The sequence below is a fragment of the Actinia tenebrosa genome, unplaced genomic scaffold (assembly GCF_029948245.1).
Source record: "Actinia tenebrosa isolate PJP-AT-01 unplaced genomic scaffold, QUT_ActTen_1.0 PGA_scaffold7__59_contigs__length_16204524, whole genome shotgun sequence".
NCBI classification, from domain to species: domain Eukaryota; kingdom Metazoa; phylum Cnidaria; class Anthozoa; order Actiniaria; family Actiniidae; genus Actinia; species Actinia tenebrosa.
In genome coordinates, this window is record NW_028292584.1 from 7,006,911 (window position 1) to 7,151,089 (window position 144,179).

Genomic DNA, 144,179 nt, shown 5'->3' on the forward strand with positions numbered 1-144,179 from the left:
ATCTAATTTACAATGGCGTATTTCAGTTTAGTTTTATCAAATGCATCCCACATGGAAAGGAGTGAGTATGCTTTCAAAGCCATCAGGTTCGCATTCAGAATTTTGAGTTTACTGGTCATAAGAGGGGGCAAGTGCAGACAAAGAAGCGTAGCAAAGTTCAGTCATGTGGGAGGGGTACATGCTGTTAGGTATATTGACAGGTCGTGTCACGACTGTCGCACCTTTAATACGAGACGTGTTGAGCAATAAAAAGAATTGTTTAGCAGTTCACTCAAGTTGTTGTTGTTTTACCTGTTTCAGATAACCTTTATTATTGTCTTCAATACACAACACATGCATCTTTTTCTATTCAAAAATGCATTATATAATAATTAATACAGTCAAACCAGCTCAAGCCTGAACACGTAGAGATCACTAATGACTTTATTTTTGGATTCTTGATTTCATTATTCGATTCGAACATTCATTAATAAAAACGAATCTTCAAAGCCTGGCATATACAAAATCCACGCAAATATGCAACCGAAATGCAAAAACAACTTTTTATGCAAGGAATATGTAATATTAATGACTTACCTTCTGTTTTCGCTATAAACAAGAGCCTACAAGCCAAGTTAATCGAATTTTCAAATTATTTTATTTTTTTTGAATATTGAATATTCGTTTTCAAAAATGAATCTTTGAATCGAATAATGAAATCAAGAATCCAATAACGAAGTCATTAATGAGCTCTGTGTGTTCACGCTTCAGGTAGTTTGACTGTAAGGCTTTGATCGGGTTAGAGAGACCATACAGGCCACGCATAACCTTTATGCTTCTTCATTAAACAGTACCTAAACTAAGTTTTTACGGCATATATTTTCCATTTTAGACAATGTAACTCTCGTTAATATCATATCTTTATATTTAATTAGCTCTTAGATATTGTAGATATATTATTAGATTGATTAAATAATATCTTTAATTATTCAAAAATAATCTTAAGATAATGCAATTTAGTTTAACATAGGACAATAGTTATCCAAGCTTCATAAACATTAAATTTCAATTATTTAGTGCTCATACTTAATCTGTAAAACAGTACTAATTTTTATGTAATATATACAGTATGAGTGGCTGTGTTGTATCAGATATACAACCACGAGGCGTAGCCGAGTGATTGTATATCTGATATAACACGGACATGAATATATTACTTATCAAACGTCTAGGTTAGTTCCTTTGCGTTTCACTAAAATTTTCAAAATTAAAGTGAATTTGGCCAAGAAAATCCAACTTAAAGTTTATGCAAATGAACAGTTTTGTATCAGATTTACAACACTCTTCACGGTCGTGATTTCTGTTGTGTTTTCCTCATTAATTATTCATGAGTTTTATAAGTACTGTTTAATATACAGCAGTATTTCTTTCATCGATGCTATTTAGTACAAATTAGCTCTAATATATCTCTTTTGGGCATAACATTTCACCATTTCAGACCACATGCTTTTCTCTTGAGATTTAAGCGTATACACTTATTTCAATAAAGTTAGTCACCTGAAAAGCTATAAAGCTGAGGCCGACAAGGATTATGGGTAGATTCATTTTACACGTTCGACCGCTTGATAACTGTTCATGGATTTGCGAATCTTTTAACGGTTACAGTCTCACCTCTTCTGACCATCATCGAGCTGAAGTTTGTATTAAAAAAGCTTTGTATATATATATATATGCTTTTTTGATATGAAAAGTTTCCCATGATGCTTAGTGATCTCAGCTTTCTAGGTTTTTGGTGACTAACTTTATTGAAATAAGTGTATCAAGGAAAAAAATTATTCTTAAAATCACTTCTATGTAAACAGTGTAGTAGTATGGTCGCAGTATTGTTGTATGTTGAATTTTCTTTTTGGAGTTTGAGTTGAATTCATATGTGTTTTCAAAGCAAAGAATCTTATTTTCAAGAGAATGACACTTGGTCTGAAATGGGCAAAAAAAGTATGCCCAAGCTACCAAACTTAAGTGTTTTATTATATAGGACTGTTTCACAGATATAGTGTTTGCACTCTGAGTTCCAACAGCAACAATAAATTTTATAATCCAAAAAACCACATACAGTGTGATTCGAAAAACCGTGGGCATCTAGATATATTTCAAGAATGTTTTATCAGCCAATCAAAAGCATTATCATTATCTTTCCATTATCTTGTGGTTAGGAAGTCAATTCTGATTGGCCAAAATAGAATAGAACATTCCTACAATATTTCTAGGTGACCACAGTTTTTCGAATCCCACTATTTTATTCATTTATCAACAATATTTATATAAGGGTGGCCAAGTTCAGCAAAGCTGGTTTGAATGGGGCTCTGAATCCCATGATAAAAATAAAAACTTATTATTTCAAAATATATACAAAAAAATTAAGACAAAAAATATTTTGCATATAAATACGAAAAATATAATTTAATTTTAATTTAACTGATGCCATTTGGCTGGAAAACAAAATACTATAAAGAAAAAGAAATAATATATTCCCTATAGGTCTTAATTGATTTTACTTGACTCTTGAAAAACAAAATTTAGCATAATACGAAGTAGTCATTAATTTTTTTTCTTTCTTGTTAGTCTACGATTATACATCTTTGTTTTACAGGCCAAGTAAAATCACTCGAACTATTTCACATGTTAAGTAAAACCATTCTGCTAATGTCTATATCCATCATTAGCTTGTATTACATTATTCCAAAGGTCTCCAAAACTCACAGGAGGAAAGAATAATAAGCATAGCTGGAAAGAGCAGATTGAAATCAGTAAAACTACTAAGGATCTCACTGAACTGTGGCGACATGTCAAAAAATTTTCTCGCTACCACACCCTAATTCGTTTACTGTCACCCCTACTTTTGTTACATGTATTACAATTAATACCTTACTGGTAATGTGCTAGATCCGAGACAGTGACAAAAGTAGGCGTGACAGTAGATGAATTAGGGTGCGGTAGCAAGACAAATTTTTGACATGTCCCCACAGTTCGGTGAGATCCGTAGTATGAAGCTTGAAAGAAGTAAGTTCAAAGCTTGCAAATATATGAATTTTGTCACAAAAATTATATCTTTGCAAGTTTTAAGTTTATTTGCTTCAAACTTCACCAGACTGTTCTGACACATTTTTACCTATTAAGGACACTGACTTGTTAAACGTTCAAGTTGTGTTTCAGATAATCATACCAATTGCCCTATTTCACTATGACGTCACTGCTTGTTTATGTGGGGGATAGAATCACCAAATCCAATAGAAAATTCAACAAAATTTGCTCCTAGCGAAACAGTTTAATCTAAAATGGCCTGGTTTTCAGATACAATGTGTTAATATGTGCTAAAAAATATTCTGAGCGTTTGCTGGCTATCCTACTTCTCTTTGTGGATACAGTTTTTAGAACAATTTTTGGTGAATTCGTGTTGATTTAACCCCCTCCGATGACCATGATCCTCTGCCTTTAAACAATAGAATGTTTTGATGTGACGTCATAGTGAAATAGGGCAACTGGCTCAAGATTACTTTGTTTTCATTCTACATTGTGATTGGCTAGCTCTGTACATGTTATCCAGCTGATGGCATCAAACTATAAGTCTCTTTAACTTAGGCATAATATTTCCCAATTTCATACCACATTTCATCATTCTCTTGAGAATAAGATTCTTTGTCTTTCGATTAGTTGTATCCATATTCATGGCTTTTTATGCAAAACTGTTAAACAAAGAAATGATACTCTAGGGAATGAAACAGTTGTAAATTGAAAACATTATATGCCTAAGGTTAAGCGTTCTATAGTATCTAATTTTTCAATGCTCTCGTCAGAGGTAGTTGCTTGAGCTTCATATTCCCAAGTCGGAAAGGAACGTATATATATATATGTATATACATATAATTAATTATAGATTAGTTGAACCATGCAATCATCCCAAAATATCTTAAAATTAAATCAATATATAATCTTCTTTAAGTTTCATGGGGTAAAGTTTGAAAACATTTATACAGATAGATATCTTTTTGATACCTTAATTGTCACAGGAATGAATCGAACTAGAGCTGACATTTCACTGGAGAACCATCAGACTGCTTTCCTTGTTTTTGTGGAGGACAAGGCTCAACATCTCCATCATCGTCTCTTTTTCTTTTCGTTGCTCCTACTGATTCTTGAGAAGTATTGTCACAAGATGGGGTTACATCTGCGCAAATAATGGCTTTCTCTGGTTTTGCATCCTGGTTGTTCAACACATCAATATTTTCTAAGTTATCTTCATTTCCCTCAGAAATAGAATCTACGTCTCCTATATTAGAAGTTGAACTACTAGGGGTCGCATTTTTGGGCATATTTTCTGAATTTTTTACAGCGTTTTCACTCGTTATTGTACTAGTGCTAGTGCTTAAAGGGGTGCCTGTTGCATTAGATTGAGCGTGATTATTACTAGGGTTAATTTGCTTGATTTTTTCAAACCTTTTCTTATAGTGATTAGGCATGGGTGGCTTTCGCTTCTTTAGGAGTGGCTCTGAGAAATATCTATGATATTCGACATTAGGAATGTTGTCACCGATCCTATAACAAGGAGGCGTTAAATCTAGTGACCATTGGTCAGTGTATCTTGCAATAGGTGCAGGTGGCGTGTAGAAAGGAAAAGAGTTAAAAGGTGTAATATTATGCTGAAGGGTTAGTCCTAAGAGAGGTTTTGCCACTGGGAAGTTCAAATATCTATCATGCCTTAGATTCCAATTTCCTTCTAGTTGATCAAAGTAATCAAATGCATGGAATTCGTATTGTGAATCACTGAATCTCTCGGGGAATGTGAGATTACGAGCTGGACGTATTTCTCTCGCAACAGGCAAGCTTATCGACAATCTACGACAAATGGCCGTCATAATAGAATTGGTGATTTTCCTATGTGCTCTTTTACCCCAGTGAATCCCGTCTTCAGCCTGGGTGAAAAACTGGTTCCCATCTAAAGTAAAGAATAGGTCTATGTAAAGGAAACCATAAACTCTTATGAGATCTCGAGCAATATCATTCGCAGAGACAACATGACATCTTGGCAAAGTCTTGAAACCTTGTCTGAGAAAGCCACCTTTGCATTGCTCGGCCAGAGGTAATGCGGAATTCCACAGAAGTAAAGGATGCGAAGGAAGACTACAGACAGATGAAAACAGTTTCTCCAAATTTCCACCGTACTTCGCCATACCTTCCTCATAATGATGGACATCCCAATAACAAGAATTCATTATAATGATATCAGGATTCAGAGTCTTGAACTCATTCAGCACAGATTCAACGTAGTCATTAAAACAGCGCGTTATGAAATAAAAGCGAAAAACAGTATTCTGGTCACGAAACTCGCGGACTTCCTTGTAATTTACCCCGTTAACTCTTTCCCCAAGCTGTCCGCCTAACATAAGCTTGTCACCGAGGAAAGATAACTCGCCTTTTGCTCGGAGTTCACTCTCATTCAAATAGCGACTGCTCGAGTCATACCACAAACAAACCAAATCTTTGTAGACGGATCTCTGAATAGAATCTCCTAAAACGACGACTGTCTTGCCCGTGAAGATATTCCTAGCATCTTTGTGTAAAAATATAGAATCTTCCTCAACCATCTTTAACACTGCGTAGGTTATAATCTTGCCCCAGACAAACAAATATCAGACAAGAAATGAACACATCACCCGCCTGATCGGAAGGCGATCGAGTTGTCCTTTCAAGGTTGGCGTTCCTGATTGGACAATCGGTTAATATTTGACATGCATACTCACGCAAAAACGCGCGAAATTTTCACGTGAAAATCGTGGAATGCAATAAGGAAAATAAATGATCTTAAATTATGTTTATGAGGCATTATAATACTTTTTATCTAATGATGTTTTATTATCGATTTCATATTTTTATTCGACTTTCACACTTTTTTTCACCTTCACCTATTATGTAAATTCTTCTGTTGTTGTTTTTTCCGTTTAGAGCAATTCGAGCATAAAATTTAATATTTTGTAAGAGGCAAAAATAGAACACTTTTACGTAAACGTTTCGAAATGTTACGAGCCGGTATTGATCTAGCCTCCTCTGCAGACACAAATAACGTCTGCAAAGGAGGCTAGTATTGATCGCCTGTTTCCAGATGTTTGAGGATGAGAAGAGTGGGAAGGGGGAAGGGAAGGGAATGGAAGGGAAGGGAAGGGAAGGGAAGGAAAGGGAAGGGAACACTACACCTTTTGCTGTTCATTAACCGCAAAGGAATATTCATTGAAGCGAAGAAGCATTGTCATTAGAGCGAACAGGCATACAATAAGGCGAACGGAGTCTCAATAGTGCGATGGAACGTTCATTAAGAAATTTAGCATTGAATTTGACAATCGTGAATATGTTTGCGTAAGTTCATTAACGTTTTCAAACTTTCATTAGCGTTTTGGTGTAGACAATAAACCACAACACACATTCAATACAGCGTTTTGGACATTTATTCACGCAATACAATATAACTATATTTTCCACTAGGAATTTTAGGATTTTAACTGTCTTTTCATTTTTTTTACAAGCCCGCGTGAATATGATTTCATACAAACAAAGCGCCGTTAGGTATAAATATCAGTCAGTTCTGAGTTTTTTAATCCCTCTTTTGGATATTGCTATTGGTTCAACAATTAAACCAACTTCCAAATGAGTCAGACTAGCGTCTTTTGAGGGCCTATGAAGATCCACAGAAATGCATAAAATGGTACAACCACATGTAAACATATCGTCCAAGATGTTTAAATAGAGAACACATTCAAGGATAAATTCACTTTTTTGTTTTTGAAAATCTACAATCGTAAAAGCACAATATACTTATATTGTATTGCGTAAATAAATGTCCAAAACGTTGTATTGAAAGTGTGTTGTATTTTATTGTCTGCACCAAAACGCTAATGAAAGTCTGAAAACGCTAATGAACCCACGCAAACATATTCATGATTGTCAAATTCAATGCTAAATTTCTTAATGGACGTTCCATCGCACTATTGAGACTCCGTTCGCCTTATTGTATGCCTGTTCGCTCTAATGACAATGCTTCTTCGCTTTAATGAATATTCCTTTGCGGTTAATGAACAGCAAAAGGTGTACTAGCTTTTTTTTGTCTCTGTACGGGATTTGGAGCCAATCTGACGAGTTTTTAGTCCTTTTATATGGGCCGCCGCTTCGCGTTACTAATCCCGGCTTGCGTTGCGTTACTACTAGTATCCTGTCTTTGTCCTTCCGGCATCACATGACTTACACGAGCTACTGCACAAAGCGAGACAGTTTGATTTGTCAAACATGGCTGAACTTTTCAATACTTTGTTGGTCATTTTTGGCCTTTTTTGCCTTGCTTTACCATCAAATTCAACCAAACCTTCACTCTCAGACCCGTTGGACTTACAAAGATTCGGCGGAAAGCAGCAAATTCTTGCAGATGACTACGTTAAAGGCTCAATTTGGCCGAAACCACAAGGACAGACCCAAACTGGAGTGAAATTCTCTCTTCTACCTAACTCTTTTAGTTTTTCTATCAAGGGCAAGACCAGTGATGTTTTGACTGCAGCGGTCAAGAGGTACATGAATCTGACATTCCCGGACTTTGGAGTTACTAAAAAAGATGACAAGCTCGCGCAAATAACTGGTTTGGAGATAAATGTTGTGGACGACTATAAACCTATGAGTCTGGAGTCAGATGAATCTTGTAAGTGTTGTAAAACTTTTATATTTCTTTGTACTTGATGGGGTTCTTTCTACTCCAATTATATTCTATCTTGTTGATTGACTTTAAATACTACACTATTAAGTTAAATGAGTAGTTGCTTAGGGATGATGAGTAGTTTGAATCAATGCTCTTAAAATTTGTTTTTGCTGTATTTATTAGTGGGAGGGGGAGTCTTTGGTGGGTTTGCAATTTGCACGATTAAACTGGAAAAAATAAGAAACTCATTTATAGATAGGATTACTAAATGTTTAAGAGAAAACATTTGAGATTTGGTACAATTTTGTGTCTTTTTTGGACAAGTTATTATTTTTCAAGAACTCGTATGGAGGTTTTGCAGTAGTGTTAATCCGGTTACCTCACCTTCGATCCCTAGCCTCTTCACTGTAACCATACCTTATTATATGTAACTGTTCCTCAAACTTATTAGATAAAGGTCAAAAGCAATGGGAAGCCATTTCAGTGTTCCGATATAGCACCCACTCACGCGATCATACGTCTGTCCCCTTCTCCTTTTTCACCCCCCCCCCCCCCCCCATGCATACACGCACACTATTATCATGACCATTTTGTACTAAGTTTTACTTAGTCTCCTATGCAGCTGCTATTAGTGTTGCACTGCTCACTCTAAGTAGCTCAAACCTCTGTACCTCAGCTTAAGTTACTTAGGGGATCAGAGTAAGCAGTCCGTGACGACATTATTAGCAGCTGTATAAAAGACTAGGTTGTATTTGGACTTGTATTTAGTTGAATATCTCAGCTTTCCATAGGATCAAATATCGAATATTTTAGTAAAAATTCCTTGTAGTCTATATTACTTTAATATATTCCTTGCAAGTGCAGTATTTAACAATCATTAGCTCAGGCTCAGTGATAACAGTGAATATTTACTGAGGCGTGAGTCTTTGAGTACTTAGGCAAATATTTGCCAATAATCACAGAGCCTGAGGTGAATAATTGTTTGTTATCATTACATCTAATTATTTGAAAGAAAATATAGGCAACACTGGTTTATTTCTTAAGGAAATATTTATTTTGTATTTTGAAAGCAGCATGCATCAATGAACAGTGTGTGCACAATTCTATATTTACCTGGGCCCAGTTGTACTAAGGGTGGGTAGTGTTATCTGACAGATAAAATCTTAACCAGTGGACAAATTTATTGGGTAACAGCATCAACTTATCCACGGGATAAGGATTTATGCATAAGATAAAGCTATCCACCCTTCATAAGGCCTGGCCCTGTAATTAATTATTCAGAAATAGTCTAAAGTTCTCAACCAATCAGTGTGCAGGATTTTCTATAATCATATACATGTATATATATTTATTTATATACGATCACCTGTATAATCACCCATAATCACCATCTTTTACTCTTAATTAATTAATTTATAAGTTAGAAGTAGGAAAACTATGCTTTTGTGTTATTTCCATCAGATAATATTTTTCATTTAGAATGCTTATACGGTAAAGAATAACTTGAGAATTTCAATGAAAGCTGTGGCGGATTTAGGGGGGGTTCATTGGGTGCAAATGAACCCCCCCACTGGCTAAAACCTTGGATTTTTTATATATTTTTTAAATAAATAAATAAAGGTATGGTACTAACTCATGAAATTTAATATGAAATGGGACTGGTATAGATAGATTATCCTTATCAGGAGTGCCCCTAGGCCAGTGATGTGCCTCATGGGAAAAATGATGATGCAAGAGAACGTTATTGTTGTGCCGAGATTTGCAAAAATGAACCCCCCCAGTTAAAGTCCTGGATCCGCCACTGGAAAGATTAATAATATCAGAATAATCTGGGAAAGTTTCTGTAGTCGTATTTTTGGAAAATGCATGTAAACATGTTACAATTACTGGATCAAGAGTTTCTATATTTATAGGAATTTCTATTATGAAATGAATAAATAAAAATAGAAACTTCTATGAAAATAAGTTACCTGTTGAATATTTATATATATAGAAGAAAAGGTTTATAGGTATGACAAGTAATGTTTTTTAAACAATTATAGCTGGTGTTAACACAGATCAACAGGTCAAATTGTAAACATTTAATGATCTTAAAATTTTTGGAATGGAATTTGCAAGACCTTCTTCTAAACAAGGTCCCAATGGAAATTTCTTATAGATCATTTTTATTGACTTTCTAAATTCATGTGATCAAATCTGACACTATAGATGAACAACAGATAACACAAGTCAATCCAAGCCTTAAAATCATAAGTAGCTTTGACAAATAATTTTTAACTGTTTCTGACATTAATTTTTGACAAAATCATTATTGTGCATATAAATAGTAATTTTACATCTCAGTGGTTCAAATTGTTTAACAAAATTTTCTTTTTTCCTTGATAATTATTATTCTTAATTTTGGTTACTTAATTTTGGTCATTTTTAAAAGTTTTTTTACTTTCACATTTCTGGTGCCATGTTAAAAGAAATGTTCATAAAAATGATAGTTTTGATTTTAGTTGCCATAGGTTTATCCAATTGCGATCCTCTTAATGGTTACGACAATGGATGGTTCCCAGAAGAGCTTAAAGTTACAAATTACGTTAAGGGTTCTGTTTTCCCTAAACCTCAGTATCAATCACCTAAAAAAGTCAAATTCTCATTAATTCCTGGTCAGTTTAAGTTTCGGATTACTGGAAAAGAATCAGATGTCTTAGAGAAAGCAGTAGATAGATACTTAAAGTTAACATTTCCTGATCACAAAGTTAAAAGAAGAGATAAAAGAAAACTGCAAATTACTAGCTTAAGAATTACTGCCATGAAGGATTATAAAGCACAGACGCTTCAGTCAGATGAGTCATGTAAGTTATTCTTATTAACGACTTAATAATAGTAATAATTTAAAGATTATTTGTTAAGCTAGAGACTAGGTATTTACCAAGCTAAATCTAATTTGGCCAGTCATGATGACCTGCGACTTACTGACCGTTACCACCTCCAATTTGATCTTGTAGCGCAGTTGCGCGCTAGAGCATCGAGATTACTATTCCTAGAGTCATGGGCTCAAGGTGATTTTCTCACAGATAATTATTCTATGGGCAATGCTCTGATATTTGTCAATAAAAGCACTTGGGAGATTGCAATCACTTTTTAAACCTGCATCATCTGTTAAGAGTAAAGTATGTTTTCCTTTTATTTTGTATTGTGTTTTTCTGAATAACTCATTGGTTTATCATTTTCAGATACCTTGACAATAAGCGCACCTCAATCAACACTTTATGCATACGAAGTATGGGGAGCGCTCAGAGGTGAGTTGAAATAGAGCTTTATTAAGTGTTTCCTTAAAGCAGGGAATAGACCCGTTTCGAATTCCAAATTACCGCTGTGTTTCTTGATTACAAACTCATTTGCATAGGGTTAGCCACGAGTTTGTGCAGAATATTCACGTGTTCCAATCAAGGTCCATCGAGTTTCAAAGTGTTTGTATTGTTGAAGTTGTGCATTCTTTACTTTACTGTTGGTATTTGTGAATATTTAAACACTGATACGAGGCTAACCCTGTGCAAATGAGTCTGTAATCAAGGAACACAGCGGTAATTTGGAATTAGAAACTGGTCTATCCAGGGTTGCATATATGATAGTACACTCATTGAGGTTGAGTGAGACCTAAGTGCAAAAAAGGCAGCATGCTCCGATGCCGTATCTTTTAGGGTTCCAGATCTGTGAACCTTGGCAATGACCACCCTCAGTGTTGGGCCTTTACTAATAATTTCTTATAATGGGTTGATTGTGGGATTGGTATGGGCCTTGAATTTTAAGGGGTAGAAAATTAGTGCAATGCACCTATCTAGAAGGGGACCCTATGTGCTATTGTGCCACACCAGCCTATAGAAAAATCTCAAATAAAAAAAAGGTACTTGAGATTAGATAATGACAGCTTGAATGACAGTTGTAGTTTGGGATGTTACCAATTTTCCTTTGTTTGTCTGAGATCTGTTTTTTCTATTTCATTTCATTTTATTTTGTTTTCCAGGTCTAGAGACATTTAGTCAGGTTGTTTATCAAGACGAAAATGATCTGGTAAATATGTAGCAAAGATGAGAATATGTGGAACGCGTAGCACTTATGAAATACATGAAGATATAGAAATATAGATAAGTTATAGTGCTTGGGAACGAGGTTATTCCGGGCAAAATTAAATTCGGAAAAATTAATTTCCGACCTCGCTGGGAAATATGTACATAAATTTCTGTATTTTTCCAGTCCAGTGTCCTAAAAAATCGTGCATTCTGATTGGCTGTTTGAGCGGGCGGTATTTTGTCAGTACGTATCTGCCCACGCTCGCAGTCCGGTATCCTTTGCCGCTAAACAACACTAAACAAAACGATTACTAAAACAAGTAAAAAAAAATATGGGAAAAAAAATAATAAGTTATTTACCGTCCTATAGTTGGTCCAGTTAGGGAAAAACTGTGCCCTCGGTTTTGAAAACGGACCTCAGCTTAACACCCTTGGTCTGTTTATTCAAGACCTTGGGCACAGTTTTTCCCTATCCGGACCTCCTGGCTGGTAAATAACATATATGTATTTGCTTGTTTAGCCACCACCCAAATTAAATGCCGCCCTCAAATAAGCACCACACTTGAGACCACACTATTACTAATAAGCACCGCCCTCAAATAAATGCTACCCCAGAATGAATGCCGCAGATGAAACCCTCAAAATGTTAAAGCTTTGAAACCAGTATAGCATTTACAGTAGTATTGGACTCTCAATAATAACACATTTATGTTGGTTTTTCAAAACAGTACTATGCTGAAGAAAATAAGATTGTCGACTATCCTCGCTTCCATCATCGTGGGTTTATGATTGACACTTCTCGGCATTATCTCAAACCGTCCATCATCCTAAAATTCCTGGTAAGGAGAATAAACCATATAAATAAATCAATGACTGTTTAATAAGAAGGAGGAAGAATCAATGTCCGATACTCACCCAATATTAAGTTACTGTAGGGCACAACCTTCAGGCCTCATTCCAACCCCCCCCCCCCCCCCCCCCCCACCCTACCCTCATCCCCCTACCCCCGCCTAGTGGTCAATGTTTGGTTTGAGCCTAAGGTTTCTTGTTTGATTGGATGATGAATTAAATCACAGGTGTGAATTGAGCATAATTAATTTGTCGTTCTCTCTCCCTAGCCATGAGGGTGGATTATTTATTCTTATTCCTGACACAGGAGAAAAAAAACGGATTCCCAACAAATTGGCAATTGTTGGGAATTTCCTTGAATTCCCAATTCGAACACCAACGTTGGGATTTATTGTTGGGAATTTCCTTCTAATACCCAATAGAAAAACAAAATTCCCAACAAACTAACATTGGGAATTGGTGCCATGTTCCCAATTTTGTTCTCTCTGGGAATTGGATGGGAATTCGTTGGGAATTCAAGGAAATTCCCAACAAATTCCCAATTTGGGAATCTATTTTTTTTCCTGTGATGAGGGTTATTTATTCTTATTCCTGAATAAAGATCTGCATGATATGTAGGTAGGGAGGTCCATTGTATACCCACTGTACATCTACTAACTTCATTCTCCTTTATCTCGTTGTAAACAGGATGCTATGTCATATGGCAAGTTTAATGTCTTTCACTGGCATGTCGTGGATGACCAATCCTTCCCTTTCGTCAGTAAAACTTTCCCTACACTAAGTGGACAGGTAAACAACTTTTCTCCCTGACTCCCTTCTTCACATATATTCCTGAAGGAAAGATGACTGAAATAAGGATATTGTTTCATGGATACACCTAATTGAAAAAACATAGTCAGGTTTGTGAAGGTCATATCATTGAAGCTAAGACCGAAAAGGATTTTGGGTACTCCAAAATGTGTATTATATTTGCAGTATAGACATGTAAAAATGCACAGTAGAGCAAAGTCGGTCAACCTAGATTAACAGCATGCCAAAGCCATGTTGCATAAAATGTGCACAGGAAGGGAAAACTGCAATACGCATGAAATTAGCATGATTACTTGTCTTCCCATGCTCCCCTTCGGTCTTAGCTTTGATGATATAACCTTTTTTTGAACCTGACAACGTTTTTTCAATTAGGTGTATATTAGAATTCAGAAATATTTCTTTTGGAAAAGCTTTAGTCTTGACATTACAAACCTGATAATAATATTAATCTAGAGAATGACACGTGGTCTAAAATTATAAAACATTGTGCATCCAATCTTAGAAAAGCTGTATTTTCGAAACCTTGATTTGATTTTAAGGTTTTTCTATTTCTGTTTACCAAACCATGGTTCTTTTACTATTTTTAGGGATCATACAACAACAAGACACATATCTACTCTGAGGATGTTGTTAAAAATGTGATAGAGTACGCCAGGCTGAGAGGAATTCGAGTCATCCCTGAATTCGATACACCGGTAAGGTACTAGGTTGTCTTGAATTTGTGTGAAAAAGTCATTTTTGTTTAATGAAACGTTTGGAAAAAAGGCAGTCGTACTTGTGAAACGATCAGTAACCCTTGAGTAAAACATTGTTATATCTTGAAATTGCTGCACAATAGCCAATCACTTTCAACTTCTCTCAAGAGAGTATCTGAATACTATTGGGTTACTATTGCCACTAAGATGCCTGTCACAGTACAGGGCCGTAACCAGGGGTCTTGCGGGGTGGGTGCACAGGAAATGGAAATAGAACAAACTATTAACAGTCATCTTGAGAAGAGGTATAACATTCCAAGCATTTGCATAACCAACAAAAAAGGGAGAGTCAGAACCAATTTGCAAAAGGCAAAAAAAAGAATGAGTCGGCGGACCTTTGACTTTTGTGGAGAGGTGCACGTGTGTGCACCCAATGCAATCCCTTGGTTACGCCCTGTAGTATTTAAGCACTAAGCATGACAAAAAAACTTTCGCCACTTTTGCCAGTTTAGTTAATTACTTTCATTGCCATTTTACTAGGGGCATACCTTTTCTTGGAGAAGCATTGAAAACCTGCTTACTAAATGCTGTGATAAGCAAGGAAAGCCTAATGGGTAAGAATATATCAACAGTGGGCCATTTGCATTGTTGCTCTGCATCAAGAAGAATAACCATCACATGGTTTCCCAGAGGACACAGACCTTATCGTTGTTCCTTGTGTCATGGTTACCATCACACGATGGATGCAAATCCTAGTCTATACTATCACTACAAGAAGCCCTTCACATACACTTTCTTTTGTTGGGTACCGCCTCTCCCCTCTTGGGTCTCAGTTTGTCATACCTGGACTTTCCATCCTTATTTTCCCCCTCAGTATTGATATTCATTTTTTTTCCATTTTAAAACAACAAAATTAAAAGGTTTGTATAGATTATAGTTTTCATTTCTCCATCCAGAGGTCTTGGTCCAATCGACCCTACCATCGACTCCAACTATGACTTCCTCAAGCAATTCTTTGGTGAGATAGCTGCACGTTACCCAGACACATACTTGCACCTTGGTGGCGATGAAGTATCCTTTGACTGCTGGAAGAGTAACCCCAATATAACTAAATGGATGCAGGCACACGGCATGGGATCAAACTACTCCCTTCTTGAACAGTACTATGAACAAAAGTAAGATTTACAGTTTCAAGAAAACATTTCTTCAGAGTCACAAAACTCCATTATTTTTGACAGATTTTCTCATTCCGCAAACCAATCTAACAAGCAATTGAAGAAATGAGAATGTCTGGGAAATCAGACATTATTCACCACTACCAGTCAGAATTGTAGGCAGCTGATTATTTTTGATTGTCTGCAGCTAAAAAACCATGTTCACAGCAAATGTCTGAGTTCTCATGATATTGAAAATCGCAATGATTCAACATTTGACTTTTACGTTTGAATCAAGGGACAAACCCAAACTTGATCTATTCACTTTGTGTGGTCCGAAAAAAATATTCTGCACCCCACCAATGAGGGAGGAAATTCTAAATTCGGGCCCCCTTGCATATAAACCTGGTAATTTCGTTTTTGCCTCTGGCTTCCCCCCCCCCCCCCCCCCCCTGGGAAGTCCCCATTACCTCCATGGTGGGGTATGGATATTTTCAGGAACCATCCATTGAGTGTCACCCTCGAACATCATAATAGCTAATAGCTAGCATACAGATATTTTTTTTCATTTTTCAGCGTGCATCTGTGTTTGCTTTGTAAGCTTCACTTAACTTTTTTTCTTTCTTCAAGGTTATTAAACATTATCGGAGGACTTAAGAAACAATATATCATCTGGCAAGAAGTGGTTGACAATAATGTCAAAGTACTGCCTGATACCGTCGTGAATGTCTGGAAGGGAGGCTGGCCGGACGAGCTGGCCAAGGTGACTGGACTTGGACTGAAGACGATCCTCTCATCTTGTTGGTACCTGAATTACATCAGCTACGGACTTGACTGGAACAAGGTAAATGCCTGAGTATCTGATTGCCACTGTTTTCATTGCTATGGAGGTTTTGAACCAACATGTAGCCACTGCTCATAATACAGTTTGGGCTACCTGTGGTTAGATGAAAACAATAAATTCCCTTTGCTTTTGGGAATAAGCCTGAAGCGAGATGACATTTTACCGCCGTCTCTAGACCATAATCCTTTTCACACTGCTTTTGTTCTTTAATTATGACTATTGTTCCTGTATTCTCTAAGGAATCAAAAATTTTAATATGAAAGAATTTTAAAAACTATTATGGTATAGAGACGGGGGTAAAACGTCATCTCGCTTCAGGCTTATTGAATTCTTTCTTATGTAAAATGATTGCATTGTTCCTGTCATCTAACATGGCTGCACTGTCACCTGGTGGTGCGAAACCTTAATTCCTGGATTCATTTTATATATTATGAGCGAGTTAAATTTGTTGTCAACTTTCTCAGGAGTCCTTGCTGCTAGGTTTTTTCTCTGGGTTTTCCTGTTTTCCCATATGTTAGCAATAATTGAAGGGATGAAAATGAAAATGGCCTAAGTGACTTTTTGGGATATTTTTTAAAAATAGCCTAAACCAAACAAAAATACCAGCAAACAGCCTCTTTTAGTTTAAATATGAATGTTTAGTATTTAATTTTCATGATTTTGATCGGAAAAGTAGAAAAACGCTCCTTAGTTACGCATTGGCTTTGCTTGACAACCGATCATCCGTCCGTGAACTAGTGTATATTTGCATATCACTTGATGCCTCAAGTGAATTGCATTAACAGTCTGCTGTGTGTTCAAGCAGGAACTTTAATTCGATTTTGTCACTGTAATAATTATTATTCAACGAAGGCGAAGTGAATATCGGGGAATATTTACCGAAATGCGAGTCTTCGAGCAAATAATTGTTTTAGCATATATCAACTTGTGTACAGAGTAACTTATTTTTATATACAATAATTCAATAAAAACAAACAAACAGAAACTTTTAGTTTGTGTGACAAATTCAAGCAAAACTTTTAGCAAACTATTTAGGCCATACTTCGTTGCCTTTTTAGTAAAATTGATAGGAATGGCATTTACTTTCATTTTTTCAATTTCCTCATTGGAAATTGTAGCAAAACGATTGCCGGCAGATGCCATTTTGTTGCCAACTCAATATTCCGAGATTCAGAGGTGAATATCGTACAACATTCATCTCCAATTAACCAATGAGCGCGCGCATTCTTAGGAAGTACACAAGTTGGTATATGCTAATAGGAGATAGATATATATATTCTCAATCGTGGTTAAAACCATTTTATTACCTACTGTGATGAAAATAAATTGGTTTTATTCTTTAATCCCTGATTTACGAGGAACATTGTGACTTTTAACAATAGTTTATATCATTAATTTACTAATAATATTACAAATAGTTGTCTTTTCCTCTATTTCAGTATTATCAATGTGAGCCAACTAATTTCTCAGGTACATATATATATTTTATCTTTCCCATGTCTTACACATCTCAAGCATTAAGGTCAGGTGGTTTAAAATAGCCTTGGGCTTCCTGTGGAAAGTTTCATCTTTGCAAGAAAAAAGTGCATTTAATGAGATATTTTCTTTTTCTATGGTAAACAGGAAGTGAAGCACAAAAGGAGCTCATTATGGGTGGCACTGGATGTATGTGGGGTGAATGGGTGGATGGTACCAACATACTGCCAAGAACATGGTGGGTATATGTGACTATAGTTGAATGGTACTAGATGTATGTGGGGTGAATGGGTGGATGGTACCAACATACTACCTAGAACATGGTAGGTATATATGACTATAGTTGAATGGTACTGGTTGTATGTGGGGTGAATGGGTGGATGGTACCAACATACTACCTAGAACATGGTAGGTATATATGACTATAGTTGAATGGTACTGGGTGTATGTGGGGTGAATGGGTAATTGATAACAACTACTGCCTAGAACATGGTAGGTATATGTGACTATAGTTGAATGGTACTGGGTGTATGTGGGGTGAATGGGTGGATGGTACCAACATACTGCCTAGGACATGGTAGGTATATATGACTATAGTTGAATGGTACTGGGTGTATGTGGGGTGAATGGGTGGATGGTACCTGCCAAGAACATGGTAGGTATACGTGACTATAGTTGAATGGTACTGGGTGTATGTGGGGTGAATGGTACCAACATACTGCCTAGAACATGGTGGGTATATGTGACTATAGTTGAATGGTACTGGATGTATGTGGGGTGAATGGGTGGATGGTACCAACATACTGCCTAGAACATGGTAGGTATATGTGACTATAGTTGAATGGTACTAGATGTATGTGGGGTGAATGGGTGGATGGTACCAACATACTGCCTAGAACGTGGTAAGTATATGTGACTAAACATATAAGTGCTATCCAGCAGTGGATCCAATATTTTTCCACAGAGGGTACACCACAACTCAACTCAATCTGAGTTGTATGTTTACCCCCTGCACCACTCCCCCAGGTCTGCCACTGGTATTCAACTTACATTGAGTACCATGCTATATTACTGAACGCTGCACCCTTGATATCCCATATTCCATTTCATATGTACAGTAATGTATGTAGATGGTAATATTTTATTTTTGTTATTAGGCCCCGTGCTCTTGCTGTTGCAGAACGGTTGTGGAGTAGCAAAACGACTACAGACTTGGCTGATGCAACTAACAGGATTTGGGAGCACCGATGCCGTTACCTGAGGTAACACCATTGATCTTACATGTAGACGATTGCAGGGCTCTAAGTAGCGGCCTGCCAATAGCCAAATAACAGGAAAATTTCAAGTTTGGCAGGCTGAAAATAAGGATGCACTGCTAATAATATAATGGCGTGCGAAATTCACTGGAATAACCCCCTTTACCATGCTCCTTTACCATGGCAGGCTAAAAAAGCTTTCTATTTCGAATTTCTGGATTGGTAGCTAAACAAATGAAAATCCAACCAAAGCTTTGATATAGTAGGTCAAGATGCAATACTTTTCACCACAATGATATATGTATATCATTTGTTGTTACAGGAGAGGGATACCAGCCGAAAATGCTGTCCAATCCAAATACTGCAGGCATGAGTGGCCAGTGGATGAAAAATAAATACGATACCATCGAAAAACCATCCTGAAGTATATTCAGTGTTGATCAACCAAAAGTCCAGTCTCTAGATAACAGGGTGTGATATTTTCCCATTTCAAACCATGTGTCATACCCTATAGCATCATTTCTTTGTTTAACAGTCACACATGTGAAGACGTGAATATGTGAATACAACTTAAACGAAGAGACTTATTTTAAAGGGAATGAGATTGTTCTGAAATGGAAGAAAAATCACAATCAAATTAATGTCAATTATTTTTCCTGCAAGTGCTGTTCATAAAATGGCTTCAAGTTAATACCACACTTGATGTTCTAACTCATAGGTGTATAATTATTGTATATCGAGTCCAACCTCAACTTGGTAAAAATGTTTTGTGATCTAATATCACGAAAAGATGGAAAGATGGATAATAACTATCAGTAACTAGTTGGGAGTGTGTGGATGTATTAAACACAACAGATGAATAAGAAAGAAAATCAAACAGTGTAAAAAGTATACAAACGTTTTAACTTGGTGTTTAAGTTTCTTTCTTATACCCTTGAAGACGGAAAGGATGATCTTGACTTGTAAAAGTTAAGATAATAAAATGCAAGCACTATTGTAGGGTAGAAAAAGTGATTTGCTTCCACACATTAACCTTTACTGTAAAGAGACACTCAAAGTGTTATCGAATGAATTAATCTTTCTCATTGAACTAAAATGAAAAGAAAAAATATAATGCCTTTAACTATATGTTGTATCATGTATGTATTTCTGTATCTTTGTAAAGTGTACTTGTACTTGTAAAGTTTAGAATAAAAAAATAAATCAATAAAAATCGAAGAGGTAAATCTTGAGCTTGAGTATGGGAGTTTGAAAAAAAATTTGCCCAACTAAAAAACAATTGTAAAATGGCAATATGAAAACGTGAAAATGAAGAGTCGTAGCCAGTATAAGATAAGAGCATTTTATTAGATTCTCATTTCATTTTTCTGTAACATTTTCCATCTCTTAACACAATTGAAAAGGACTTTTTCTCAAAGCTGCTCACCAAGGGAGATCTAGCATTTGTTTTCACAGGGTGCACACAGAGGTATTCTCTAATTTTTTGCAAGAATATTTCAAGGAGTTTTACAATGTTTTCCATAATAGCAAAAACTACTTTCATATCAGGAAATGGTCCATTGAGTAGAAATGCTCAGGAAAATGATAAAATATTGCATTCATGTCGCTTGAGCACATGTACTACGGATCTCACCGAACTGTGGCGACACGTCAAAAATTTGTCTCGCTACCACACCCTGTCTACTGTCACACCTACTTTTGTTACATGTATTACAGTGAATACCTTACTGGTAATGCGCTAGATCTGAGACAGTGACAAAAGTAGGCATGTCAGTGGACAAATTAGGGAGTGGTAGCGAGACAAATGTTTGACATGTTGCCACAGTTCCGTGAGATCTGTAGTATAGAGTCTGCATTACTCCTGGTCTGATCAATTAATGCAAATTCAAGGACATTTTGATAAGAATTCAAGGACTTTTCAAGGGCAATTAATTACCAAAAAAGTCAAATTCAAGTTAAATTCAAGAAAATGTCAATTCAAGGACCTATGTGCACCCAGCAAGAAATTTTTAACAAAAATTCAGAGTAAAAACTGAGGTTTTTATAGAAAAATCTCTCCAAGGTCATGCTTTCTCACACCCAATAGATTGAATACTCTGACATTTTGATCATTCATTTATTAGACTATTACTTCCATGGGTTGAATGGAATAAGTTGTATGTCTCAAGGCTAATGGCAGCCTGTTTGTAAATAATATGCTCACTATCTTTATTACTTATTTTGTTATTAGCAAAGGATGTCCACCTCAATTTCTTCTTCACATTCTGATAAAGATGGTTTTCTACTAACTGATAGCACCTGAGAAAATAAAGAGAGTACAATTTTAGTGTAGGATAATACCAGACAGCCTCGTAAAGGCTGGCCACAAAGTATTCAAGAGTGCAATACGCTCTCCTCCCACCACTGGGGTCTCAGGTTTGATTCCTGGACTCTGCGACAAGTGAGCAGAGTTTGGTTAGGTCTCTCCAAAGTTTTTCTCTTGGTTCTCTAGATTTGGTTTTGCTCTCTCTAGCAAAAACTAACATTCTAGATGTTAGGAAGACCTCACATCCGTCTACTCACATCTGAGAATCAAAACTGGGAATCTAACTCGGGTTCACAATGACTAGGGGAAAGCCATCTCATGGCTGTGCAGCATCCTTGTATATTATTAACTCACCTCTTCTCTATCAAACAGGCCACTTCTTTTCTCTTTTTCCATTTGCCGGTGGATTCTAGACAGCAGTCCTTTGCTCTTCCTGGACTTTTTAGACACTCGCTTTGTACTTAATGGTTTTTGTGTTTTTCTCTGAAATCAAAATATAAAAATTGTTAATACTAATTATCTGTTATTTTTACTTTCACTTAATTAGCAATTAACTCACCTTTGATGAAAATTTCTGTTGTGGAGATGAGGTTGTTTTGTATTGACATCTCTTTTTTCTTGATTCTACACAAAAACAACACAACACAAATGTTTATTCTTAAGTCACCTCCCTATGCATCATCATCATCCATCCCTGTCATCATCACCACCACCACTATCATCATCATCATCACCCATCATCATCACCATCGATCATCACCATCATCATTATCATCATGTATCATTATCATCATCATGTATCATCATCATCATCATCACCACCATCATCATTATCATCATCATCATTATCATCATCATCATGTATCATTATCATCATGTATCATCATCACCACCATCATCACCATCATCATTATCATCATCATCATGTATCATCGTTTCTTATCATCACGTATCATGATAATTAATCATTAATTAATCATTATAACCTACCTGAGCATTTCTTGCACTCGTCATCTAACAAATGTTCATTGATGTATTGTTTTAATCTTTGAAATTTGTCATCATTAAATGTTTCAAGATCTGAAACAAGAAGAACCCTTACATTATAATAATTATAGGTAATACAATAAGAGTTTTTTCTAGAACAAGATTAGCTTAAATGGACTAGATTAGGATGTAAAGAAACCCTGGCAGTGACCACCCTCAGTGCCTACACTTCATTGCATAAAAGCAATCTGTCATTCACAACTCCATGTAAAGCGCCTTTGATTATATTCACATAGAAAAGGCGCTATATAAATCATCATTAATTATCATTCACCCCAGCATGTCTGTTGTTCACATTCATAGTGACAATATTGCATTATTTTAATAGTAAAGTCTGCATTTTTGACATTGTTCTAAGAATGGATGGGAGAAAAAGCTACACAAAAATGCTTTTGATGCCTTTTTAGTAAGGCAAAAACAGAGTGTTTCCTAAACACAATGTGGACATGCCCTAAGAATGAGATGAGATGATATGGGTGGGGAAGAGCACTCTATTAGTGACACTGACAGACTGTCCTTGTTATTCTGCCTTAAAGAAATGATACTCTGATTGGTCCTAAAGGTCAGGGTATATGATATTCAACTACTTACCTATGAAGAATTCAGTATCTGTAGCTGATACAGTAGCCTCTGGGCTTATTATTCTAATAACATCTAGTTGCTCTCGTAAACCAAGCGTAGATGAAACAACTTTTGTGAGGTATTCTATTGATTCCATTTGATTACTTGATGACATTTTATTCCTACAGAAAAAAAGTTCAAAAAATGAAAAAACTGTTCAACAGTGGAATCTGTAGGGGATCAAGGGCAGTAGTGGACTCACCTCTCACCTCTGGGGTCTCAGGTTTGATTCCTGGACTCAACATCACACGCATTAGTGAACAAAGGTGGTGTAGTGGTAGTGCACTCACCTCTCACCTCTGGGGTCTCAGGTTTGATTCCTGGACTCAACATCACACACATTAGTGAACAAAGGTGGTGTAGTGGTAGTGCACTCACCTCTCACCTCTGGGGTCTCAGGTTTGATTCCTGGACTCAACATCACACACATTAGTGAACAAAGGTGGTGTAGTGGTAGTGCACTCACCTCTCCTCTGAGGTCTCAGGTTTGATTCCTGTACTCAACATCACATACATTAGTGAATCAAGGGTGGTGTAGTGGTAGTGCACTCACCTCACCTCTGTGGTCTCAGGCTTGATTCCTGGACTTGGCATCACATGTGAGTAAAGTTAATTGTTAGGCTGCTCCCTTGATTTGAGGGGTTTTCTCCAAGCTCTCTGGTTTCCCTCCCTTTGCAAAACCTAACGCACTAAATTCTAATTCCAGATCTGCGAGTTAGCCGTGCCCTAACTAAGATCTCATCCAACATGATCTTAGGGTATTGACAAAATATGTGTTTAAATAGTAACAGCCAATAGCTAACACATAAACAAGCGTAGATTTCAGGGCTTGAAAAATTTTTTTTTTAGGCTGCCATAGTAAAGGAGAATGGCAGGAGAATGGTAAAAGGAGGTTATTCCAGTAAAATTTGCATGCATTATTCATTTGTATCATTACTTTCACCTGCCAAACCTTAAATTTGGCCTGTCATTTGGCCATTGTCATGCCACTATTTCGAGCTCTGAATTTGATAAAAAGAGAGCATTCAACCTAGCTCACCATGACATTCATTTGGCCATTGTCATGCCACTATTTCGAGCTCTGAATTTGATAAAAAGAGAGCATTCAACCTAGCTCACCATGACAATCCAGCCATTCTTTTCCTTAATTCACAACAGCCACATTCTGATTTAATAGAACTCTTTCTTTTCTTGGAATCAAACTCTCCTTTGTTATTGAATGATAATACTTCTTCATCTTCGAGGTCAGAATTTCCTTGCATTACTATAATCAAACAACATTTGTTTAGACAAAGGTAACAGGTAGGTATATCTCTGCATATACTATGTCCATGCTGTCAATCCGTCAATGCGATTGGCTCAGTTGAGCATGGGAATGTTGTAGGGGAGGTTGCAGTTCAATCCCCAGCTGGAACAAAACTCAGGGGCATAAAATATTAAACTGAGGAGAAGGTGCTGCCTATTGCACATCTGGTACGGTTATCATACATCTATAAATGGTTAGACCTTATAGTGACTGGGATGACCACTTTAAATGCCGGTCCTATCTTGTCACACTTTGTCATTACTAACCAATATCAGAGGTAAGAAGAGATAACTAGCTAACAACTGGTGTGAGCTGCGTTGGTGTTTCTAATAATGAAACAGTAATGATAAAAGGGTAAATTTTACACTGTGAAAAGATGAAAAAACTCACTGACATTTCGGACGCTAGTTTTTTCATCTTTTCATGGTGTAAAATTGACCTTTTTATCATTACAATATCAGAGGTAAGTAAAAGAAACCCTGGCAGTAACCATCCTTAATGTCTACCCTCACGCTAACCATCTCTCACAGTCATAACCGCCTTTCAGTATAGAAAGGGTACTATATGCATAAATTATAGGATCTTAAGTTAATAGACCTTATTCGTGGTGTGACAATGTTTTCCCAATTCAGCGTGAAGAACCTCCAGGGGATTCCTTTTCCTTTGTTTTTACTCTTCGAAAAATTCATGAGTATCCCAAAGGATACGAAAGGAATAACGATGATATCCCGACGACTTTGAAAACAATAGCTCTTCATTCCCCCAGAGGTTTGTCACGCTGAATTGGGAAAACATTGTCACACCACGAATAAGATCTATTAAATTTAAAAACATTCTTATATTTATTGCCTTTTTGTTTAACTATAAATTTTCGCTCACTTACCATTTGAAAATTGTTCAAGAGGCTCAAAATTGAATGCTGCACACTAGAGTAAATCAAGAATACAAAACAAAACCATAAACATGAAAGTTAAAGTTTGTGTACGGTAAAAATAAATGAGAAGAGATAAAAACTAGTATGAGCTGCGTCAGTGTTTCTAATGAAACAGTAATGATAAAAAGGTAAATCATACACCGTTAAAAGATGAAAAAACTTACTGACATTTCTGACACTAGTCCTTTGTCTGAGGACTTCGTCTTTTCATGGTGTATAATTTACCTTTTTATCATTACGTAAAAATTATTGTGAGGATAGTATATGTAATGCAAATCTCAAGGAAGAGACTTTTTTTGGGAGTGATATGGATTACTTACCTCACTTTCACCCAGTGGTAAAAACTCTTCATCGTCATTATCAAAGAAACTGTCTTCAGAAAACTCAGAAGTGACAGACGTCCCACAGGAACTGTTTGCAGATATTGATTCACTGGTGAAAAATAACAAGAAAATGTTCAAATTTATGTTTGGTTTATATTGACTGATTGACTAAGAATGAATTGCTCTAAGCTTTAGGTCAAACGTCGAACTTCACATGAGCCAAACCTAATTGAAACAAATGGATAATAAGGTGGTCTTCTTTGATCGTTATTAAATTTGACTTAGGCCAAACAAAAAAATAAGTGTGTTTCCTGTTGCATGACCAACCCTAATTTTCTTGCAGATTTTTGGCGACCCTAATATTTTTTCATTCCCAAATGCACCAAAGGGTTCCCAGTAAGCTTATTTCCACTGTTGTATCAGTAAAAAAAAAATCTGACCTACAGACCCCCATTATTTTTCTCATGCAACAGGAAACACTCTTATTTTTTTGTTTGACCTTGTGTGAAATTCGACATTTGACCTTAGTCCAAGAAGTGCAAGGGCTAAAGCAAGTAAGGTTCAAGTAAGGACCCTGACAAATGGCCCAACATTTGACCCAACATTCAGCCAATATTCTTTGGATCAAATGTTGGGACCATTTGTCATAATCTACCAACAATCTTGGGATGTGATTTTTCATGTTGGATTAATGTTAGGCTCATTTGTCATGGTAGTTTTTCCTGATACAACAAAGTGCAGACATTCTGCCAAAAAAAATGTTGGGCCGTTTTTAAGGGCCTTAACTATCGCCATTCAAAATCCCCCAAGCATGCTCAATATTGAAACATTTGCATGTAAGACAAAAAATGCTATTTCTCACACTACTTCCTATCCCCACCCCACCCCCCCCCACAGCAGTTCAATCACTGAATTAATCCACCCTCCCCCCCCATTATCAAAATTCTCATGTGAATTCCCTCGTCAATGTTATTATTTCTCTTACCACTGCACATTTACTTCAGCAGCTATATCATCTTCAGAATAAAGAGGGCAGAAATCGGCAAACGAATTTACGAAATAATCCTTGCTGAAAATAGGCGAGGTGCCTAACATCCTGCAAGAAATTAAAGCAATTTTTCATTATTAGTAAATTAGGCGCAAATAATTCATTTGTCAATCAATAAAACAAGAAGTTGAGAAAAGATGAGAAGCACTTTACTACATTCCCTGCTTCTCCTAGCAGTTCTCTTGCATCCTTCCAATCCCTGCTTTATAACTGCACACAGCACACTATCTTTCTTTCTTCATTTCTACCCATAATATTACGAGGATATTAGCTATCTAGTTAACCAATGTTACGATATGATAACTTATCATTTCTAGCAATTTTCTCGATTTTCAATAACTTTTTTTTTAAATTGAGGTTTAATGTATAACTCACTATTCCAAATGTTTGAGTCAAGATATTTTTGGGAATCAAGATATTTCCACAAGAAAATAATATTTTGAACAATTATATTTTTAGCTTTAAAAATAAGGGTATAAAGTCAACAATGTTTGAACAAGAATCATTAAATATGGCAAAACAGAGTAACAATCTAAAACTAAGCCACTCTTTGGGTTCGTATGATTTGAAAAAAGAAATTATTAGTTCAGAGATTTAAAGGACAACTGACCCCAAAAATTGCCGTTTTTCATATAAAACTACAACGTACATAGATCACATAAATTCAACTTTGAACTCTGATACAGCTTCTATGTCGCCGAAAAGAAATAATCAATTCGCGAAAAATAGCAATAGAAGAGCGCCATATTTGAGCCCGCAATAAATTACCGCATTAATGCCGTGACGTCACAACGTGAAGCTTGCATTCCAAACTTGTTGAGTTTGTATATTTCGAGTGCTAGTCGATCTTTTAATAGTCTAAGTTAGAGTAAGTTTCTTAATCCAGATGGTCCATTGTTGTGTGCCAGAATGCACCAACCATTCTTCCAAAACTGAGTCTGTTAGCTACCACAAAATTCCTAACAAAATAGCTCTTCAGAAGGCATGGATAGCGCGGATAAAGAGAGAGAACCTGCCGCCTTTGAAGAACTGCTACGTTTGCAGCGATCACTTCGAGGATTCATGCTTTGAAGTGGATCTGATGGAGCAGTTAACCGGAGATTAAAGAGCGATGCTGTTCCGTCAGTATTCAATTTTTGCAAGCCAGCTAAAAGAAGAGCTACATCAGAGAACCGGCTCAAACGCAAACAAAACGAAGAGGTGAGATAACATGTCATTTATACATAACATAGTTTACATTGTTTTTCGAAATAATCACTCATGAAAAAGACTTATTAATGCATACCGAAGCGAGTCATCAATCATTAGCTATTTATGCTTTCATAGATGAAATGTTGCTTAAAATCATAAGTATAGCTAGTAATATTTGATCGATACTTGAAATTTTCAAAATGGTTATTTGCACGTGTTTAGTTTACATTTGATATTTATTCGTAAACCATAACAATGTTGCCGTAATATTCCAAATTTGCTTGGATAAATGACCACGGAAGAATAATTTATAGCATTGTTGGTTAATATGTTTATTTTGTATTATTTAAGGTAAAGTAGGCCTCGAAGAATGGTTTATAGTATTGTTGAAAACATTGTTTATTTTTGTATTTTCAAAGAATGTGGAGCAGCTATGTGCCACAATAAATCCCTCGTGTGAAGATCCACCAAGTATGGAAACACCAGAGTTCTCTCCTGAACCACTTTGTAAGGAGATTGGTGTTCAGTGTTGCCTTGGTTGTAGATATGTTGTAACATCCACTGCATCAACTCAGACAGAGCCTGGATACTATAAAGATGCCGACACAACAACAGTTTACAATCCCTCCCCTTCACCAAACATCAGTAGAGATGAAATACTCAGTGTGAGCTTCCACGACCACAGCTACAGTACTAGCTATCACCCCTCACCAGTAAAGTCAATGCCAACAGTGTCTCCACAAAAGTCAGAAAAGTCTTTGTTTTCAGAGGAAGAGGGACTCCCACTAAGTGACGATGATGATGGTTTCATTGTTTCATCGCAAGAGACAGTTTCAACAACGGACAGTGAATTAGAGCCAGAAAACAAAGACTGCAATAAAACTCTTGAAAACCATATCAAAGAACCTAAATATTTGGTATTTAACTCTTGTTTGCAGCAGTTATTCAAGTTTTGTAGAAGCTGTGGAGCACCTGTCGCTGATGTCAACTTTGTATGTCAAGGCAGCCTACTTATTGTGACAACTACATGTATGAAACATCATGCTTTGACATGGTACTCACAGCCAATGTTAAATCGCTTAGCTATTGGGAACTTGTTGATTTCCTCATCAATATTATTTACTGGTAATACTTTTACCAGACTTCAAAACTTTGCATCCTGTCTTGGCCTAAAATTTCTGAGTGAGAGGGTCTTTTACAGACATCAGGAACGTTACCTATTTCCTGTTGTTAATGATGCTTGGAAGAGAGAGGAGGCTGCTGTAATTGAAGAGCTGTCAAATAAGGACATAGTAAATCTCAATGGTGATGGCCGAAGTGACAGTCCTGGCCATAGTGCTAAATGTGGCACATATACTATGATGGAGACAAGCACAGGGAAAATTGCCACCTTCAGCATTGTTCAAGTCTCTGAAGTAACCAGCTCCAATGCTATGGAGAAAGAGGGGTTTCTAAGGTGTTTGAACACTTTAGAAGACACGGTCAGTATAAAATGTATCACAACTGACAGACACACATCCATCACCAGCACTATGGCAAAAGATTTTAGCCACATCAAACACCAGTATGATGTGTGGCATCTTTCCAAGTCAATTGTAAAATAGCTGAACAAGAAAGCAAAATTGAAGAAAAACCAAGAGCTGGCACCCTGGATACAATCCATTTCAAACCATCTTTGGTGGTGTGCTGCTACATGTAATGGGGATGTACAACTTTTGAGAGAGAAGTGGAAATCTGTTGCTCACCATTGCGTGAACAAGCATTCCTGGAAGGATGCAGAGGTATTCAAAAAGTGTGCCCATCCTCCCCTAACCTGCAGACAAGTGCGCACCACACACTGGATCAAGCCGGGGTCACCAGCTCATGTGGCCCTAGAAGAGGTTGTCCTTCAACCAAAGTTACTTAATGACTTGGCAAGATTGACCGACTTTTGTCACACAGGAGGGCTTGAAGTTTATCATTCGATGATGCTGAAGTATTGCTCAAAAAGAGAGCACTTCTCTTACAAGGGAATGGTTGCTCGTACTCAACTTGCTGCCATTGACAACAATTTCAATACAGCTAGAATTCAAGCAATTGTTCAAAAAGGCCCAAGGAGTGGAGAAGCTCGTTATCGCAAGTGCTTCCCTAAGATGCACAAGCGCTGGGTTGTTAAGCCAGTCTTACAAAGAAAAAGCTATGCTTTCCTCCCTGAGCTACAACTGAAAGTACTTGAAATTTGTGAGGGTGGCATGGAGGCTGCAGGGGTTGACCCAATTGAAGAGGTTGAATTACCAAGAAACATTGCTAGTGTTCCTGCCCCAGACAAACAGGAATTGATTGAACGACACCGGTCAAGATTTTCTAGGTAATTAATTTAAATGGAATGTAGTAGAGACTACAAACACTAAAATGTGTAGTGTTAAGTGATGCTAATTCTAACCATTTCCTATTTTTAATTAACACTATTTAGTAGAAAATAATGCAAAGCATCATTGGCACTCTTTTAGTGATTGTACTCTAGTGAATAGCTGTTTTGAAAGAACTGTCAAGTAAGCCTGTCGTCCCAATCCCCCTCATCTTTGAACAGTTGTGTTCATTACTGGTAATAATTACAATGCTTCTACAAATGGGAAGGTACATGACAGACCCAAGTAAAACTGCTATAAACAAAATATGTAATTAATGTGAAGGGGACCTGATTAAAGTGGTAGATAAGTTTGCAGTTTTTAGATGTTCAGATGAAAATTGTATTAAAATATCATTACCACTTAGGAAACGATTGACTTTTAAATGAAATCTTAAAAGAGGTCTTTTCTTTAACTATCTACGCTCCATTATATATGGGGTCTCTCCCAGTATGAATGAAGTATAGAAAAAATTCCAGCTGAATAGTGACTTTCGCTTTCACTCATGGGAATCAAGATGTTCATTCATTTGCTCTCAGTGAATTAATCAGCACATGATTACTGAGCTGCAAAGGGCCTATTTGCCTGGAAAAAAAATATATGAGCCATAAATGGCTGACAAGCCTGGATGCCAAGATTTCCTAGTGCCAATTTGTCTGACAATGAGACTAGTCAGTACCGAGATTCTAAGATGGGGTGGGATTCTATCACCAAGAGAATATTTTTTTCATTTAGAACAATTTTTGAATCCATTATAGCATGCTACTTCAAGGCAAATTCTTTATAAACAATACTGACTAGCCTTGTTTTCAGACAAATTGGTGCCCAGGAAATATTGGTTATCCATGTCTAGTATAACTGCAAAATTTGCTTGGTTAGCTCATGATTTTGTCCACTAGTGCTTTGTACACTAGGTTCTCTATTCAGCTGGATATTTTGTCTAGGTGTAGTTGTTTTTAAATAATAAAATATGCAAAACCTACAAAACATTTATATAAACAACTTTCTATATGTACTTCATCTAAGAATAAATTCATGACTACTCTTATACATTTTGGTCTCAGCCTTTCCATGTTTTCCTTTTCAATTTATCAATTCAGAAATCCTGATAGAAAAAAATCCACTCTGTGTATATGAAATGAAGTAAGGAATAAATAAAATGTATATAATAACTCCATGTAACTTTAGGCCAAGCTAATCATCTGCATAGTGAAAACCTTCAAATTCAAAGTCCTCCTCTAGTCCAGGGGGAGGGAAGTGTGCTCTGATGCACATGACAGCACAAGAGGGCAGAACAACCCGAACTTCCTTTCCAAGAACTCCCCAGCACCATCTTGCTAGTTGCCTATATGCAATGTGTCTGTACTGCTTGTGCTCTGGGCCTTCATACGCATTACTGTACTGCTGTTTGTACTGAGCCCATGCGGTTCGAAGAACATACTTATTGGCACAAACAGGTAAGAATCCAGGATGTTGAGTAATGCATGGTGGTGGTTCATCAGCATCTCCATCTTCAACAACAGACTGGCATGTTGCAACCACTTTTTCGATTTCTTGGCAACAAATGCATTCAGATATTGAATCCATAATTTGGCAGCTACCACAGGTACACCTATTTAACAGAAATAAAACAATTCTTAGTATCTTTGAACATTATCAACGATTGTCCCAAGTGAGAATATACATACACAACTTGTGACACAACTATATCCCTGTATCTATATCCTGCAGTATATAACTTATTGACTATCAAGCGATGTTTTTAAACATGTTTTTAATTAAAATTGTGAAAGTTGGTATTGCTTTTGGTCGCAAACTGGATTCATGCATACCAATATCTAAAGAACAGATTGCAAGAACACGAGTGGCAAGATACGATTTTATATAAAATGGATATGTAGTTCAGTTTTGTGATAAGACAGAAGTACGACTTACCAATCTGAATTTGTAAGTCGATTGTTCTCTTGTTCATCGTCTTCAATAATGTCACTGTCAGATCCTTCTCTGAACTCTTCATCTGAGGAGATTTCTATTTCTGGTTCAAACTGATATGGCCGTAAACCAAATTCGTCGTCCATTCCGAAAAATTCTTGAGCGAAATCGTCTCCCGAGCTGTCCGAGCCTTCGGAAGAAGAATTAAATTCTGACATGCCTTTAATTTGATGACCAAGTTGTATTTTTTCGCAAAATATTGAGTAAAACGTATAAGAAACTGAGGAAGAAGTCAGGCAAACAACTGGAAGCTTGAACTCTTGTGACGTTGTGACGTCATTACGCTATTTTTCTGAGCCCGCGATAAAAGCGCAAGATGGCGGCCACCAGAGCGATATATGCGATGTTTTCAAAAAAATTGTTTTAGAAAAATGGATGCTCTATCCCCTTTAAAAACTGGATTTTTGGACTTCTCAAATGATGTAGTTCCTCTTAAAAATGGGTCATTTTGGAGGGTCAGTTGTCCTTTAAAGAATTTTCACATCACAATTTGAGTAAAAATATAATTTACACTGGCTAAAAACGATTTTTATTGTTTGATCATAAAATACTATTTTTTTCCTAATGGTAGGAAGGTTTATTTTTGGCTGGGAATCACGAGAATAAGATGGAAAAAAAATCATTTAAACAAAAGATTAATGTTTAGGGATAAATTATTCAAGATTAAAGACAGCGTGACTGACTTCCACTCCTCTCGTCACACATACTAAAACCACTACTACATTCAATATTTCCCTCTTTTAAAAATACAAACCTCTCAAAGACTTCAAAATTCAAATAAATGGCCCTAAATTTTAAAAATTATTTTGTAAATGGGTTAAAAATCAAAAGAATAACACGAGAATTCACTATAAATTGGGTTTTAAATTCATTCTTCGTCCCGCTTTCAGAGTGAATTCTCAAAGCGAAAAATAAGTTTGGATAAAAAAATAGGCGGGTTAAGAAGTTAGGACTAGAGAAAGAATAGAGGATTTAGAATGTTCTTTAAATGTGAAGAAATGCAGAAGAAATAAGTTTTTATAAAGGTTTTAACGACGCCGAAGAAGAAGAAGGAAACTCCATTGACTTACCTCGTTTCACAAGGATCGTTCTCGAACGCTAGCATTACTTAAACGCAGCCATTCAACCCCAAACTTCCCAAGTAACTATTTGAATCCTTGCTCTTGGAGTTAGGACAAAAATTGGATTTTAAGAGGGTGGATTTATTGAATAGAAAGCGAAAAAAGAAGCCAAGATTTTCGAGTCTTTTGGCGAAAGTTCGGAGTGCTGACTACACACGTGGCGATAGCCAATCACCGCTGGCCTTACAAAGCACATGGCGCAATCCTTGGATGCTATATATGGTAAACTAAGGGGGGAGGGGAGAGAAAAGTATGAGAGGTGTATTTATTACTAAGGGTCGGGACAGTGGGTCAAGTGGAAAAAAATTCTTTCACTCAAGTAAATGCTTTCTGTCGGGGGACACCGTTTTTTACTTGAATGAATTTGCAACAGACAAAAAATATATTTAAAAATATTTAAAACATTTCAAAATTGCGCTTTATTTATTGTTCTTTTTATAGTTCTTATTGTTGTCCTTTTTATTGTCCTATTTTCAGCCTCGAAAATTCATTGTAATCCAAATAATAGACGAGATTTCACTGAATTATTTCAAGGTTTTTTTCTGTTTCTTTCCAGTTTTTGAGATCAAGGTTTTCATTTTTTTTTTTTTTTTTTTTTCTTTTTTTTTTTTTTTTTTTTTTTTTCATCTTTTTTTTTTTTTCTTCCAATTTTAGAGCTTGGCGGGCTACCTGTGTTGAAAAAATTCGAAAATTAGATGATGATGTCATAAACGCCGCTAACGTGACGGCGCGCGATAATTTCTTTCGATTTTCACTTCAAATCTTACCGGACAACAATCAAAACGAGATTAGAAAAGCAAAATGGGTTAACTTCAAGCTCTTGTGATGGATACTGCGGCTAAAATATACGAGGAGGGGGAAAAGGTGAACAAAGATGTGGTACAAGTTAATCCTGCTTGGGTTCTTGAGGAAAGTTTGAAAAGTTTGAGTTCTAAGTTTCCTATTCTTCCTCGTTCGCAAGGGTCGCTAACCTTCTGCACAACACCTTTGTCGAGCAAGGTAAGTAAAGATAAATACTTCAAATATGTGTACAAAGTTAAGGATCTATTTTGTCAAGCGAAAATTTAACTGAATAGATTTGCTGAGAATATATCCAAGTGTATGAAAATGATGTGGGCTGAAGTTTTTTCAAACTATACAAGAAATCGTACTGCGCTCTGCATAACATTCCCGTGTCTCTAAAATAATTTACAATAAAAAAGAGATCGATAGAAACGGTCACGACTGTTACAATGTTCTAGTGGAAAATGAGCGGGAAATTTAGAGCACTTATAAAGTATATTGGCAAATAAGCAGCTGAGCAGAAAATGTTTTGGTCGAGTGGTTTTCATAAACCCATGAAACGAAGTGTACTAATTCAGTGTAATTATAGTTGTAGATGATGGCTAGTAAATACTAGCGTGGACTGCGTCGGTGTTTCTAATAAAACAGTTATCGTAGAATGATAAGTTATACATCGTAGTGAAAATAGTAACTGACGTTTCGGACGTTAGTCCTTCGTCGGAGTCACTCAATTGACTGACTCCGACGAAGGACTAACGTCCGAAACGTCAGTTACTATTTTCACTACGGTGTATAACTTATCATTCTACGATAATTATAGTTGGATAAACACAATAGAAAACAAAAGAATTAGAGTGTAATAGTAGTAATAAGCTAAAGTGTATAAGTTTCACGGGTTTATGAAAAATGCGCAGTGTTTGTAGTTTAACTTAGCTTCGTTAGGCGTTTGAGATGCGCAAACGACAACCTTAATAAAAAAAGAAAATGACATTCCTCTTTTTTTTCTATTATTCTTTATGAAAAAAAATGATAATTTATTTTATAACTTTATTGTTTTAGTTGGAGTCCAAGCCCGAAGATGCTCTATTTGACTTGGCTGATACCAACGTGCTACGATACAATGTACTACACGACTCTCATCTCAAAGACTACTTCCAAAACCCAGAAACAAGACGAAGACTAGTTGAGCAGGGTTAGTGAAGTAAAATAGTCTTTTTAAAAATATAAATATGATATTTAGCTGGTGCATTTCTACTACACAGAGTTTATATTCGTCACCTGAAATTGTGAAGTCGAATTTAGAAGTTTATTTTTGCGGAGGGAGGAAAATTAGAGAGCCCGGAAAATCCTTGAAGCACAGGAGAGAACCAAAAAGCATGCAACTCTATTCACATACGACGTACATCGGACAGGGATGGGCGTATAGGAATAAGAATGCACCTGAATTATTATGGTTGGACGAACGTATAGATAAGAATTGAATATGCCTGAGGATTGGATGAACCAATAGGAATAAGAATGTACCTTAAATGGCTTAAATGGATAAACCAATAGAGGCTTTGCACCATCACGTGACGACAGCCATGACAGAAGGCAGGAACAATTGAATCTGGTCTAATTTGATTTAGTACATGAGAAAGGATTCGGTTTCCCAGTGGAGAACGACTCTATTGTTGTGCCTTCTGTCATGGCTGCCATCACGTGATTGTGCAAAGCCCCTATAGGAATAAAAATGTGCTTGAAATGGATTGGATGATCATACAGCAGGGGCAAATCTAGGATTTTTTGCTTCATAAAGCTGAAAAGAAACTTCAAAATAGGAAATAAATTCACAACTTCTCACTGTAGACCCTTATCCTTTTGCTTCTTATAAAAGCAACCTTTTCCATTTATATCTCAAAATAACTGCGTCTAAGCAATTCCTCAAGTCATGTTAGGCTTTTTACATTGATTTCAAATTGAAATACGAAAGGAAAAAAAATTTTCGATCCGACACTCCACCTAAAAAAAGTCCAGTCCAAGGAGTTAATCCAGATCTATATTTTCCACAATTTTGGATTTTAGCACTAAAACTACCAAATTCTAAAAGAGCAAGTGAAATAGGTATCGATGGTGTAGTTTTTCTCGTGTTTTGTCCAAAAAAGAAGCGGTTTTGCGAGCATCAAAAGTATCGATCCACAAGCCAATTCGCCATTACTCACTCTCCACCTCCCCTAAGGGATTCGTTACTACAATTTAACTTTTGGCGGCAAAGAGCAGGCGCTAACTATGCAAATTGACAGAACATATTAATAATGTATCTGAAATGGTGGGATAGATGTATAGGAATAAGAATGTTCCTGGTATGGATTGAACTAAGATCACATTAGCTGAAGGAAGTTCCGTGTTCACGGATCGAAAAGTCTGTAAAGGTTCAAAACAACTAAGTCAGCGACAAACATGAAAGTATTAATAGATGAACGTATAGGAATAAGAATGCGCCTTAAATGGATGGGATGAGATAAGAATGGTTATCATGTGAGTGGGAAACATACTGTATAAAATACGACGTGCTGTTATAACACTGAAATGGCTTCCCATAAGAATGGTTTATCGTATAAGTGAGCAACGACATGCCGTTACGCTGAAAGGGCTTCCCATTGTCTTGCCGTAAATAATCTAATTCACCATTTTCCATACAGGCGCCAAGGTACTTTCAAAGGATTATTCAAATTTGAACCTTACAACCTCGACTGAATGCTTTGTGTTTGACCAGTGAACCGATGTATAGATAATGGTGAATCACAAAGCGTAATTACGGCTATTGTAAGATACGGAATCTTTTCCCATTTATGCGAATGATTAAGGCCCCGTCCATACGTATCCGCAAATTTTTGTATCCGCAATTTGTTTTTAACGGATACGGGTTGCGTCCACACGTGTCCGGAAATTTTTGTGTCCGTATCCGCAAATTTTACGAAAACGAATACGTGTGGACGGTGAAAACGATTCGAATACGCTGCGTGTGGACGCAAACATTTTCGTATCCGCAAAAAATAATTTGCGGATACAAAAATTTCCGGATACGTGTGGACGGGGCCTAAACCGCCCTAAGTGTAATAGTAATATTTTATTATTCCCAGGAAGTCTTATGACTATTTAATGGGTGTTCAATGCTGTTATAAATTTTTAGGTTTCATCACAGAGGATGGCTACGTGATTTGCAATCTTGTTGAGTTCAATAACTACAGAAAATGGATTCGTAGATTGAAACTAGAGGAGCTCTACAAACAACGAAGGCATATACGCGAAGAGGAAATCAATCAAAGGAACACTCAGTTAATGGCGAAGAAATTAGAAAGAGAAAAGGAATGCTCGCATATCTTGAGAGAGAGGGAACAAAAAGCGAAAGAATACAGGAAGAAGAAAAAAGAAAAAAGAGACCTTGAGAGGTATAGCCTTTGTACAAATATAGCCATATAAGATCAAAATAATACGCCTATTTACTTTGGGCATATATGTTTTTCCATTTCAGACCACATTTCCTTGTCTTGAGAATAGTATCATTAATGTTATACTTTGTTTGAGTTATATCATTAAAGCATAGTCCCTTTAACAGTTCCCTGCATCATCTTGAAAGGTAGCCGTGCCTTTTATCGAAGCGAGACGAACGGTGACCTTGCAATGATAGAGACCTATTTCTCACACCTTGCACAATTATTCACATGTCTCTATTATTGCTAGCTCGCCATCTTAAAAGGTAGCCGTGCCTTTGCATCGAAGCGAGACGAACCGTGACCTTGCAATGATAGACACCTTTTCTAACACCTTGCACAATTATTCACATTTCTCTATCATTGCAAGCTCACCGTTCGACTCGCTTCGATGCAAAGGCACGGCTACCTTTCAAGATGGTGCAGGGAACTGTGACGGGTACTACTGGCCATTACGAGGGGCTTGGGGGATTGTTTTTGGGGACGAACTAGACGCCATTTTCGAAATATGTCCCCCAAACAAGCCCCACAATAAGCATGTCCACGCGTGTCGAATTTTTGTATTCGTAAATTTTGTTTACGGATACGGGTTGCGTCCACACGTGTCCTCAGATTTTTGTGACCGTATCCGCAAATCCTACGAAAACGGACACGTGTGGACGGTGAAAACGATTCGAATACGCTGCGTGTGGACGCAAACATTTTCGTATCGGAAAAAAAAAATTTGCAGATACAAAAATTTCAGAAATTTACAGAAAAGTAAAGGAGTTATTATTATAAGCGCAGCTTGGTTTCATAGAAATTATTCTGTTGCGAAAGTCGCGTTACGTTAGAATTGGTTTTGGGAGAAAAACATCACGAATGGGTGCCAATCTTCCGCTAAGTGTTTGGATTGATATTTAGGAAAAAAATGTAATCTTATGTTGTTATATATGTTATTCATAAATTTAGGAAGAAATACTCGAGGCTTCAAGAAATTGAAATGCGTAGACGAGAAAAGAAGAGGAAAGAAAGAAGGGATCAACTAGATGATGTGGAAGAAGAGCGAAAAAGGAGACAAGTGGAAAGACAAGTAGAAAAGATCATCCGAGAAGACAAGGTACGATCATTAATTGCCCTATTTCACTATGACGTCACTGCTTGTTTATATGGGGGATAGAATCGCCAAATCCAATAGAAAATTCAACAAAATTTGCTTCTAGCGAAATAGTTTAATCTAAAATGGCCTGGTTTTCAGATATAATATGTGTTAATATGTACTAAAAATATTCTGAGCGTTTGCTGGCTATTCTACTCCTCTTCGTGGATTGATACGGGTTTTAGAACAATTTTCGGTGAATTTGCGTTCATTTGACCCCCTCCGACGACCATGTTCCTTTGCGTTTAAACAATAGATTGTTTTGCTGTGACGTCATAGTGAAATAGGGCAATTTCGTCATCATATTTAAACCCAAGGAATATGAAACGTGCTTGCATGTGTTTGTACAGTGATATAAACATGATCTAGGAGCTGTAGAGTACGAGAGAAGCAAGCTTAGAAACACGAGGAATAGTCGAGGATTTCGCTTGCATTTCGCGACTGTCTACAGATTCAAGAGTGTTTATATCAAAAGACAGAGACATGTCGCTTCATATAGCATCTTTAACATCCACCGCGTGCTTTTATAGCATAGCCACGATATAACGCGTGCTCTGATTGGTTAATTAACGTGCGCAAGCGTGCATCCAAAAATGAATGGTGCACGCCATGACGTACTTAAGTAGCGCGGGTTGAATAAATACGTATAAGGATTTCGTTAGAAAATAAAATGATCTATTTTTTTCTATTAACAAAACTTTTGTTACGATTTTGCTATGTTAGAAAAGCACTGGGCATTAACGTGCTTCCATCGAGTTTGCTCCGTCACAAACCAATCAGAAAGCGTTAATGACCAATATGGGAGTCCCCTATAAAGCATTTTACAATCACAAAAGCATTACATTACTTTTCCAGATATCTTATAATGAAATTCTTTGTTCAACAGAAACGAAAAATCAGACTTCGCATAGTACGCAAGCGAAAACAAGAAGACACCAGGAGAGATGCGGCATTGAAAGAGCGAAGACACCTTGGAAGGTGCCAGAGAGATAAAGAGGTAACGCCAATATCTTCATCGCAGCAAGTTAATATACACCTAATTGAAAAAACGTTGTGGGGTTCAAAAAAAGGTTACATCATTAAAGCTAAGACCGAAGGGGAGCATGGGAAGACAAACAATTATGTTAATTTCATGTGTATTGCAGTTTTCCCTTCCTGTGCACATTTTATGCATCATGGCTTTGGCACGTTGTTAATCTAGGTCGACCAACTTTGCTCTAAACTGTGCATTTTTACATGTCTATATGCAAATATAATACACATTTTGGAGTACCCAAAATCCTTTTCGGTCTTAGCTTCGATGATATGACCTTCTCGAACCCGACTACGTTTTTTCCCAATTAGGTGTATATCAGCCTTAGTTCTTATGCGATGGTTTATGGCAGTGGGATACCTTGGAATATCGCACAAGGCATTTGTCTTCATGTTACTCCGCTGGCAGAGTCTCTTAGACGAAAACGACTCCCTAGCAAAGACATGTTCGTTTTAGAAAGTTTGTCTCACTACCTACAGGATATGGAGAGTCGCTAAATCTCCAAATAGCAAATATGCCGCTGAACCAAAAACCGGTTTAAAACCGGTTATAAAAGGATTAGCTAGAATTGGGCTTGGGTAGGCTCGGGTTACAGGGGCGTTTCTTTCTTTTTCTCGCTGGGTGGAAGTTAAAAGGAGAGTCTGCTGTCAGCAGAGTACCTTCGGGTGAGTAAGTATACGTGAGAAAATAAGCGCTTTAGTTTGGAGGTTTCATGGTGTACCACAAAAAAGCATTGTATTTAACAATAATTCTTCGAAGGCGAAGTGATTATCGGATATTTACCGAGACGCGAGTCTTCCAGCGGCGAGCTAAATATTCCCCAATAATCACTGAGCCAGAGGCAAATAATTGCAAATAATTGGTGATTTTTTCAAAAAAAGAAAAAAAGAAAAAAGACATTTTTCCCGGTAACAGCAACAAAGCGGCTGGCCGGCATTTTGAATTTTCGCTCGAGGTGATTATCGTGTGATAGTGTGAGTTTCTTGACCAATCAGCGCGAGAGATTTTCTATAATCACCTGTGTATTTTTACTAATTGTATATTTTAAATAGTGTTTCACTTAAAACGTAACTGAGTTCATGCATATAATACGATCGTTGCTTGACAGCTTAAGAAACAATGGAAGCGCCGCTGTACCATAGCTCTGGGTCACATCACTGAAAAATGGAAAAACGAAAATCAACTGCTGGAGTTGCGTGAACGTAATATTGAGAGAAGGGCGAAAATGTACCAGAAAAGACAAACGAACAGTCAAGGTAAAAAAAAAAGACTCTTCAAATTCTTGTTGTTGCAAGTCACCCGAAGCACGACCTTAAAACAATAGTCAAGGACAATGATGTGCAATACAAGTTGCTGTATGTTAGACGAGTTGTAGCTCCCCTTTGCAGCCGTTCTTAGGGTCATCACGCAACGTTTCCCTCCCTGTGGGGGAGAGAAACGCTGCGTGACGACCCTAAAAACGGCTGCAAAGGAGGCTAGAGGAGTTGCTGCAGTTTTGACAAATAGACCTCTTCGGCTCTGACGTAATGTTTTCCCATTTCAGACCACGTGTCATTCCCTAGAGTATCATTTCTTTGTTTAAGGTTTGCGCTCGGTTGCATATGAGAAGACACATGAATATGGATACAGCTCAAACAAATCTTATTCTCAAGGGAATGACACGTGGTCTAAAATGGGAAAATATTACCCCAAGCCGAAGAGGAACGTGGCAACGTGATAGATTTATCATAGACGTCACACTTAGAAGTCTATTGACGGAAGAGTATTAGAAATGGCGTCTGTCCGCGCGCGTAGCAATGAAATCAATTGTAACTTTCCGCATTTGTTTTCGTAGAGTCTGTGATAAACTTCGTGAAAACCCGTCGTGCAACACTGCATCAAGAGTTCTTAGAAGCAGAGGAATTTCTTAATAAACTGCGAATGACAAAAGACATAGAAATCGCAAACTGGAAAAGAAAGCACGAAAGAATGTTATCAAGAGGATCAAGCATTACGAGCGTTCAACATAAAGAGAGCAGAATCGAAGGTTTGGATGAATACATGGCTCTGAGGCGGTGGTCGGCACCTAACAGGACAGGATTTCGTAGACGACTGAAGAGTACATGGGATTTAAAAAGCTCTCTGATCAAGGATCTAGAGGAAGAATCGCCATCTCTTGAGAGGTAAATTTTATGACTTAAGGGTGACGTATCGGTAAAGTCGCTCGCCTCTCACCTCTGGGGTCTCAGGTTTGATTCCTGAAGGCTGTATCACATTTGAATGGAGTTTGTTAGGTCTATAGATTGATTTGAAGAATTGTTTCTGAGATCTCCTGTTTGCCTCCCATCGCAAAACCTAACGCTTCAAATTTTAATTCGATTTGTGAGTTACCAGTGCCAGGATTTTGATCAGCCCAGAGGTTATTTCAGCGTATCTATTAATCGTTTCGTTACTTTTACTTATTGAGAATTGTTCGTCCTTTTTTCGTTTCAGAGAGAAAGACGATCCGACCAGAGAAAAGGTAAATAGAAGCATTACAGCAAAGCTCCAGCCATTTGAAAATGTAACATGTTAAATGTAACATACTTAGCGCATGTTTCAAGTACTGAATATCAAAGATAACAGAATAAGCATTGCCAAACTCTTAGAGCAAAAATATATTCAAAAAATAGACTCCACGGTAATTCTTTCTGGATGGTGTCTGTTGGTTGTCTCATTAGCTTGAGCAAATAAATAAGGAAAAAGTTCCTTAAATTCATTTGCGTTTCGGACCTTGATGCACTTTTCTTCATATATAGAAGTCCTCATTACTCCGAGTCCGGCGGACTAAGAGTTCCATGTCTTAAACTTAGTAAACCTAAGAATTTTATCCATAGTCCCTACTATAAATTTTTGGCCGCTCAATTGTAATCTCCACCGCAGAAGTAACGTATAATTGTATTATTTAGTCTAAGCTATTAATAACATGCTTTTGCATTGTCAGGAACGGATGGAAGAATTAAGCAAGACGGACGTCCGAGTCAAAGTTCGCTCTTTAATAAATAACATCATCAACAGTGCACATAACGTTTTTGAAGAAGAAAAGAAACGAACTGCGGTCAAGAGTCTAGTTGGAGGAATCATTGATTCTGCTGTTGCAGTCGTAGACAAGGAGGAAACTAACAAGCGTAATAGGACCTATGTCCGACGTTATGTGTTCTCGGTCATAGAAGCTGCAAGCCAAACACTTGAGAAAGAACGAAGAGAGGCAGTGAAGTCGAAGATGATGGAAGAAGAGGCCGTTCTGAGAGTTAAAGAACAGATGAATCGAATTGCAGCAGAACTTGTTTCTGCTGCGATGGTATTCGCCAAAAGGAGAGTAGATAAGGACGTAGAGGAAAAAGCTACTGAAGACGACGAAGAACTAAAAGATACTGCCAAATGGATTGTCGGGACAGCCATAGAACGAGCACTCATTAGATTCAAAGGTCAAGTTCAAGATATAAGTCGCGTATCTTCCGAAAGCCTACCCGAAAGCATAGCAGTCGATATGGAAGAGGTGGACGTTGATGACTCAAGACTAGATTGGGCAGTCAGGAATATTGTGTCAGATGCTGTCGCAACAGCAGTGGATTCCATGGAGTGTCTTTACTACAAGGAATGTGACTTAATGGAAGCTGCCATGGGGTTAATGAATTCTGCAATGATAAATGCGCAAGAATCCCTGGAGAATATGCATCGCGTCACTCCCGCACTTGAAGAGCAGATAAACAGAACTGCCTGGAGGCTTGCAAATCGGGCTTTGATTTCAGCTGAAAACGCACTCGAGAAACAACGAGAGGAAAGCATCGAACAAGCGACCCAAGAACTGACGTCCCATGCAATACTATCAGCCCAGAATTCATTTGCTCGGATGGAGGAGCAAATGCTTTGTGAAACCGCGGAAGAACTGGCATTGCAAGCAATAATGAAAGCACAAAAGTCATTAAGAAAGTCTGAAGAAGAGGAATTGTTCTCGCAGGAATTAGCCACGAGGGCCATTATGGAAGCAAAAGAGTCTCTGGTTAGAGCAGATGAAATTGAGCGCACTTCGCGTGAGCTGGCCAGACAAGCAATAGAATTAGCGCAAGTGTCTTCACAAAACATTTCAAAAGATCGTGCCGATGAGGCAAAGAAAATTGCTGTTGCGGCTGCAGAGAGATGCATTGAGGCCTATAAATCTCAGGAAAATTTAACTCCTGAAGATGACTTAGTTGCAGCTGAAGCTTTAAAGCTTGCTATTCAAGCTATCAACTCTGCTGAAGGTTCGTTAGAAGAAGTACATCCTCGCACGACGTGCGTTCTAACAGATGGAAAATTGCTCTCAGGTGTTATGCAATATGTGGAAGGAATAATCGTTAGGGCCTTGCAAGAGCTGGAGTCCAACAAGGACATTAATGTTCTTAAACCTGGGAATATCCAACCTGACGAGTACAATGCCCTTTCTCAGAGCGATACAAGCTTGCACAGAAAGTCCTTTGTGAAAGATGGCACTTCATTTGCTGTACCAAAAGAGAGTGAAACAGCTAAGGCTGCTACAAGTAGTCGCAGAAGATCATCCGTTCATTTTAATGCTACGAACATCTTTTCTAATCGAAAAGACAGCCTCTCAAGGGATTCCGACCACCTTAAAGCTAGAAACCGACCACCAACTCCACGTTTTCTCGCCCAAAGATCCTTCACCAACCAGTTGGCATGTGCAAGTTGGGATAAGCTTGAGGAAAAGCTAAAACATATCGAGAAAAAAGACAGAGTGAAAGTTTTGTTGTCGACAAGGGAAGGCTCACCAACGTTTTCTGAAAGGAAACGTTTACATCTTCGCAGATTTAGTTCGGACCAAAGTATTGCAATGAAAAGAAGGCCAGTCGTCGTCTCATTTCAAATCCCTCATTCATCATCGGATAATTCTTTCCGACGTGCTTCAGACGTTCAAGATTCACAATTGGTAAAAGAAATGATTGATTCATCAAATGAAGGGGAAGATGACCTTCTAGACACGAAAGAACATCGAGAATGTGAATTCGATACCCTGGTTTCTATGACAAATACGCCGGAACCACAAGCTTTCAAGGGCTCCGAAGATGATATTCTGCAAACTATCACATCAGACGAAGAGAGGATTCCTTGTCAAATTACACCAAGAGCCTCGTCATATATATTGCTTCCAAAGCTGGAACTCAAAGACCAAGTCTTGCTACAGGCAAAGGTTATTGAGTTGGAACAAATACAGCGTTGTGTTGAATCATCTTCGACTCATCTTCCTGCAGTTTCACCAACAACATCTTTGGTGATGGTTGAAGACGCAGATAGCCTTTCACACACGGAAAATGAAACTAAGACTCTCCCAACCCAGAAGCATACGAACCTACCAAAAATATCCAAATCGAGATCTTTGGTATCAATAGAAAGAGAGGCAGTTACTAAAGATTTCGATCACGAACGTGTGACAAAGGTATCCAAAGACAAAAGTGAGGCACAAGCAACGTCTGTCAAACCTTCACAAACTGAAGGACCATTGGTGTTAAAACCTTCAAATGAAGTAGCATCAGTACCTCTAAATGATGTAGTAATGGAAGTGTCCCCCAAAACTTCTTTTGAGACCTCCAAGATGTCGCCTAGATTATCTAGTCAGTCCATGAAAAGGGCACCAACTGAAGCCATAAAAGTGTCTCCCAAACAATCACGTGAAGCCCCCGAAGTCTTGCCTAAAAATTCGAGTGACTCAACAAAAATGATAAACATTCCTTCTACTCAGACATATCCAGCTCCTTCAAGTGAATCATTGTCACCAAGGCCTTCAAAGAAGAGAATAGCACCAATTACTTCAACCGAGAGTGCAAGAGTTTCTCCAAAGCTTTCTATCAAGACCACCACAGATTTACCCAAGGCTTCGAGTGAATATATTCAAACAGAGAAAACATCTTCTGCTGAGGCTGGCATAATTTCTCCAAAGCCCTCGAGTGATGGATTAAGAGAGTTAATTGAATCCAACCACTCAATGAAAGAAACTCAAGATTCTGTAACTGAGGCGGCGATACTTTCTCCAAAACCATCTGGTGAGTCTTCCAAATTGTCACCTAAATCTTTAAGCGATTCTCAGAAAGTGACACAAGTTCCATCGACTGAAGCGAAGACCTTGTCTCCCAAATCTTCAATTGCGAAAACGGATATGGCAGAGAAGGATGAATCTGCGGAAACAGAGATAACAGCACCTAAAATTTCAACTGTAGAATGCAAGGTACCAAAGGAACCTACGATTGAGGCAAACGAATTATCACGCGAACCTTCAAAGAAAAGCGTTATACTTACTCCTTCAACTGAAGCGGCGGAGGTGTCTTCAAAGTTGTCGCGCGAGGCAGCCAAAATTTCACCAAAGGCTTCAAGTAAGTCTGCAAAGATTACACCAGTATCTTCAACTGACGCTGCAGAATTGCCTTCCAAAACATCTCGTAAGGATGTAAGAGTCTCGCCTAAAGTTTCAACTGAGTCTACGAAAATGGCAGTTTCTTCAACCGAGGGAACACGAATTTCTCCAAAGGTTTCAACTGAGACCGCCAAATTTCTGCTTGAGGCAAGTGAGTCTGCAAAAATAAGACCAAGTCTTTCAGGTGAAGAAGCTGAAGTTTCTCCAAAAACATCAATCGATGGGGCCGAGCTTTTGCCTAAAGCTTTGAGTGAAACCAAGAAAATGGCACCAGTTACATCAGCGGAAGCAGCGAAAATCTATTCGAAAACTCCAACTGAGGACACCTTGTTGAAGAAGGATTTCAGTGAATCTAAGATGGTAGCATCCACGACCTCAACTGAGGTCCATAAATTATCTTTTTCAACCGAAGCAGCGAAATTATTACCAGAGGTTTCTAAGCAGAGCTTAACATCAACCTCTTTAACTGAGACAGTGGAAGTGTCACCAAAGGCTTCAAGTACGTCTGCAAAAATAACACCAACACCTTCAACGGTCATTGCAGAATTGCCATCCAAATCGTCGGGCAAGGATGTAAAAGTCTTGACTAAAGATTCTCGCGAGTTCTCAAAAGTAGCAGCAATTCCTTCGTCTGAAGAAACACGAGTTTCTCCGAAGCCTTCAAGCGAGGCAGCCACAGTATTACCAAAGGCTTCAAGTAAGTCTGCAAAAATAACACCAACACCTTCAACGGTCATTGCAGAATTGCCATCCAAATCGTCGGGCAAAGAGGTAAAAGTCTTGACTAAAGATTCTTCTGTCTCTACCAAAATGGCAGCAATTCCTTCGTCTGAGAAAACACAAGTTTCTCCGAAGCCTTCAAGCGAGGCAGCCACAGTATTACCAAAGGCTTCAAGTAAGTCTGCAAAAATAACACCAACACCTTCAACGGTCATTGCAGAATTGCCATCCAAATCGTCGGGCAAGGATGTAAAAGTTTTGACTAAAGATTCTCGCGAGTCTTCCAAAGTAGCAGCAATTCCTTCGTCTGAAAAAACACAAGTTTCTCCGAAGCCTTCGAGCGAGGCAGCTAGAGTGTCGCCAAAGACTTCAAGTAACTCTGCAAAAATAACACCTCCACCATCAACGGTCATTGCAGAATTACCTCCTAAGTCCTCGAATTGGGATGTGAAAGTCTCGCAGAAAGATTTATCTGGGTCTACCAAAATGGCAGCAGTTTTTTTGTCTGAGAAAACCCAAGTGTCTCCGAAACCCTCAAGCGAGGCCACCAAATTGACATCAAAGAGCTCAAGTGAATCCGCAAAAATAAAACAGACTACATCAGTTGAAAAAACGAAAGGTTTTTCAAAGACTTTGATCGAGGACACCGAGACAACGAAAATGACACCAGCCCTTTCAACTGAAGCAGCAATATTGTCACCCAAGTCAACATCAAGTGAGGTCATCAAGCCTTCGCCTAAGGCTTCTAAAATAATATCTACTACTACTTCTAACGAAGTTGCAAACGTGGCATCCAAGCTTTCAAGTGACAGTGTCATTAAGTCAAAAAGGACGAAACAAGTATTCTCAGGGAAAGTTTCTTCAGAGGCTTCGAGTGAGCAAGACAAACTATTTCCAAAAGCTTCCAGTGAATCTCCTAAAATGACGCACATGGCTTCTGTTGAAGACGTTAAAGTGACTTCAAAACCATCAAGTGAGGTCAAAAAGCTATTGCCAACATCTACAAGTGGATCTACTAGAATGACACATAGAAAACTGACTTCCAGATCTTTAGCGGAAGTGACGCCAAAACCCTCGAGTGAGGCTACTAAACTCCCCAAGAGGTCGTCAAGTGTATCGACGAAAATGACCTCTGAACCATCCATAGAGTCAGTAAAAATGTCAAAAAAGTCTTCGATTGTAAAGACTGAGCTCTCCTCGAGTGATTCTACGAGATCTAAACCTTCCACAGAAGCAAAAGTGTCAACGAAGCCTTCAGTTGAAGTTAAAGATCTTTTGTCAAAGGCATCAGGTCTGTCCACAAATTCGACTCCCAAACCATCCACAGATGTAATGAAAGTTTCACCAAAACCCTCCAGTGAGGCTGGCAGGCTGTCGTCACAAACATCTCAGCTGTCTACAAAAATGACGTCTATGGAATCAAAAGAAACGATGAAACTGTCACCAAAACCTTCAATTAATTCTACCAAACTATCTTCAGGGACTTCAAGTACGTCTACAAAAATGGTGCCCTCGCCACCCTCTAAAGACAAAGTGTCGCGGAAACCTTCGAGGGAAGCCAGTAAACTTTCTACAAAGACTTCAACTGCATCTACGAAGACGATGTCGGAGGCATCTTCAGAACCGGCTAAAGTGTCATCAAAGCACTCAGGGGATGCTGGCATACTAACACCAAAGGCATCAAGTGTGTCTACCAAAAGGACAGCTTCAAAGGCTTCAAGTACGTTTTCAAAAATAGCGCCCACCTCTTCGACTGATACAACGCAGGTGTCGGCAAAACATTCGACCAAGTCTATCAAACTGTCAAAAAAGACTTCAAGTGGGTCTACGAAGGCTACGTCCACACCTTCAACTGAGGTAAAAGCGTCTCCAAAACCATCTCAAGTCGAGTCAAGCAAAACGAAAATGATTGAACATGAAACGGGAGAAGCCATAACGAAATCTTCTACTCAGATCACATCACCATCACAACAGGTTCCACATGAGCATCAAAAATTGACATCTAGAGCATCAAAGGGAGATAGTAAACTGTCACTTAAACGTTCAAGGGAATCTTCGATACTCTCGTCGAAAGCTTCGAGGGAATCGCATAAAAAGAAACACAAACATCATAAAACTGCGCCAAAGAAGGTTTCAGGGGAAACTCTCAAGCTAACGCATAAACCTTCAAGTCAGTCTACCGAAATGTCTCCTGAAGTATCACCGAGAGCTTCTCAAGTCTCACAAATGTCTTCGATGGCAACTAAAGATTTAGTAAGCGAAGGTAGTGATGTTTCATCCAAGACTTCTCGTGAAACAATTAAAGATGTCACTGGAGGTAAAATGACATCTATCGAGTCAGGAGAAAATGTAGCATCCGAGAGTGTTGAAAGAATTGCTCAAACCCCTTCAAGAAAAGCATCGAAAGCTAAACACACTTCCCAATCATTAATAAAAGTATCGTCCAAAACACAAAGTCAAGACTCCAAGGCTTCAGTAAGTGCAAGTGTAGTTTCTACTTATGCGATTGAAACGCCAGTGCCTGCCACAAAAGTCGATTCAGTGCCAATGGACAATGTGTCAACCTACTCCTCTAAATCACTAAACAAGCTACAAACGCAAGGTTCATCATATGAGGACAAAAGAGGTTCTCAAGAGAAATTACCAGAAATCTCTGACTCAAGATTGTCAGATTCACAGTCTCAGTTATCGTACAAAGATAGACCACACGAAGAAGGAAATAGAAGAATCTCATTATCCGTTCCCGATCCAGTTGTTGCTTTGAAAGGCGTCGGACGTAGGACCTCGTTGCCAGGGGGTGCGTTCTCTGAAAACGAGTTTGAAAGAAGACGTCTATCGTCCCTACACGACATATCTGAATCTAGAGAATCTAACGAGGCGTCATCCATTGATGATTCTTCTAGACAAAATGAAGATCATAGTTTGGACGATAACCAAAAGAGTGTAATCGATGCATTAACTTTTACTGATGCAGAAAATCGTCGTTTGAGTTTGATGCGTTCAGTCCCATCCATCACTATACAAGAACCAGCATCTCCTCCAAATGATGACAATATTCTGTTTGAAGAAGATGAAAGAGTGAGAATCATCTGTGAACTCGAACATACTCATCCTGTTAGTTTGGATGAGCAGATCTCCATTGATAATAGTGCAAGTGGAAAAGCACCATCGAATCAAGGATCGGACGAAGCAATTCAAAAAACATCGGATCTAGAAAAGGAGGACATGGATTCCTTCAAGCAAAGTAAATCCTCAATACCAGACATCCACAACGAGAACGTTTCCGATGTAATAAAAGTACACCAACCATCTGAGGACATTGCAAGTCCAAGCCAAACGGGCAGTGAAACACCAAAGAGGCAAAGCGTAACATGCATCGGGATTGAGTTTTCACCTACAAGTTCCAAAGACCATATTCCTCCCAACCGTGCATCCGAGGTATCTCTGAAAACAAGGATCGCAAAAGGGTCCAGTAGCAAGATAGGTCAGGAGGGTACTGGAGTCAGAGAGCCTTTGTCTGGTTCTTTCGAGCTCAAAGGTATAGGCCTGGGTGGTGAACGACGCTCCAGTTCAAGAGCGCTTATATCATCAAGATCTACAGAATTCCCGAGAACACGACCTTTCCAAGTGTCGCGTGGTCACTTTTCGTCCCACAGCCTGGATACACCGTTATCTCGTGGTGTTATCGTTACTCCCCTCAAACCAAGTCCACCTCTAAGTCCAAGACTCATAGAGTCCTCTACAAGAAGGTCAAGGCTAAAGATGGCGTTGTCTCAACAGCGAGCCAAAGAGACACAGTCAGAAACAAGTTTGACAAGTTCAAAGAGTGACCCTGGTGAAGCATCACCGAAAAAGGGCTCTGAGACCTTACTTGGTTCACATCCCCCTGCAAATAACTCGTCAGCTTCAAATGAATCAACAAAAACACTTCCTGAAAGACCAAGCACAGCATCTGGCATGTTAAAGCGAGAGAAGATCAAGGCATCCCGGGCGGTTATTTCATCTTCATCAAGTGAAAGATCAGATACTTCTGCGCGCGATGCCTCAGACGGGAACGTGAATCGGGAAGCCTAACAACGTAGACAATATATTTTTTTATGTGACGTTAATTTGGAATTATTTTTATATGTACGTTTTTGTAGAAGTTTATTCTTTACAACTTACTTACTCTTTGACAACAGTTGACAACTTGACAGATATTTCCGCTTGGTAATACTGAATTGCCAAATTCATCGTACGTAAAAGAACCGTCACTTTTGAATCTTGCACACCCTTTGATAAACCCCTTTGTATTTGTCTTCTTTTCATAGCAATAGTACTGGTAGAGGCAAACGGATATATTTTTCGTGCATCTTTGAAATAACTGATTATTGTCAGAACTAGTTTGAAGGTTTTTCTACGGAGGGGAAACGTGTGAACGTTTTACTTACGCGATATAAACGTAACGAGATAAATGGATATTAGAAATGTGAGTTAACAGTGACGTCCTGATTTGATGAGCCCATTGCAGGTAGGTTTAATTTCAGGATTCAATCTGCGAGTTATCCGTGCCTTGAATAAGATCATTCCAAAGGTTCGATCAAATTTGAAACTTTTTTAAGCCACCAGTCCCCTGTTTAACTGTTTTACGCGACACACGCAATGCTTTAACATTACAGTGACGTAATAATGGTGAATGGTGCCAAACCTGATGTGGTGACCATATTTGATAAACTCAGAGTTGTTGAAACACAGGCAGTCCAAGCGATAATTCTGTACGATAATTCTGTACATATGATGTCATAGCGTGACAGTCTCCTTGTCAGTCACAACAAAACGCGTTTTCCCCAGGTTGCAACTAAATATGGTAATAAGTGTCACGGTTTCCATCCCCCACACTTGACAATTTAACGCATAGTTTGTGGAGCTTAATCAAAGGTGTGTCCATAGTGACATTAAATATATATTTAGATTTTTTGGTTTGGTTTATATAAGGCTGTTTGTGGTTCAAGGGGTTAAACCAAATAACGCGGCGTCTAGCGTCTGAAAATTCGGCTTTAGTACCAAACTTCTAAAGTGCTGTACGAGTTGACTTGAAAATTGACTATAAATGTGTATTTGAAAGACGAATGACTTTGATGGGTTTTTGATATAATTTGGCTGTAAAGTGAAACCCTGATTGTCGAAAATCAAGACGTGGCTGCATAGCACCAAAGGTCCGGCAAAGGTCTGGATACCTTACCATTGGCCTTGGAAGTGCGGTGTGACATTTTGCGGCAGAAAGAATTCAAAGATTGTTTTATTGTATAAGTGTTTTTTTTAACAGCGCAACGGGGGCTAGCTTTTTTTCTATTTGAAAGTATTGCTTTTATTGAGGTGTGTTGTAGGAGTGGAGGGCGGGGAAGCATTTTTTAATCTACAAATATGATTTTAAAATTACAATGTGACATTCTACGTCAAAACAATTCTAAGACTCAATATATAAATAGTATCGAATTTCAATATACATCTTTTCTTTTTTTCAATATCATAGTCTTTTTTGGCGTAGTGTCATACAATGGGAAGGGCCGGTAGGTGGAGTGCAAAGAGGTATATTTCGTCTGCGTTAAGGCATTATGTCATGTTTGTTGAATATAACTCAAGAAATGCCAAACTTAATCGTCGAGTCAAAGGATTAAAGGAACAATTTTCAATATATCTTTATAATTTTTTTTAAGTACTTACTTATCTTTGATCGTATTCTCCTGAGCTTTTATTTCCAGACTTCAAAAGACAGTTGAAGGAAAAGAAGCGGCTTAGGAGACCAAGACCTAGTTTGACTGAAGGCAAAAGGTATAAGATAGAATCAATAGGTGTGGCTGATTGCTTGCTTTGATGATCAAACGACTCTAATCTTTCGTTACCGGGACGTCAGTTGGGATATCAAGTTTTGAGTCAACTTGTAGCTGTTCCTAATAAAGTCCCACACGTCAAAAAATATTCATTTTCATTCTCTCCTCCGCGTGGGGCTAGTTTTATCTGGTCTGTAATATTATTTATCAATCGCTGATTAAACGTCTTTTTACTCTTATGGCATTTTTAGACGATAAAATTCTCTTTTTGGTGTGGGGCTAGTTTAATCTGGTCTGTAATATTATTTATCAATCGCTGATTAAACGTCTTTTTACTCTTAATGGCATTTCTAGACGATAAATTTCTCTTTTTGGTGAACGAGTGTTATTTCAGAGCGTAGATTTAAAATTTATTGCAATTTCACGAGCAATTGATTCAAAACTTCATGTCGGTTTCTTATCTATTTCTATAAATATTTTTTAATATAAATTTAATCACCTTCAAGCTCTCTGTAAACAAAAACATAATACCGTCACTAAAGGCTAGACTGTATGTAATAATTTCAATCAGATAATTAGCATAGATCTTCAGAGGTTGGCCTAGTGTCCCAAGTCGATAGTACATGCATCCGCCGTGACCTCAAAATTCCATATCAGGACTCTCTAATATCATTTTCCATAGCCTTGCTCTCGAGAAATACTTTTTGGTGAAAGTATTGAAACTCCCTCATTGATCCTTGGGAATAGGTCAAATATTCAACGAGGTGTAGCGTTATTGTGTTCGCTAGCTATACGGCTAGCCACGGGAAGGCAAGGAAGCCAAGTTTAGGCAACGACTTGACGGTGGCTCTATGGGATATTTCTCATTGTTTGAGGTTGTGATTTTCACCAAAGATAAACTATCTTCAAGCCAAGACCGAGAAAGGACTTAACGCTGTGATTCAAACCATCAATAGAACAGATTTCTCTTATTAAGGTGAGTAATTCGTTTTAAGGAAAATAGTCGTTAAAGAATTTCAGCATGTTATGGGGTTTCCTCTGTTACTTCTTCGGTGTCGTCTTCCAACATCGCTTCGTGTTGTTTACTATGAGCCATCTAGCTCAATAAATGTACTTTGGGTACATTTAATATCTTGCCAATAGAGAAAGAAAACGTCAAAAGCTTTGCAATTATAATAGACATAAGCGAATTTATCGTAATAAAAACCAGATTTATGAATGAGTATTGGTAGAATTTGATATTGATAGACCTCAAAGCCACTTCAAGTAGGACAAGCAAAACCTCCACAACGAGCTGTCAGAAAATTAGAATTCTGCTTCTAAGAACCGCTACAAGAAAGAAATAACAAGCCACAGCTCTTGCTTTAGAGACAAAAATAATGCATTTTGACTTCATTTCGATGAGCCATTTTCAAGTTTTAGTAACAATGAAAAGAGTTGTGAATGGTAAATGGTAAATGGCATGCTCTATGATGGAAGTATGCAATGATTGATCATTTAGTAGCCCCCAAGGGATGATGAAAGGCTTAGTTCGTCCCGAATTATTACTGTTCTCGAACCGATACTTCGAAAAGCAAACATTTCGACTCATATTTACCGACTTTTGAAAGCCAAGTTTTAATTATGTCAAATATTTCACAGCTATAACTCTTTGAGCCGGCAAATAAAAAAATTATTAAGCAGACTTCACTCTTTCATTTTGATGGCTGATTAAATGATTTCCTATTTAGATTCCAATCTAGTTTATCCCTACTAAAATATCATTTCACTAGGTCTTTGCGTCTTTGGTTACGGTAAAATATTACTGCAGACTGTATTGTCAAACAGTCGTTTTCTGTTTACGAGTTTACGGTTTTTGATATCCCAAAATACAAAAGGAATAGTCTTTAAGCATTGTTGTTGGGAATAAAAAGTCGTTGGATTCAAACAATGAAGAAAAAGTAACGAAAATGATTTTGTAGTAGATAAAGAGTAGCTTTTTAATAACTGCTTTGAAAGCGCTTCCCTGACGCTCTGCAGCACTGTTCTTGGACCAGTCATTGGCGGAAGAGTTTGACCTTTTGGTTTAAAAAAAAGCACTGAAAAATAATGAAGCTGGCTTTGCGCGCGTATCATTTACTTAGTTAAAAGAAAAAAAATGTTAACCTTTTACTTTCTACCGTTAAACTAACTGAATACTGACAAATCCGTTTGTCTTTTCAACAGCATTTGTACCGTGATTTTTAATTCTTTAAAAATTCTGGAAAAAGTTTCTCACTTATCGGTTCGTCTTAAAAGATACAAATTTCATTTGGTTTTGGTTTTCAAATCACATCAAATCGTCTTAATTTAGTATAACTTAAGGCTTTACAAACATTTTATTCTCTCATTTCCTAAAAAAAATTCACTTCGATTTCAGTTTTTGTTTGTTTGTTTTCGTTAAGATAATTCGTAGGTGATTAATAAGGGAGGATAGAGTAGGGAGAGTTTGCGCACAAAGTTGGCATTCCATGGACATTACTCACACGACAACCAATGGACTACTTCGACGATACGGCGTATAGAGTATATATAGAGTAATATATGATATGAAGTTTCGTGTGTTTTTCTTACTTTTATGGGTAAAGATAATCAATGTGCCGTTTTAATTCATATTTTGTTGTATTCTCTTGTGGTTCTGTTGAGTCAATTAATGTCATTACTTTAAACAAAGCTTTATTTACCCCCTGGGCTCCCCATAAGCCCTTGCCATCCAAGATGGCTGCCGTATCGTCGAGTAGAGTAGATTTTCCTAAGCAAAGCCTCGCATTCAAATACGGCCAATAATATATTTTCGCGGTTTAATTAAACGAAGGCTTTTATTCTCATGAGAATGAACGTGGCAGCCGCGTGAATTTAGCAAACTTATTTCTAGACAGTAATTTTGATTTCAGTTAATTAAACAAATTATATTTTTGGCACGAAGAACTTCACTCATTTGAGATGCATGGGACATTCCAACGTAACCTAAAAATGTTGACGGTCGTCTCCGCACCATCTATATACCGTTTTCTGGGCATTTGATTGGACGGATAGTAAATTCTGTACGTGATTGGTCATGCATATACCCTTGTCTTGTCACAACCGTGTTTGCGCGTGCCGTAAACTTTTCAGAGTCATAGGGAAATTGCCCTTACAGCTAAGCATTATGGACGGTCACCAGTCAAAGCGATCCGTAAGTACTCAAAACGGTACGCGCGTCCGTTTAGAATTGGATCCGCAGTCCGAACCATGTTTCTAGACTGACGCGTACCATTTGAGAACTGGGCGCTCGCGGAACGGTTGTTTTGATTTAATGGAAAACGGCTTTAGCCCACACTGTCTCGCAATAGGAAAATTAGTGGAATTATGTGTAGCAGTGCTGGTATAGTAAACTTGCAGGTATTTTAACAGCTAAAACTATGACATGTGGCTGTGTCAAAATTTTACAAGGCGTTGGCATGGCAACGACAGTAAAAAGTGCACCACAAGTCCGCGCGTTCTGGAGCCAAGGCTTGGAAAGTTTGCGACAGCGCGCTTATGATATTTCAGAATTTCAAACAGTTAACTGTCCTTAAAGCCTGTAGTATGTATTTTATGACGTAGATTTTAGAATAAAAATTCAATGGCTCCGGTAATTGAAAATTCAGCACGAAGATTAGATCAAGACACGGCTTTTTTTCCCTTAAACTATTTTCCTTAAGGCGGAAAAACTATTTTCCTCTTAAGGCGGAAAATGGGAAATACTAGCAGCCTTGGTCTGTCCCCTCCCCTAGTGGAGTGATTATGTCATGCGCGTACGTTATGACATCACTTCCTGCTAAAGAATTATGTCTGGTGATAACGTTGAAACTATTTGTGCCTTTCGCGTTAGATCTCCTATATTCATACGTTACATTTACTTATCCCTCTGTTCACTTTATCTTCAACATCAATAAGTTTTTGGCAGGTATTTTTTTAAGGAGTAAAAATTCAATCCTTCGTTTTCTCCAATTTTGACAGTTCTGATATCAATCAAAAATTTATCACTAACAGTAGAAATATCTCAGTTTCCTTTGCCCATGTATTCCCCTCTTAAGCCGGATGTTACTGTTCTTTTAACAATGGATCTGTCGGTATTTAGATTTGAAAAGGGGCTTTTAGTCCAATACAATCACTATGGCAACGCGTATTTGATTGACATGAGGTTACAAAGGGGAAGGCCTTGTTATTTATTCGATCGAGTGGCGGCTTCCAAATATTTCATCGTGAACGTAGCTTCCTATCCTCAAAATAAAGCCTCATTTTCCAACACTTTGAAGTACTATTGAATGAGACGACGATACTCTTTGGAGAATATTTACTCCTAAAGCACTTGGAGAGTTTATTTTTGAGTTTTATTGGTAAAAAGAGCGGGAAAATGGCTTCTCGAAGACGTGAATACAGTGAAGATTCTGCTGCAAATCTTCTTCGATCAGTCCGACAACAGGTAAGTTTTAACACCCTTACTACGAGTTTTTCTTACTATTTTTCTCCATTTATAATATCCTCAAGCTCTATACTTATAGTCCTGTTGCTCATGAAAAGCTTTTCTATTTTTTATGGATTGAAAAATTTACATTAGAATCACCATTTGCTGAGTATTTGCTGGAGAAGCCAATTTACACGTCCTTCTTGTCCGCTAAAAACCTCAAAATTAATTGTATTTACACTTGTCTAGGAACACCAGTTTCAAAAACTAACACAGGAACTAGAAGAAGAAAGAAAAAGCGTAGCATTACAGCTCCAAAGGGTAAATATAAACTCAAGTATGAGCTATTAAAGTGCAAAAAGTAATGGAGGATAGTTGTTTTGATTGTACACATGTGGGCTCCCGCGATTAAATGCCTCCAAAATCTTTCCCTTTTTTCTCTCTTAGCTTAAATTTATAACCGTATTCGACATAACGCTTCACTGAACTGCCGTAAAAAGTATAATACAACACTTAAAAGTCGTTTTTTCTTTGCTTTTCAGTGCAATTATAACCCAGAAACTGCTAGCGTTAGTTCTATGGGAAGGTAAGGTACCCTCAAATATCCTCTCTCACACAAGTTCTCTAACTTAAAAAAAAACTTGTAAGCATTTTTATCAATTATTTCTTAAATATTTCAGATCTATACTCCTAAAAATATAAAATATTATGCATTTGAAGATTATCGGTTAGGCTTTCATATTTTTGTCAGGGAGTAATTTATTAGTAAATGATTCATATGTTCAACCTTCGAAGCATCATTATACTTCGTTAGAAATATCCAAACGGCTCCAAAACAAAAGAATTTTTTTTATTATTTTGTCTGTAAACAACGATCAATAAGTAAAAGTTATGTCGAGCAAAGCCGTTGCTTAAAATAACAATCGGATTTCAGAGTAGATTAGATTTACGTCCGTCAAGAAATATTTCATCACTCTTTCAATTATTGTGTGACTTGGGTGACTTAAAAAAAAAACTAAAATCATTTACATTAAAATCTAATTTAGACTTATTATATTTTCATACATTTATATTCTCATTTTAATTCAATGTTTTCAAAATCGGGATTAAAGAAATCGAAAAATTTTGGTGTGAAAAATTGTGGAGTAATCGTTGATCTTTTGCATTTTGTGAGATAAAAAATTTAAAAGACACGCAAGCTAAATTTATTATTTTTTTCTATTTCTTCTTTTTGTAAATATTATTATAATTTCTTTGAATTTGAATATATCCCTTTTTGAATTTTACATAAATTTTTTGTCTAATTGCAACGTTTTATAAATATTATTCGTAACAACACGACAAAAAGACAGTAGTAATTGTTTTATTAAGAATACAATAGACATATGTTATGCATTGTTGATCACGAAACATAAACTTAACACTACTCTTGTGACGACGACTATAAACATTCTCTAGGCTTAGTTATCACTTTTACGAGGCATTTAGAAAAATAGCACAGCAATTCAGTATCAAAAATATTAGCATTTCCAAATCTCAAGTTTTTGTTTACTTAAGTTAAATGGTGTTTGTAGTTAATTTGGCAATGGTATTTAAAAAAAGTCCTTTTTTTCACAAGGGTAGCACTTAATAGCCAGTGGCTAACAAACCTGTGGCCCTCATTCCATGATCTAATTGGAATTTTGTAGTTGAGGAGTTTACAGTTTAAATATATTTTTTTCTTATGTTTTTTTACTTAAAATTAAAATTAAAATAACCTTTGCCTACTTTCCTCCCTCTGTAAAAATCAACTTCTAAATTTAAACTTGACCTTTAGTCTACTTGAACTAGTATGTACTCCAGTTATTGTATCCTAGTTATACAATATTTTTGTTGAGCGTTTTTAACATGAGCCTCATTGATCGGAAGATTGGGTGACCACTTCCCACGTTATTGACTTCAAATAAATTATTATTATCATTAATATATAATATCCAATGGTGCACTTTTCTATTAGACATACAAGCACTCATGTGAGCAAGTTAATGAGATGAGAAAATACAAGTATTGTTAATAGACCCTTTGCATGTGATATCACAGCAGTTCAATCTGGAGGATAAAACAAAAGAATTTCAATCTCAAGAGAATTTGAAACCTATCATTATGTCCTCCAAATTGAGCTACATTCTGAAGTGCTGCAAGGGGTCTATAAATTCCGTGCAAAATAGGACAGTCTTTTGACCAATCAGACTTGAGGAAATTGCAATGGTCATAAATAAAATTGTTAAAATAAGGGGTGGCGGAAGCTGAAAATCTTTGGGGGGGAACTGCAAAAAATCTTTGGGGAGGCAATGTAGAAAATCACAACAATAACTCAATAACAGTATTAAAAATCAAATCTATGCATTTTTATTTCATGTAAACCAATATTCTGTGGGGGGCCAGGCCCCCCGGTTCCCCCGGTTCCGCCGCCCCTAAAAATAATTAGACCAAGAGAAGAGACAAAATCTATTAATTCAATCACACTTCATTATGACTAAACAATATCTGAGGGACGTAAAAGAACCAGTGAGAATGTAAAGAAACCCTGGCAGTGACCACCCTCAGTGCCTACACCACAAACATGTATTAACCATCTCTCATGATTTTAAATTGCATAAAAAGCAATCTGAAATTCACTACTCAATGTAAAGTGCCTTTGATTATATATCCATTTATAAAATAACTAAGATATAACACGCACTCTAATTGGTCAATTACCGTTCCATGTAACTCAACATAGATCTTCAAAATGACATCAGCAACGCAAGCAATGTTTTATTATTTCTTTTGAGTTAATCGTTAGTTATATCTTAGTCATCTTATAAAAGAGATAGAAAACTCCCCTTGCTTGTGCTATGTTGAGTTATACAAGAACTTGGGAAATTGCGTGAGCCCTCGAGAAATGCTGAGCCTAGCACTTCTCTTGGGCTCACGCAATTTCTAGCTTGTTCGTATAACTCAACATAGCACGCGCACTCGTTTTCTATCTCTTCAGTAGAAAGGGCCCTCTATAAATCATTCTAAATTAACTTTTTGCAGTTCTACAGACGAATCCTTTGTGTGGAGAGGACAGGGACCTGGCAGTGCAACTGACGAAAGAGATTTTACAGATGACGAAAGCTGCATGAGCGGCTCTGCTTTGGTAGACTCTTGTCTGTGAGTTAATTGTAAACTACTGTGTAATTATGGCTCATCACACATGCCTTGTCTACTCTAAAGATGACTTATAGTAGATATCTTGTGGAACAGTAAGGGATGACATAACTGACTTGGGGGGAGGGGGTGAGGTGAAATATTTCCTCATTTGTGTATTATTTTGGATAAATAATCAAAATATGATGAGTATTTATCATCGTCATCTATGCCTGTGTGGCATGTACAGCCAACACGAAGGAATCATGATGATTATTATCATTGTACATTTTACTCTATCTCACCTCTGATTGGCCAAGAACATTAAATAAATCAAACTCTCAAACTGACATGGGGGAGGGGGAGGCAAAATCTTTCCTCGTTTTGTGTAATATTTTTGATAAATGATCAAAATATGATGATTATTATCATTGCACATTTTACTCACTTTCTCACATCTGATTGGCCAAGAACATTTGGCCAAACTCAAGCACACAAACTTGACATAATGAAAAATGTATAATCTGTGGGTTTTTTGCTGATAATACATTTATGATGTAAAGTTCTATCTAGGTCACAACAGATATAGTGCAGTCTGCATCACAATATTAAAATCTGAAGATGGCAGATGTTACTGCCGAAACATGTCATTTAAACTTAAAAGTGTCGTGTTTGTCATAAAGATATTGAAATATTTTTGCTTTTTTAAAAAGCAGACTACAAGTACATCTTTATTCTCAGTCTATAAAGTGTATTTATAATTCAAACGATTCTTAAATTTGGTTTTTCATGATATCATAAGACCTTGATAGTTTTATCTGGCTCGGCCTACAGCTTCAGCAAATGACACATCCTTAGTCATCCTCATCTCATCCAATAATAGTGAAATATGGCAGAAAAGATGTAACTGCTGTAACATAGCTTTGCTTGACCTATGTTTTCTGCACATCCAAAAATCACACTTCAACTAAGCCTTATGTTCCTAAGCTTGTTGTTCTTGTTCTTCTTGTGCTCTACAGCTCTCAGTATCTTTATATCACAGTACAGAGACCTGTATTCATGTTTCATATTTCTTCAACATGGGGAAGGAATGATCTCTTAAAATTTTTTTGAGAGATTGTCTTTAATATATACATTATATAATTTTATACATGCTACTAAGCAAATAGTACCTGTAATTGTTTGACTAAAACTTTTTTGTGAGCATAATACTTGCTGTATATTTGTGTATGTAAAAATGACTGAATCAATTAGTTTAACATTTGTCCATCAAGGTATATGTGGTATTTTCACGTGGAATTATTATGTGTTTAAGATTGCTTTCGCATTTATTTACTATCTATACCTCGAATGCACACTGCTTATTTGGTAACCACTCCTTCTCATTGCTGCTCGTGTTCTGTGGATCTTTTTACCAAACGATACTGAGAAAATACTGCCTGCCCTAACAGCCAATCAGAACTGCAGTTTAAATACTTACCAACACCCATACATGCATTAAATTGTACAATCCATTCATTGAGTTATATTGTTTTATGCTCTTATTACATTCTTCACATACAATTTACTTTTAGTATTGGTTTTCACCCTATATGTCATCTCTAAGTTATGAAGAAGTGTTGTCTAAAGTGACATATAGTTCTAAATAACATTTTCACACATAAATAATTATTTTATAACCTTAGGAATGATTGCAGTGGGAAATCTCCTGAATACTTATGTTCTGTATTTCTTTGACTCAGAAAAGTAAACTTTTTATCCTATTTCCCTTGCATACAAAAAAAAAAAAAAAAAAAAGAAAAAGACATATAATTGGCAAAAATATTTAATTTTTAAATTTAATTTGTGTGAGTATAAGAAATAATTAAATGTCAGATTTGAAAAGATATTGATTTTGAATATGACTTAGAGTGCTTACACTATGTCCATGAAATAAAATCTAAATAGTTACTATCTAATAGTTTTTATTTAGTGACTATTAATCACTATCACTCAACTGGAACAGCTTTAGTAACAATACACAAAGTATTATCTTTCTATTGTCTTGAGTATTTGGTTTCCCTTGTGTATTGTTCCTAAAGCTGTTCCAGTTGAGTGATAGTCACTAAGTAAAAACTGTTAGATAGTAACTATTTAGATTTTATTTCATGGATATAGTGTAAGCACTCTATGTTAATACTTATTGTTCTTATGTAATATTAAATTTATTGAGTGATTTTTCTTTTTCCTTGCATCCCAAAAGTAGATAAACATATAGGTGGCAGGATTACTTTATAAGATCCATTTTTCTTGATATGCTTCAATGTTATAATTTTTCAATAGATATATAAATTATAAATATTTATTAAAAGCAATTAATTGTATTTGTTCATTTGCGAAATGAACTTGTCTGATTTAAAAAAATGCTCTTAATATGACTTTTATTATTATTATTATTATTATTATTATTATTATTATTATTACGTAAAATTGAGTTGATTATACAACTTTTTTTCTTACATTTAAAAGAGATTATGAGAGAGAAAGTGGGAAAAATATTGCATTATAATCTTAATTGTATTCCTTTAAGTGGCAGATTTTAAAAAGTGTATTGCTTTTTAATATAACTCATAAAGGCGATTTCTATTTGCAGTAGCATACAATTATTCACGAACTTCCAAACATTAAATACATACCTACATTTTATTCAAACGTCAACCATTTTCATCATTTCTAATATTGGCAATTCCTGAGCGCGCCCATATTGAAAAATGAACTCCAATTTCTGAGATCAAGACTAAGTTTAGCTCAAAAATTGCGTCTACGCCAAACACCGCCTGGAAATTTCAATAAATATATATTGTGATTAATTTCCATGGAAGCGTTCTTGCTTGAGTAAATATAAGCTTTGCGCTGTTATTTATGCGTCTCGGATGTCGAGTCGAGCCCGTCCTAGCTATAGAGACCTCTAGAGGCTATTGTTACTTCATGGTTAATTGGTGGCGTTAACCTCTTATTGTCCCAGAACTAAAATAAGCTTAGCTTAACCTTTGTTATGCTAACCATTGAATTTACTAGCGGCAGTGAGAATATAAACCCCATGTTATGAGTACAGTGATAAAAACGTGAAGCGATTTTAGTCTACAATATGAAGTTTTTCACGTAAGCGAGATTCCTCGATCTCTTCAGCTATACAATATTTCATATTTCTCTCATTATTTACACAACTTTTTTTTTGAATTTCTTTCTGTAGGAAGGTACTCCAAGAGAGAGGAATCAACGATTCAAGGTTTCAACATAAAAACTTAAACTTTTATTCTTATTAATATTTACTTAGTTAAGATAATCTTCCTTGTCGAAAAAGAATAATTTCCCCAAAGAGGGCGTAGAAGGGTAGAAAATTCATATTTTTTTCCTAGCTTGAAAAGTTCAAATTATTTTTTATGCACGGAATCTTTGTTCTCATCAATTATGAAACGTTCGGGTCGTAGAACCGGTTGTTTTTGGCGGATTTTACTATTATACCTCTGGTAACTCTTCTATAGTTCCACACATGTTATATTTCAAACATAGGACACGAAGAAAAATCCGTTTTTAGCTCTCTCTAGGGATCAATGCCTTACCGTAGCAAGTCCCTTTGTGACACAACGCATTTGTGTTATGATATAGTAAGACCACGAGGCTAACGGGATGTATTTTCCTTAGAAATAATGGTTCTAAGTGATGTGATTCACACCGTTTCCTTTAAATAGCGCCGGGATAATATTTGTACTTAGTGTTTCACGTTGTTTTGAAATAGGCTTTTTGTTTGATATCATTTATCAAGCAAAATGCGAATATTTATGATATTTGTTGTTTTGGTAAAATATTTTATCCGACATTAATACGTCAAGCTTTTTTTTTCTTTTTTCCCCGACGGTTTTGGATCACTTGTTATTTTAATTTTCGTTATTGTGTAGTACTATTTCTTATTTCTTTTCCTCTTAAAGATTGTTTTGTCCTTACGTTTCTTTCATTCTTTTATTCTTTCTTTCTGTCTGTCTGTCTGTCTGTCTGTCTGTCTGTCTGTCTGTCTGTCTGTCTGTCTGTCTGTCTGTCTGTCTGTCTGTCTGTTTGTTTGTCTGTCTGTCTGTCTGTCTGTCTTTCTGTCTGTCTGTCTGTCTGTCTGTCTGTCTGTCTGTCTGTCTGTCTGTCTCTGTCTGTCTGTCTTTCTTTCTTTCTTTCTTTCTTTCTTTCTTTCTTTCTTTCTTTCTTTCTTTCTAATTTGTGGTCGCTCCCACAAATTCGCTAAACTCAACACGCCAAATTCCGAGATATTTAGCTTTGCACTGACATTAATCAATGATGGAATAAGCTAGCAAGGTAAAGACAAATAATGATCTGCGCGTATATATTATTGACTTGCATAGGATGAGCTTAATGCTTTGTTGTTGTTGTTGTTGAACAGGGACGACCAAGATCCTTTGTACTCTAAAAATAGTAGAATGGAACCGACTAACGTCACAGGGCAGTCAAATACACTCGTAAGTCCTGACTGGGAAAAAGAGTTGATGGATGCAGGTAATATCATTCTCCACTCTAAGACCTTAATGTTAAGTTTAGGTGTAGAATCTTCTTATTAACCCCTTTGGGTTGTAATTTCTGTACCTTTCGACTTTTTTTTACTGAATGTCTAGATTAAAACTTATAATTTTGTATGTGTGGAAAAAAACCCTTTGAAACCCTTAAGTAGAACCACATTTCAAACATAATATTTATTTCAAAAAATATCCTGTCTTAATAGGGGATAATAGAGGGCCAAGTAAAAGAAAAACCGGTTGGGAATGAGTCATATTTTTTTCACTTGCAGTCGGCATAAAATCCCACCACTCCCCACCCCCCTCCCGTGCCCGTAAAAAATTATAGCCATTCTTGACCACACGCGCCGCTTTTGCGATTGTTTCTGTCGCGACGAAAAAGCTTTTGGTGGACGTCAATCAAGGCGTTTCCATGACATTCTATAGGCACGTGCCCTTATAGCTTTGTGTTTTCCGACACGGTTATGGAAACGCCTTGTGATTGACGTCCACCAAAACCTTCTTCGTCGGGACAGAAACAATCGCACGTGTGATTGAGAATGGCTGTAACAGTCCCTAATGTTTGTTATAATTGTAGATTTAACGCCTGGAAGCCATGCGGGTCAAACAGTCAAGAAAGTAGTCACGAGAACCGAGGTTCGCACAGTTCGAACCGTAGATGGCCAAATCATAGAAGACCAATACGATCCCGGCACAGAACGCATGCGTATTGAACGCTACGGATATGGTAAAACAGTTAACGGCGATGGACCATCAACACCTAGAAAAAGTTCTGGTTCGCAGTCGTCAGTGGATGATTACAGATCACCCCGTGGGTACGGGGCACGGGGCGGATATTCGTCAGCAGACGAGGGAATACGTACCCCTGCTACAAATGGTCCATCCGGGTATATGTCTGATAGTTACGCTACGCCGTCGGCAGGTAAGTAGATAACTTTGCTTTACCTGTTGAGAATTTAGGGTAGTGTAAAAGTAGTATACTCCTCTCATCTCTGGGGTCTCGGGTTTGATTCCTGGACCCGCCATCACAATTGAGTAGAGTTTGTTAGGTCTCTCCCTTGATTCCAAAGTTTTTCTCTGTTTTTCCTCTCTACCTCCACAATCTCAATAGACCTCTTTGGCTCGGGCTTTAAGTATAATATTCTTTGTTTGAGTTGTATCCATATTCATGTGTCTTCCATGCGTGACCGTTAAACAAAGAAATGATACTCTAGGGAATGACACTTGGTCTGAAATGGGCAAACATTACCCCCTAGCCGAGGAGATCTATTCCAACTCGACCACACAGGTTGTTTCAGGGTATCATAAAATTTGAAGTATTTCCCATCACCACAACATCCAAGTACCCACACCCATGTGACTAGTTGACTACGGAGTCCCTAACCACAATATATCCTTGTCTCAACTCTTACCTTTCGAAACTTTTAGGTCCGCGAACCCCTTCTCAGGGTTCAGTACAAAATGAGCCTCAATATGTCCGTACAGCGGTTCAAACCACAAGTATGTCACTTCCTCGCACCCATGCTCCGAGCCCTGGACCGCGTGGTCCTGGCACTGCTACTATGCCTAGGACATCAAGCTCAGGTCGACCAACCAGTGAGTAGACAAATATATTTCTTTATTTATTGCATGAACATTTGTGAAGTAACAATAGTCCCCTTCACGGTTCAATGCGCCATCTTGAAAGGTAGCCGTGCCTTTGTATCGAAGCGAGACGAACGATGACCTTGCAATGATAGAAACCTTTTTTAACACCTTGGACAATTATTCACATGTCTCGACTCGCTTCGACTCGCTTCAATGCAAAGGCACGGCTACCTTTCAAGATGGCGCAGGGAACTGTGAAGGGGACTATTGAACTCTTTATTAATTATGGTTATTCAAAATGTTATGTACTAACGAAGCGTAGCCTCCATTGGTTCGAGGTTTTTTCCTGGTTATCTGGTTTCCTCCCCCCCCCCCCCCCCCCCCGCAAAACCTAACACGCTTAATTCTCATACTATTTGAAATTATATGTATATAAATACATAAAGCTGACAATTGAACACCCCCCCCCCCCCCCAACCCCCAATCCTACAGGCAGTGAAATTTGAAAACTTGAACGAAACAAAACTCTATCAAGTAATCATTTATCGCGTGCTAAATCCCCCCCCCCCCTCCCGCAAAATAAGGCATAAACAACAACAACAACGACAACAACAACAACAACAACAATGAAAGAAAAAAGAAACGAAAAAAAAAACAACAACAAAGAAACAAACTAAAAAACGGATGCGTTTCGTTCAAATGTGAGAAATTATTTGAATGTTTTAATCAATTAAATATCAATTACCGAAGATTAAGAATTCCTAGTCAATTTATGAGATCAAAGGTCTCCGTGCGTAACATTAAAATTACATTTGAATCAGTTATTTATTGATTATTCTCTTCAAAATTGCTTCAAAGCTTAAAAAATTCATTGTAGTTATTAGAACTTTTGATAAATTAGTGATGACATCTTATTAAAGTGCGAACCGCAATGATCTTGCGGTTTGAAAATGGGAAGGATAAAAAGGAAAAAAAGAGTGTGAAATGGCAAAAATATTATTCTAAATATTTGTAATTTTGCTCCCAATTTTCATACTGATTTTATTTTTTATTTTGTGTTCTGATCTTGGAATCACAACTGACTTAAGCATTTATAATTTTAACACTTTATGCATTTAAAAACTTCCTATGTAGAACTGCGATTGCTCTTTTTACAGTTTAGTTAATTTTTGAACGGTCTTAGAGAACTTCATAGAACTTGTAATATTCAGAAGATATAACTAGCTAAAAACTAGTGTGAGCTGCGTCGGTGTTTCTAATGAAACAGTAATAATGAAAAGGTAAATTATACACCGTGAAAAGATGAAAAAACTTAATGACGTTTCGGACGCTAGTCCTTCGTCGGAGTAAAAGAGCTTTTTAAATAATTTTTTTTTAGTTTCGGACGCTAGTCCTTCGTCTTCAGCTTGTAATATTCAAATTTCCGAGCTGTTTTTTTCCTGTTTTTGCTGAGGAAAATTAATCCTTGTCAAGTCGTCCGTGATTGTTTTATTTGAAGTGGAGTGACGACTTTGACCGTGACAGACAAATTCATGAAAAATTACTTGGGTCTGCGAGCAAAACACCACTTAAATTATTCCATTATGCATGAGCTCACGGAGTATGAAAATACGAAGCATAGCGGTAATGGCTGATACTTGAGGCCATGTGTAGAAGGCTACTTTGATCTTCGTTCTCTCAATAGCAAAAATATGTCAGTAAAAGCAGGTAAGGAGGAAAATGTTGCAACAAAACTACACCTTTGCTCGTTGTAAATAAGTTTACCGTTGATTGCTTGAAAATATTGCTCGTTTATCCTAAGACTCGGCGTCGTTTAAAATAAAGAAATATTTACAGATGCTTATATATCGTAATCATCGAAAAAACTGGTTGTAAACGTCGATTTTACTTGGTAAGTTTGTCTTTCGTAGTCCTTGCTTTTTTGATGTTTTCGAATCCTTTCTAATAATGTCACGAAACGAAGCTGAGATCGATCGTTTACTTTGGCAATACATTTTACTCCAGACGTGATATCTAAATGATTTATTAAGCGAATCGGTTCTAAAAATGGGCTTCGGAGTTCCATTTTGGTGTTAAAGTTGAACCACTTTAGCATCATGGCTTTTAGCAGATAAAGTGTTATCGATTGTGGTTAGGCTTTCTTTCCCTACACCTCATGACTGGTTTCATCATGTATCGCTTGGATAACCGCAGCCATTATCCTCTAGAATCCTTTTCACAGCCTTAACTTCTTTATTTATGACTGTTTTGAAATCATTTAAGAGCAAACTACAAATTCCCTAGAGATTTTTAGACGAGTTGTAAGCATTGTAGAACCTCATCGCGTGGAGTTGTTGCAATGGCTAAGAGATATTGAGAGTATGGCTGTTCAAGTTTGCATATAGATATTTATATCTTTATTGAATACTAGGGCGTCTCTTTATAAAGCATCAATTTTGATTACATTTCACTCTAGAACACGAAGTTTATTCTATGAAAGGAAGTAGTCTGTAAGCATAATTATAGATATATAGTTTTACTGCTCGCCTATTTCTGTATTGAAAGTAAACTGTAATAAAGTGTTACCAAACTCTGTGGGAGGTAATTTGTAAGAAAGAAAGACAATGAATTGCAGGATTATTTGAAAAAAGCACAACAAAAATACCTGCGCCTTTTTTATCAGTGAGCTTAGATCCGTTTACTATTCCCGAGGTACGACACACCTTACTCTAGCTGTTCTATGGGTGTTTCTCGATGCTACATGAGCTTTGATCATGCGTTTCATTAGTGAAGTACCGATTGCATGTAATAAATAATTGTTGTCTGGAAACAGAGTCGGATAATGATTACCGAGTTTAGAAGAATAGTTAGGCAACTTCTTGGAAATGATTTTGTTTAAGAAATAAAAGGAAAAAGAGAGAGAGAGAGAGAGAGAGAGAGAGAGAGAGAGAGAGAGAGAGAGAGAGAGAGAGAGAGAAAATAAATAAATAGATAAAAACGAAGACTGATAATGATGATGAAAACAGTTTAAAAAAGGCCTTAGCGCCTTGGAATCCTTGTTTTGCTGATAAGACAGTTAAAAAAGATTTATGACATTGTCAATCGATTTTGCTGCGGTAAAAATATGATAATAATAATCAACCGAGTTCTTGTTTTGGCAATTAATCGATTTTTTTTTGCGATAGGAATAGAAAGTAGCTGCTACGGGAAGTTAAACAGATGTTTTCTCAAGAACGTAACGGCTCTAATAACTATATGGTTTAACATTGCCTTGTACAATATGGTTTTCCGCATTGTCTTTTAACACCTTTAATTTATCAATTAAAAAGTTGTAAGTGAAGCAGATTCTATTACCGCTTAAAATTACTCTTTTAAACAATTCTGCTTTCAATCTTTTCTTGTCGAGAAATCTTCAAATTTTCTTTCTTTTTTTTTTTTTAGAATTTTATGCAAAGGTTCTTAATTTATAAGATGTAAATTCGGTAATAGACTATTTTTGAGTCATAGTTCGTGCAAATTATCTCTGTGTTCCTTGATTACAGACTCATTTACTCAAGCTTAACCTCGTATCAGTGTCTAAAATATTCACAAATACTAACGGTAAAGTGAAAAACAACACAAACACTTCGAAATTCCACGGACCTTCACTGGAACACATGAATGCTCTGCGGAAACGCGAGGCTAACACTGAGGAATAGAGAACTCGAAACTCGAGTATTCCAACTCCCATTTTTATGTTTTATTCATTTATTTCGTTTCTTTTTTCCTGAGTACCTGTGAGTTTTGGTAAATTTAGTTCATATAGTGACGTTTATTTTGATTTTTTATCTGTAAATATAATGAATAGGACTACATAATTTTAGATTAGTTTTAGTATAGTTTGATTCTTAAAGATTTTAAAGATTGTAAAGCGCATTAGATCATATATTTTAAGGAATTTTGTGCTATATATAAGTAATAAGATTATTAATATTAATATTATTATTATTATTATTAAACAAAAAACAAACAAAAAAATATATATGTTAAGAGTATGCTACATCGAGTGTATAAGCAGATTAAAAAATCTGCCTCAGTTGGGTTCTCGCTTATACACTCGATGTAGCATACACTTAACATATAGATCTTTACCGAATGACAAAAACACATTTCATAAACAACAAAATGTTTTATCTTAAAAATGGTTTCAGGTTTTTCTTCATGTGCCCCTCTAATGTTCTTCTAATATTTCTATTGTAGACACTTACAATTTTAAATTGGGGTACCTGTGCTGTACTCTCTAATGTTTGTCTATTATCTTTCTATTTTCATTTCTAGCAACATATAACCTTAGCATCAAGGTTGGTGATGTTAAAGGAACAGGTACTGATGGTAACGTCTACATTCAGTTGTTTGGAGAAAAAGGAAACACGGCCAAGATCCAACTCAGGCAAGCAGGAGACACCAGGAATCGCTTCGAGAAGGGGAGAACATATAAGTTTACTGTTGATACTGTGGATATAGGAAAGGTAAGGCCACTCAACACTACTTTTTGTTTAGCTCCAAACGCCATCCAATTAAAAAAAAGGTGTCGGAAACAAAGGAAACTTTTCATGAAAACGTCTTGCTATTATTTTGTGACTGATTGACTTTTGATAACGTTTTTTTTTTCCTTTTCTTTTTTTCCTTTTCTTTTTTTCTCTTTTCTTTTCTTCTCTTCTGTTCTCTTTTATTGTGTTCTGTTCTGTTCTGTTCAGTCCTGTTCTGTTCTGTCCTGTTCTGTTCTGTATGTAATGTTCTATCTCTTCTCTTATATTTATATTCTCTTTATATTCTCTGTTTATTTTGTATGTTATGTTTGTTTGTTATGTAATTTTATGTTATGTTTATGTTATGTTATGTTATGTATGTTTATGATGTTCTTTATGTGATATGTTTATTAGTTTGTATGTAATGTTATTATGTTATTTATTTATATTTATTATATTATATATTTATTATCTATTATATTATATTATATGTATTTATTTATTATATTTATTATATTCTTTATATTTTTTCTTTATTTCTTTATCTATATTTATTTATTATTATATTTTATTTATTTTGTTATGTTTGTTATGTTATGTTATTTATGTTATGTCTTGTATGTTGTTATGTCTTTATTTTTATTTATGTTCTTTGTTTATTTGTTATATTAGTTATTCTTTTCTCTTTATGTCTATTGTTATTTCTGTTTCTTTGTTCTCTTCTGTTCTATTTGTTCTCTTCTGTTCTCTTGTTCTCTTCTGTTCTTGTTTTCTGTTCTCTTCTTTCTTCTTTCTCTTCTTCTTCTCTTCCCTTCTTTTCTCTTCTCTTTTCTGTTTCTTCTCTTCTCCTTTTCATTTTTTTTCTGTTGTTTTCGTTTCTTTCTTTTATTGACTCTATTTTTACTGGTCTTCCTGTGGCAGAGGTATTTTTCAAACCATCACAATGTGATTATCTAACAGAAAACTTAGGTTACCTTGACGACGCCTTACTATATTTATTAATCGGTCGCTAAATTTAATCAGCAATCTGATTGGTTCTAGAGTCGAGGTCAACAGATATCTTACAGATAATAATAGACAATACTAAGTATTTTTCGAGGGTTTGGAGACCAGCCATCATAGATAAGGATAAGAGGATTGACTACAAGTGTTCAAGTGTTCGATACAGCGAATCCTCCTTCGAAGACCCATGTCTTCTTGTACTTTCTTAGACGCTTGGGATCCCTGTGTGTTAAAGGAGGAGGAGGCCTTGGGGAGAGGACGGCTCTAAGCTTGCGCTAAAAGCATTTTATCATAGTACATCAGTTTCTAACTGTTCAAAAAAGGTTTTGAGTGCTAACCCAAGACGAAAATTGGGATCAAAACTCATACGAAAGTCTAGTTTTTGGCGCTTTTTGCCATTATTGCTCATTATTGAAAAAAATTTTCTCTTAAACTAAAAGTAACAAACCAAACTTTAAAACAAATTAAAAAGAACGTAATTTTAACTTATGAAATTTGTCTTGTCTAGACGATTGACGTCATAGTATGATAGATGACTTATAGTCGTTCATTTTGGCTGTCGTATCAAGTCACGTGGTAAAACCTTTTACCTTAATTGTTAAAGTCCCTTTAACGAATCATTAGGGAAAATAGAATTCCTATAAGTCCATAACTTTATCTTCTGTTGCCTTTGTTTTGTGTTGGAAAATCTTGCTGACATTAAGCTGTTCATGATTAATATCCATCCATATTCAAGGGATATTGATGATGGATTTATTCTCATGTTTGGACGCCTGTCTTCCATGAAACAAAGATACATCCAAGACTTCTATACTCCTCCCTAATGAGATAAAAATGATATTAGTATTAAAAGTTTAAGCCGAAATCGAATCCCGAAATCGAATCCCGAAATCCTTTTTCAAAATTTTGTCTTATTTTATTACGCGAAGTACAAAATTATAGTATTTCAACTCTAACACTTTGAGTTTGAATGCTGTTCAATTTTGGTGTATTGTTAGTGGCATATGTTTTTCTCACAAGTAATGATAGCAATCATTGATAGCCTAGCGAACCAAATACTCCATTTGACATTGCATTAGGGTAGATACGTTATGCTAGCACAGTCCTAATGGCGATAATTTTCCCAGTATGATACGAATCATCGATATTCTAGTAAACCAAATATTCTATTTCTCATTCCATTAGTGATATATATACTTGATGATAGTAATATAATATAGCGCGGATAGATAGGCTTGATCAAGCCGTAGTTATACTCTATAAACACACCTGATCATTCCTACATCCTGCTTTCAACGAAACTCTTAACTAAATTAGTGTTCGCGAACTGGCTTTACACCTACAAAGCTGAAAGTTTGTTTGAGGAAATACCCTATAGACACTGGAGTTGAAACTTTGATAAAATTTTGAAGAGAAAGCTGTGTTCAACGCAGATGAACGAAGCGAGCGGTCCTTCCTATTATCGCACCAGGTTCAGGGTAATATTATGCCAAATATATTGTTACTGAAATAGCCTCGCCTCGTGTTGCAGATTCGTATAAAAACATACACTAGAATAATCCCTCTTAATATGATACTGATGAGGTTCAACCAGAGACAATTTTTGAAATTATTTGAAGAGTGTATATAGTTTTTCGTGTTAATAGTAACAAGCTGAGCGTTAGTTAGTACACGGGCCTCTCATCTCTGGGACTCGCGTTCCTGTCTTTTGAGGTGTTTAAACGTTAAAGCTCATTTTATTTTATTGACTGAAATGCAGCAGTCAAAATTATAAGATAAAAATATGAGCCTTTGTACGAGTCAATAGTGACTATTTCAATACGTAAATAGGTTGTTTAGTATAGAGCGTTCTCACGTGACGACACAGTGGCCATGTTGGTGTACCAAAACAATACATTTTCTATCCTCCAGGAATTGAACTCTATTTATGCAAAAACTGTGCGGAAAGTTTCTATTGCTTGGTACGCCAACACGGTTGCCTTCTCACGCTCAAAACGTGGAAACAGAGCGTACGATATTTTTCATCCAGGGGAGGGGTGGGTACCGGGTATCCCCTCCCCTCTCCTCCCCTCCGCTTTTATTCTGTTCCCGTAGGATGGCATTTTTTACCTTATTTTTGTGTTTCTTCAGGTGGATCGCATCAAGCTCAGCCATGACCATACGGGATATGGATCAGGGTTCTACGTGGAAGAGGTGGAAATAGAAATCCCTGATCGTCAAGACAGGGTCAAGTTTCCGTGTAGATGCTGGCTAGCGCAAGATGTAGACGATGGAAAGATTGAAAGAGAAATGTTCCCTGTCCCGCAACTGCCTAGTAAGTACATATCTCTTCTGTCACGCTGTCACGCTGTCACGCAACTGATTTTTTGCATCTTCGCCATAAAGCTGAAGTCACGCGTACGACGATTTTCGGATTCGGCAACGCTTTGCAAGTTTTTGATTCTGCTTTAAAAACTCGCAGCGCACAGTGGCGAATTTTATTGCAAGTTGATTCGTGTAACAGCTTTATTCGCCATTCTTTTTGTTTTGTCCTCTTGACGCCCCATAATGCCTTGCGATCGAAGATGGCCTCTGTATCGTCGGAGCAGTCCACTGGATGAGCTTATCAAACTTGGATTCACTCGTACTTTCTCTTGTTATAGAAACGTCATACACCATGTCAGTCAAGTTGGGTGAGGTGCTCACACCAGACACCAACCTTCATGTTCAGATATTCGGAGAAAAAGGAGAAACAAGTAAAATAATGCTGCGACCAGTTGGCACGTCATTCAATAGATTCGAGAAAGGAAGGACTTATAAATTCACTGTTGAGACGGTTGACATTGGAAAGGTACGAATATTTTTGTGTTTATATCCCGTGCACTAAATACCGTTAAATCTCAGCACGTGCATTTGCAAATTAGCGAGAATTTAACGTAAAATTAAATAATGGCTCCTTTTTGGTTGAAACAATTCTAATACGGGCGTACCGTGCTGTAAAAACAGTAGTTTTCGTATGACTGTGCAAAGCTCACGGAACGAACACGGTAGTGACACAGCAAGGTATACGCCAGACCAATCATATTGCGCGAGAATTTACTCTCTATCCAATCAAATGCCCAGAACATGGCATGAACACGGTGTGGACACGGTCACGCTAATGTCACAGCCCTGCCAGACCAATCACATTGCGCGAAAAAAAAATCCCACAATCAAATTCTAGAAAGCGCCACGGTCACGACAAGGCACTCATATGTCACCGACTTTTTCATACGAAAACTGCTCTAAGAGAGGGAATGGTTCGCCTTGAATTGAGGATTTTTCTCTTCGTTCTCCAGTTTTCCTTCCTGCCGAAAACCCTAAATTTAAATTCCAATTTCTTCTTTCGTTCAGCCCATATGCTTCCATAATATTGACATCTTTAATAACATTTGCTAGATTCAAAGGCTTCGCATCGGCCATGACGCACGTGGACCGGGCAAAGGAATTTTCGTAGAGGAAGTAGATGTGCTACCATCTGACGGCGAGCGAGCGACGTTTCCTTGTTCATGCTGGCTTTCGGAAGACAAGGCTGATAGTAAAATAGAACGGGATGTTTTACCTGGTAAACCCAAGCCACCAAGACCTAGTAAGTTATGTGATATTTAATCAGTGATTTCTCGTGGCATGTTCTCTTGTTTACCACGTTTGCTTACATCGTTACATTGTCAAAGATTTTGGTCATTTACGAGTACGACTTAGATTCATTTTTGCAGTAGTAGGTACCTGCAACAAAAATAAAATTATGTAGAAACAACGACAGCAGCTGGAACAATAACAACAGAAACAATAACAGTAGTAGCAACAACAGCTACAGCAGCAATAACAAAAACAACAGCAGCAACAACAGCAACGGCACCAGCAAAAGCAACAATCGCAGCGGCATCAGCAAGGAGAGTAGTAATGATAACAGCCGCAACAGCAACAACACAGCAAGCGCAACAACAGCAACAACAACAGCAACAACAACAGTAGTATCAACAACAGAAGCAACAGCAACAACAGAAGCTGAAAATATGTAAAATTTTATTAAGGCTTGCGCTGTGCACTACCGACCACGCGATAGCCTGGCATAAGCCCTTTTAACCTTGAGTACCCAACCCATCAAAAACTTCAGGTCCTGCAATGAGTATTATTGTATGTGAACAAGTTTTTTCCCCCTCAGATGTGTCGTACCACCTCGCCATCAAGACAGCCGATGTACCCAATGCAGGTACCGATGCCAATGTCTACTTCCAACTGATCGGAGACGAGGCAGAAACAGAGAAGATACAGCTGAGGCAAGGAGGGAAGTCTGAGAAGAGATTCGAGCGGGGCAGGACTGATAAATTTATTGTGGAAACTGTTGACGTTGGACCGGTAAGATTTTTAGAGTACTCCACATATCTGTACTAAATGTATAACATACGGCAGCAAAAATCAATGTGAGTTGAGAGGTGTGTTCTTGAAATACTAAACGTAGTGGTAGTGAGTGTGGACTACATATGGCGTTAGCCCCCAAAGAGGGTTTTTGCACTAATTTATACCTCTATTAAGCGACCAACCTCTATTTAGTGACCAGTTGTCAAAGTCCCAAAGAGGGTTTTTGCACTAATTTATACCTCTATTAAGTGACCAACCTCTATTTAGTGTCCAGTTGTCAAAGTCCCAAAGAGGGTTTTTGCACTAATTTATACCTCTATTAAGCGACCAACCTCTATTTAGTGACCAGTTGTCAAAGTCCCAAAGAGGGTTTTTGCACTAATTTATACCTCTATTAAGCGACCAACCTCTATTTAGTGACCAGTTGTCAAAGTCCCAAAAGGGTTTTTGCACTAATTTATACCTCTATTAAGCGACCAACCTCTATTTAGTGTCCAGTTGTCAAAGTCCCAAAGAGGGTTTTTGCACTAATTTATACCTCTATTAAGCGACCAACCTCTATTTAGTGACCAGTTGTCAAAGTCCCAAAAGGGTTTTTGCACTAATTTATACCTCTATTAAGCGACCAACCTCTATTTAGTGACCAGTTGTCAAAGTCCCAAAGAGGGTTTTTGCACTAATTTATACCTCTATTAAGTGACCAACCTCTATTTAGTGACCAGTTGTCAAAGTCCCAAAGAGGGTTTTTGCACTAATTTATACCTCTATTAAGCGACCAACCTCTATTTAGTGACCAGTTGTCAAAGTCCCAAAAGGGTTTTTGCACTAATTTATACCTCTATTAAGCGACCAACCTCTATTTAGTGACCAGTTGTCAAAGTCCCAAAGAGGGTTTTTGCACTAATTTATACCTCTATTAAGCGACCAACCTCTATTTAGTGACCAGTTGTCAAAGTCCCAAAAGGGTTTTTGCACTAATTTATACCTCTATTAAGCGACCAACCTCTATTTAGTGACCAGTTGTCAAAGTCCCAAAGAGGGTTTTTGCACTAATTTATACCTCTATTAAGCGACCAACCTCTATTTAGTGACCATTTGTCAAAGTCCCAAAGAGGGTTTTTGCACTAATTTATACCTCTATTAAGCGACCAACCTCTATTTAGTGAACATTTGTCAAAGTCCCAAAGAGGGTTTTTGCACTAATTTATACCTCTATTAAGCGACCAACCTCTATTTAGTGACCAGTTGTCAAAGTCCCAAAGAGGGTTTTTGCACTAATTTATACCTCTATTAAGCAACCAACCTCTATTTAGTGAACATTTGTCAAAGTCCCAAAGAGGGTTTTTGCACTAATTTATACCTCTATTAAGCGACCAACCTCTATTAAGTGACCAGTTGTCAAAGTCCCAAAGAGGGTTTTTGCACTAATTTATACCTCTATTAAGCGACCAACCTCTATTTAGTGAACATTTGTCAAAGTCCCAAAGAGGGTTTTTGCACTAATTTATACCTCTATGAAGCGACAAACCTCTATTTTGCGAAGTTGGCCGCTTAAATAGGGGTTTTGCTGTATTATGTTTTCTACTTATGAGTAATTTAGTTGAAAAATTAGTTTGCATTTATTGATTTCAGATCAAACAATTCCGCATCGGCCATGACAATAAGGGCCTTGCAGCTGGTTGGAAGCTTGAGCAAGTATCGGTGGAAATACCCTCTCGTAGCGAAAAGCTTGTTTTTCCGTGCAACCGCTGGCTCGACCCGACAGAAGACGACAAGAAAATCGAGCGAGACCTGGTGCCTGGTGTCCCAGGCTCTCAAATAACGACCACGACTACAACATCCACAGGACCCCCAACACCTACTAGGTCTGTTAGTAAGACTGTCGTGGAGAAAACTACTACTACATTTCAAACTCGTCAGGGGGGTTACACCACACCACAAAAGCCCCCAGAATCGAAGAGACTGATTATGGATGAGGAGAACAGGTATGGCACTACACCTCCCCCGGCCCCGCAGAGACAAATTATCAAAGAAGAAACTAAGTACAAGACTATCAATACACCAGCCAAGACTACTGTGTCTCCATCTGGTACTATTACCACAGAGGAAATAAGGTGCGTTTGATCCCTTGATTTGTTTATGACAAAACATTCACTGAAGACGAAAAGAAACCCCTTTAAGGACCACCCTCAGTGTCTGGCACTTACTAATTATCTACTAATAGGCACTTTGCATATGACGTCAAAACAGCTCAATTTGAAGGACAAAACATAAGAATTGTCTGAGAATAGACCTCTTCGGCTCTGACGTACTTTTTTTCCCATTTCAGACCACGTGTCATTCCCTTGAGAATAAGATTCTTTGTTGATCTGTATCCATATTCATGTTTCTTCTCATGTGCAACCGAGCGCAAACCTTAAATAAAGAAATAATACTCCAGGGAATGACATGTGGTCTGAAATGGGAAAACATTACGTCAGAGCCGAAGAGGTCTATTCTCAGACAATTCTTATGTTTTGTCCTTCAAATTGAGCTGTTTTGACGTCATATGCAAGGGGGTCTATATTAGCTAATATCCCGCGCATTTAATCATTACGTCATAAATTTGCGCGTAATAAATTTTTTTCAAAATTTGTAACAAAATGTCACTAAAGTCACGAAATCTCGCATGATACGACACAGGAAATGACTTATTTTTGAATCTATTTTTCTGTAGGTATGGAACTACACCATCCAAGCGCATGGTTATCGAAGAGGAAACGCGCTACAAAAAACCCATCGTTCTGACACCTCAAGAAAAAGCCCGCGAAGAAAGAATCCGAATCGAGCGCAGTACCCCTCAAGTGGAAGATACCCCACCTCCTCGACCTGCTCCTCCATCAGAGACAGTAAACCGGGTAGATGTGTCTGAACGGTCCTACAGAGAACCCGAGGTATCCCCTGGAGATGTTTCTAAGGTTGAGCCGAGAAGAGGGTACATAGAAAGAAGGACAGAGATAGTTACAAGAGACGTGACAGAATCTCCGGAACCTAAAGGTATGTTCTGTTGTTGAAAGTAGTCTAGAGGTTTTGCACCATCACGTGACGGCGGCCATGTTGGATTGCTTCGTATGCAAATTTCTAATTTCAGATCACATGACATTCCCTTGAGAATTGTTCTTTTATGACAAACGTGTTAAAATATTTACATATGAAAGAATCAACTCCCAACATCACATGGTCTGAAATGTCCACAACAAACAACGAAGCTAAAAAGAAGTGTTCCAGAGAGCAAAGGGATTTTACAGTTCTGCCATCTAAAATGGCCGTGGCACGTAATGGTGCAACATCTCTATTCACAAATATATCCATATTGTAGAGCCTCTGTTGTAGAGCCTCTGTTGTAGAGCCTCTGTTGTAGAGCCTCTGTTGTAGAGCCTCTGTTGTAGAGCCTCTGTTGTAGAGCAGAAACTGTTAAATGTTTGCATGCCGAGAGATTTTCTTCTCCCAAAGGAGAACATTTTTCTCGTTTGAAGAGGAATGGCACTAGCTGCACGGACGTCATGAGTTTACGTTTTCAGTTATTTCATTTTGCTTTATTTTCTCAACACTTTTTCGAATATTATTACAATATCGTGCTTTCTCGAAGTTTTAATGAGATCGAGTTTATAATGATTAAAAATGATGAATAATTTTCTAAGTTTCTAACCATGACTTTGAAATGGCTTCCCATGTTGTTATGAAACAATGAGAAAGCCAGTTCGGAACTCCCGTCGTTTTCATTCAATTTTCCAATTAGATGTTAAATTATTTTTTCGGTTTTATCGATTCTGAAATATATTCTTTTCCTTTTAGGTATTTTGAATTGTGTTTGTTTTGACTTTCTAACGTTCCCGCCCTTTCCTTGTATTACCGTACATTTCCTATCTGACGTAGAGATAATTGACAAATCCAATCAAATATTTTCCAACAACATTTTCTCCAGCCATATTTTGTCTCAAGAACTTCCGCCTCCGAACCAGAGTTCATTGCATTGAAATTTTCGCTTGGCAAGGCCATGGTATTTTTTCAAGGCGTTAAACATAAAATTCTCTGGCGTTGAGACTTAGTTTGAGATCTAAGATTGCGGGTTTGAAGTTCTTACTCATTTAGGTATGAATGTGGTATCAAACGTTTTATGAAAACTCAAGTCGAATGTATCTTGAAAAGGTAATTTTTAGAATAGAATATTAGTATGATCGTGAGTCATAAATATGTCTAAATCTATTTAACCTATGTCGTTGAACGAATCGTTTTGTGTTTTTTTCCCTCGCTGGCCAAATATTACTAACATTACACCCATTTTAAAAATATAAATAATACGTATTTTTCAGTCAAGATTAATTTTAAAGCCAAGAATAAAAAAATAAGACCATTTTTCTATTTTGCAAAAACATAAGGTTTATACATTTTTTTTTTTTTTGGACATTCTTCCAGCTCATGATGTTTGAATCAATATTTCTTAAAATATTAATTAATGAAGTTTTTGAGTGCTTAATTGAAGAAGAAAATTTCTTTTTCTCCATGATATCTTATTGAATTTTTTTTTAGTTTTACGACGTTATTATAAAAAAATATTCACATCAAAGAAACAGATTGTATTCATAGAAAAGGTAGCCATTTTATTGATTAGATTCTATTAGAACCATATTTAATCTGACATCCTTTTATGAAGCTAGTACACTATATCGCGCAAACCAGCTGGCATACGATACCACACACTGACCTCGCAATAAAAGTAGCGAGAATATTGAGATAAATACCCGAATTAAATTTATTATCTTTTATGCAATTTCTAAAACATGGTTTCAAAGTTTTAATATCATGTTGCTTTTTTAATGAACCTTTTCGATTTTCTTCCATGAATATTATATTTTTTCTTAAACTAAATAATTAAGCGACATCCGTTTTACTTGCTTCATTGTCGGTTAATTTTAGTCATTCCTTTTCATTAAGATATTTTGGCGGTAAGAAAAAAATATTTTTGGCGGTAAGAAAAAAATATTTTTGGCGGTTTGTTGTAATGTTTTTGCTTGGAACTGAATGTTGTATCCTTTAGCATTAATAGCTTGAAATGAAAAATAGTCTAGAGACGACAAAATATGGTTTTGATTCATAATTTTGTTGCAATATGTGAGATACAGGAATTTTGGCGACACCATGTTGCGCATGCGTTCATTTTAACTTATCTTTGCTAGTTTAATTTTCAATACCAAAAGCAAATGCTTTTTTCCTGAGGTAGATTTTTCCCCCCTGAGACCAAGATTTTACATCAATAAAACAAATGGTAAAATTGCTTTAAGATCTATGAAATGTCTTTATTTTTGTGAAGGGCTGATTAGAAGAAAAATTGTTAGTCAAATAATAATGTGAGAAATGTTGTCGAACGTATGTCTCTCATTCTATTTTTTATATTTAATTGGGTAAGCTCTATAGACAAACAGCATACCAGAGGGGTATTCCAATATCATCTTTAGATAGCCATTTTTCCTCAAAGCTCTAAGCCAATCAAAATCAAAAGACATGACATCCAATCACTGCGCTACGAGTGCCCGGGAAGCCATTTCAATGTCAGGATTATGTTTTGGTTTCGTACAAATCAACTCTGTAGGCAAAAATAAATAAAATAAAATAAAATGAAATAAAGATAAAAACTCTGTACACCAAATAAAAACAAATGGAAAAATTAAAAAAGCCAAAATATACACAAAAAAAACAAGAGAAAAGCATATTTTCTATAAAAGAATAGAAAAGAGAATTTTTGTGGAAGCAACGTTTGTATCTATATCTGAACAAATCAGTCGAGGCTCGAAACCATACCACGTGATGGACATTTTCCTTTTGTATCCTTTCTATTCAGCTTTTTTTAAATAAAGGTCGACTAAATTTTTGTGGAGTGAATTGAATCATTCATGAACTTTTGAATGTAATTTAGCAAATTCAACTGGTTTCCTTAATAATGCGTTAAAGAATATCATTCCCTACATTTTCAAACAAAGAAAAATTATAATATATCAAATTTATTGTTATTTTTATATATTTTTAATTTCATAAATATATTTTTATTCACATTTAAATTAAAAAATTAATTTTGAATTATTTTTTACGATAGCTCAAGCTAGTACAGTAAAATAATTCATATTTTTAAAAAAGGGTTTCTCAAGACGGTTGTGGTTTGTAGCTCACACCTTGCTTTGTTGTTTTAGTTTCAATAATAATAAATCGAACAGCGACACTTTCAAATATCAAAAAATCAAAAGTTTATTATTTCCTTTTCAAAGAAGAAACAAGCCACAAATTAATAAGGTTCAAAAAAGCATCGAAAATGAATCGTCCTCAAAACCAGATGGCGTAGGTCGGAGCCGGTATTCAAGGAGCGGCGAAAAACGAACATCACTTTCCATTTACTAGATATGACCGCTCTGATTTGTTTGGGATTTTTTTTGTTATTCATTGCTAAATGAATATAGCCGCAAAACCCGGGATGTTTGAAGCCAGTGGTGTATGGAGAATTGAAGTGCCGGCTTCTAAAGCGTCCTGTATCGGTAAATATGAAATTGGATGTATTTTAAGCAAAAAAAGTTCTTCTGCCTTTGGCTTATTGACCGCATAGTTTCAACATATAGCTTTATATATTTATATGTCTATATATACTTACCATCATAATCATAACATGGTCTCACTACTATAATTATCACGATCGCTGTTCGGCTTTAATATGAAAGCATAGAACCGAGCATCGAAAAGTGGTTCGATAGATAAAGATAGGACATCTACTCTATGACTTTTTATCTAAATCGTCCTTGTCTTACGAGAGTAGCACTTAATAGCCACTTGCTAACAAACTTGTGAACCTCTAACAAACTTGTGACCCTCGTTCCATGAAATGGAGTATATATTTGCCGCTTATCTTATTCTTTTACGTATATAAATCTATCATAGTATTTCTATGCCTTGGTTTCAATAGGTTTAAATTATCTCAAGAGTAAGTGAAGGACAAACACTGCACTTCATGTCTTTTAAACACTTGCCATTCGTCTATTTGACGTAGGAGACCGGAAATGACGCAGGAGACCGGAAGTAACGTCTATTGATTGCAACCTTTTTTCTTTCTAGTGGTCGCCTATCAGCTATGCCTCAAAATGGGAGATGTCCTGGGCGATGGTACAGAAGGCAACGTGTACATCCAGCTCGTAGGCTCCAAAGGCATGACCGAACAGATAATGCTACGTCAAGATGGGAACAGTAAGATCAAGTTCGAGAAGGGAAGAACGTATAAGTTTACTATCGAAACTGTCGACATTGGACCGGTAAGTTTGTGTGATTTAGAACAGGGAGCCCAAGCGAGGTTTTGGTGTCGAGTTTTTCAATCAATCTCGAAAAAAAACGGTTCTATTTTTTAACCATATTTACTGACACAAAAACCGAGCTTGGGTTCCCTGTGATTTGAATAACAAAATCCTACTCGAAACATCGGCCTTTTTTTTTGAAACAGTGAACATGGTGCACTGTGGTCTCTCTTGGGTATAGTTCAAAGATCTTTTTCTCATAGCCTTGCTCTTATATGGTGTTGTGTATAACGATTTAAATATTGTTTTACAATTGTTTTACTTATTTTCCCAGATCGAAAAAGTCTTAATAAGTCACGATGGTGAGCAAGGAAGGGGAGGCTGGTACCTAGAAGAGATTACTGTAGATGTACCGTCACGTGAAGAGCACGTGGTGTTTCCGTGCATGAGTTGGTTAGCAGCTGAAGAAGGCGATGGTAAAACAGTCAGAGAGCTTAGTGCTAAACCAGGTCAGTATACAGAGATTTTTGTGTGTCAGATTATTGCGTGAATGAAACGAGAAGGCTATGGGCACGTACATGTGACGACATTACGCTACACTTAAATGGCTTCCCATCGTTTCAAATAATTTATTTAATAATGAGAAGTTTAGCTCGACGTTCTTGCTATGTACCGCAAGCCCCAAACCGGCGTTCGACGTTTAGCAAGGCGTTATAACGTTGTTGTTGTTGAAAGAGTCGCAATATTGAATTTCAGTCATTGATTCTAAATGTTTCTCCGTGTTTGCGGCGTATTTTAGGGCCTGATCCCTAGCGTAGTCACGGCTACGGTTAAACATGTTACCTTACAGTACAGCCGTATCCGTTCCCTATAACTTTGTGCGAGAAAGAGTGTTGGATCCCAAACATCCAAAAATAAGTTGGGGGAAAAAAACTACTCCTTGAAGCAATTTTTTGTGTCGTTTGGATAAAAATAAGTTTTCAAGTGTTCTGGAAAGGCTCCTCAAACCATTAATAACGATTTTCATAGAGACTCAAACCGTCAGCTTTCGTAATTCGATGTTGTTATATATATAAAAAAAAAAGCAGATTACAAAATTTTGCTTAAGGGAAAAATTGTTTTTGTTTCTACTCTAAATTATTGATGTATTTGAGAAGTCTCTTGAAAGCATGCGCGATCATTTTAAAACATTCCTATCGATTTTAAAAACACGGCAAGGCGCATACCAGTAAAGTGATTGGCGGCCAAGGTGCAGAAATTCAAACTTCGTTTTTCAAAATTTCTGAAATACGAATGGCTGGCGCAAAAGGTAAATACAGAATAACTGTTCATGGCCGTAGCCAGTTGACCTAGTTTAGCGCAGCAGTTATCCCATTGTCGTTGGTGTACTGCAGGCCTGTTTTAGCTAAAGGTTATTTTGTAGTTCCTCTCTTCCTCTCTTCCCTTTTTTATAGCCTTGTTCTAAGTTTTCCATCCTCCACAAATTCAAGTTTGATTTATGAATTACCGCCTTTCCCCGATTATCTCAGTGGTTGACTCATATTTTATGGACTGGGCTCTTGGGAAGCACTGGGTGGCATAGCACTTAGAGTCCCCGCCCTTCACTTAAACGACTAGATTTGCGCCATTGGCACTTCGAGGCGAGACAGGCCTTCGAGTCGAGCAAGAAATTTTAACACGCTGAATTCAGTTTCGAACTGTGGTTTAGCCGTGCCCTAACTAACTTCAGCCCAGAGGATCTTTAAGGGTTACTTCTGTGAGTTAGGCATGCCCTGACTTGGTTCAGTCCATAAGTATTTCAGGGTTCCATCTGTGAGTTGGGCATACCCTTACTTAGATCATCCTAGAGGTTGTTTCAGGATTTGATAAAATTCAGTAGATGAAGAGCCACTCCTTGAAAATTCCATTGTTGAAGCTTTATTATTATTATTTTCTGGTCTAATAGTATAATTGTCATTACCCATAGCTGTTTATCATCTGAGGATCAAAACTGGTACCTTAAAGAACGCCGGCACTGATGCGAACGTATGGGCTCGTATCCATGGAGACAAGGGTGACACTGGCAAGATAGAACTCAAGCGATCAGGGATCATGGAGACATTATTTGAACCAGACCAAACTGACTACTTTACAGTATCGGCTAATGATATTGGAAAGGTATGGACGATCAATACTTGTCAAACTCATTAATAATTCGTGAGGAAAACACAACAGAAATCACGACTGTGAAGAGTGTTGTAAATCTGATACAAAACTGTGTTCATTTGCATAAACTTTAAGTTGGATTTTCTTGGCCAAATTCACTTTAATTTTGAAAATTTTAGTGAAACACAAAGGAACTAACCTAGAGGTTTGACAAGTAATCTACAGTATTCGTGTCCGTGTTGTATCCAATATACAAACTCTCGGCTACGCCTCGAGTTTGTATATCTGATACAACATGGCCACTCATACTGTATATATTTTTATATGTACTGTATATATGTTTCCGCGGGAAACAGTGTTTTTTTGAGGCGAATCCAAACGCAGCACTTAACTCACATGTAAACTTTTTACGAAAGAAAAAGTTTTGTACAACCCGGAGAAAGGCTATCGTCCTTATCGTCATTAATCGTCATCATCAATCATCTTCATCAGTCATCATCTTCATTATTATCATTATCATTCTTGTCACCATCAACAGTAATAAGTAACCATCAACATCATTATCAATATCAGTCGTTATCATTTTCGTCATCGTCATCATCATCATCATCATATCATCATCATCATCCGGCTTCATGAATATCATTATTTATTTTTATCATTACTTTGTAGGTGCAAGCGATTTGTGTTGGCCATGATGGAGGCAATAAACCAGGAACACGTTGGTACCTGGAGGAGATCCTGCTCAACAGTCCACATCAAGGAGAGCATTACATCTTCCCTTGTCGTGCATGGATTCCTGATGTTGATGGGACTAAAGCTGAAGTACAACTTGTACCACAACCACCACGTAAGATAACACCTTATGTAGATTATGAAGCTATTTACTTAAAGTGCTACTACGACGAAAATCGCTCAAACTTGGATTCAGCTGAAACTTCCTAAGAATACTCTTTAAAGGTCCAATAATCACTGTATGAAGTGTTTTCTCGATATTCAGGACGAAAGTATGATATTTTTACGATTATTTTTTGGAGTCTGTGACGTCATACACTCAACATCGAACATCGCTCCATACATTTCTTTGTAGTTTATGATCAAAATATCAGTAGTAAAGGGAGAAAGAAATACCCAAACACCCCAAAATATAAATTATAGTCACAAGTAATGTGAAATAAGCACATTAGCCACCCTTTTGGCTTCATAGGAATAAAATAAATTAAGGATTTATATACAAAGAAATGTATGGAGCGATGTTCGATGTTGAGTGTATGACGTCACAGACTCCAAAAAGTAATCGTAAAAATATCATACTTTCGTCCTGAATATCGAGAAAACACTTCATACAGTGATTATTGGACCTTTAAAGAGTATTTTTAGGAAGTTTCAGCTGAATCCAAGTTTGAGCGATTTTCGTCGTAGTAGCACTTTAAGTGGACTTCCTGTGGAATGTAATGAGCTTTGCACCATCACGTGATGGCAGCAATGACAGGAGGCAGGAACAGTAGGACGTTTGCATGATGGCGTCATTGACCTCTACTACCAGACTCCCTTGCACACTTTCTTTCGTTCAGTTAATTAGCACCAATTGTCTCACTATTCCCATGAGGGAATACAAATTTAGATAAGAAAGAAAATTCGCGAAGCATCTTGGTAGTGGGAGTCAAATGACGCCATCATGCAAACGTCCTATTGAATCTTGTCAAATATGGGATACGCGAGAAAGAATTCAGTTTCCCAGACTTTGTTGTTGTTTCCTCTGTCATGGCTGCCTTCACGTGATGGTGCAAAGCCTCAAAGGATATTCTGAAGTAGGACGCACAACACAAAGGTACAATAGACCTAATCCACTGTTTTCCCATTTCAGACCACGTGTCGTTCCCCAAGAGTATCATTTCTTTGTTTAACGGTTGCACATGAAAAGACACATAAATATGAATATAACTCAAACAAAGAATCTTATTTTCGAGAGAATGACACGTGGTCTGAAATGGGCAAAACATTACGTCGAAGTGGATTTGATCCATAAATAGGACTGAGATCAGGTAATGGAACACCAGAGCGCTTGAATAACCGCATAGTCTCTTCCTTGCTTTACATAAGCTACATAAGTCTCACGATCTTTCCTTACTAAACAATCCAAGTAAATCGTATTGTTTCGTATTGTTTTATTATGTTTCAGTTCAAAACTACAGTATTACACTAAAGACTGGTCAGCGAAAGAACGCCGGTACCGACTCCAACGTGTACATGCAGATCTTTGGTGATCGAGGCGATACAGGAGTAGTGGAGCTGCGACAGGTCTGTGAACCAACTGGCCAGCTACAGAAAGGAAGCCAGTTTCAGTTCAATATGCACACGACTGATGTTGGAAATGTAAGTCATTTAGATAAGTGAATAATGAGGTTTTGGCGGGACTGTCCGTGTTGAAGGGCAATGCCCTTACATGTGACGTCAAAGCAGCTTAATTTGGAGGGCAAAACAAAAGAATTTCAATCTCATGAGAATTGGAAACCTATTGTTTATGTCCTCCAAATAGACCCTTTTCGAGTTCCAAATTACCGCCGTGTTTCTTGATTACAGACTCATTTGCTCAGGCTAATCCTCGTATCAGTGTCTAATTACTCGCAAATACCAACGGTAAAGTAAAGAATGCACAAGTTCAACAATACGAACACTTTGAAACTTGACGGACCTTGACTGGAACACGTGAATATTCTTCACAAAATCGAGGCTAAGCCTGAGTAAATGAGTCTGTAATCGAGAAACACAGCGGTAATTTGGAACTCGAAAAGGGTCTATTGAGCTGAACGAACGAACGAATGAATAAGCGCACGAAGGTAGGAAGGAAGGAAAGAAGGGCGATAAAGGATAATATTTTAGTTGTATTCAACATTATTTATACTATTTCATATATTTCGTTTCAGGTCGAGAAGATCCGTATTGGTCATGACGGTCAGGGGCTTGGTACGGGTTGGTTTTTAGCGGAGGTTGTTATAATGGTACTCGATGAATGCTGGGTCTTTCCCTGCAACCGTTGGCTGGCAGATTACGAAGACGATGGCAAGACAGAAAGAGATCTGTATCCTGGTATTGCGTGTTTATATTTTTAATAAGGTTTAGTTACTAATTGGCAAGTGTTACGGACACCATTATAGGCCCTTGCAGCACGTCAGAATGCAGCTCAATTTGGGGGACATAACAATAGGTTTCCGATTCTCATGAGATTGAAATTCTTTTATTTTTTCTTCTAAATTGAGCTTCTTTGACATCAAATATCGCAAGGGGTTTATTAACTGATTAGCCTCCTTCTGCAAAACGTAAAACGATATTTTCCAATAGACCTCTTCGGCTTGGGGTGTCATCCCTTGAGAAAAAGATTCTTTGTTTGAGCTGTATCCATATTCATTTCTCTTCTCATATGCAACCGAGCGCAAACATTAAACAATGAAAGGATACTCTAGGAAATGACATGTGGTCTGAAATGGGAAAATATTACGTCAGAGCCGAAGTGGTCTATTCGATCAGTGAGTTAGCCGTGCCCTGATTTTGATCAGCACAGAGGTTGTTCCAGTGTATCAATAAAACTTACAGATTTTGTTATTTTTTCCATATCGTTATTTTGTTTAAGCATGCAAATATTCCCAGTTATCTAATTTATTTTTCTGATCATTCTTTCCTTTATGTTTTCCAGAGAGAAAGACCTATGCACACGAACCTGATCTTCAAGATCTGATCGAATACTTACAGACAGATGACATTAATCTCATAGTAAACTCGGCATTTTATCTCCAACACTTGTGTTACAACGACGAGGCTGTAAAGGCTAAAATAAGGTATTGAGGGGATTGGTTTAGGAAAGGAAAGGAAAGGAAAGGAAAGGAATGGAATGGAATGGAATGGAATGGAATGGAATGGAAGACGAATTGAAATAGATCTACAATATATATTGCAATATTTGACAAGACTTGAGATGGTGCTCATGCAGAGCTATCCTTGTGTGCGTTAATAGTTAACTGCCTATCAGCTAAATACTTGATATTCTTTTGTAGAGAGCTTGGTGGGATCCCTGTGCTTGTTCGTCTTCTTGATCATGAAGTGTATGCAGTACATCGGGCAGCGGCATCCTGTCTTAGAAATGTCTCGTACAGTAAAGACAGAGATGAGAACAAGGTGACGATCTTGACTGAGATAAAAGAATAAAAAGAGAAGGACAGTCAAACAAACAGATAGACGAAAAGAAAGATAGACGGACAGACAGACAAACATTAAGACGGACGGACACACAGACAGACAGCTAAAAAACGCACCCGCACATAAAGACAGACAGACAGACCGACCGACACAGACAGACAGACATTTATTCATGTTTTTAATATGCATTTCTCGTAGCTGGCAATTGCTGAATGTTATGGGATCGAGGCCTTGATCAGACTTCTACAAAAAACACCTAAAGACGAGGTAAGAACAGCTTTTTATGCAAAAATCCTTTTACATTTGCTAATCTTATTTATTTTTATCGTTAGTTTATTCTTATATATATATTCTAGTAACATATTCCCTTGCACATGATTATTAGAGTGGACTGCGTTTCGTAGCGAGACGTGATGTTATCGTGTTCCGTTCGGCCAGGACTACAGTTCGTGTACCATTAGTAAAATCAAATGAAAAGGAGGTATTGTAACGCAACTCAACGTACCGGTCACGCAAGTAACGCTCTTCTATCAAACCACAAATAGCACTTTTCCATATTTATTTGGCCAATAAAATAAAACGATAAAGAGGTTTTGTAACGCAACTCAAGGTATCGGTCACGCAAGTAACACTCTTCTATCAAACCACAAATAGCACTTTTCCACATTTTTTCGGCCGATAAAATAAAATGATAAAGAGGTTTCGTAACGCAACACAAGGTATCGGTCACGCAAGTAACGCCCTTTTTTCGAAATACATCTAGAATTTTTCACATTTTCTCGGGAATACACAAGTAACACAATCTACGCGAACAAATGTATCGTACTTTGATATGAGCAAAGTTTCTTTTCATATGATGCTTGGTTTTTGGTAACACATATCATCATGTCAGTAATCGTCTGAGGTATCGCAACTCCGAATATCGGTCACGCAATTCTCCTTTTTTTATGCTAATTTCTCCAGACATAAATGTTATTTTTCGTATTTTCTAACGAATACGCTCGTAACACAATTTACGCGAACAAAATCCAATTCGTACTCCATTTTTTTTGAACAATATCGGTCCCCACCCCCTCCCCCCGAAGTAACGTTTTTGATTGGGCATCTTCTCATTGTCAGTCATAAAGGATTTTGGCGGTATTTTCTGAGTGAAACTAGGATCTATACAAATGCAAAGAAAATAACCATGTAAGAGCTGATTTGTAGGTCACCATTTTTTTGAGACGGGATAAAAGAAGGTTGAAAAAAATAAATAACACGAGGTTTCCTTTGTCTATTTTAGGTGAAGGAGTTAGTACTGGGTGTCCTGTGGAATCTTAGTTCCTGTGAGGTAGGTACAAACTTCATATGAGGAATATTTTATGCGCTTACCATTTTGGGGTAGAGTCAAGGGCTGGTTTGGGGACAATAATTATTCGCTTTTATATTTAATATAGCTTTTATTATTATTATTATTATTATTATTATTATTATTATTATTATTATTATTATTATTATTATTATCGTGCTATTTATGCTCAATTTTTTAAATTTTTTTTAATATTATCTATTTAGTATCAACATTTGAAATTTTTACAAATAATCTACACTTTGATTAGTTCTTAACAAATTATTATCTTGTAAATATTTATTTCTTATTGTCAATAAAGATTATTAATTTAAAAAATATTGTTATTATTATTATTAATATTATTATTATTATCATTATTATTATTATTATTATTATTATCATTATTAACACATTTATTTCATTTTCGATTTTTAACAGATACTCAAGATGCGTATTATTCACTACTGTCTTATCATATTAATCAAACTCATTATCATCCCATATTCTGGTTGGGACGAAGAGGTATTCCAGAGCGGTAAACCCATCCCTGCTGTCAAATGGACCACAGTCTTCAGAAACGCTAGCGGTATTTTAAGGAATCTTTCTTCAGCTGGAGTAGATGCAAGAAAAGAAATGCGTGCTTGTGAAGGACTTGTGGACTCTCTGGTGTGGATCATTTATGCCCCAGTAGCAAAAACGGACGTGGACAATAAGGTACCTAGCATAAACTCTCTAACTTTCTAACTTTAGGGATGCGTAGAAAATGGGAACGGTTAGACTTTTTAAGCCCTACCAAATTACGGCTGGTTGAAAGATTTCAATTTATACCACAAGCCTTAATGTGTAAGGTCAAATTAATGGTCCAAAATGAAGACCCGATTTTAAATACACCCTTTTCTCTCAGAGACCTTTCTGAGATGCTCAATAATGAATGCCAATTGCGACTATTTCCTTACAAATACATTGAGAAGCATACACGTAAAGATACAGTACGTTCAATTCAGTGATCGAATTGACTTTCGTTTCAGAGATGCTTGAGGACAAAATCCAGGATTTCACTCACAGAGGTAGTGGGTCCGCATAACCCCACCCCTCCCCTCTAAATCACGTTATTTAATCATCCCTAATGCTCACTAAGTCTATTCGTACATGTGATATTTTCTTCCAATATTTAGTCCATAGAGAATTCGGTTTGCACTCTTCGTAACTTGTCCTACCGCCTTGAGGACGAAATAGACAGGGAACGCTACGAAGACGCCCCACCACCCCCTCCCCCCTCAGAAATACAGAAATCTTCGCAGCCTGGCTGTATCGCTGCATGTGGGACTAAAAAAAGCAAACAAGTCAAAGAACCTGAAGAAAGCCGACGCCCTGCGAAGGGTGTGGAGTTGCTATGGCAACCGGAGATTGTCAAGCCTTATCTGTCAATCATGGCGGAAGCTTCCAATCCTGACACGATAGAGGGCGTGGCAGGTGCACTACATAACTTGATGGCCTGCAATTGGAAGGTAAAGAATATAGACATTTTTGGTACTTAGCTGGTAGCTCTCATTTTTACGAACTTTGAATATATTCGTCTCAGAGTTCTATAATATTAATGAGTATAAATGTTAAATCACCCTGCTTAATTTGATACCTCCCACCCCCCTCAGTTTTAATGGCAACAGCTGGTGCCTCCCCCAGGGTTCTCATTGATTACAGTGTCCTTGAGGCTACTAAAAAGTGTATCATTCTTGAATAAAGGTTTTCATTATCACCCCCCCCCCCCCCTCTCCCCGAAAATCCACATAGCCCCCAAACCCATAAATCACGATTTGTCGGATCGTAATAGCTTTCTCCGTATTCGTGAAAAAAAGATTAATTCATTTTGAACTCCACGAATTTAAGAATGAATGGAGAAATAGAAAACGCGTGCGCATGCTGTGTGTAGGTATAAAGCACGCGGGAATTTGCAGAACGCAAGAGAATTTAATTTCTTTCACAGGGGGGGTGGGGGGGGCACTTATTTTCCATCGTTATTTTATTTACCGCTGTACATAATATGGGTAAGCTTGAACCCGCGTCACGGTTCCAGTTGCTTGGCGGGTTAAAGCTCATCATTTTATGTACAACGGCAAATAATATAACAATGGAAGATAAGTGTCCCCCTCTGCCCCCTGTTTTTCTTTCATAAAAAGCAAATCAGAATAACCGTTATTTTGGATACGAATGGCGAAATAGAAATTGCGCTCCCATCCATTCATAGCAGGTATTTTATTATATCTGATTCTGTCTTTTTCTCTCTGTAGTGGGCGATCATCATAAGATCAGCCGTACGAAAAGATAAAGGCCTTCCAATCATGGTGGAACTACTTAGAGTTGAACACGATCCCGTGGTACGAGCCACCGCCACGTGTTTGAGGAACCTTGCTATAGACCCAAGGAATAAAGAACTAATAGGTAAGACACCAATGTAGCTTAGTTACTTGTACATCGCAGTCTCTCACGTCTGCATGAGGTCTCTGGGTGAATTGCCCTATTTCACTATGACGTCACATCAAAACAATCTATTGTTTAAACGCAAAGGATCATGGTCGTCGGAGGGGGTCAAATCAGCACAAATTCCCAAAAAATTGTTCTAAAACCTGTATCAATCCACGAAGAGAAGTAGAATAGCCAGCAAACGCTCAGAATATTATATAATATTATATCTGAAAACCAGGCCATTTTAGATTAAACTGTTTCACTAGGAGCAAATTCTGTTGAATTTTCTATTGGATTTGGCGATTCTATCCCCCACATAAACAAGCAGAGACGTCGTAGTGAATTAGGGCAATTCCTGGACTCTGCATCTCTTGTGAGTAGAGTTTGTTGAGCCTCTCCCTTGTAAAGGTCCCTTTTCTCATTCGGTAAATACCGCTGTCTCTAATGACTGATGACTCATCTACACAGGCTTTGCCTCGTTTGAGAACAATTTTTGTTGTTGCGAAAATCAACTGTAATGTAAAGAATGTTTAAGTTGAACAATACCAATGTTTTGAAATTTCACGGGCTTTTAATGGTGTCTTTGAATAGATGACTTATAAACGAGGTAAGCCTGTGCAAATGAGTCTGTAGTCTTCCAATAAAGCGGTATGCTTCGAATGCGAAACTGTAAGTAAGCTGTGCCCTAATGCAGTTTTAGGCGGTTTTTCATTGACATTGTTTTCTTTATTGTATTGCAGCAAAGTTCGCAATGAAAGATCTCGTTCGTCGATTACCTGATCCTAAGAATGAAGACGAGATCCAGTACGACAGCACCACGGTTGGACCTTTATTATGTGCTATTCATCAAGTCATTAATAACAGTCTGCCTAATGGAAAGTATGTCAAATCAATCATTATACTTAGCTTTTTATTTATTTATTGTTTTCTTAACAGTTATCAATACTTACTTAATAGTCCCCTTCACAATTCCTGGCGCCATCTTGAAAGGTAGCCGTGCCTTTGCATCGAAGCGAGACGAACGGGGAGCTTGCAATGATAGAGACCTTTTTTAACACCTTGGACAATTATTCACATGTCTCTATCATTGCAAACTCACCGTTCGTCTCGCTCCAATGCACAGGCACGGCTACCTTTCAAGATGGCGCAGGGAACTGCAAAAAGGACTATTGATAAAGTGCATACAAATACATATAGTATCTTTCAAAAACCTTGGAAGAAATTGTCAAAATTTGCACAAATAGATCTCTTCGGCTTGGGGTAATGTTTTCCAATTCCAGACCACGTGTCATTCCCTTGAGAATAAGATTCTTTGTTTGAGCTGTATCCATATTCATGTGTCTTCTCATGTGCAACCGAGCGCAAACCTTAAACAAAGAAATGATACTCTAGGGAATGACATGCGGTCTGAAATGGGAAAACATTACGTCAGAGCCGAGGAGGTCTATTATCAAGTTTGGTAGACCTCAGTAGACCGTAGGCCTACAAAACTTGGGTTAACTTTTTCACGGATGTATGGTATGCGATCTACTACTTAAAAAGTCATTTAGACGGAGCCTAACGTAAGGTTAGGGTTGTAGGTTAGGGTTGAGAGTGAATGTTAAGGAGGAATGGTGCAGAGATAGGAAGGATAGAGATACGAGAAAAGAGGAATTGAAATATAAAGACATTTGTATTCTGATTTATTCCAGGCACTGTCGTGACAAAGATGGTTTTAGGAGAATTGTTGCAATTGCCAAAAGCAAAGATAAATATCCTGAAAAGGTCGTGAAGACTGCAAACCAGGTAGGTTTGAAACGCGAAAGTCCCAGGGCGAGCACACGCGTCTTGCGCAAATTCTTCCCGCCAAATCTACAGAAACGCATTTGAAATGAAATTGAAATTAAATTAAAAATGCATTTGATATTTTTTTAATTCGATATTTGCGCACTATAAATTAATTTTCTATCGATCTTCTAGAAACCCCTCCAGCATAAGTCGTGGGGAATTTTTTGTTTGTTTGTTTGTTGTTGTTGTTGTTGTTTTTGTTTGTCTTTTTTTGTGTGCAAACTCGACATGGAACAACAATTGAATCAAATAGATATTGCGCACGCGCGTGCTGTGTGCCGTTATAAAGCATTCGGGTATTGGAAGAACATTAGAGAAGTGTTAGGAGAGGCACGGCTGGTAGCGGTAGAATTGAAGAAACAGAAAATGCGACGCGTGCTGTGTGCAGCTATAAAGCACGCGGAAGAATAAGAAGTGTTAGGAGAAGGACGACGCGAAGTGAAAAAAAAAATTTAAGTGAAGTCCATGCTTTGGTCTAATCTCTGATTTGATTCTTAGGTGCTTATGGCGCTGTGGGCTTTTACTGCATTAAGAAATTCCATAAAGAAAGAAGGCTGGGAACTAAACAAGGAGATAACTGATGAATTCGGACTAACTCCGGCCGCTCCTCGTGCTTTCGACGACGTATCACTGCCAAGAAATTCCCAACGAAGGAAAAACCGAATACCCGAGACAGTACGAGCAGACGAATCGTCTCTACCCGAACCACATCTTCAAACAGACTCTCCCCGAAGAATAACCGAAGATGGTTACGAAGCTGATGATGATAAGAATCGTAACCGACCTGCACCGAAAGGGTCACAAGAAGAGATAGAAATGCAGGACCTTCAAGGAAGCCGATCCCCGCCTGCTTATGAGAGTGATACAGGGAGAGAAGAGCCACCCTATGCATCGGTGGATAAGAGTAAAAAAATGAAAGTTAAGGGAGGTTCTAACAGCGATTCTTGGGTTTGAAAATTTGGTTGAAAATAGCCAGCTTTATAACTCGCTTTGCCATCGTGGAAAAATTCTATATATCGGCATGACGGATATGACGGAAGACACTCGATTTTAATGCAAAAAACAAAACAAAAAAATCCCTGCTGTTTGAACTCTTAAAAAGCAGAATGAATCGTTAAAAGTGCGGCGAATTTCAAAGTGTGCCCTAAAAAAAGTAAAAATTGGACTAAAGTAAGTATTCAAAAGTGTCTAATTTTCGAAGCCTAAAATTCTTGGAAAACAATCTCTATGAGAATAGGTATGCTGTGTCGGTTTTCACTTTTCTTAGGTTTCTTTACATGAAGCAAATTTTTTTGGATTTCTCCGGGACGAGTTTAGAACACTAAAGAGTTATTCAATGCATAAGTTGGTTGGTCAGTAGCCCTCTACTTATGAGTGTTTCCAGTAGAAATGTTTCTGTCGTCCTTACATTTTTGTTGTGGATTGCTTTCATCTCTAAAACAGACCTTTTTAAGCAAATTTCTCTTCTTCTAGAAACTAAGGACTAATTGTTTTTTTTATTATTATTAAAGTAAATAAGATTCGGGACATGTATGGCTACCGACGGTTAATATATCGGCTAGAATGTGACTTAAAACACTACTGGGGTCCTCGGGTTTATTGATCTTGAGCTAGGTTTGATCAACAATTTCTGATTGGTCGACTGTTCAGAAATGAGACTAATAGACCCAATCACTGTTTTGAATTTCAGATCACGTGTCATTCTCTTGACAATAAGATTGTTTGGGTTGTATCGATATTCATGTGCCTTCTCATGAGCTACCGTTAAACAAAGAAATGATACTCTAGGGAATGACACATGGTCTTGGGAATAAGATTATTTGTTTGGGTTGTATCGATATTCATGTGTCTTCTCATGAGCTACCGTTAAACAAAGAAATGATACTCTAGGGAATGACACGTGGTCTTGAGAATAAGATTCTTTGTTTGAGTTGATCCATATTCATGTGTCTTCTCATGTTTAACTGTTAAACAAAGAAATGCTACTCTAGGGAATGACACATGGTCTTGAAAATAAGATTCTTTGTTAGAGTTGTATCCATATTCATGTGTCTTCTCATGTGCAACTGTTAAACAAAGAAATGATACTCTAGGGAATGACACGTGGTCTGGTTTCCCATGGTTTCCTATTGTACCGAAGCGAAAGAGGAGGATGGGATTTCCGATAATAGACAATAAAGTGTGTTTAATTTGACTAACTAATCAATCATAGTTGTTTCATAAACACCAAAAGTGTAGATAAGTCGTTTTCTAATTTTTCCAAAACAAAGTTTGCATAAATAGCCATAAGATTTAAGAGAATATTAAATGGTAATTTTTGAATTATTTTATTATTATGATCATGTTTACGTCTTAGATATTATTTGTTTGGGCTTACAGCAGAATGGGTGGCTTAACCGAATCCGTACCTTGTGTTTTAACTCAATCCCAAGGGCTTGGAGCCCAGGCTAGATCCCTGCTTGTCAACTGTGTTGATGTCTTGTGCTTACAAGCTTACTATTATTAATCAAGCAGGTTACTGAGGAACAAAGGTGTGGAACTCGCTGTAAGTTGTTATTGATGGTTTTCACGGCGGCCATGTTGGAGGAACTTAACAAAAGAATTGTCAATGAATTCTTTTGTTATATCCTCCAACATGGCCGCCGTGTCTTTTGTTATTTAATTCTCTTAGGAATGGTTGAAAACCATCAATTGCTCTTGTTTAACGCTCGCTCACGATAACCCAATATTACCCACTTTTTTCCCCCACATCTCCCCCATTCCTATTCCCATTCCATCCCATTACTATTCCATTCTATTACTTGAACTGCTTGTATCTGATTTAGAATTTTCTGATTCATATACGAGCAGTTCAAGTATTATTATGAACCCTGACTTCATTTATAGTACTATTCCTCTTATTCCATTCCATTCTATAGGACATAAATAAAAGAGCTATTTTTGTTATGAAAGTGAAAATGGGCCATAAGTACATTTTGTACCCTTAGCAGCAGTAAGGGGGACTCGCGGTGGATGTCGAAGATTTACGGGTTTTACGGGCGGTTTGAGGAATGGTCCGGCACGGGAAATACCCGTGTCTCGTTATTTGTTGCTGCTATGTTGGGAATATTTGTCTTATATATGCATGAATGTAAAAAGTTCACCAATGACTTCTGTATGATTTGTCTAAGACCCAAGGTTAACATACCCAAGCCCAAGGGTTTCTGGTGTTGTGGTAAGAAAATGCAAATAGAAGACGACACGTCAGCGCAGTGTTACGAATGTGGTAAGAATATTCGTAATGCCGTACCAAATGCTACCAGAGAGCAGTATTACGCCAATGGAGGTCGTAAGAAAACACCTTATAAGAGAATAAAATACTTTAGGGACTGGATGAGTCATATCCAAGGTTATCGACCGGTATATTTAAACAACGAAGTAAGGAAGAAAATCATAGACCACTTAGAAGAGCCAACCCCACAAAGTCTACGGAAAACGCTGAAAAAATTAAAGCTAGGGAAATATTACAAAGCTATCCCCTATCTTTTGTCTGAGATTACCGGTAGGCGTATTCCTCATGTCCCAGATATGCAAAGGGCCGAGTGGTTATTCTGTCGGTTGGATAAGGATATTCCTTATTACCCTGACGTAATTTATGAAATATTTTACAAAATAGACCCCAACCACACGCTGTTAGAATGGATTCCGAGAAGATGAAATATGCAGCCGAAATCCACCTACGCTCTTTTCAAAGCAGATGTCTACTGAGCGAGCTTTCTTTGCAGCTCCTCTTTTGCCTCCTGGTAGATCTTCTTGCGAGATTCCTCGGAAAGATCTTTTACGATGGTTTTTTTATTACCCGACTTTAACTCTCCGTATTTCTTTTCCTCCGCGAGGATCAAAGAAAACTCCACGTCGTCTATGCGGCGGTCCCGCAGAGCTTGGGAGACTAAGTCGGCGATGGTGTTAGCCTTTGCTCTTGCTAGGGCTATGTGCGTATCGTGCTTGGATATCTTACCGGATAATTGCTTCATGATACCTGTTGTAACAGCGGAAACGATGCCGCAGGCGGCTCCGACGCTGGCCAAAGGAACGCCAACGACTATTCCAGGTCCGGTGAGTGAGGTAGCAACGCCGGTGCCTGTTAACGCCACGGACATGGAGCCCGAAGTTATCGCAATCTTATGCAGCGCGCTTCGGGCTCTAGCATACTTTTTCCTAACCTCCTCGTAGTGTTTTGTTTGCCCCTCTAAGTAAGCCAGGATTAAATTTGCTTTATTAAGCCTGAAGTTCTCCGCGTTTAATTCGTTAGGTTCCTTAGGTAAATCGGGATAAAGTGGAGGTGCCGATGGTATAACATCCATTATATACTAATGTACGACGCTTTTGGGAATGACATAGAGGAGCAGCCACATCACGACAACAGGGATTACTGGAATTGGAGAGCCTTTAGGAAGATGTTTCCGCATGCAGACCCTAGTAAGTTCGAAAGAAGGCCCGATGGTATTTACTATAACGGCTCCAGAATGTACAGCAATGAGGATTTGAAACCTACGCTGGTCGATCAGATAGACAATCAACTGAAGAATTCTGGTTATATCGAACATAAGCCCGTGCAAGGTTGGTCAAAGGAATTATTGCTGGGTACCAGTACTTATCCGATACCCGCGGTTCCATTTGATGAACATCCAAGCTTGGGCCTAACGCTGAATATGCGGATCTCTAACAACCATTCCTTTCCGTTAAAGGTGCGAGATATCTTCAAAGAAGTTCCCATTGTTCATACCATCGCTAAGGAATCTCATGAATGGTTAAGTGGTCCTAACATGCGTTATTGGCCGCAGCAACTAAACTTTGCGGTTTGGTGTGCCACTAGCGGCTGCGGTGTAAGTGCAAACTTGATGAAGAATTAAATATTTATGTTTCATTTTCACTTCACGGTTAGAAGAATACTGCATGAGATGGGTGTTACTACATTACCAGGAGATGCTGCGTTCTATCCAAGAGATAACAAATACGACGTTCCAGCCTATAACAGGCTTTGTAAGGAGTTCGGTGTTGTAGGGAAGGATTTTAGATGTACTGCCGGTGCTAACAATGGTTTGGGACATATTTGGGCTTATTGGGGGATTGGTGGACACGAGCTAAGTGATAAGGAAGTTCATGCATTGAATCTACGATGGAACACTGGGTATCATAAAGAAACTCACGACAGTAGCACCTTCTTTGAACCAAATGCTAAGACCACTAAGGAAGTTAGAGACGGACCTCTGTTCAAAGACGAGGGTGGTAAGTATGCAGGGGCCAATCCACTGATTATTAAGATTACCAACGACGAGAAAACGAAGCAATATTTTAATTTCATACCCCCCAGAAGGTAAAGGACTAACCAAAGCCGGCCTTGCCCGTTTGAACCGCAGCATAGAAGCTTACGTGTATTCTATCCTTGGAGCCCAAGTAAATACCCGATCAAGCATAGTGGGGAATACGGGCGCCGCAGAAGAGACGCGAGCCGAAGCCTTGATCTTATTCGAAAGTTCGATCTTGGAGGGCGACATAAGCAAGGGCGTACAGCGTTACCAACTAGCTATACAAAATTCTAAGGCGAGGTTGGACTATGCAGTAGCCCCGGGTTGTTGGTTAATGCCCAGTAATTTATCTATAAATACTGGCTCTGTAGTAGGATACGACAACAAACTTCAACGAGCTACTAAGGATATGAAGTTTGGGGTGAATGACGTGAACTCTGATACTACCAAGGGCATTCCTCACTTCGTAGAGAAGCCAAAAAAGTCGCATGAAACGAAGCTACCCGTAGTTAAGAAACCATCAAAGCATATTCCCGCAACCATACCTGAGGAATATGACCATAACTTACTAAAAGCCGGCTTAACAGTTGCAAGCATTGGTCTGAGCTATTATATATGGCGATGAACAACCCCTACGTAGCTGGAGTAGATTGTGTCTATACGACTTACACAGGCGAGAAAAAATACACCCAGGCATCTTGGGTTGATGTCACCGGAATGTCCGTGAATTTGAACTACTCGGGAAAGAAGCTGATAATATGCAGTATTTGCATTGGCACGAGCAGCCACGCCAACGTGGGCTTCAGGTTCCTGGATGACAACGGCATACTGCAGCCTATGCGTGCGAAGACGAACAACAGGGAGCCTACGCATTTCTCCGTAGAACCGCCAACGAATAGCTCCGAGAATTTATCGGTTTGGACTTTACACATGGTTGCTAACTGCCATGGAAAGGTAAAGCTGCAAATACGCGTAGACGATACGGGGAGCGTTTGCGTGAATAGCATGGAAAATCAAAGAGATACGGTTTATAACCATTTAACCATAAGCACTCTTACGGTGATAAGTCTTTAGAAGCAAACTATGTTTGCTGAAATATATGAATCCACATCAAAAGGAATCCCATTGCGTTTATTACTTAAGAGAGGCTGTCCGTAAATATCGACTATTGTCGGAAAAAATTTAAAAAATGAAAATTTTCTTTTCCTTACCAGAAGATTACATTAGTTGAACTGATTCTCAGAAAAAAATATAAAACTTGAAAAAAACAATTTTCTCGCCGAAAAATGACATTTTCGGTTTTCTCGCTTCCAGGCGGGTTTTCAAGGGTGAAAAGTACGCCTCGATATGAACTCTCTAAAAAGTTTCATTTCAACGCAAACTAAAAACCAATACAATATTTTGATAGAACACATAATAGTTGACATTCACATTATAAAATTATTACGATTAATATAAGATTGATTATTTAGTGAATTTTTGAATCTTTGACATTTTTTCAGTACAAAAAATACATCAAAATCAGGGCATCTTTTTAGCCATTTCTACATCGCCTATAGATTCAAAACTATATCTTGGTGAAAGAGCAATGTTTCGTCTACACGAAAATGCAATAATATTTTTGGGCTACTCATTTTTTTAAACACGAGAGCTCATAACGCAAGCTGCTCTGAGGTCAAATTTAGTGAAAAACTTCTGGTACTTTGGTCACGCAACTGGCATTGAATGAAAGCAAACTGGCGACAAAACGCAATCATGTCTATTTATATACATCGTTAATGATAAAGAAAGAAATAAAGAACATCTGAACGCTGTTTTTAGCTTTAAAAACACATACCTTAACCAGAATTTATGGAAATCTCGATGACTGCGCGTACGATGCTATGTACCGTCGAGAAGTTAGCCCGGGATTCAGCCCGGGATTCGCCAGCCGCCGATTCAATGAACGTAAACCAGTTTTAAATCCTTTTTTCCAATTAAACCTCTTCCCTAATTGTCCCAAAGTTGTTCAAAATACACCATTACATTCACCTCACTCAATAAATTGGTAATGCGATGATTCACGTTGGCTCTACATAATAGCGCCGGCGACACTTCGAAAAATTCACACTTGCTGCAGAATTTGGAGACAAATTCTAAGTTTAATAACTTCGCCAATTGTTATCGTCTGGCCTTTAAACTTCACAAACCGGTGAACCTCATGTTCTAAAACCCATTGCAAAAAAATTTCCAGCTCGTAAGTATTTTAGTGTTCCTCTTTTCGAGACGTCTTTTCGGTGATTTTCGCGCCAAAATCACAATTTCGAACCTTAATAACATTTACGCTTTTTACTCTAGAGTCACGAAACTTCTGCAGCATAAGTCCTGTTTACTACTTAACCCATTGCAATGCTTTTTGTGTTCCTTTAATCCGTTAAAGCCATCCAAAATTTGGAAGAAATCCCTTCGTGCGTGACCCCATCGCCGACCCGGGCACTTCGAAAAATTCACACTTGCTGCAGAATTTCGAGACAAATTCTAAGTTTAATAACTTCGCCAATTGTTATCGTCTGGCCTTTAAACTTCATAAACCGGTGAACCTCATGTTCTAAAACCCATTGCAAAAAAATTTCCAGCTCGTAAGTATTTTATCTGGACTAAACCACGAAAACCCAGGGTCATATAGAGAATTATTTCAAACTCTTGAAGTTTGATGACTTCGGGGGGAAAAAAAGGTTAAGAGTGGACGAATTTATTAAGCAGCAATATGACTTCCTTGATAGTCGGCTTGTTGGATTCGCAGAAGAATTTCGGACAACAAAGAAGGCTAATAAGAAGCAATTAAAACGAAAAAAGAAGGAGTACGATAGCGGTTCCATCCTCAATGAATCATACGAAATGGCGCAAGAGGAATGGTGCAAGCCAACAAAGACCGTCCACAAAAAGACTGGGACGTACCAAAATGCTCCAAAGCAGAGTATGCCGCCAACACCAGAAAAACAGGTTCAGGCTAAAGAAGGTGCTAACACAACGAACGGATTCAACTTATTCGCTGGAAGCATTAATTCTAGAATGCAAAAGAAATACAAGAATAATCAAAATCTGATAAGAAAAGCATGTGCGAGGGAATGGAAGCAATTATCTCTTGAAGACCGAGAAGTTTGGAGAGAAAAAGCCAAAGCGTTAAATAGTTCTCGTTCGTGCGACGAACAACCAAGATCCACTGAGAAGCACGAGAAAAGGAAACAAGTGAAACGAAAATGGAAAAATAAAGAGAATAAGAAGGCAGAACGAGAAAAGATGCCAATGGAATGTAAAACAGAGTGTGGAAGGAATTCGCAATTTGCAAATTCTTCCTCGATATCATCAGCTTCTATAACCTGTCCTAGGTCCAATTATGGTTACGAAGGTCTTCAAAATTTTGGTAACAGTTGCTGGCTCAATTCCCTTTTACAATGTATCTGTGAACTGAACCTTTCACAAAACATCGAAGACGATACCTACAATTTCAACAGCAGCAATGTGGGACGAGAAGCCGCCACAACGTTACGAAAAATGAAAGTCCGTTCAAGACCACTTGATGTGCATAAGGGTTTATACAACCAATTTTTAAGGAGGCACAAGTGGGGTACGGGGCAACAAGATGCAGAGGAAGGACTTGTGCTGCTAATGAACGACCTCAAAGAATCTTGTACTGGGCGAGGAAGTTTGGCGTGCCAGCGTGCAAGCTCGGTACTTTCCACATTCAAAAAATGCCTCGACTGTGACTCGGAATGTCATATTCAAGATGAAGCAATGCATTCTTTCTCACTTACCATTCCAGATGCAAAGGAGACGGTTCACAAGGAATTGCGATTACAAAACATATATGATCAATTCTTTGAAGCTGAAATTCTAGGAAAGCAAGAGTGTCAAGTTCGATGCGATACTTGTAAAAGAGAAACAGACCACCTGAAATACAGCAATATCGCATTAGCCCCAGAAGTATTAACCCTGACGTTGAAGAGGTATACTGGTGGACAGACAAAGAAATCGGAAAGGGTTCGAATAGACAGAACAATACAATTAAGATCTAGGTATATCACAACGTCTGTGGAAGAATCAAAAACAGAGCGTTATCATTTGAAAGCAGTGGTCTTGCATGTGGGTGAGCATCTGCAGACAGGTCATTACAAGGCACTTTTAGGCCTAGATGCGGACGATAAGTTAGTAGAAGTGGATGACGATCAAGTCAGAGAATTGAAGCCAGGTTATTTGTCCAGTAAACTGGTAGAAACAAGCTGCTATATATTGTTTTATGAGAGGGATGCGCAGGTGGAGGAATGTTCTTCTTTGTCGGGCGTGGACGCTAATTTGTCCGGACAAAACACCCATCATGACTTTCAAGAGGAAACACTAAATGGTTGTGAAAAAGCGCTTACCTGTGAAGCAAAGCTAAAGCGATGCATGAACATAGATGGTAGAGATGAAATGTTTGCTGAAATTGCTGGAATTAAAATCTTTGGAAAAGACCTTAAAACTCTGGAGTACCCCCAAACTGACCACAGTTATTCCTTAGTGTCACCGACAGGATACGTCAACGATAACATACTCAGTGCATCCTTGTCTTTAATTGCAAAAGAAGCAAAGGAAGTTGGCCTAACAGTAAAGATGTTTGATACCAATCTGAATGCGCAACTTCACGGGATTCAAAGCAGTCGCGACATGACACCTGAAGAAAAAGGCATCGCCTTGATAAAGCTAACAACCCGAATGAAAAGTTGCAAGGAAGGATTGGTGAATTATTTTGTACTACCGCAACTAGTTGATGGCTGTCACTGGACTTTGACTATTGTTAAGGATAAAACTCAGCTCTTACGGGAAATTGTGTTCTACGACCCTTTAGGTCAGAGAACAGTAGACGCAAATTTCTGTAAACTATTATCCTTATACATAGATTATGGTCAAGTGTTTTACAGCAAACCAGTGATTTCCGATACATACAGAGAAATTTCAATAACTACTGAGAAGGATTTTCCAACACAGGTAGATCGCTGTAGTTGTGCTGTGTATTGCATGGTATACGCAAGGGTGGTGACGTCTCTGTTGACCTTCGGTGCAAGGGAAGTAGACACAACAAGGGCAAGGACAGAAATAGCAAAAGGCCTTTTGAATGGTGAGATTGACTGGTCATTCCTCAAACTGGAGCCGCGAGAGGATCTTGGCATTGTGGTGCACCCCCCAAAGCGTCTGTTCTTGCTGCCTAAGGAGCAACTTAACCTAAAATGTGTTGCAACTGGTAAAGGAAAATTGGAGTATAAATGGTATGACTTAAGTAGTGGATTTCAGCTGTCAGGAAGCCGAAGTGACGAGCAAAGCTATTCAGAAATCGTTAATGGCCCAGGAGGTAACATGCAGCTTTACTGCCAAGTGACAGACTCAAGCGGTAATATTTCATTTACCGACATCGTCGAGACGACAGTATTGGCCGACTTTGTAACTCTTAACAATGTCCATTCTGGTTGCAAAGCAAGTCTAATGGCCAGGGCTAAGAAATACTGGATGATGAAGAGAAACCTTTCCAGCAAAGAGGAAATGCAGGAAGAAGATGTTAACAAAAACGAAGTTTGGGAGAAGGTCAGTTCAATAAAAGACTATCTTCTTGATATTGTTTGTACAAAGGAAACCAGCAGAAACAATCACAACCAATACAGACGACACCAGTATTTTATTTCGAAAGGAAAAAAGAAAGCTTTTTTGAAGGAATGTACAGACAACATTGGGCAGACTTATTTTGGTGAAGAAACAGTTGAAGCCATTCGAAATGCAGTAGGAGAGATATTTGGCCAAAATTTATACGAAGAAGGGACGTCAGATTTTGAAAGACCGGAATTCCCCAAAATCTTGGGCTTTCAATATCTTTATTTGGTGTTGGGCACCGAGGCTATAATAAAACTGATTATGGAAAAGGAGAAATGTAGTTACCAGATCGCTAACAAATTGGCGTGTCAGTGACTGGACAGACGACAATGAGCGATATGCATTCCTCCCAAGCGGGTTTTACACAATTAATGTACAATTTTGTGCAAATATGAAAATATACAACTATACTATTATTATTATTAATATATAGAGTGCAAACAATATAACAGTGAAACTTTAGTAATACTAAATAGCACGATTTCATGTCAATCCCATTGTTTGCTATTGTTTAATTAGCACTATTTTGTACTATTTGGGGCAATGAATAAGCCTGAAGCGAGATGACGTTTTACCCCTGTCTCTAGACCATAATCCTTTTCACACTGCTTTTGATCTTTAATTATGACTATTGTTCCTGTATTCTCTAAGGAATCAAAAATTTTAATATGAAAGAATTTTAAAAACTATTATGGTGCAGAGTTGGGGGTACTAGAACGTCATCTCACTTCAGGCTTATTAGTGTTTCACGGATTGATTGTTTGCACCCTACTAGCTATGTATGAGATTTATAACGGCTTCGCATGCAGCCTCTGCACAGTAGATACAACGAGCATATGACTTCCAACTACAACTGAAACGATTCTAAGTAATTCGTTTTACTACGAAAACAAAATGAAGCTACTTGAATTCTGCAGCAAGTGTGAATTTTTCGAAGTGCCCGGGTCGGCGATGGGGTCACGCACGAAGGGATTTCTTCCAAATTTTGGATGGCTTTAACGGATTAAAGGAACACAAAAAGCATTGCAATGGGTTAAGTAGTAAACAGGACTTATGCTGCAGAAGTTTCGTGACTCTAGAGTAAAAAGCGTAAATGTTATTAAGGTTCGAAATTGTGATTTTGGCGCGAAAATCACCGAAAAGACGTCTCGAAAAGAGGAACACTAAAATACTTACGAGCTGGAAATTTTTTTGCAATGGGTTTTAGAACATGAGGTTCACCGGTTTGTGAAGTTTAAAGGCCAGACGATAACAATTGGCGAAGTTATTAAACTTAGAATTTGTCTCCAAATTCTGCAGCAAGTGTGAATTTTTCGAAGTGTCGCCGGCGCTATTATGTAGAGCCAACGTGAATCATCGCATTACCAATTTATTGAGTGAGGTGAATGTAATGGTGTATTTTGAACAACTTTGGGACAATTAGGGAAGAGGTTTAATTGGAAAAAAGGATTTAAAACTGGTTTACGTTCATTGAATCGGCGGCTGGCGAATCCCGGGCTGAATCCCGGGCTAACTTCTCGACGGTATGCTATGTTGTTGTCGCCATTATCGGCTCTGCATTATTAAAGTACAAAGTTGACCAAAGTTTGCTTTTAATTTCCACGGCCGGTGAGTCTTCCTCAGTTCTATTATACATCCTGAACCCATCTTCAGAAATATTGGCATGATATTTGAAATATGATTAAGGGAATATTTTAAGTAAGTAACAAAGATGCGAAACGAGCTAATTTAAACGAGAGCGTGACGCCGTTACACACAGGAAGCCCGGTCAAATACTTTCTAACAGAGTCGGAAGAAGTACTTTGTCATTTTTCAATTTCACGATCATGTATTTTAGATATCTATTTATTGTTTGCCTTTCAATGCAATTGATTGATCTGTTAGAATATCGATAGATTTTTCGCTTTATTTATGTTTTGTTACATCGTTTTCTACGGAAGAGAAATGAAATTGACAACCTTTTTCAGCACGCGCGTGTCCACGTGCCCTTCCTTATGTTATTTACGCAGTGTTTTGAACGACGCTGAGAATAATTCGCGACGAATAATGGCAACATGTGATTATTCCAACTTTGTGGGTGGTCCTTGTGGTCCCAGCAAGTTTAATCCATCTAATACCAAATGCATATCAATTACAAATTGCAAGAAAGAAATCAGAGGTCATTTGAAGACTTTCCGAACGTTTGATTCTTCCGTCGATACCGAAATCTCTCTTCTACTAGCAAGAGCAGGTATGTTTTCATGAAGTTATATAATGACCCAAATATGCTTGACTGATCGCCGTATATATACCCCATACGTCTCTAACGTATTGGCAGTTTGTTTTAAACTATGTAAAACTTGACTATTGAAGGAGAGAAGATCAAGACGTGGAAGATTCTTCAGTGGGACTTCACTCTGGAAATATGATTGACACCAAACAAAATTTGTGTATATTGTAAATATTATTTTAAAAAAACTTTTTTTCTAAGCTGTCTCACATAGTCCAAACTTCAAAAAGGCTTCATGGCTTATATCTCCGGCTAACATCTATTAGGCGGTAAACTGGTCCAATTCTAATAACTCTCTCTTTTCCGATATTGTAGGTATTTTCGAACAAGACGATAATGCACTAAAGCGATCTATTTGTCCTCGACATAGAGATAAATTTGGCGTGAGTTGGGTTTGCAACAAGAAAATGTGTGCTGTCCCTACAGAGTGGGCTCCTCATAAAACACACCCCAGAAAAGGTGATCGCGGAATCAATCTTGTACAGTCCAAACGACTATTTGATCTCACATCAGTGCTCGTTCCGGTTGGTTCACGTAAGTTCGCATTTAACCGATTATTTTTCTCATCGATGATTTATCATTCTCATCAAAATCATCATGTCATCATGCATGATTATCGTCATCATCATCATCATCATCATCCATGTTTATCATCATCATCACCATCCTCCATGTTTATCATCATCATCACCATCATCCATGTTTATCATCATCATCACCATCACCCATGATTATCATCATCATCACCATCATCTATGTTTATCATCATCATCACCATCACCCATGATTATCATCATCATCACCATCATCCATGTTTATCATCATCATCACCATCATCCATGTTTATCATCATCATCACCATCACCCATGATTATCATCATCATCATGCATGATTATCGTAATTATTTAATTGTTCATTCTCCTGGTTCAATTGCCCTATTTCACTATGACGTCACATTGAAACAATCTATTGTTTAAACGCAAAGGATCATGGTCGTCGGACGGGGTCAAATCAACGCAAATTAACCGATAATTGTTCTAAAATCCGTATCAATTCACGAAGAGAAGTAGAATACCCAGAAAACGCTCAGATACATATTAACACACATTATATCTGAATACCAGGCCATTTTAGATTAAACTGTTTCGCTAGGAGCAAATTTTGTTGAATTTCCTGTTGCATTTGGCAATTCTATCCCCCACATAAACAAGCAGTGACGTGAAATAGGGCAATTACTCACACATAATAATATTCATAATAATGATAATTTGTTATTATTTCATGATTTACACGATTACAATGCTCTCTTTATTATCCCCACAGCTATATGCAAGCGGTGTCGTCTGTCTTTAGGGGGCGCAGAGCTAAACATTAGTCAAAAAGAGCAAGATCAATCCATGAACAATGCATCATGCCCATCATCTGATACAGAAAAAGTAATCAATATAAGAAATTCTTTCATAGTGTTGCTTCCAAACTATTAATTTTTTGTGTGAATATTTTGTTTAAAGAATGACTCTCTAACCGACCTAAGTGGCATATGCTCTGAAATGGAAAACCTGTACATCGCGCCAGAAGATTCAAGTCAGTTCATCCCAGAAAACACCAGCAGTAGTAGTTCCAGTGAACAACTTAGCTTAACTACCTCGAAGAAAGATTCAAGTCTACTTATCCGTCGCGCAAAGTTAAATGCGTTTCTTGATGCTAGTGGAAGAGCCAACATATCAAAGACAAGTAAAGCATGGAATCATTTATCTTCCCATTCTCAGAATAAATATATCAGCCAGACCAAAGATGCAGTTGTAGCAGTTTTAGAAGTTATTCAACCAAATGATCCACGGTGTTTATGGGAAGATCTGAAACGCTCACATTCTGTAGAGAAAGCGTTAGGTGCTCATGATATTATTGAAAAGACCTACTTAACAGCATTGGCTGAAGCTTACGATAACGCAGATAGTTGGGACACCCGACGACAAGTATTATCTTTTATGGCAGACCTAGTTCCTTACTCCACTATTCAAGCGTACATTCCAGGGATTACTGATTTCAGAGTAAAGGCTGCCCGTCATCACCAATTACAACATGGGCGTGGTGCATTATTGCCTGAAACTCAAAGTCCAAAATTGCGCATCAACCCCTCTCAACTGGATCACTTCTTAACTTTCATAACAAGCTCTCACGTCGTTCAAGATCTGCCTTTTGGCCAGCGGTATCTACAACTCTCAAATGGGCAGATTCTCCAAACACCTAACGTCATCAGGACTATGGTGCCACAGCGTATTATCGACCAGTACACTCAGTATTGTAAAGAAGTTAGCTTTATCCCATTCAGCGCTTCCACCATGAGACGAATTTTGTCATCATGCAGTGCCTCAGTTCGCAAATCTTTACAGGGTCTAGATTACATAGCTGCCAAAGGGTCTAAAGCATTTGATGATTTGCTGTCTATCTCCCAGAAGCTTTGTGATTATGGGTGCCTCGAAAAACCCGTTTTGAAACAACTTGATCTGTCATTGAGAAAAGGAAAACAATACCTCAAAGGCAATTATAAGGTATTACTTGTCTGAATTATTTTGTACGAATCGTTATCATTCATTTCACCGGCAAATACGTTTCCCATGTGCTCCACCCTCAAACTGCGCATGTTGAAATAAGATGATCATAAAAGGTGCAACTGGATGAAGTGAGTGCAGTCTTCTTATTATCGAAAATTGCTATCGCGCAATCCTGATTGCGAGCGTTAAAGTAGTTTACAAAAAAAAAAAAACTTAAAGGAATCCAAAATGTTTCTCTAAACGACGATCTAATAACCTATCAGGTAATGGTTAAAATTTTTTTCTTACAAAGGTTTTTTTTTACTGATCAGGTGCACATAGCTGTTTTGTCTAATATTGCTGACCACTGCATCTCGTACGCTTTGAGCGATCCAAAAGATGAGCACTTCAAGACCGTTGCGTGCGTTCATGCTCACGATGAGCGTTGTGCATCATGCGAGGAGTTAAAAAACGCAATAAAGGAAGTGGAGACAAAACTACTTAGTTCCGGTTCAGCATTAACGAATGATGATCGAGACGACCTTGAGTATATGTTCAAGCAAGCTGTTCCAGCAATTAACGCCTGGAAGGCACACCAGCTACGATCTACGCAGCAAGATAGGGCTCGTATTGACATATTGCGAAGACTGGGACCAACGTCTGTGTTTGTAACCAATGACTGGGCGATGAAATTCTTGCCGCAAAAGTATAGGGAGACGCAGGCTGATTGGTTTGCGAAGCGTGGCATATCCTGGCACATTAGTGTTGTTGTGCGGAAGGCGAAGGATGTTATACAACACCAGACGCTTGTGCATATTGTCAAAAACACAACACAAGACGCCATGACCGTCATTGCTTTGATGAAGCATACGTTATTGCAGCTTAAGAAAGAACATCCTGAACTTGACACAGCATATTTTCGGCAAGACAACGCCGGCTGTTATCACAGCGTGGCACTTTTATCTGCATGTCGACATCTAGCTAAAACAGGTATCAAGTTAGAGAGGGTGGATTTTAGCGACCCCCAGGGGGGCAAAGGACCCTGTGACAGGAAAGCCGCTACGATCAAATCTCATGTACGCCGTTATATTAACGAGGGAAATGACGTAACAACCGCGGAGGAACTTTTCAACGCTATGGTATCGCATGATAGAGTAAAAGGTGTCCGGGTGGCCCTCCTAGATAACGCAAAAATGCAGGTGTCAATGGCCGAATGGAAATGGAAAGGCGTGAACAGCTTAAACAACTTTTTGTATAGAGATAAAAAACAACAAACGGTCCAAGAGTGGAGAGCCTACGACATCGGCAAAGGCAAAGAGCTTTCCTGGAGTAAATTGGAAGGTACGTACCGTTTTTGTTTATCATCATGAACATCGTCATCATTATGCATCATCATTAATTTCATGGATCATCATCACCATTGTCATTATGCATCATTTTCGCCATCATCGTCATCATGCATCATCTTGATTTTTCATCATCAGTCATTATGATGATGATCACTCATCATTTCATCGCTATTTGTTATTATTACTTATTATTATTGAATTTACTATTGTGTATTATTTTTTTATGAGAATAGTTTTTTAAATGATTCGTACATGTTATTAGGCAAAGGAAGTCCTTTCAAGTGCACTGTAGAGGAGATAGAGTTCTCAGAGGGTGATTTCGTAGACGCCGCTACCAAACCAATTAGGTATAATAATATTTATAAAACATGTAATATACATATTACTCATATATGTATATATATATATTATAGTTTTATATATTTATATATCTTTTTGGTCAGCTCCTTGGATAAAGATAACTCCAAGTCAGATCTAAAAGTAGAAGATGCAGTAACAGAGGACTGCACACCTGAAGGTGACGTTCAATTGCCGGCTGACGCATTGTATTCATGTCCAAAGGAAGGATGTGTTAAAGCTTTTCAAAGGCACAGCAGTCTTGAGAACCACATGTTCTATGGAACCTGCATTATTAAAGCGGAAAAGGTAATCTTGCACAGAAAAAATGTAATCTTACATTACCGAAATAATAACCCGGTATTTAGTTTATAGAGAGATGTTTATATTGCCAAGTCTGGACTTAACAAATATTCCCTTAATAAAAACGGACTTTTAAATGAGCTTTAAACTAACAGTGTTACTTTTCATTATATATATAAGGAAACTCTCCTGGACAAGGCTAAAATATTGTATCGGGAGAAACTATCACAAGAAGGATCGTGCAGCCAACCAGTCGTCCTGGGTACCAGCGGTGCATCTTCAACTGCTCAGTCTACATTAGAGGTTCTGCAAATGGGATGGGCTTTAAAGATTTCAAAGCAAGGCGAAAGATTTAATGAAAACCAAAAAAAGTACCGCAATGCCAAATACCAGATAGGTCAGGATACTGGCAACAAAGCGGACCCCGAACAAGTGTCTCGCGACATGAGGCGAGCAAAAAGCGAAACAGGGGAACGTCGCTTCACGGTTAAAGAATTTTTGTCGGCCCAACAAATACAGTCCTATTTTTCAAGGACCTCTGCAAAGTTGAAGCATGCAGGTGCAGGCCAAGCACACGACATAGAGGCCGCTGAAGATCAAAGTTGTTACAGCTCTATCCGTGATAACATCCTGAGAGAATGCCAGCTAAGTCATCCCATTATTTATGATACATACAACGTTTGCGAGCTTTATGCAGCTAAAAACCTTAAAAAGCTCACTGTTGTAATGTTGCACAACATTTGCGTTTTCTTCAACATGGATGAGGACTCTTCTCACAAGAAACGCAAGGCACCTTATCTGGCATTCATAAATGAACTTGTTCAATCGTGTACGTGCACAAGAAGCAGCTCCTGAGAGTTTTACAGCTACTAAACGCTTAATTTGGGTATTGTTAACAGAAACAAGAAAAGAAAAGAACATGTAATCATTGATCTCTCGTATTGCGACGCTGCTCTCTTTTGAAAGATTTACGGCAAAACGGTGCCTTTCCTGTGTGTATGTCTTCCGACTCTGTTAGAAAGTATTTGACCGGGCTTCCTGTGTGTAACGGCGTCACGCTCTCGTTTAAATGATTAGCTTGTTTCGCATCTCTATTACTCACTTAAAATATTCCCTTAATCATATTTCAAATATCGTGCCAATATTTCTAAAGATGGGTTCAGGATGTATAATAGAACCGAGGAAGACTCACCGGCCGTGGAAATTAAAAGCAAACTTTGGTCAACTTTGTACTTTAATAATGCAGAGCCGATAATGGCGACAACAGCATAGCATCGTACGCGCAGTCATCGAGATTTCCATAAGTTCTGGTTAAGGTATGTGTTTTTAAAGCTAAAAACAGCGTTCAGATGTTCTTTATTTCTTTCTTTATCATTAACGATGTATATAAATAGACATGATTGCGTTTTGTCGCCAGTTTGCTTTCATTCAATGCCAGTTGCGTGACCAAAGTACCAGAAGTTTTTCACTAAATTTGACCTCAGAGCAGCTTGCGTTATGAGCTCTCGTGTTTAAAAAAATGAGTAGCCCAAAAATATTATTGCATTTTCGTGTAGACGAAACATTGCTCTTTCACCAAGATATAGTTTTGAATCTATAGGCGATGTAGAAATGGCTAAAAAGATGCCCTGATTTTGATGTATTTTTTGTACTGAAAAAATGTCAAAGATTCAAAAATTCACTAAATAATCAATCTTATATTAATCGTATAATGTGAATGTCAACTATTATGTGTTCTATCAAAATATTGTATTGGTTTTTAGTTTGCATTGAAATGAAACTTTTTAGAGAGTTCATAACGAGGCGTACTTTTCACCCTTGAAAACCCGCCTGGAAGCGAGAAAACCGAAAATGTCATTTTTCGGCGAGAAAATTGTGTTTTTCAAGTTTTATATTTTTTTCTGAGAATCAGTTCAACTAATGTAATCTTCTGTTAAGGAAAAGAAAATTTTCATTTTTTAAATTTTTTCCGACAATAGTCGATATTTACGGACAGCTCTCTTAAGGGATGGAACTTACACTGATCGCGGCTGGCGCGATCTTGGGATGTGGGTTGAAGTTGGAGGCCTTGCATTGATTATTTGTAGCATTGACGTTAGCCAAGCGTATGCTAGTATCATGGGATTTAGGTTAATTGACGAGAATAACGAGCCTTTAACGCCCTTTAGGACGTCAACCAATAATCGAGGACCTACTCATTTCTCGGCGCAGCCATATCCATTTATTTCCGAGGTGTTTTACGTGGTTACGTTTCAAATGGTGGTTAATTGTAATTATGTTAAGTTACAACTTTACCCAGACGGTTCGCATAGTACTTACGTAGCTTATGTAAATCACTTGCTTAACAACCCCGACAGGACCTGGAACCATAAACCCATTAGCACCATGAGCGTACTACCGCTAGTTCCGCATTATCAAGGTGGCGCGAATACTATCTTTACTTATCCCCAGTCGAGGACGCCTCGGGCGCCCGACGACGATAAGCCCGACGTAATACATAAGGATAAGGTTAACCCCTCATCTTCTTCAGGAGTACCACTCCAATAGCGACGACCAAGATCCAAATGTTATTCCCCACGAACTTTAACAGTTCGCCGCCGGCCCTAAGTGCCAAGGAAACAACCGAACCCAGCAGCCCAGGAAGACCGGCTGCCATCTTTATTCCCAAGTCCGTCAGCCCATTGCCTAATTTCTTTACGCCCTCGCCTGTAGCCTTAAGCGCGTTAAGGATTACCCCTACTACCTCGAAATAGCAACCGCAAATGCCAGTGGAACGCCATACTTCAAAAGGGCTCTTTTTACCTTTTCCTTGGTGGTAAGCCCCAGCTCCTTTTCCAATTTTTCCTTTTCCGCCTGCAATTCTGCGCGGCGCACCTCAAGCGTTTCTATTTCCTTTTGAGCTGCTTCCCTTTCTTCTTCGGTACGAGCTTGGTCCGCAATTACTTCTTGCTGCCGCTCTATTTGCTCCTCTAGGTCTTCGATGGCCTGATCTCTTTGCCGAAGTTGCTCTTCCATGGTGTTAATTTCGGCAACCAACCGCCGCCTTTCCACCAAAGAGCCAGCTATGGTGGTTTGTAGGTTTTCGGTATCGTCTCTAGTTAAGTCTAACTCTTGCAGGGCGAGGTTAAGAGCCCTTTGTGCTTGATCTCTTTCACGCCGAACTCGGGTTCTTTGGTCTACCAGCTCACTTATTTCTTGGTTTTTGTATTCGACCTCCCTTCTATGTGCGTCTGCAAGCCGTTGGTTTTGCTTCATGTATTCCTCCTCCCTTTCTTCCAACGTTTCTCGCAGCGCCTCAACGGAGGCGCCTGAGCCTTTAGCCTCCTCCAAGTCCCTTTGTGCTTTATCCCTTTCGCGCAAAGCTTTATCCAACTGGTTCCTCATTTCTACCATTCTTTCGTTGCCGAACTTCTTTTCAGCATCGACGATTAGCTGAGTTTGCTTTGCGTATTCTTCCTCCCTTTCTTTTAACGTTTCTTGCAGTTCGATAGCGCGTTTTTCTAGCGCGACCTTTTCGTTCAGGGTTTCCAGCCGGTCTAACATGCTCCTAGTAGCCTGCTGAAAGCCTTTTAATCTTGAGACTGTCACCCCTAACGTCGCCATTCTCATCAAAGAGGGGTTGTGGTTTCGTCCAGCGGTCTTTGTCAGGAAATCTCAGGTCTTGAACGCTTATGAGGACTTTGTTTCCGCGTTCTGTGAGCCTTACGTCGTCAGCATCGAAACGGGAATAACGCTGCGTTAGCTCTTGCATTGCCCACTCTACGGTTTCCCGCGCGGCTGCTTCCGGCTCGCCCATGTTTTGAAGCTCTATGTGCTCACGCGGAAACGTGTACTCGCGTGCTTTGGGATGTCTTAGGGCCTTTGCAATCCTATCCCTTAGGGAATCGTCGACTTGTTGGGTGGGAAGCAGCGGTTCTTCGTCGCCGTCGTTGATATCAGCCTGACCTTCCTCAGTGGTGGGATCGAAGTCGGGGTCTGTTCCTTCTACTTCCATTATATATGATAAGCTCAAAGTTAAATCCCAACGTATTACCTAAGCAGGTTGGCGGACTAAAGGCAGAACGAACCTTTCATCGGGTCACATTCACACCTTCTAGCGCAAAGCCGGGAGAAACCTTGTATGTAGGCGTGCCCCGCCTAACGGATAACCTAGTCTTAGTACCCGGCACCTTGGCGTTAAGGTTTGACCTAGCAATACAACCAAGCACAAAATTAGAAACTTACGTCGTTAATAACGCAGGCCGCAACTTGGTCTCTAAGATGAGGGTCAAGTTTGCCGGGGAGATCCTGCTGGATCTAAACAGGTACGATCTGTATGCCACGTACAAAGATTTGTGGTTGACGGCCTTTGACCGCGCACAAAAGATAGAACAGGGAATTGGAAGCGTCATTCTTCGTAAGGTTCGCAGTGATACTAAGACGCAGCCTACGGATTCTGGTGACGCAACCGCAGTAGCAGACGCGACGAGGGTAAAGACCGCCTATGGTATTAAGTACGTCATACCACTGGACTTTGAGGTGATTACGAATCATGGCGCGTACTACCCCAGACAGCTATCCGAGTTACAGTTTGAAGTGACCCTAGCAGATACCACAAACATCTTACAGATGGACACATCACAGGCAGCACTTACCGGAAGTATTCATCCCTATTCTGTTACCAACTTAGAGCTGCAGTACGAAACGGTATACAGCGAAGAGCTGGCCCGTAGCGCTGGCATGGAATATAGCGCCGGAAAGGCATTCCTTTACGACCACGTAGTGATGTACAAGACATTTAGCTTTCAAAACAACGGCGACGAGGTCATTAACCAAAGCATCAACGTTCCCCGAAGAAGTCTTACGGGATTGATGTTGGTGTTTGCGAAGACATACGAGGCCGGTAAGCGCGACTCCGAAGCGTTCTTCAATCCCAACATCACTAACGTGGGTGTGAGCATAAACGGCGTTCCAAACAAGGTCTACTCCCAAGGGATAAAGCCCACGGATATGTACCAGGAAGTCGCGCGTAAGTTTGGCGACCAAATTAGCCCTGAGAAATTCTTTAATGATAAATATGCGTTATGGATCGATATGCGCACCACCAACGACGAAGACCTACATGGGCAGGGTTTACGTCTAGTAAATACGCAGGATGGCATTACATTGGAAATCAAGCGCACTAAAGGAACCGCTACCGACTTTAAGGTAAATGCGTACATTTTCGTAGTCTCAGACGCGCAACTGAGCGTAGAAATGAATCAGCTAAAGAGCGTCGCCTACTAGTTTCGTGAACAAAGTGAACGAAAAAATTAAAATATCCCTTACGTATAATATGCTTCGCGTATTTCAAAACAACGAAACCAAACTGCAATGCATAGTGCAAGGCGACAAACTGTACTTCAAAGCAAAGGAGGTGGCTTTGGCGTTGGGCTACGTTAACTCTAGGGACGCAGCTAGAGCACACGTCTCAGAGGAAAACAAGATAACTTTGAGGCACATAAAGGGTGTCAATCTGGCCGACACCCTTAATGCGCAACCGCATTCCGTTTACGTAACAGAAATGGGCCTTTACGAGTTAATATTCGGATCTGAAAAGTCCGCAGCCAAGGAGTTCAGGAAATGGGTGCTGGGCGACGTTCTCCCTACGCTAAGAAAAACAGGTAAATACGAAATCGAAAGGCGGTTTGACGGTCCAAACAAGTTGGTATTTAAGATCGAAAATGAATTCGACCTGCATAAAAAGGTAGTGGACTACATCCGCAGGTCTTACCCCCAAATGCTCGTGACCCCTGGTCTAGGTGAACTGCAGGACTCGGACGGCAAACACATAAAGTGCTGGCAGAAAGGATATCAACGCGGTCAACCCGACCTGCTCATCTTGAATGCACACGTGCGATACCGTGGATTCTGCGTAAGAGCTGAAGGCCCCTAAAGGCAACGGGGTATTATCCGAGGATCAACGACTACTCTTACAGAGGTACAAAGAAAACGGCTATAAGGTAATGATTAGCAGCGACTACGATGTCATTTGCAGGGAGATCACGGAGTATGCACAAGGAATTCGCCTGCCGTGTAGGTGGTGCTGCAAGCGCTTTACGAGCGCGCAGACTCTGGCAACGCATTTGAGAATATTCCATAGGTATAATGGACAAGGATAAATTCGCCGAGTTAAAGTTCATACAAACGCACTGGCGCGATTTGGTGGTGGGGGAGATTTACGAGATAAAGAATTACGTAGTCTTTGAAGACATCGACCGCCTGCGCTTGGTCTTAAAGAATAAAAAAAGAACATACACCCTTTGGGCGCCCGATAGGATAAGGTACGCCATCGAAGGGCAGGACGTTACCCATGTTATGAGTCATGGTAAGAGGGATGGCAGGTGGGTATTTGACGTAGTCAAGTATGAGCCTGAGAGTCCTCTGCATTCGTAAGGACGTCTAATAGGGTCCGCTGCGCCTTTGGGTCAGCCGAGCACCAATGCCCGACAAAGGATCCTTCGGGGAATACCCTGTCGCAATGAAGGCAGGTGTATCTTTTACGCGGCTTGGGTATCGGCGGCTTACAAGGGGTAATGCAGTCGGCAGGTGGTTCGCACGTAATACAGTCCATATATTGAAAGGGCGATTAGGAATCCCCCAAGAAATGCTATGAAGTAGGCCAGCATATATTGCAAGGTCCTCTTAAAAGGGGTCCTCATAATTATTGTTGATTGTTAACAAACAACAATAAAAATAAGATCAAGGTTTGAGACTCTTTGCGCAAACCAAGACCTTCATTATTTCTTTTTTATCCCTTACGGGCTTTCTTGACCGCCTCATTATCGACGTGCCAACCATTAAAGCGATCTAAGTACTCTTTAAAGCCGCCTTGACCCTCATACAGGCAATGCCAAATATGTTGGTCACTTCTTTGACAACCGCAGCGATCGCAGTTAGCCTCCCAGTAATCCCTGTTTTCCCAGCGAACGCCTTCAACGTGATCGAACTCCGCAAACGTTTCGTCTATTTCCTTCTTACGGCGCGTTAACTCCTTTGCGGTGTCGGTGGGACAACATCGAGCCGCAACGTCGCCGTGTTTGAGACATGCTACGCTAATTAAGTCGTAGCTGCGACATCTATGACGATGCCATGCGTCGGTAAGGTCCTCGTCGCAGCGCACGCATACGTTCTTTAAGCACACCCTTTTGCTGCGGTGATACTCCAGCGCCTGTACGCTACTAAACTGCTTATCACAGTCCTCGCAAATCGTAACGTTAACCCTCTTTTTATCGAATGTTTCGTTTATTGACGAAATGTTACAAGCTACGGTTTCAGAACTAATTCTCTTCGCGAGTTATATACGAGTTGGAATTTTTTGAAAAAGTAGGAGGCAAGTTTCTTCTGCTAAGCTGTCACAGGACGTGGCACGTTTACCTTTTGGTGTCTCTTCATCTTGTGTTTTGCTGTGTTGGTTACTTACAGGTTCCTCAGTACTGTTCTGACTTTCTTCAGGATTGTGAAGTGTCTTGTGATGTCGTCTGGTACAACCACTTTCTCCACAGTTCTTTTTTCTCTTGCAGTCTCGGAACAAGTGTCCTGGCTTAAGACATGACCAGCAGGCTTTTTTCGTCTTTATTAGATCTTTCTTCTCGCTGTACGGCTTAGATAAGTAAATACGACATTCATCTGTCCAGTGATCCGCGTTGTCATGTAACAAGCACTTCTGGGAAATCTTTCCATCAGAATAACGCTGTTGTCTCTCTCCTGGTTGGCGAGTATCTTGTTCTTTAGCTACTACATGATGGGCTGCTGATTTGTATGAAGTGTTGCTTGTACGTAATTCAGCTGCGTCGTATTCTATCGCTCTCTTCTGGCTTAGTAAAAACTGCAACAAACTAGGGAACTTGTTAACTCTTTCAACTTTACCCTTCTTTCGACGTGGTATCCCAACCGCTGTTTGGAGCTAAAGCCCCTACCACAATTCTTACACTCCATTATAACTAAGTGTTATTTAACCCTTATAAGGGATACCGAATGAAGTCCTTTACGGACTCCTTTGCCCAGCCCGCCATAGTTATCAGCGCACCAAACCTCTCCGCGCGCTTCAAACCGCACATTTCGTCGTACAACTCCTGCACGCGCTCTTTTAATCGATTGATCTCCTCCCTTTGCATCCCTATCGTGTCCGACTTATCTTCGAGTTTGTTAACCATCGCTCTGACTGCTTCCACGGGCTCCATTATATATGAACCCAGATCACGTGCCTTGTAACGCTCTGATAGTAGGACCCACCGGCTGCGGAAAGACCCAATTCGTGGTAGAGCAGCTGCTAGGACCCTTTAGGTACCGCTTCGACTACATAGTGCTGCTCTGCCCCACCTACGTGAATAACCGCACCTGGACGGGCATAGGAGTGAAAGATGACGACTTCTTCGTAGATATCTTAGACCCCAACGAGTTATCCAGCCATCTTAAGTTTTGGCACAAACAATTCCCTAAGGATACGCAGACACTCCTCATATTGGATGATATCGCCTGCGGGGACGATGTAAAAAGACGCACCTCCGAATTAGTGAAGCTCGCCTTTAGCGGCAGACACGACAATATCAGCGTTTGGTTGCTTTCCCAGCAGCTTACCAGTGTCTCTAAGCCCTTCAGGGAAAACATAGGATCACTTGTCGTATTTTATACTCCGAGCAAGTCTGATCTGGAAACCATCTTAAGCGACTACGGCGGTGAGATATCCAAGGAACAGTTACACGAATACATGCGGCACCTAAAAACGCACCAACATTCCAAGATGACCTTCTCTTTGAGGTTTCCGTATTCCATAAAGATCTGCGATCTTTAATATATATGGATATTGAGCAGCTCTTAGATGAAGTCCCCACACAGTTAGACGAAAGTAACCTCAAGGAACAACTCAACATCCTTGTGTCTTCTGGGAAGTGTAAAGAAATGATAGGTAAGGAACTTACCCATGAGCAAGTTAACAAGTTGTCAGAAGATGAAGTCAAGAAGTTCCATAAGAGGTACGAGGCTGCCCTTGCAAGTAAGACCACGGACGCCGTAGCAGACTCCGCTATCCGACTTGCGACTAAATTGCTTGGACTTGCGCTGCCCATAGACGACGTGGAGCAACTGCGGAAGGACATAAGCGAGGACTATGTCATCGCCCAAGAACTTAAGATAACCTGCGGGTGGTTGTCTTTGAAGTGCGGTAAGTTAATGGCAGTCGCCTCTGCGGCACTTCACGTAGCTCAGCACGTCGACTTGAAGGAACTTACGACATCTTGGAAGGACTTTAAGAAGGACAGAGAAGTCGAAAGGGTATTCGAGGCGGCACTTGCTGAGGTACCTAGTCAAGTACCTGCAAGTGACTTATCAAGTACTTGCTTAGGCACCTCAAGTACTAAGTCAAGTCATTCGCGGGAATTACCCAGGTCGCCTCAAGTACCTAGTTAAGTCATCCTTAAGTACTTAGTCAAGTCGTCTTAAGTTACTTATCAAGTCCTTCAAGTCCTTAGATATAAATGAGTGAAGCTGAATCGAAGGCGGAGGAAACCCCTCAAGTAGAGGAGCAACGAATCACCAAGGCTAAATCTCCAGGCAGAGTTGCTGCCGGTAAGAAGCTCGCAGAGATGAACAGGAAAAACAAAGCCAAAAAAGAAGAAAAGGTGGAGGAAAGAGAAGAGGAATCCTTTATCAATCCTGGGTACGTCATTGGCGCGTTGGGAGTTGCTATAGCAGCAGGCAGCCTCTACTTACAATGGCGGGCTACGAAGCCAAAAGTAAAGTTGGAGCCAGCGCATTACACGCCTACGGAGCCGCCCGTTAGAAAAAGCAAAATCCCTGAAATGGAGTAACCTTCTCGCTTTGTAATATAATGTCAACCAAATTAATTGACGCCGTCCAAGAAGCTGCTATCACAACCTCCATCATCGCCGGTATTGGCTGGGTAGGTAAGAAAGTCCTAAAGGAGGACCTTACTGAGGACCCAAGCAAAAACCTGAGTAACTTTGCTAAGATGACCGCTGCCGTATGCGGGGCCATTATGCTAAGAAATTACCTACAGAAGGAAAAGTACCTACCTACGGTGTGAAAATCCCTGTGATTTTCTAATATATAATGGCTAGCGTGGTCGTAGGTGGAGTTACTGCAGCTTTAGCATTCACTGGAGCTAATTATGGTGGTCAGTATTTGGATAGATTAGTCAGAGGCGACAAAAGCGGAGAATTAGCCGCTGAGAGGAAAAGGCATGATTTAGCGCTGGAGAAATATCAGCGAGACGTGGCAGCTTGGAATGAAAAAAGACAAGCTTACAGGGATTGGTTGGATAAGAACTACCAAGACAAGATGCAGGCAGACAAGAACTTCGAAAATACAGACTACGCCTTTAAGCTCTATGCGCAAGCACACCCCGACTTTAGAATGAGAAAGCCACAGTTTAAGAATTACTACCAGCCTTCTAAGAAACAAAAAGATAGTGAGTTGGTCTTCGTAGGAGTCGCAGGGCTGGCGGGAGGCGTAGCCTTGGCGTATCTAATATAATGATCGTCTTTTTGGAAAGCGACAAGAATAACTTTACTACTTATCTGAATCCCCCCATCAAAGCCCATAAGGTAAGGTTGGTTAGTTGCTCTTTGTACAATTCTTGGTATAATTTAATTAATGGCTTTGTCATCGGAACTTCCGGCACCAAACCAAAAATACCAGATTCCCATTACACCCCCATAACACTGGCTAAGGAGCTAGCAAAGCATGGATATACTCTTACCACAGGATTACCCCATGAAATGACATTCAAGAAAAATAATGGGAGCGCCAATCTAAAGGACAGTTCATTGGTAGAACTCCTGGGCCTTACTAGTACCACGATAAATAGCGGCAGTACATATGATGTAAAATGGAAAGTCGCATCCTCTTACGAAGTCTATTGCGACTTGGTCAATAGTTACAGCAATGGGGAAAAGTCTTCTCTTATGTCCAAGTTTCTGCCCAAAGGTAATCCATTTGACCCAGTAGAATACACTCCCATTTCTTTAAGCTATGACTTGTCTCATTTGGTAGAAAGCATAAACATCACCATTAAAGTGGACGGAAAGACGGCGGATTTCAACGGGCGAAAGATCAATCTTGTTTTGGAATTCATATAATGGGTCGCGTAGAGGACAAACTCAAGAGGATTTACTATGGGCCTGAAGGCTATTGGAGAGGAGCGTCGGCCATCAAGAAACTCGCGACCGCGGCCAGGGTATCAGATGAAACGGCTAAGAACTGGCTAAGAAAACAAACCCTCTGGCAGGTTTATCTTCCCGTGCCTAAGTACGTTCCCAGGCCCAGCTTCACCGTAAATACCCCCAACGAGGTTCATCAGGCGGATTTGCTTTTCTTACCGCACGACAAGGTGAGAAAGAAGACCTATAGATACGCTTTGACCGTAGTTGATATCGCAAGCAGATACAAGGACGCCGAACCCATAACCAGCAAGGATTCTGGGGAAGTCGCGGAAGCCCTAGGTAGGATTTATAAGCGCGTTTTGAAATGGCCTAAGCTGCTGCAAGTGGATGAGGGGACAGAGTTCATGGGCGTGGTTACTAAGACCCTGAAAGACCACAGCACTAAGATTAGGAGAGCTGAAGCAGAGTACCACAGGGGTCAGAGCATTGTCGAAAGATTCAATAAGACCCTGGCCGAGCGTCTCTTTGGGTACCAGTATTGAAAAGAGCTGGAAGATCCCTCCAAACGCAACAGGGAATGGACTCAGAGGCTCCCCCAGGTCGTCGCGGCTTTGAACAACGAGGCGGCCAGGGCTACGGGAATAAAACCCAGGGATGCCATAAAAAAGAAACACGTGGAACACAAGTCCTACGTCAGAAGTTCGAGGGCGGTCGGACTGAAGGAAAAAAAGCTACCCCGCGACATAGTGGTCAGATACCTCTATCAGCCGGGGGAACTCGAAGGTGGCAGTAAGAGAGCCACGGGTCCTAACTGGTCCCTGGAAACGTATGACATTTCGAAGTCCGTCACCAAGGAAGGGCAACCCGTGTTGTATTACCTAGATGGCCCAAGTCGTGGATTTGTCAAGGAAGAGCTGCTCATAGTCCCCAAAGACTCAGAGTAATGCTGCTCCACGCGCCCGATTACACTCTAAGCATGTCAGTCTTACGTTACCTCTGCAATGCCCGCGTTTATTATTTATACGATCCACGGAGAACTGCTGGTCGTCATTCGTGTCAAACCTCCATAGTAGTGGTATGTTACACTTGGCACACCTTGCCCCTTTCTCATAGACGTCGTCTACACATAGGTCGAACGTCATATTTTTTTCTTCGTCGTGGCGCTTGTAGCGAAGGAGTTTCTTAGCAATGTTCTCTTTGGCTACGTCCTCTGGCGTCTTATCGTAGCGCAATTGCGGACCCCAGGCTCTTTTTAACTGTTTGGCATACTCCACACGGCTTACGGCGGTGTAGATAAGGTTGCTCCAACACAGCCGCTGGTCTATGATCCATAAGGTTTCTTTTATGGTAAGCCCTTGCGCGCTGTGGACTGTCATGCAATAACCCAAGCGCCAGTCTGGATGGGAGGTTATTTTTTCCACCTTTTCTATGGGTACCCAGGCTTTATCGTGCGTTACTGCGTTCTGCAGTTGGATGTCGGTACCAGGTACCCAGACGTCTCTTTTTTGCATGCGGGTGTCGTGGGGTTTGTAGCAAACAGGTACGGGATGCGTAGGGAAGCGCTCTCGGTGTATATTTAGCAAATCCTTTTGTATGCGAGACTGTGCTGCGCGTTTGCTGCTCAGCACCAGATCCTTTGGATGCCATGTGTAAAGGAAGTCCTCGTATTTCGTCGCTCGTACGCGTTTGCGGAGTGTTTTGCATTGCTCGGCGTCACTGAGGCCCCTCAATTCCGCTTTCAGGTATCTTACTTGATCCTTACTGCGGTAGTCGGTGTTAATTTCCTCCGCATGGTCTACGAACCCCTTTAGCCATTCGTGGGGCATCTCTCCGGCTATTGGAGGAGGCTGGCAGGGATCTCCGGCGAATATTACTTGACATTTCCCGCGAAGGAACTCTACGAACTCCTGCAGGATTTCTAAAGGAACGGTGCAAATCTCATCCCAAAGTATTACGGGAGGTATGTCGTGGATGGCTTCAGGTACCCACTTTTGTCCATTCCAACGGAAGAAGCTGTGGTAGGTCTGCGCGTCGTAACCCATTTCGCAGAGTTCTCTTTCCAAACGATGCGTTGGCGTTAGCACCTTTATCTTAGGAAAGAGTTCTAACACACGCGTCGTCTTACCGCTACCTCCCGTACCGTACAGATAGGAAAAGCGTTGGTAGGAAATAGGGTCCGCAACTGAGGGCAGTGGCTCTTTGGTAGGCGTTACGGTGCCCTGGGTGTGCTCGCCGTGATATTCTACACGTGCCCTCCAGGCTCTTATCTCCTCATCTTTGACGCGCCATTGGCCACTTTCTGCAAGTTCATCGGCAGTGTAGAATTCCTTCATCTTTTCCAATACATGCGGTTTCACGTATAAGGAATCCGTGGCTACGCGGGGGATATCTTCTTTGTCAAACCGCAAGAGCATTGCGAGAAGGTTAATGTGCGCATATGCGAGCATGCTGGCACGCAGATGGTAATACTGCGGTCGATGGTCCTGGTAATAACACAGCGCATTCCATTCGTGTAGTTTATCGTCAACAAGGTAGTCCCATTTCTCTACAGACACCATCGTTCCTTTGTCATGCGCGCGCTTGATGAGGAAGCTTAGCTCGCCTTCGTCCGTTATCAGGCGCCGCTGCATATGTTTTTCACCTTCTTTTGCGCCCTGCGTGAATTTACCTATGACCACACGCGCTGTGGGGTTATGCTCCGGTAACCATTGCGTGAAGGCGCTGTGACAAAGTATGGCTTCATGCGCTGTGTATTTTAAAAGTTTGCGCTCTTCAAAGAACTTTAATAGGGGCACCGGTATCCATTCTTTCTCCTGCAGGTGCTTCCCATACCACGCATAGATTATGGGGTGCAGACCCGCTGCTAATTTCCAGGTGGTCAACCGTACAAACCCCGTTGCTGGGGCGTCGTAGTGACCATCCAACGCAACACGAAAGAACTGTGAATCTGGACGTCCGTAACGGTCGTAATATTCCTTACAATCTCCTAGGCCTTTGAAGCTTGCGGGGTAACAATGTTTCATATCCAGCGACACGTATTCGTCTTCATCGTACTCCATGTTCCACAGACCACCGTGACCGTGTTCTACACAAGCTTTAGCTATATCTTTGAACTCCTCCGGTGTGGATTTCTACCCGTTTCTTTTCTTTGCGGCTAAGAAGTCCAAACTGCGACTGCTAAGCACTTCGTCGGAGAAGTCTTCTCCTAAAGTCTCACAGGCGCTTTGAATGCGCAGCTGTTCCACTTCAGGACGATACAAAGTACCATCTTGGGTCATAAATTGACTTCCCTCCGCATCCATTAACCAAATAGAATTCTCGTGCATTAGTTCTGCAAGCGGTGACTCCTTGTAAACGCATGTTTCTTTCTTTTTGGGGAACCTTAACTCCCTCCACGCATGTGCGTTATGCTGGTAAATTACGATAGGCGCACCCCGGCCCCCATACTTGTGCGTCCCGGAGTAGATGAAGCCGTCGGTGATGTCTTTCACGTGTATGCGCCTTTCTAAAGCAACCTCTAACTTCTTGATGTTGTCTATCGTTCCTCCGGCGTTGTAAGTGGCATTTTCCCATTTCCTGATGGCTTCTCTTCTCTTTAAAGTTAACTTACCACCACGAGAGGAATCCTCAAAGAACTCTCTAACCAGCTTTCCTACGCAGTTACCAGGATGACGCATTGGTTTAAGCTTCTTAACGTCCGGCTTCTTGATCTCGTACGCGCCGTATATAACTACGGTAACCGGGTAAGCAACCTCGTAGAACAGCATGTCCACACCTACTAACGCTCCCGGTCTGGTGTCTTTATTCAGCACGAACAAACTTTGCTTACCCGACGCCCGTATTGGATTACGCCCCTTTTCTATTATCCACTCACCGTCTAAATACTTTATAAACGTCAACTCCAGACGGTAATTACCTTCGGGCATCAAATCAATTATCCTTTCTGCTCTTTCCTCGCTCATCGTCTCATCTGTATCTCCCTCCATAAACGTTGTGAAGGCAAAGTCCGCATCCAGGCGATCCAACACCTGAGTTCGCAGTCGGCGCACAGTTTTGTTACGAATGCTTGTGATGGTGTCCATCTATATCTAAGGAATATCTTAACCTTCGTTTGCGATACCTTCGATTCCTAACATAGCAGCAACAAATAACGAGACACGGGTATTTCCCGTGCCGGACCATTCCTCAAACCGCCCGTAAAACCCGTAAATCTTCGACATCCACCGCGAGTCCCCCTTACTGCTGCTCCCTTGTTCCATGTCCAGTCGAAGCCATCTGTCGTATTTTTTCTATAGTTGCATGTTTTCTACTCGAAGTTACAGTCCAGAGGACTTTGTGATATCAGCGCACGAGTGGTAGTTTTACTTTATCATTATCATATTCAACTCTGCACCAGCGGCGGATCTAGGAATTGAATCAAAACCGCCCTTCGGCGAACTCGTGGATACTAGGTGCACTTTTCAGAGATTGGGCTCCCTATGCCCTTATGTTTGTTGACATTCGAAGGATTCAAAGTATTTCGCTCGATTTTATATTTTAAATGCCTAATTTAGCTGGTAAATCGCCCTCATATTTTCCTTTCAGCATCTACTTTGTTTAGTTCATTTTGTTATCTTGGTGAGAAATCGATTGTCTGAACTTCAAGAGTTTACGAGACGACTAAGATTTCTTTAATTTTCTTCACATTTTGACGATTTTATTGAGGTTTTTAAGCATCACTATACAGTTTCTTATAACATGACACCATAGAAACCTTAGCTTGGGCTACCTGTGAGATAATATACCATGCTAGATATTATTCAAGTGAAACGGTTTTTATTTTAAAGTGACAATTCTTTTACAGTTCAGCGGAACCCACCGTAGGAGGGACCCTTATGTACTAATATGTTTACACAATAATTTAATAAGCCTCAATGGCATCTGAGCCCGTATACTTTTGGGCAGCGGCAGCGGCATGAGACATGACATTGAAACCATGCTTTTACATTGCCATGAAACACTTTAACAGTTTGCATTAATTTATATCCCTTGTGATTTACTATCTCTTGTAAAACCTTCTATTAAGTATGGAAACAAGAGAAGTGCATATGTTATTAAATACGATGAAATGTACGTATAACAAAATTCATCGAATCCACAAATTAAGTGCATACGATGATGACTGACAAACACCACTTCCTTGGGCTACAATATCTCCGAAGTCACACTCGACTACTGTAGTAGAAAAATCAGCTGCGTTCTCTTCTGTAATACCGATACCATGGTCAGCTCTTGCGCATGTGTCACCCCCTCCACCAATCATCATCACTGCTCCATCAGCACTCCAATGACACCAAAACCCGATCCTATTATGACTTTGGAGATTGCTGTTGCATCGTGCTTGAGAGAATCCATCAGTAGAGGAGTATTGGCCACCATACGCTACACTACAGCTTCCAAGACATCTGTTATTCGCCCAGACAACACCGTTGCGGAAGTTCCCATAGCTTGCTATCTTTGAACGAAATGTACGGTATCCCAGACAGCTGGATGTGGTTCGTAGTAGAGCAGTGTGAGTTGAATCGCTAGATCGTGTGATCTTGATCTCGCTTCCATTGATAAACCAGAAGGCGGGGGATATCATGTCTTGATTGACAGACGTACTTGTGGTGCTTCCTTGACCTGTCATGACGTCATACCACCAATAGGCATCGTCTCTCATCCAGTTCTTTGTGTCTCTGTTAGAAAAGCGACCGATCAAAGTCCATCCCCCTCCATTAGTTGTCATATCACAGTAGACTTGGAAGGATCGTTGACTGTTTGGTTTTACTGTGTACACGCCGTTTCGTCCTTGGCCTGAACTGCGAATCTCTGCACAATTTCGCCGGAGAGCTGCTCAGAAAATAAACAAAATAAGCCTCACTTTCAATGTAAAATTATATTTCATTTTGATGCAGAACTTTCAATTGAAACTGTTTAGCTCAAAAGTGTTCGTTTTAATGTTTTAAAATCATAGCTCATTCTCAAGAAACTTTTGTTTACAGACAGGTGTATATAGCTGGTTTGGTTTGTCGGAAATCTGAAATCTGTTACCGAGTAACAATAATCTGCAAAATGTAATATATTCACAGACTTTACATATTTTATCCAGAAAACAGTAAACAAAAAACGCAAAACCATAACCAAAAAATTATCAGACCTGGGCATGTGTTTGTGTTACATCTTTGGGTCACTTCTCCCGGACCAGAACAAAGGTTTCCACCGTAAGCTGGTGGTGGGTTGGTGCAAGTACGGGTTCTCCTCCGCGTCCCTCCACCACAGGTCCTGCTGCACGAATACCAAGCTGAATAGCTACTCCATCCACCATTTACTGCAAAAGAATTGAAATGATTTTAACATTTAAAAGGAGTTCATTTGTCTGAAATCTGAGTCCGAGTAGCACGCTGCAAATTGTAATATATTCACAGTCAAACAACGTAATTTCCTTTTAGATTTAACAAATAAAATACATTTACTGTGTTTGCACACGCTAATGCAAACCGAGATGTGGTTGGGAGAATTCGAGAGCAGATAAGTGCAAATACGAGCCGTAGGCGAGCGTTTGCACCTGCTCGAGAATTCTCCCAACCACATCGAGGTTTGCATTAGCCTGTGCAAACACAGTAAACTATTTTATTTGTTTTATAAAATTATTTTCTTCAAAAACAAAAAATAACAAAACACGATCAAATAAAACAGAAGAATTTAGTTCAAAGTTTTGAATACAAACTCTCCTTACATGCTTGTGCATTTGCAATAACCAATCCGATTGCGCGAAAGAAGACCCTTAACCAAACAAATTACGAGTTTGATAAACGACTCCAAGCATGAAATTCAAGTTGAAAATTTCTTATTTCAAAGCAAGAAGCCAAACTTTAGCGACTTTCTCCCTTGAGAGAGAGGCTTTTACAAGCAAATCTTGATAAAATAATAATTCCAAAGCTTAACCAATGGCTTTAGTCATTCTAGACCGAAAAGAAAACACTATTTTGAGAGCTAGAACTCGCTAAATTCAAGCTTGATTTCCGTCGGTGTTGTCGAAAGAGTTCGTCGAAATTCTCCGAGTTCAGGCTGGCAAATCTGGATTTTTTCTTTTTTGTTGAAGGCTCTTCTGGTGGTTTTACTATTTCAGATGCTTCCTCAGGAAAGTCAAAGCCTAAGCTTGGAAAATTAGCTATATTCTTCTAATTTTACTGGAGTTATGACTATTTGTGTACAAGTACAACTTCCAAACAAAACTCAAATTTTCCCACGACACGCCAACCGTGTTTGCACAGGGAAATGCAAACACGGCTCTCGGCCAATCACAGCACGCGTACTATCTGAATTATTTTATAATGGAAAATGAAGCATAACCTTTGAGTAAGAAATGTGATTTTTCGTATTTTAGCCAGAAAAAAAGTTTTTATCTAATTAAAAAATATAGTCAAAATGATAACCAAAATTTCTCAGACCTGGGCATGGGTGTGTGTTACATCTTTGGGTCACTTCTGCCGGACCAGAACAAATGTTTCCACCGTGAGCTGGTGGTGGGTTGGTGCAAGTACGGGTTCTCCTCCGTGTCCCTCCACCACAGATCCTGCTGCACGAAGACCAAGCTGAATAGCTACTCCATCCACCATTTACTGCAAAAGAATTAAAATTATTTTAACTTTTAAACTGAATTTTTTTGTCTTCTTATTATTTCTGATATTCACTTGTTTGTTGTAGGGGGGGGGGGGGGGGGGGGGAGGGGGGAGGGAGTTTTCTGGAAGTATATCTGAAATCTAAGACCGCGTAACAAGTTGCAAATTGTAAAATATATCGCAGCCGAATAACGTAGTTTTCCTTTTAGATTGGGATATAAAACATGACCTTTGAGTTATAATTGTGATTTTTTGCATTTTAGCAAGAAAACAATTTTATTTTTAATCCAAAAAGTCAGAATCACGAGAAAAATGTCTCAGACCTGGGCATGGGTGTGTGTTACATCTTTGGGTCTCTTCTGCCGGACCAGAACATGGGTTTCCATCGTGAGCTGGGGGTGGGTTGGTGCAAGTACGGATTCTCTTCTGTGTCCCTCCACCACAGGTCCTGCTGCACGAATACCAAGGTGAATAGCCACTCCATCCACCATTTACTGAAAAGCATTTAAATAATTCATTATAAATATTAAACCGGATTAATTTGTCTTCTCATTTCTTAAATAATCTAGGTGTCTTACTCTATGTGTTTAGGTGTCTATGTGTCTAGGTGGAAACTCAAATTGCTATTCATCTTCTCGAAAAAAAATTTTCTCTCTCAACTTTAGTCTCTTCGTCACATGATTATGACGTATGATTTAGATAGGAAGCCAAAAAGATAGTAATATGCGTCTAAAGTAACTAACAGAAATATAGCGACAGCATTATTGTGATGTAATCGGCAAGTCAAAAAGAAATGGTCTCACTCCTGCAAGTATAGATCCCTTGCATGTGACGTCAAAGTAGCTCGATCTGGGGGGACAAAACAAAAGAATTCGGTCAATCTCCTGAGAATTGGAACCTATTGTCTTGTCCCCAAATTGAGCATTTGTTTTGTTCACAAAGTGCTGCAAGGGGTATATAATGGGGCAATGGCCGGTGTGTTTGTTATTTATAAACGTTCTTGATCCACTACAATTAGTACACGACCCCAAACACGTGCGCGCTGGTGCTCTTATGGCTGCGCATGCCAAGATATTCACATTATTATAAAACGTCCCCCTAGAGATGTGTCGAGCTACTAGGAAAAAACCGCCTTAGATTGTAAATATCCAATGTCCGTAAAGCCAGTGTATGAAAAATTTACGCATTTTGTGTTTTATCGGGACCTACGAAATGGTACATAATAAATAGGTTTTCTTATTTAACGGGTGTCCTTATTAAACGGGTGCCCATAAAGCAGGTGCCACTTTAATTGAAGTCGTATTGCAAAATATATTTTGTAGCATCATTTACTATTTTATCCTTGGAGTCCTGCCTAGTTTTCAGGCGTAAGTGTAAGTCGAAAGAAATTATGTACTATAAATTAAGAAATCCTTTATTTCAAAATAACTGAAACACAAAGAATATATCCAAGTTGTGTTTTTTTTTTTTTTTTCAGTTTTTTTTCTTTTTCTTTTTTCTTTTTTTTTTCTTTCTCGATCAATTCCCTGCTCAGTTCCCATACACACCCCAAGTAGTCACAAATGATTTAAACGATCTGATACTCATGCAGCAAAATTACTTTCTTTAGTACTTTCTGCATGAGTATCGGATCGTGAAGATTATTTGTGTTTGCATGTATTTTCGCCAACAATTCAGCTGTCAGTGTTCCTTGAAGTAGCACTCACTTTCGGAAGCGCAGCTTTAAAAGACTTCTTCGCTCACGTCAAAGTGAGGTATAAAAAATAGCTCCAAATATCTTCAACTTTGAGCAGATTATCATTTTGCGTTTAGTGTTTTAACTGTAAAAGGAAAGTTAATTTCGACCAAATAAATGGGAAACATTTAGTCATAACCTGGGGCATTCCGTGTTGTAAAACCGGCATTTCATATTTATGGTGACCATCGATTGCATGTCAAACGCGGAAACCGTGAGAGAAAAAAGGGTTTTAAAACTGATAGTAACTGAGAAATTAATATTTCATGTTTTTGGATTTTTGCTTACCATCTTGGCATTTTTCTCCTTTGCATCCTTCTTTGCACTCGCAGTGGTATTCCATCCTGTTCTCGTGTGGTACGCACTTTCCATCGTTAAGGCAAGGATTGTTTTCACATGGTAGGTTCTATCAAACAAATTCCATACCAATAGAATTATGATCAGCAGATTCTCATAGTACCCTAAATGTCAAATCTTTGAATTTTATCCATGTCCAGATACAGGCTATAATCTAAGTTAACCTAAGTCAGGGCACGGTTATCTCACAGATCAAATCCTGAAACAACCTCTGGGCTGATCTAAATCAGGGCATGGCTAACTCACAGATCAAACCCTGAAACAACCTCTGGGCTGATCTAAGTCAGGGCATGGCTAACTCACAGCTGCTAATAAGAAGCTAACATCAGTAACATATTGTAAAGGTGGACAGGCTTTTACTTTTCTCTGTTCAAATTTCACAGGCTTCGAGGCTTACCTCTATGTTCATATGAGTCAAGTTTTCGTCTTGGATCAAGTACTTAGGGCTCGTATTGTTATCAGTCCCTATCAGCTCACAAATGTGACGTTTGTCTATCTCAGCAGTGATCTTAAAATTGATCGAAAGACACCAAGACGTTTCAACGCAAGCGAACACACAATCCATCTTGCTGGACACTTTGGTGGACATCTGTTTGACTTTGGTCATGTTGGCAGGTAAAGACAGAATGTAACCAGGATGGTTATCAAACAGAAATCCTGGATGACGATCATCTTGTGAGATGGTTCCAGTGATGCAGAATAATGCTGAAAGAAGAGCTGCGAGTCTCATGGTCCTTTCCTTTAAGGTATCGGTCACTTCGAACGTCGCACTTGAAGTTAAGTTAAGTCAAGCATCAAGGTTGTGTGGCTTTAGCTAAGTTATACTGCATCATTTATTAAATATTAACGATTATAAAGCCATTATAGCTTTCTTTCTAACAATTACAAAGCCATTATCTTCGATATTAATTAGTATCCTTCTCAATATATCTAATTATTATTGTTATAGACAAAGTGTTAGATTACTGCAAATTGTGTAATGCATATAGTGTTTTTGATTCATTATTAACGATCTCTTAACATGCGATCCTCGATATATAAATTAGTATACACCTCATTTCAAAAAAAAAAAAATTCTGTCCTAGATCTGAAATGAGCGATCTGAAACAAGAAGTAATTTTTCTGGCAAAAATAAGAAAGTTCACATTTCTAACTAAAAGGACATGCTTCATATTCCAATCTAAGAGGAAACTATATTGTTCGGTTGTGAATACAGTAAAAACCCGCGAGTAAGAACCTACATTTTTTAGAGTTAGCCTTAACAAGTTCTTGTTTAAATGGTAGTTAACACAATTTTAGGCTATCTAAGTTCTTAAATAGGTTCTTATTTCTGCGTAAAAACAAATAAAATCCAGCTACAAGACAAACTTTAAATGGGTAATCAGCCTATTTTTCAATCAACCCCACCCCTTATAATGCAGTACAATTAATATCAACCTTCCTTCACTTTACGTTTTTATTACATTAATTTATTTATCTGCACAGCAATGGCAAGCTCCTATTTTTCCAAACAGGATTCTAACCCAGCTCTGCATCACTAAATGATGATTTTTGAAAATAAGAACCTGCTTTTCATTTTCTAGGCTAAATAGGTTCTTGTTTAAAGGGGGTATAAATGACAAATTTGTGGCTAACAGGTTCTTAATTTTCAAGTTCTTACTCGCGGGTTTTTACTGCATATTACATATTGCAGCGTCCTACTGGGTCTCAGATTTCAGATTCCAGATCTTCGAAGGACAACGTTTTATAACTGAATAGGCGTATACCAATCAATACACCTATTTTTTATTAGTATAAACAAAGTTGTAGACTATTCTAAATTCGTGCGTTATGATTGGCTGAGTAACCTACTGATCCATTTCTTATATCAAAGGCAGAGAAAAAGCACCCGCTTTTTAATTGATGAAATTAGAGAATCAGTTAAAATCTGTTTCCTTCAGTGATTAGTTTATGCTAAAACAAATAGACATCTCCAATAAACAAACTTGCGACTGGAGGAAACAGATTTTAATTGATTATCTGATGTCATCAGTTCAAAAAAAAAAAAAAAAAAAAAAAAAAAACGGGTGCTATTTCTCTGCCTTTGGATATAAATCTTTTTGAAGAGCTAAGAATTAACTAAGTAATGTAACCCACTTTGCTGCGCCTCGTAGAAATAATAATATTAATAATAATAATAATAATAATAATAATATATAAACTATAAAGATTAAAGTGATATATGATAAAACTCACTCCTCTCCGCCCAACGACAATTCATTGTGATATTTATACATTTACATTTACATTTACCAGTTAGGTCATTCGCTCAATACTGAGCATTTTAGACCACGCTAAATAATTATTAAAATGATTAAATAATTAACATATTAATAAATAGAATAAATAATAATAAATAGTAATTGTCCAACAAGTTAATAAATATCTGCAACTGCATTCTTAAATGCTGCAAGTGAGGTTGCTAGTGTTGCTTTCTTTGGGAGTTGGTTCCATTCTGAAAGTGTTCTTGGGTAGAATGAGTACTTGTAATAATCCTTTGTGGCCATAGGCTGAGTATACACGTACTCCTTGTTGAAACGGGTAGAATAGGAATGACCAAGTGGCTTAATTCTAACATCATCTTGACAAACCAGCTTATTTCGTACCTTGTAAATCATAGATAGTCGTGAATCAATTACAATTATATTGTATACTTGTAAGAATTGCAAGAAATATCTTTGCTGTATGAATATATAGCCCAAATTAAATATCTAATAACTTACTCTTGATGGATAAATCGTTTAAAAAAGCCTATTCAATTAGCCTACAGGATTTCTTCCTGACTTCAAAGCCCTTATTAAAAAAATAGGAATGGCTTTTACAATGACAATAGTCCCCTTCACAGTTCCCTGCGCCATCTTGAAAGGTAGCCATGCCTTTGCATCGAAGCGAGACGAACGGTGAGCTTGCAATGATAGAGACCTTTTTTTAACACCTTGGACAATTATTCACATGTCTCTATCATTGCAAGCTCACCGTTCGTCTCGCTTCGATGCAAAGGCACGGTTACATTTCAAGATAGCGCAGGGAACTTTGAAGGGGACTATTAGCTCAAAATGACTGAAACTTTTGTTGGTTATAGCGTACTGTAACCAACATAAGATTCACTTTGGCATTTAGAGCTAATTCTCAGATAGATATTTTCTATTTGATAATGATTCAACTTTTTTGACAAGGATCCTAGTTTGACGTCATCATTTTGGGATTTCTATATTGAATATCTTAGCAACGAAAACAGATACTGATCAAAAAGAAAGTAATGGCCATTCTTATTTATTTAATAGGGGCTTCGAAATCAGGAACAGATTCTGTAGGCTTGATATGTAGCTTGCAAATGCCTAATCAAGCTGGTAAAATGAGTAATCGCCCTCATATTTTCTATTCAGTGTCTACTTTGTTTAGTTCATTTTGCTATCTTGGTGAGAAATCGATTGTCTGAACTTCAAGAGTTTACGAGACGACTAAGATTTCTTTAATTTTCTTCACATTTTGACGATTTTATTGAGGTTTTTAAGCATCACTATACAGTTTCTTATAACATGACACCATAGAAACCTTAGCTTGGGCTACCTGTGAGATAATATACCATGCTAGATATTATTCAAGTGAAACGGTTTTTATTTTAAAGTGTGACAATTCTTATACAGTTCAACGGAACCCACCGTAGGAGGGACCCTTATGTACTAATATGTTTACACAATAATTTAATAAGCCTCAATGGCATCTGAGCCCGTATACTTTTGGGCAGCGGCAGCGGCATGAGACATGACATTGAAACCATGCTTTTACATTGTCATGAAACACTTTAACAGTTTGCATTAATTTATATCCCTTGTGATTTACTATCTCTTGTAAAACCTTCTATTAAGTATGGAAACAAGAGAAGTGCATATGTTATTAAATACGATGAAATGTACGTATAACAAAATTCATCGAATCCACAAATTAAGTGCATACGGTGATGACTGACAAACACCACTTTCTTGGGCTACAACAACTCCGAAGTCACACTCAACCTCTGTGGTGACAAAATCAGCTGCGTTCTCTTCTGTAATACCAATACCATGGTCAGCTCGTGCGCATGCGTCACCACCTCCACCAATCATCATCACTGCTCCATCACCGGCGGCCCAATGACACCAAAACCCAATCCTATCACTGCTTTGAATGTTACCACTACATCGTGCTTGAGAGAATCCATCAGTAGAGGAGTATTGACCACCATACGCTACACTACAGCTTCCAAGACATCTGTCCTTTGCCCAGACGACACCGTTGCGGAAGTTCCCATAGCTTGTTATCTTTGAACGAAATGTACGGTATCCCAGACAGTTGGATGTGGTTCGTAGTAGAGCAGTGTGAGTTGAATCGCTAGATCGTGTGATCTTGATCTCGCTGCCTGAAAGTGACCAGAAGGCGGGGGATATCATGTCTTGATTGACAGACGTACTTGTGGTGCTTCCTTGACCTGTCATGACGTCATACCACCAGAAGGCATCGTCTCTCATCCAGTTCTTTGTGTCGCTGTTAGAAAAGCGACCGATCAAAGTCCATCCCCCTCCATTAGTTGTCATATCACAGTAGACTTGGAAGGATCGTTGACTGTTTGGTTTTACAGTGTACACGCCGTTTCCGATTTCGCCTGAACTGCGAATCTCTGCACAATTTCGCGGGACAGCAGCAGCTAAGAAAATAAACAAACTAAGTCTCAATTTCGTTGTAAATTATACTTCGTTTTGATGCGGAAATTTCAATTGAAAATTTTTAAGCTCAAAAGTGTTCTCATTTTTTTAACCCTAAAACTATAGTCTTACGTCCCCCTAGAGACGTGACAAGCTACTAGGAAAACACTTAGATTGTAAATATCCAGTGTCAGTAATGCAAGGTTAACTTTGTATGAAAAATGTATGTATTTTGTGTTCTATCGGGATACGAAATTGTCCACACAAAAAAACAGGTGTTCTCATTAAACGGGTTCTGATTTTATCGGGTCATAAAGCGAGTTCAACTTTAATTGAGGTCGTATTGCAAAATACATTTTGTAGTATTATTGACTTTTTTATCCTTGGAGTCCTGCCTAGTTTTCAGGCGTAAGTGTAAGAAATTATTTATTATGTACTATTTTTGGATCAGTTCTCGGCTCACTTCCATACGCACCCCATGCAAACACAAATAGTCTAAACGATCTGATACTCATGCAGCACAATTACTTTCTTCAATAAAAAATATTTTCGCCGAAAATTCAGTTGTGTTCTTTAAAGTAAAACTCGCTTTCGGAAGCGCAGCTTTAAAAGTGTATATGACAATAACTTTTCGCTCACATCAAAGTAAGGTATTAAAAATAGCTCCGAATATCGTCAACTTTGAGTAGATTATTTTGCGTTTAGTGTTTTCAACCGTAAAACGAAAACACCATGGATCAAAACAAATGGGGAAACATTTAGCCAGAAAAACAACTGGGGCATTGATCCCATGGCATAAAATCGTCATTTCATATCTTTTGCTGCCAACGATAATTTTTCATCGCATGCAGAAACCAAGAAGAGCCGTGAAAAAGTTTTATGAGGTAATATAATAAAAGAGGATTTAATATTTCATGATTTTAAATTTATGCTTACCATCTTGGCATTTTTCTCCTTTGAATCTTTCTTTACACTCACAGTGGTAGTACCTCTCGTTCTCGTGTGGTACGCACTTTCCATCGTTAAGGCAAGGATTTTTTTCACATGGTAGGTTCTATCAAACAAATTCCATACCAATAGAATTATGATCAGCAGATTCTCATAGTACCCTAAATGTCAAATCTTTGAATTTTATCCATGTCCAGATACAGGCTATAATCTAAGTTAACCTAAGTCAGGGCACGGTTATCTCACAGATCAAATCCTGAAACAACCTCTGGGCTGATCTAAATCAGGGCATGGCTAACTCACAGATCAAACCCTGAAACAACCTCTGGGCTGATCTAAGTCAGGGCATGGCTAACTCACAGCTGCTAATAAGAAGCTAACATCAGTAACATATTGTAAAGGTGGACAGGCTTTTACTTTTCTCTGTTCAAATTTCACAGGCTTCGAGGCTTACCTCTATGTTCATATGAGTCAAGTTTTCGTCTTGGATCAAGTACTTAGGGCTCGTATTGTTATCAGTCCCTATCAGCTCACAAATGTGACGTTTGTCTATCTCAGCAGTGATCTTAAAATTGATCGAAAGACACCAAGACGTTTCAACGCAAGCGAACACACAATCCATCTTGCTGGACACTTTGGTGGACATCTGTTTGACTTTGGTCATGTTGGCAGGTAAAGACAGAATGTAACCAGGATGGTTATCAAACAGAAATCCTGGATGACGATCATCTTGTGAGATGGTTCCAGTGATGCAGAATAATGCTGAAAGAAGAGCTGCAAGTCTCATGGTTCTATCCCTTTAGGTATCGGTCACTTCGAATGTCGCACTTGAAGTTATAAAGTCAAGCATCAAGGTTTTGCACTTTCGCTAAGTTATGCTGAATCATTTATTAATTATTAACGATTATAAAGCCAGATTTCAGATTCCAGATCTCTTATGGATAACGTTTTACGGTTGAATAGGTGCAATGCCAATGAATACACTGTTTGATATTAGTATAAACAAAGTAGTAAACTATTCTAAATTCGTGCGTTATGATTGATTGAGTGACCTACTGATCCATTTCTTATACCAAAGGCAGAGAAAAAGCAGCCGTTTAAGTTTTAATTGATGAAATTAGAGAATCAGTTGAAATATTCTGCTGCTAGTTTGTTCATGTTAAAACAATTGGAACTCTCGCCACTCATGATGAGCTGTTGATTAGATAACATAAGTCATTCTGCTGCGCCTCGTTAAAACAATAATGACTTAGTTTTCTTACATAATATAAAATTACAAAATATTTTGAATTTGAAAGAAAAATAAAAGAGTAACATTAAAAATAAAGATAGATATGATATAGTAACAAAACTCTCCCCCCAACGACAATTTATTGTTAGATTTATATTATGTGAATGCAAGAAAAATTATTGCTGAATGGAAGTATATTTAGTCGGGTTGCATTGCCCAATTTAATTCAAATAGCTACAGTACTGCAAGCAATATAACCGTGGAACTTTAGTAATACAAAATCCATTGTTTTCCATTGTTTAATTAGCACTATTTTGTACTATTTATAGTAATTAGTGTTTCACGGATTAATTGTTTGTACTATAATCCCTAACTATTGATGGAAAAATTGTTTAAACTAATTAGTTAATACTCTTAGGCCTAGGGCAAACGTCGAACTTTCCATGCACCGAACTCATTAAATACAATGGATATCAGGTGATAATGAGGCGGCATTCTTTGATGTAATTAAGTTCGGTGCATGGAAAGTTCGACGTTCGCCTTAGGCCTTATAGATTCGCAAGGGCATAGCATAGTTAATTATTAACTATGGGCATTAAGTTTCATAAGAGAAGACACCTCAATATATAACAGGGATACAACACAATCAAATTAATCTTATTCTCAAGAGAATAAGAGCTGTGAGGATACCACAAGTGATCAATGTACAAGAATAGTTAATTGTAGTATTAAGTTTTAGGCTTTAAGTTTCTTAGAGAAAGTTCTTAAGCTCAGCTGTTTTAATGTATCATCAATTGATCAAAACAAGAGAAGTGCATATGATATTAAATACGATGAAATATACAACAACATTCATCGAATCCACAAATTAAGTGCATACGATGATGACTGACAAACACCACTTCCTTGGGCTACAATATCTCCGAAGTCACACTCAACTTCTGTGGTGGCAAAATCAGCTGCGTTCTCTTCTGTAATACCAATACCATGGTCAGCTCTTGCGCATGCGTCACCCCCTCCACCAATCATCATCACTGCTCCATCACCGCCGCCCCAATGACACCAAAACCCGATCCTATTACTGCTTTGGAGATTGCTGTTGCATCTTGCCTGGGAGAATCCATCAGTAGAGGAGTATTGGCCACCATATACTACACTACAGCTTCCAAGACATGTGTTATTCGCCCAGACGACACCGTTGCGGAAGTTCCCATAGCTTGCTATCATTGAACGAAAGTAGTATAGGGGATGGGGGCTTCCAGCGCAACGACCACCGGAGGATTACCCGTCTAAAGTGAATTCCTCGATTCGTACCGCGATTACCCGCATCCCGTGTTTATGTAGTTAAATATGTTAGTCTATATATGGAGTGCGAAGATTGTAAAGAGTTCGCTTATGATTTCTGTGTAAAGTGCTTGAAACCCAAGTTTAAACCCACTAAACCAAATAAGTATATTTGTTGTGGTAAGAAAATGCGAATAGAAGACGACACGTCAGCACAGTGTTACGAGTGTGGTAAGAATATTCGTAATGCCGTACCAAATGCTACCAGAGAGCAATATTACGCCAATGGAGGTCGTAAGAAAACACCTTATAAGAGAATAAAATACTTTAGGGACTGGATGAGTCATATCCAAGGTTATCGACCGGTATATTTAGACAACGAAGTAAAGAAGAAAATCATAGACCATTTAGAAGAGCCAACCCCACAAAGTCTACGGAAGACATTGAAAAAATTAAAGCTAGGGAAATATTACAAAGCTATTCCCTATCTTTTATCTGAAATTACCGGTAAGTCTATTCCCGAGGTTTCTGATATGACAAAAGCCGAGTGGATGTTTTGTCGGCTGGATAAGGATATTCCTTATTACCCTGACGTAATTTACGAAATATTTTACAAAATAGACCCCAACCACCCCCTCTTGGGATGGATTCCAAGACGACTGACGCAATAACATATTACGCGTAATAATTTACCGAATTTATATTACGCGTAATAATTCGCCAAATAAGGTCATACGATGAATTTATATTACGCGTAATATTCGCCAAATAATTCATATTACGCGTAATAATTCGCCAAATAATTCATATTACGCGTAATAATTCGCCAAATAATTCATATTACGCGTAATAATTCGCCAAATAATTCATGTTACGCGTAATAATTCACCAAATAATTTATATTACGCATGATTTCCAGACTGTCGTTCGATATGCAAATGAAATCCTGTCTCGCTTTTTTCAAAGCAGATGTTTACTGAGCAAGCTTTCTTTGAAGCTCTTCTTTTGCCTCCTGGTAGATCTTTTTGCGAGATTCCTCGGAAAGATCTTTTACGACTGTTTTTTTATTCCTTATGTCCGTCTTTGATTTCTCGTACTTTTCCTCTTCGGCCAGAATAAGCGAGAATTCTACGTCGTCTATCTTTCTGTCACGCAAAGCCTTTGAGACAAGATCGGTAATAGTATTTACTTTAGCCCTTGACAGAGCCATTGTCGTGTCATGCTTGGATATTTTGCTTGACAACTGTTTCATAATGCCCGTAGCAACAGCCGAAATAATACCACAGGCTGCCCCAACGCCGGCCAAAGGAACTCCAACAATTATTCCCGGCCCAGTAAGCGAAGTAGCAACGCCGGAGCCCGTTAACACAACGGATATGGATCCTGAAGTTATCGCAATCTTATGTAACGTGCTACGGGCTCTGACGTATTTCTTCCTAACTTTTTCGTAGTGTTTTGCCTGCCCTTCCAAGTAAGCCAGGATTAAATTTGCTTTATTGAGCCTGAAGTTTTCGGCATTCATTTCGTTAGGTTCCGTTATTGGTGCCGTAGTGTGATAATTGGGAACATCTGGGTACAACTGAGGTGCTGATGGTATAACATCCATTATATATACTAATGTACGACGCTTTTGGGAATGATATTGAGGAGCAGCCACATCACGACAACAGGGATTACTGGAATTGGAGGGCCTTCAGGAAGATGTTTCCGCATGCCGACCCTAGTAAGTTCGAAAGAAGACCCGATGGGATTTACTTTAACGGCTCCAGGATGTACAGCAATGAGGATTTGAAACCTACGCCTCAGCTGAAGCATCCTAAGCCTAAACCCGTGCAAGGTTGGTCAAAGGAATTATTGCTTGGTACCAGTACTTATCCGATACCCGCAGTTACGTTTAATGAACATCCAAGCTTGGACCTAACGTTGAACATGCGGATCTCTAACAACCATTCCTTTCCGTTAAAGGTGCGAGATATCTTCAAAAACGTTCCCAT

At 38.6% G+C, this 144,179-nt stretch overlaps 9 protein-coding genes across 11 annotated transcripts; 4 read left to right on the top strand and 5 right to left on the bottom strand.

The window, feature by feature from the left end:
- Nucleotides 1-890: 890 nt before the first annotated feature.
- On the bottom strand, nt 891-5,765 carry LOC116287968 (uncharacterized). The gene has a single exon (XM_031694686.2). The coding sequence runs from the start codon at nt 5,619-5,621 to the stop codon at nt 4,059-4,061; it is 1,563 nt and encodes a 520-aa protein (XP_031550546.2). The 5' UTR covers nt 5,622-5,765; the 3' UTR covers nt 891-4,058.
- Nucleotides 5,766-7,266: 1,501 nt separating this feature from the next.
- Nucleotides 7,267-20,086, top strand: LOC116287940 (beta-hexosaminidase subunit beta). The gene is made up of 13 exons (XM_089040332.1): nt 7,267-7,714; nt 10,936-11,001; nt 11,727-11,773; nt 12,501-12,611; nt 13,309-13,410; nt 14,019-14,126; nt 14,667-14,740; nt 15,083-15,301; nt 15,911-16,124; nt 17,564-17,594; nt 17,748-17,838; nt 18,758-18,862; nt 19,179-20,086. The coding sequence occupies exons 1-13, from the start codon at nt 7,312-7,314 to the stop codon at nt 19,249-19,251; spliced, it is 1,644 nt and encodes a 547-aa protein (XP_088896458.1). The 5' UTR covers nt 7,267-7,311; the 3' UTR covers nt 19,252-20,086.
- A 98-nt stretch (nt 20,087-20,184) lies between these two features.
- On the bottom strand, nt 20,185-33,302 carry LOC116287978 (uncharacterized). Its single transcript, XM_031694695.1, has 10 exons — nt 33,081-33,302; nt 26,378-26,488; nt 25,390-25,501; nt 25,019-25,061; nt 23,949-24,093; nt 22,800-22,951; nt 22,152-22,241; nt 21,721-21,785; nt 21,516-21,644; nt 20,185-21,154 (listed from the first exon to the last, which is right to left on the bottom strand). The coding sequence occupies exons 1-10, from the start codon at nt 33,113-33,115 to the stop codon at nt 21,083-21,085; spliced, it is 954 nt and encodes a 317-aa protein (XP_031550555.1). The 5' UTR covers nt 33,116-33,302; the 3' UTR covers nt 20,185-21,082.
- On the top strand, nt 27,115-30,187 carry LOC148905430 (uncharacterized). Its single transcript, XM_089040345.1, has 2 exons — nt 27,115-27,640; nt 28,051-30,187. Exon 2 carries the CDS (start codon nt 28,105-28,107, stop codon nt 29,233-29,235), a length of 1,131 nt encoding a protein of 376 aa, XP_088896471.1. The 5' UTR covers nt 27,115-27,640; nt 28,051-28,104; the 3' UTR covers nt 29,236-30,187.
- LOC148905431 (uncharacterized) lies at nt 29,965-32,475 on the bottom strand. The gene is made up of 2 exons (XM_089040346.1): nt 31,954-32,475; nt 29,965-31,630 (listed from the first exon to the last, which is right to left on the bottom strand). Exons 1-2 carry the CDS (start codon nt 32,166-32,168, stop codon nt 31,213-31,215), a joined length of 633 nt encoding a protein of 210 aa, XP_088896472.1. The 5' UTR covers nt 32,169-32,475; the 3' UTR covers nt 29,965-31,212.
- Nucleotides 33,303-53,148: 19,846 nt separating the features above from the next.
- LOC116290008 (lipoxygenase homology domain-containing protein 1) lies at nt 53,149-97,712 on the top strand. 3 transcript variants are annotated; one of them, XM_089039887.1, is made up of 31 exons: nt 56,585-56,974; nt 57,206-57,277; nt 57,499-57,542; nt 60,017-60,133; nt 63,342-63,377; nt 64,536-64,648; nt 65,243-65,587; nt 66,094-66,261; nt 70,549-70,739; nt 73,872-74,055; nt 74,384-74,571; nt 75,159-75,348; nt 75,925-76,118; nt 77,754-78,235; nt 78,838-79,157; nt 83,256-83,449; nt 83,763-83,937; nt 85,395-85,585; nt 86,246-86,423; nt 87,756-87,949; nt 88,501-88,663; nt 89,268-89,409; nt 89,626-89,746; nt 89,966-90,034; nt 91,050-91,097; nt 91,536-91,811; nt 92,273-92,605; nt 93,386-93,536; nt 94,301-94,439; nt 95,252-95,345; nt 95,886-97,712. In XM_089039887.1, the coding sequence occupies exons 1-31, from the start codon at nt 56,906-56,908 to the stop codon at nt 96,339-96,341; spliced, it is 5,637 nt and encodes a 1,878-aa protein (XP_088896013.1). In that variant the 5' UTR covers nt 56,585-56,905; the 3' UTR covers nt 96,342-97,712. The 3 variants fall into 3 exon arrangements, with proteins under 3 accessions (XP_088896014.1, XP_088896013.1, XP_088896015.1); XM_089039888.1 differs by lacking the exons at nt 56,585-56,974; nt 57,206-57,277; nt 57,499-57,542; nt 60,017-60,133 and adding an exon at nt 53,149-53,485; XM_089039889.1 differs by lacking the exons at nt 56,585-56,974; nt 57,206-57,277; nt 57,499-57,542; ... (3 more) ...; nt 65,243-65,587; nt 66,094-66,261 and adding an exon at nt 67,832-67,959.
- Nucleotides 97,713-109,913: 12,201 nt separating this feature from the next.
- LOC148905432 (uncharacterized) lies at nt 109,914-113,980 on the top strand. Its single transcript, XM_089040309.1, has 6 exons — nt 109,914-110,039; nt 110,115-111,155; nt 111,470-112,478; nt 112,749-112,833; nt 112,930-113,131; nt 113,306-113,980. Exons 1-6 carry the CDS (start codon nt 110,001-110,003, stop codon nt 113,978-113,980), a joined length of 3,051 nt encoding a protein of 1,016 aa, XP_088896435.1. The 5' UTR covers nt 109,914-110,000.
- Nucleotides 113,981-128,997: 15,017 nt separating this feature from the next.
- On the bottom strand, nt 128,998-134,045 carry LOC116292024 (uncharacterized). The gene is made up of 5 exons (XM_031699255.2): nt 133,933-134,045; nt 132,233-132,403; nt 131,739-131,909; nt 130,445-130,615; nt 128,998-130,137 (listed from the first exon to the last, which is right to left on the bottom strand). Exons 1-5 carry the CDS (start codon nt 133,985-133,987, stop codon nt 129,392-129,394), a joined length of 1,314 nt encoding a protein of 437 aa, XP_031555115.2. The 5' UTR covers nt 133,988-134,045; the 3' UTR covers nt 128,998-129,391.
- A 3,924-nt stretch (nt 134,046-137,969) lies between these two features.
- LOC116292025 (uncharacterized) lies at nt 137,970-138,614 on the bottom strand. The gene has a single exon (XM_031699256.2). It carries the CDS (start codon nt 138,612-138,614, stop codon nt 137,970-137,972), a length of 645 nt encoding a protein of 214 aa, XP_031555116.2.
- Nucleotides 138,615-144,179: the final 5,565 nt, after the last annotated feature.

Excerpts from the sequence above, each read along its gene's own strand:
- LOC116287968 (XM_031694686.2), bottom strand. The coding sequence starts at position 5,621 with ATGGTTGAGGAAGATTCTATATTTTTACACAAAGATGCTAGGAATATC.
- LOC116287940 (XM_089040332.1), top strand. The coding sequence starts at position 7,312 with ATGGCTGAACTTTTCAATACTTTGTTGGTCATTTTTGGCCTTTTTTGC. Across the intron at positions 11,002-11,726 it reads AGTATGGGGAGCGCTCAGAG|GTCTAGAGACATTTAGTCAG; the intron begins GTGAGTTGAAAT and ends TTTGTTTTCCAG. Across the intron at positions 14,741-15,082 it reads AAGCAAGGAAAGCCTAATGG|AGGTCTTGGTCCAATCGACC; the intron begins GTAAGAATATAT and ends TTCTCCATCCAG.
- LOC148905430 (XM_089040345.1), top strand. The coding sequence starts at position 28,105 with ATGGAAACACCAGAGTTCTCTCCTGAACCACTTTGTAAGGAGATTGGT.
- LOC148905431 (XM_089040346.1), bottom strand. The coding sequence starts at position 32,168 with ATGTCAGAATTTAATTCTTCTTCCGAAGGCTCGGACAGCTCGGGAGAC. Across the intron at positions 31,631-31,953 it reads CGACTTACAAATTCAGATTG|GTGTACCTGTGGTAGCTGCC; the intron begins GTAAGTCGTACT and ends TCTGTTAAATAG.
- LOC116287978 (XM_031694695.1), bottom strand. The coding sequence starts at position 33,115 with ATGCTAGCGTTCGAGAACGATCCTTGTGAAACGAG. Across the intron at positions 21,786-22,151 it reads CGAGTGCAAGAAATGCTCAG|AATCAAGAAAAAAGAGATGT; the intron begins GTAGGTTATAAT and ends GTTTTTGTGTAG. Across the intron at positions 21,155-21,515 it reads GCCTGTTTGATAGAGAAGAG|GTGCTATCAGTTAGTAGAAA; the intron begins GTGAGTTAATAA and ends TTATTTTCTCAG.
- LOC116290008 (XM_089039887.1), top strand. The coding sequence starts at position 56,906 with ATGGCTTCTCGAAGACGTGAATACAGTGAAGATTCTGCTGCAAATCTT. Across the intron at positions 74,056-74,383 it reads CCCTGTCCCGCAACTGCCTA|AAACGTCATACACCATGTCA; the intron begins GTAAGTACATAT and ends CTCTTGTTATAG. Across the intron at positions 90,035-91,049 it reads AAAAAACACCTAAAGACGAG|GTGAAGGAGTTAGTACTGGG; the intron begins GTAAGAACAGCT and ends TGTCTATTTTAG.
- LOC148905432 (XM_089040309.1), top strand. The coding sequence starts at position 110,001 with ATGAACAATGCATCATGCCCATCATCTGATACAGAAAAA. Across the intron at positions 111,156-111,469 it reads ACCTCAAAGGCAATTATAAG|GTGCACATAGCTGTTTTGTC; the intron begins GTATTACTTGTC and ends TTTACTGATCAG. Across the intron at positions 113,132-113,305 it reads GCATTATTAAAGCGGAAAAG|GAAACTCTCCTGGACAAGGC; the intron begins GTAATCTTGCAC and ends TATATATATAAG.
- LOC116292024 (XM_031699255.2), bottom strand. The coding sequence starts at position 133,987 with ATGGAATACCACTGCGAGTGCAAAGAAGGATGCAAAGGAGAAAAATGC. Across the intron at positions 130,616-131,738 it reads TAACACACACCCATGCCCAG|TAAATGGTGGATGGAGTAGC; the intron begins GTCTGAGAAATT and ends ATTCTTTTGCAG. Across the intron at positions 130,138-130,444 it reads TAACACAAACACATGCCCAG|CTCTCCGGCGAAATTGTGCA; the intron begins GTCTGATAATTT and ends TTTTCTGAGCAG.
- LOC116292025 (XM_031699256.2), bottom strand. The coding sequence starts at position 138,614 with ATGACAACTAATGGAGGGGGATGGACTTTGATCGGTCGCTTTTCTAAC.